Genomic DNA, 144,179 nt, shown 5'->3' with positions numbered 1-144,179 from the left:
ACTTAAATGGCATTTTCAGACACTAATCGGATTCCCTATATGTTCAACAGTATTTCAGATTTCAGGAATCATCAACAGTCTAATTTTCATGAAGGAGCACCATCTTATATAAGTTGATCAGTTGAAGGAAAGTGTTGCAGGGCCTTGATTCCGTAGCTGATGATGTAAATTCCACTAATTTTGGCTGCCACAACTAATCATATTGCTACCAACCCTCATAATGGATGTTGTCAAAGTGTATGCCAACAAATGGGCCAGTAGAGAAGATGAACCAGTTCAGTTTCTTGAGTGGGTTAAGACAGAATTGGAATAAATCCCTTTTGTCCCGGACAGCTGTTAACCAAAGTCCGCTGCCCTAAAGGAAAAGTATGTAGTTTTTTGACATGGTCTCAAATACCAAACTGAGCCAAACAAACAAAACCAACAATTATGAAAGTGTTTTTAATTATACATTTCAACATAATCTCCCTGCTTTTCAATACACTTCTCATATCGATAGTGAAGCTTTTCAATTCCAGTGAGGAAGAAGTTTTCAGAAGCCTTTGAATACTCCATATGTAAAATTAGTATATTATCTGAGGTGAAAATCTGCCAAAACCACGCATCAGTGACAATCAACTTTTATCTTGACATGTAATACAGGGCTCGGCAAATGCACCACCAAATCCCTGTCTCAAACATTAAGCATAATCCTTACTACAGTCATAGAAGACTTTCTAGGCGGTCGGGTAGCCTCGTGGTTAAAGCGTTCGCTCGTCATGCCGAAGACCCGGGTTCGATTCCCGACATGGGAACAATGTGTGAAGCCTATTTCTGGTGTCCCCCGCCGTGATATTGCTGGAATATTGCTAAAAGCGGCGTAAAGCCATACTCACTCACTCACTCACTCATAGAAGACTTTCTATATATTAACAGAAAGCATTTGAGACAAGTAGAATTAACCCAATGTGGGTTCCCCAAAAATTCGAAGGATTTGCTTGAATAACTGCAATCACAGAAAAGAACCAAGTTCAAACATGTCAACTATCCCACGCAAAATTAATGAAAAACTTCATTCCTTATCTCATGGACATTTGTCACTACACGTGGTGACCATTTATATAGTTACATCTCTATTTTCAAAGGGTCACGACAATTTGTGACAAATGAAGGCAGGTTTACTGCGAAATGAATATGTGAAATGCTGGACTTCCTCATAAACAACAGACCCGTGAAGATCCGGGGTAGAATAGGTCTTCAGCAACCCATGTTTGCCGTAAAAGGCGACTATGCTTGTCGTAAGAGGCGACTAACGGGATCGGGTGGTCAGGCTCGCTGAATTGGTTGATACATGTCATCGTATCTTAATTGCGTGGATCGATGCTCATGATGTCCATCACTGGATTGTCTGGTCCAGACTCGATTATTGACGGGCCGCCGTCATTTAGCGGGAATATTGCTGAGTGCTGCGTAAAACCACAAACAAACATCATAGACAACAACTATGTAAAATGTGGGGCTAAGTCATTTTGGAAAGATAGATGTCGATAGGCACCAGTTGTGCTCTCCCCCTTGCTGATCAGCTTCTTAATTGGCAGGGGCGGTCGGGTAGCCTAGTGGTTAAAGCGTTCGCTCGTCACGCCAAAGACCCGGGTTCGATTTCCGACATGGGTACAATGTGTGAAGCCCATTTCTGGTGCCCCCCGCCTTGATATTGCTGGAATATTGCTAAAAGGGGCGTATAACCATACTCACTCACTCACTCACTCACTCTTAATTGGCAAAATCGAAACAGGTCAATTTGGCCAAGACGTTTAATATAAATGCCTTGTACATCGATGATCTGATACAGTTCAATAATTGCCAAACAGCCAGTTCCTTTCCGCCGATTGACCTACCTGAGCTAGAATTTAAAGAGACGCCTCATTTGCTTCATATTTCGATTCATGAATACAAATTCATAGTGACAAAGAACTACCCACAAGACTGTGTGACAAGTAGTATTCAAGCAGTTCCAGCCTTAGGTGTCAACATTTCACAACTTATTAGGTACAATCGAGTATGTTACTTCTTCCAAGACTTCAAAGATTTCCAAATGACCTCTGCTCAAACGTTGTTTGATCGAATTACTACATCCAAGGCCTTAGTAAAATTACTACATCCAAGGCCTTAGTAAAACGTTTTCGTGCATTCATCTTAACATACATTATCATAAAGGTACATGATGAACAAGAGAGACTCTTGTAGGAGACCAGCTTTTAACCCTTTGGAGTCAGGCGATATACATTAGGAAGTACAGATTGATGCCAATTCATATAATATTCTCTCATCTCCCCCGCAGCTTCACTGCTGTACTATTGACGTCAGTGTCAAATATGACACACAGATTGTTTCAGATTTCCCGTACGCAGGCTGAGTCCGCAACCCTTTGTATATAAATGTATAGTCCATATTAATTCTTTCAGACACACTGCCAAGCAGCATTCCAATAAATCAACCGACAGTGACATTTATTATCAATAAAAGGTAATTAGATATACACTAAACGTATTATGAAATACCTCTTGAGCGACATAGCCTTCATTGACTTTATTAAAGCTATGCATAAGTTCTTTAAAAAAACGACATTGACACAACTGCTGACGAATCTAAAAATCTCCTGAACCATTAGCAAATGACCTATGGAAACTAACATGTCTATATCAGTTACAGGGCGTTCCGTAACAAATCAGATTTATAAATAATTTAATCTGTTGTAGGTTTCAATTTCACATCATATTGTGAAGAGTTTAAGTTTTATCCGCTTACTGTCATGTCCCAAAGTCCAGTTTACAAAGACCGTTCCTGGTGACATTGTATTGAGGCATTTGTTTTATTGTTCCCAAATGTGTGTCAGTGGTTCCCGTATGAACATCATCCGGGTGTGTCTCCTCCACGAAACAATAAAGGGTAGTTTATGAAGACTATTTTACAATTGATGACGTCCTCGTATATCATTGTTAAGTTTTATGACTGAGACACACAGTGCCCCTCCTCCTATACAAAGATGCAGTCATTAATGTCTGAAGGTGTCAGATTGGGGTTTCAGAAAAAAAACAATTGGTTGAGTGCCTATGTAAAGGACAACCAATTTGGGCGGTTAACTGATTGAGTGAGTGTTTTATTTGTGCTTCCACGGTTACCGTTACCTGCAATGGTTTGTAGAATTGGTTCCTGGCAATGCTTTGTGTTCGATGTGACGAAATGGCTCGGTAATCTAATTCGGTGACTTGGTTCTTTACGTGTCATCGACATCGACGGTGTCATAATGTTGCTCATAATGTCAATCATTGGATTGTCTGGTCCAGACTCGATTATGTACAGGCAAAAGTGATAGAGCTGTAATATTAATCAATGCGGCATCATTAAACATGTTAGATATCCACTTTATATTTGATTGTATTTATGCCTGTAGTTTCGTTTGACTGAATGGTTGGTTAAGAGGCTATGTGACGGGTTAAATAAATCGTTAAGTAAAATAGTTATTAATAAAGAGACTTGTAATCAATGTGACCATCAGTGAATGGTTCAACAACTGATAAGGTGAATGTTTACCAATATTTAAAGTGTTCAGGGGGCTGGATTTGTGTGTCATAGTAGCGAATGCCCCATTAAATGCCCCCTCAAAATAGGTGTTCAGTTTTGTCAAAACATTTGATTTTTCAACTTAGTACACTACTATTCCACATGTCAAAACATAACATTTCAGACAAGTAGAATTATTCCAATGTGGGTTCTCAAAGAACTCGAAGGATTTGTTTGAATGTTTGCAATCTCAGAAAAGAACCAAATGCAAACATGTCAACTTTCCCACGCAAAATTAATTAAAACCTTAATTCGTTGATTCATGGGGCTTTTATTAAGAAAACGTACTGACCATAGATATTGTTACCCGAGACAATATTGTGACTTGTATTGTGAAATTGTCTTACCTATAATAAAAACATTGATATTATCAATGAGGAAGTCCAGCATTTCATAATTGTAAACTAGAATATTCAGTAATATGTCTTGTAATTTGTGCATGCCCCTTCCACAAACCATAGTGATAAGAGATTTTATCATTCGATGTATTATATTTTTACTCTCAAGCCAACCTCGTGGTCACATGGGGAAAGGTTAACACCATGTTGACTTACGTACTCCTATCAAGGTACGATAAACGTCAATATCATTAAAATCAGCTCTTTGGCTCCGAAACGATCTCCATTAGAGGTGGCGTTGGGTCAACCTTCCAATCATCCAATCAGCATCGAGGTTTCTAAGCCTTCACACCAGGATCTCTAATATCTGTATTTCGACTGTTCCGAAAGTAGAAAGTACAGCGGGGCAGTTATATTGGATATGTGATGTATACAGTATACTACGTTTATAACAAACACGCATATAACGAACTGACGAATATAACGAATTTATTTTTGGTCCCGGCCATTTGCTGTGTATATGCTGTGTATATGCTTATGACGAACTACGGTTATAACGAACTAAAATTAGTGATCCAGTCGGGTTCGTTATAACCGTAGTGGGTGAGTGAGTTTGGTTTAACGCCGCTTTTAATAGTATTATATACACAGTTATACAGTTATATCACGGCGTGTCAGTTTAATGTGGGAGGAAAGTCCGAAGTGATGCAGGTCTCAGACGTTTACACTTCGGTGAAACCCACGAGCATGGGTATGGTGCTGACAAACCTAGAGACATAATCGGGGCGAACCGGGATTCGAACCCACAATCATAGGTTTCTGGCGTGCCAAAGGGACGCAACTCTGCACAGCGAACCGCGGCGCCTAAGACGACTGGGACGCCCATGCCCCCCTTATAACCGGAGTTTACTGTATGTGGACATGTCATATATCCTGCCGTTTCTGAGCGCCATAGCATCTACACCCAAAAGGAATATTTGTGTTCTCTGGGTTTTCGTTTGTACAGTTCAAAAATCAACATTACGGACTGGACATGCAAAAATATGACGCCGAATTTAGAAACCTGACAGCTGATTGGCCTAAGAACCACACAGCCTTATTTTAGAAAGGGCGGTTAAAGATCACTCAGGGTTCAGCTGACGTGATCTTCTGTGGACGTGTCCTTAGATCTTAACGTGGGGGCGTGTCCTAAGGTGTAAAAGATAATACATTATATATTACATTACGGTATCGATAGCATCAAAATGTTTCGCGTATAGTGCAATGAAATGAAATCAGCGTTGATCATCAAAAACTGCCGCCAGTAGAAGTTAGCAAAGCTTTGTGATTCAATACATTGCAGCAATACACAGCTCGTAGGATTTGTTTGTTGTTTAACCCCACAATAGTCCCGCTTTTTGACGGCGGTCGATAAATAATCGAATCTGGACCAAACAATCCAGTGAATGACATCATGATAATCGATCTACGCAATAGAGACACGATGACATCCCATTTAACAAGGCAACAACCCTGACTACCCTTTCCCGTTACAGATATCCTCTGTCACGGAGCTGTGCTCAGAGACCAGGATGTCATCAAACAGTCATAAAGTAATAATGAAAACGTGGTAATAGGTTTATTACTATCAGCTAATTGTAAGCAAAGATGACAATAAAAAGGATAACAAAAATTACACTGACCACGAACACTGAACTATTCAACCAGAGCAAATATACAGGCTGAGTAGCTAAGCAAACGTATAGCAGCAATAAAAACAGAGTGCCTAAATCAACATTTTAACAAGGTATTGACAAGATGCACAGACGGTTATCTCCTATTAGTTACACGTCCCATTTGTCACACACTTCTATATTCCCAGTTGTTACATAGTCTGGGTGGAGGCCAGGAGGGGATTAATTAAGACAACACCTACTTAGTAATGGACCAGCCCTAACCCGTATACATAGGATTACCACTGAGACCAAGGTATACTTACTGATTTTCAAGCTGGTGTTTTAGCGCAAATGTTATTGTGAAATGATATGATATGACTAAAAGGCAACTAATCTGTATCTGAATGTATGGTTAATATGTCTTACAACACAATGTATATGAAACAATACGCTACTCTTTGGTTAATTAATTGTTAATGTATTTATTTTATTTCACTAGAGACAGGTTTATACTCCAGTCTGTACTCAAGTTTTAATCTAATTATTGAATTGTGTTACATGGGTATATAGGGTTTGTTTCAGCAGCTCCCCAACCCCATCGGCATCTATTCTAAATCTCAAAATTCCCAAATTCTATATAAGCAACCCCTAAAGACCCCTCTTGGGTTGCACAGACCACTTTCGCCCCTTTCGGAAACCCATTAAATGGCCTGGCCGGGCCCGTGTGCGAAATACGCATCAGTCGGAAAGCGCACGTTAAATCTCCAAAGTAAGTAAGTAAGCTTGGGTCATAACCATGGCGGGTTTAAGGTTAGTAGAGTATGTAACATCGCAGCAAGGCACACAACAGGTTCTTTTTGAAGGTTCGTGTACAACAAGACCACCACAGACGTATCAACACTGGAGATGCATTAATAAAGCCTGCAATGGAGAATGACAACAGTCGAAGACTTTGTACAAATATGACAAACATGGCCATCAATGCATGAAAAATATTTACAAGTAGTAGTAAACCCACTACTGCTCGCAAGTTTACTTAAACATATTCGAGACATTAATAAGGTTTGAAACATATATGAGTTGACAGGACGACGACCGCCGAACTTTGCGAATGGTGACGGAAGCCGGAGAGAAGCGGTGCAGTCACTAGACCGTGACTAGACTCGTTTTACGACCCGGCGACATCTATTACAACAATCGTGAGTTGCTGAAGAACACTTCTAACCCGGATCTTCGCGAGTCGTATGTCCGAGGAGAATAATAGTTGCAATGACGTCACAATCAAATTACATCACTGAAGCTGGTTACCTCTACTTTCTACACTCAAGGCACTAGTTACAGTTTACAAACTGAAAAAAATGGAAGAACGATTTTGGCTGATTAATGGAGTTTCACCCTCGTCTATTTTGATATCACACATACGTATTGGTACAAAAAAACGGCAAACAAATTTTTCTCGTTTTTTTCCAAGCTAATTTCCTAAGTTTGTATTCATTATGCGTATTCCTCACGTGGCACCTCAGTACCATGGGGTAGGATTGACTCTTGTGGGGCAATTTACACCTCGAAAAAACTGAGAATGCTAAGTTTTAAATAACATGTGAATCATCATGCCCTCCCGTGTTGGTTTAGGCTGCGATGGCCAACGTAGGCATATGAGTCAGCTGAAAGATTATCATTAATAAATATTGTTTTTATAAATTCTCCATGCCATCACCTCATGTCAGGTTTAGCCTGTATTTAACGATAGATGTCGTACCTTTCCATATTGATTACAATCGTAGGCATAATATACAAACTTCCAACTCCCACAAACTTGCTCAAATGCAGAACTACATGAAACATTACACTGTTTAATCAGACAAGGCAAACAGCAAGACTTCATCGCTCATTGCGATTTATTGTACGGATTCGTTGGGGAGTTGAAGCAAGGCGGAATACTTGGCAACGTCAACACATCATTTCTTCAACGAGGAAGCTCTTTAATACACAAATACCCCATGATGTTGTACATTGAAACTGGTCTAAAATTATACTTGAAGGCAGTTCTTACGGTTATGGTGAATTGTCTGAAGCCGATGAGATCGATCATTTATTAGGAACGGCTGAACGTTTTCCGATAGTTATTGAGCTGTCAAATACAACTGAGTTTCAATCCTTTAAATCGTGGCTCCTACCTCCGCCTACGCTTTTCTGAATCAGTCGGGGGAAAAGCGGATAAGCGCCGACAATAAAATCATATTCTATCAGATTTTAGAAGTAACTGATTATATATTGTGCAGGAAGAGGCCCGAAGCACGTAGAGAGCGTTAAACAAGAACAAAACCTGCCTCCCTGCACGCTCATTGGGTCAGCGTGGAACGCGATGGTTCTAACTTGGAATGACCTTGACGTTGTTACTCTCTCATGCCGTAGGCACCGGACGAGAAGGAGGAAGCAACTTGGGCCGTGTTATCATCGGATTCAATTCAACACCCACAATAAACTGTTTAGTACTTGTGATACAAATAGCGGGCAGTTTGTCGGCGCGTTTGTATCTAATTTGTATGTAATGTATCAACAAGGACCCTTTCTGGCCCACCGATAATGTCACATTTTAAAGTTTTGAAAACTTTCAAATATTGGTATGAAAATTATCAGACTTGTTCAAAGTACTGACAGCTTGCCTTTTTTCTTTCTAACAATTGCATGATCTCGCATGATCAAATAAGAAAGAATAGCTAAAGTGGGCGAAAAAATATTAAGTTAACAATTCTTGCTACGAGGAAGTCCATGACCCAAGATGTAAGTTTTGCCATATGTTTACGTGTATGTTGACTTGCATTACTTGTCATGTCTGTATCTACATATTCGAAAACAAGTTGGCTTGGACTTGGTCACGTTCAAATACTTGACATTTGTTTTCTGAATACCTCTAAAACTTTCACGACATATTTTAGCCTTACGTTTACATTTAATGCTGTTATAAGTCTAAAACACGATGAAAAAAGTCCAGTTCTCGCTCTCGACCAAAGAGGGCCCTCGTATGACGGCCATCTCTTTTGTTTTGGGGTATTAGATTCTAATCTTTAGTAACCATTTCTGTACAGGTTGGGTGGATGAGAAGTTCTGAGCCTAACTATGATCGACTCCGTTGATGGAGTTAACTCCTAGGTCCACACATTTCCGTCAGTGCCATGTCTGGATCCCACTTGTGAAGTGTGGGAGTGAGTATGGTTTTACGCCGCTTTCAGCAATATTCCAGCAATATCACGGCGGGGGACACTAGAAATGGGCTTCACACATTGTACCCATGTCGGGAATCGAACCCGGGTCTTCGGCGTGACGGGCGAACGCTTTAACCACTAGGCTACCCGACCGCCCCCCACTGGTGTAGAAGGCTTCTTCCTGGTGGTGTGAAGTCCTCGTCCGCAGAAATGACGTCATCATCATTGTGCATATTGCTTTCCAGGCTGTGCATTCTACAAGTTTTTGCGAATTCAGAGGATTTTCAAAGAGTTCAAAGCCACAGTCTCATGTGCTGCAGGCATGGTGACACAGGATTTGTGCACAGGTGCATTGTACTGGTGGAGTTCTCCACGACGTTTTGCTGTGATATTCTGTTGCCTAATCAGATTAGCATAATATTGGCCATTATGGTCTGACCTTTCGGGGGAAGTCCACTAGTAAGATTCCTTATATTTGGAAACCCAAAGCCATCACCTTGCCAACCACTGGAACATACTTTGCTTTTTGAGGAGGAGACGTTAGATTTGTCCACTGTTGAAACTGCTTCCAAAATACTCACTAAAGATGATTGACGTGGATTGTTAGTGCATCAGGAATCAGAAGCTTTGGAAGCGTGCTGAAACCTTAGTCGTTGACAGCTCATTTCTCAGAATGTTCTCAACTCTCTCATGAGAAATGCCTGTGTATAGGAGATATGACGTGGGGTGAGTCGTTGACCATCCGGGATCATAACATGTATTTTACCAACATTTCCTTAGTTGTGGCAGTGGCAAATCGTACTGATTTTGGATCATCTTCGAACTCTCTTCCCCAACTGCCAACTTCATAATATTGGTTAAACAAGAAGCATCATCCTCTAAAATTGACACCATGGCATCAAGCAATGAACCTACTTCACAGTATGTTTGTACACAATTGAAATAATTTGTACGCGAACACGTGTAACTGTCTAGATACACATCCCAAGAATACCTCAGATATTCTGGTACACCCTTCTCCTGAGGGTGTTTCATAAATATGTACCAAAGAACCCTTGTCCCTGATTCATAAGCGGTTCTTCAGAAGGTGACATTGTTTATGCATTATCCATTCACTGCAAGAAGTTACTAACGCTTTCTTAATGATCGATGTCTTCTATAACTAAATAAACCATTGCCCCATGTGATCCCACAGTTATTAGTATGAATTATTCGACCATTTGGCAATATTCCAGTCATACTATGAAAGTGGATGGGTCACATTTTGTAAGCATGTTGAAGTTGAGCCGGGGTCTATGGCGTGACATGCGACGTACCGCCAGAATATCGTTCTAACCAAAGTTCAGGTTAACCAGGCTTTCCCCATTGATCGACTTAATGTAGATAGTGCATTACATTGTCGATTGATCAAGGACTGATTCGATTCAAACATGACATGACCATCAGCGAGAGGGTGAATATTTTAACGCAATATTTCTGATTCATGTTTGTTTAAACATTCGAATATGAACCAGTTGACCGAAAGCGTGAGCAAGGGCCTACGGCATCTTGGTACGTTGACACGCAATCAGTCATGTCACAGTGCCTCACCACCCATCCACTTTAGACGGCTCCTTTGGCAGGCAGTTGGTACTTGGGAGCTGCTATGATCCGGATATCCTACGAAAGAGCTAATAATCAAGATGGAATCCAGATATCATACAGATGGATGTTCGCATTTGTATTTCAAGAATCGATGTGGAGCGGAAATAGGTCATAAAAGTAGAAAGGCAACTGGTATCTTAGTAACGGTTTCATTGATTTGCCATAAAATACAATTTACTTCAGTTGTAGAGATGAGCCTCGCGCATTTTCATTGAATAACCTTTTCACATGCATATGACGACTGTTGTACTCTCTCATATGTAGGAGACTCATATGTACGCCAGAGACTCGTAACATGCAATGACGTATATCAGATCTACACATATGAATGTGCATTCAAGGCCTTAGTGGTGCTTTCAAATAGTTTTATGATGGACACGTGAGAGACATTTACAAATTTGAATCATCATTGAATTCCGAGGCAAATCCCTATCTTGCACCATATGTTCCCGTTTTGTTCAGGTGAACAGTTGACTTGACGTTGCATGTGTTTGTGAAGATGCCTCGGTGGAGAAGGATACGCTAACCCTTTCGCAAAAAACATGTTATTATCACTTTTTTATATTGATTCATAAACACATTATTTTGATAAAGTCGGAATTGTACAATGGACTCAAGTGATGCTATTAGGAACAGCTGGAAACAGTTTTACAATTGTTTGTGCCCGGTGCAGAATTACTGCATTGAGGAGGGTTCGACATAGAAATGTCATGTGTTAATGATATATATATATTTATATTATTTCAAAAATAAGGATTTATTTGCATCATTAACACATGACATTTCTATCTTTATTTTTGAAATAATATAAATAAAGATTAATTAAAGATTAACACATGACATTTCTATCTTTATTTTTGAAATAATATAAATATATATATATATATATATATATTTATATTATTTTAAAAATAAATAATATAAATATATATATATATATATATATTTATATTATTTCAAAAATAAAGATAGAAATGTCATGTGTTAATCTTTAATTAATCTTTACTTTTGAAATAATATATATATATATATATATATATATATATATATATATATATATATATATATATATATATATATATATATATTATTTCAAAAATAAAGATTTATTTACATCATTAACACATGACATTTCTATGTCGAACCCTCCTCAATGCAGTAATTCTGCACCTGGCACAAACAATTGTAAAACTGTTTCCAGCTGTTCCTAATAGCATCCCTATTTGAGAGTGGTTCATAAACTCATGCCAATGATATAGTCGGAATCGTACAATGGACAGTAGAGATGACTTATGACTGTGAATGTTTGAGTTTGTTTATTTATATTTTGACAATGTCTCCCTGAGGGTTGACATGCAAAGCAATGTAGCTCAGGGTATGATAAATAATTACATAATCATTTATATCTACCTTTCAACTGACAGATTAGTTTTATTGAAACCAAGTGTTTAAACATAAGTAGACGGACATATTGTGAATGTTTATTTATTAGAATATGAAAATGCAGATAGTTATGTTTGATAACGCGTGCTAATATTTTTACCCATAAAATAATGCTGATGGTACATTTATGTTCAATAACCTACCATTTCTTTCATGATGCATGTTCTGCAAGAGAAACACGGCGTTCAGTATGTTGTCGCATGCCAGGTGGATCAAATAGTGTCGCCATTATGGCAGAGAACACCACGAATGAGCTTCACACTTTACACCAATGTTGGGAATCGAACCCGGATTCTTCCGATTGGTGTGACGAGCGAACGCTTCACCCACATGACAACCTCACCACCCCTTTTCACACCGCCATTTTATAGGATTTTTCAAGCATACGGTCTCTAAACAAAAATCTATTGGACTCTCGAAAAGTTTCCAGAAGCTGATAAAGTTTCCTTATATCGATGTCTGGTACAACTTGTTGCTGACTCAAGCAAGTCTACGGGATGTTTTCGTAGTGTAGGTTAACGGCTGCCAAGAAATGTTTGATTACCGTGATTGCGCGGCCCTTAAATATTACTCGGAGTGCTCGCTTCCAAAATCAATATGGCGGCTTTAAATAGCCGAGTCTCTATTGTGTCTAATAGAGTGAGTTGGTGGACAATTACTTGAAGCAATGACGTATATCGACTTCTCAACTCCCGATTCATATTTAGTATCTGGACGTTTATGTTATTTGTGAACAAGAATTGTGAGTAACGAATGAATGGCTGCTTTTACCCCCGAAAAACTTTCATTCACAATATCGAGCAAACTACCAACCGAAATACCATAATCAATAGGCCTAGTACACCAAAGTCCAATTAGCCGTCAAATTCAATCATGGCTGCTACTAATAGTCCCCGAAACTGATTGGACAAATTCGACGGTTGAAGCGAAAATATTACTACTTTGACAACGTCGAGTACGGCAGCTAGTGAATTATGGGAAATGTGCTGGAACCTCGCTTGTTGTGAATGGAGACTCTGATTGCTTCTACGCATGCGCGTTGCATCGCACAGAGTCTTCACTTTCATCTTGTTCATTCATGAAAAGTTCACAAGGCTTAAGTAAACGAAGTTTCTGCAGCAAATTGAACTTAAAAACCATTCATTAATGGGCAAGTGAGAATGAAATCATTTTGGATGAAGAAAGCGGGAACGAATTTTATTGCAATTAAGGGTTGACTGTGTATTGTACACAGTCAATGCGTATGATTAAAGTCGACAACGAAAACATGTTTTATCTACACTAGTTTTAACCAAATATAGTTGTATATATAAAAGCAGACAAAAATGACAAGATTGATAAACATCCCAGATGTAGGAATACATACTGTGGTGTGATATGAATGAGGTGATTGTTTAATTTATGCACATATCTTGACACGCCTACACAGTCAGGAGCCAATCAACGGACAGTGAGATCAAAACAATGTCCATATGACCTGTTAATCAAGGTAAAAGGCGAGAAGAACTGTAACGAGCGGGAACAAATATGTCCGGGAGAAGGCGGCTGTTTCAAATGGCATGGTCAGTTACCGCTAGATTCAAACATTAGTTCCCCGAGAACGGGAAGACACAGCTGCAAAAAAAGTTGTGGAACGGAGGCGAGCGGAAGTTTGAGTGTGTGTGGGGTGTGTGTGTGTGGGTGTGTGTGTGTGTGTGTGTGTGGGGGGGGGGGGGGGGGGGGGCGGTTGGGGGACAGGTGAGCGATCCTGCACGTTTGCTGTTTCCTTCCTTCTCGGCCTTCGGTCTCAAAGGGTTGTTTGGACAATGAATATGCATGAATTTCGCTAAATGTCCTGTGCATGACGATACACGTGGGCAGAAAGGGAATTCCCTCGAATGTAATATTGGGATTCGCCGACATTCCGTAGTAATAAAAGTAGTCCGCTTCAGTGGGCGTGGCTTATTTTTTTCACATTCATTGGGAAATGAAAGCAATAACATGTGACCAATTCAGCTAATCAGGATGCAGGAATTTCAATGAACACAACGAGATAGCGACAGCCAAAAGTGTATTCCAGTAATATTGTAAGGCCGTATGCCTTTGGTAGGCAATGTAAAGAATTCAGAAGCGGTTTTAGAATCTGTAGTAATGCATTTCTTAATCCCATAGCATGATATACATGAATATAAACACGGTTACGGGTTATTTTTTGTTGTCTCAGATTCGATGCCTGAACGTTCACATACCAATGGACACGTGTAGGTCGGTGCTGACGTCGTTGAATAGCATCGCAATACGGCTTTCGGGCTCGAAGTTCAAATTCACGAAGACGATTACATATTGTTAGCGCCGACACCCTACGTAGACCAGGCATATTGTAGGCGGTGTCTGTCGCTGTAGCGGTCCGATGACGTTAATGGAAGACCCGGATGAACTTGTCCTGAGCTGCAGTTGTTACTGATCCTTACTCTTCCAGATCCGGGCGATCTCTTGTAGACCAACACCGTTGTTAGCTGTCACAAAGACGTCAAATTGGGCTGTGGTGAACGTTAAAATGACGGGAAACTGACGGTTGAGACTCCCCAGCCTCTGTACGTCCGATTTCGAGTTGCGGGGTCCAGATATGGCATATCGAAAATCGAAAGTCAAAACAACAGAAGACAATTTACTGAAAGTATACCACCCTTTTATACCTAACACCCCTACCCTCTATTCCCCGACAGGCACGTGCGAAGTGCATGCGGATTTTATTCCACGCTTATTTCGTGACAATTTAGAAACGTCCATTTAAAATCATTGTGTCAATAAATTACCAAACGGTGCGTTTGGGCATTGTAATCCAATCAGAGTACACTGTAAATAACGTTTGTGAAATAAGTAACTTTATAAAACATTTAAGGAAAAATAGGGAGACTATGTATAAAGAGAATCACCTATGCTTTTTTTTGGGGGGGGGGACTTTTTAGAGAGTATAATAACCAGTTGTTATGAAGAAAGGGATACACTGAACCAGCCAAGTCATTCATTGCAGCCACCCGATCCTTGATTCAGCAGATATTGCGACTATAATGCTTCTTGGATACCAGATAAAGGTACAACGTAACATTTTATTGATTTCGGTTAAAATTCATAAATAATTGAACAAAGCACGCAACAACAATGCTAAGACAAATTTGGACATTGTTACGAAAACACAATACTTACACGTTTGTTTCTGGTACAGGGGAATAAGAACACAGACATTCATATACTGCTCGTATTCACAACCAAAATAAAGTTTATTCATAGCGCGAAACAATTACACACGTTGGTCAACGGATCTGGTTTCTCAGCTCCTTCGGGAGTTCCCAACCACCACTCAGTCTTGCATACGCTGGAGGGTTAACATTCGCCTTGTCATTTCATCATGCCGAGTACTAACTCATTGTTGGGTAAACAGAGGCATTACTCGAACAAATGACTTGCCTAAGGAGACACCGCTTGTTTTATAACATGTGTTTCAGTGCTGGCCAGGACAAACGTTTTTATCTAGTTCGGTCAATCAACCACCTGCTCACCAGGGCCGGCGTTGCTTAAATTCACCTGATTTGAAATGCGCGTCCTGCGCATGCTACACACATTGAATCACATTGATTAAAATATTATGTCAGATTTGGTCAGCCTGGTGATCGGATCATACTAACGGCCTTACTGACTGGCCACGCTAAGGATTATTTAAATAAGTTGTCCATTCTCAGCACAAATACATGTCTTCTATACATGAGAAATAAAGGATGTACTTGCGAAGGATTTTCTTTGGACTGAAATCAAAGATGGCTTCCAGACGACCATACCAAAATCCAGATTCTGATTCCGTGAACACACTTACACCTCTAAGTGCGAAACAACGGACAGAAGCTTGAAAACCGATACTGGAGATGAAGCTGCATATGTGAACTATTGATGGAACAAGGATTTCCCGCGGCATACGCTGACGTCATTCAATGGCTGCGGATATCCGTAACTTGATTAAGGACATTGATTCGCTAAATCTGACAAACGAAAATCCACCCATCACCTTTAATCTGAAAACAATACGTTACTGCCAATCATAAATATTTCAAGATTCCCACAGAACTTTGGCAAATCAATATACGTCATATGAAATTATCTTGTCATTCATCCAAGCACTTGGAAATAAGATCATTAAAATGATACATGTACAAATGAATGGCAATATATAATAGCAAATGTTTGCTAGGTTTGTCAATAATTACTTTTCTTCCATCAGTGCACTGTATTACTCAGATGTGACGTTTTTCGGTTTTTTATATGTTTGCCTATTCAACGGACTTCGTTTGGAAATTATTCATGGTTGCACTATGCTTCGTGGAAGGGGGACTCGCTTCAGTTCTAGATATAATCGAAGTACATAATAAATACAAATCAGTTTTAATTTGTATTCACTATGCTTAAAGTGTACGTGGGGTACAATAGGGATTAGGTGGCAACAATGGACGCTTAGTGTATATTATTTTGCATTATTTCGGGCCATTCGCCGGGGATGGGGGGGGTTATGTTTTATTATCGCGCATCAAATAATCTATTACGCTCGCACGTGAGAAAATAACAATGTCTGTCGACATAGTAAAATACATGAATATCAGTCATTTTCATTACCGCTTTCCTTCTACGAGAACTATATGTATGGCGTCACTTTGGACAGCTATGACGTCACATTGGATTTCATGACAACACCGTCTTTTTGACAGAAAAAGAAAAGAAAAGAAATATATCAAAGTTCTTCTGAAAAATATTGTTATACAACACTTGGTCAGTGGGGCATTTGTCACTACTCTCTTCAAAAGTTCAGGACTGTTTGTCAGCAAGATGGCATCTAAAGTATTCACAAGACTGTGGGACAAACGGTTGGTTGGTTCGTTGGTTTTCTTGTTTTACCCCGCACTCAGCAATATTCCAGCTATATGACGGCGGTCTGTGAATAATCGAGTCAGAACCAGACAATCCAGTGATTGACATCATGAGCATCGATCCACGCAATTAGGATCGATGACATGCATCAACTAAGTCAGCGAGCCTGACCACCCGATCCAGCTGGTCGCCTTTAACGACAAGCATTGTCGCCTTTTACGGCAAGCATGGGTTGTTGAAGACCTATTCTACCCCATATCTTCACGGGTCGTGAGACAAACGGGATAATTTCAAAAATCCAATAATCAACTTTCCCTTTACGTCGAGCAATATTCCAGCAGCGCCTGTCTTTGGTGTCTGCGTTTCACAACTGTTGAGGTACAATCGAGCATGATCTTTCTACAAAGATTGCTAAGTTCTTCATACGACTCATGCTAAAAAATTGTTTCATCAGGCTTACAGCGTTCAAAGCGTATGTAACTAATGGCATTTAATACGTTTTATAGTAGACATTTCGGGGACGTTTCAGGGATCAAAGTAACTGAAGTAATGTTTCAATCATTACACTACGAACGAACGAGACAAAAACAGAAGATAGTATTGTACTCTCCGCACAGGTGGCGATTTTTACGGACTTAAGTTGACGTCAAACGTCTTTTTTAATGATGCCACAGGTCAGTTGATCACCAGCACCTATAAGGTCACAATCGTGTCGTATGCAGATTGTATATCACAACAGTCAAATGTTTTAACGTTCATCCTGTGGGCGAGTCTCACTTATCTACGTTATATTAAATGGCTGACGCGTTTTGGCAGTACTCCTGATAAAACTACCATGTCATGAACAAAATATCACGTCAGGAGGACCATGCCGCAGTTTAACATGAATACCCCACTCAGACACAATAGACTGACTCCGAGCCGACCAGTCCTTGTTTTAGCCCCTTAAAGGGGCACAGATCTAAAACAATTCCCCGGGACTGGTGGTTGCCTTTGTTATTGTTTTTTCCCCGTGAGTATCCGGATGATACGCATCGCAACTGAGCGTGACAAGAGACTGGGCTACCGTCTGCAAGGACAGCTAAATAAACTTGGAGGCAATAATTGTTTTACTCATTTTTGAACACTGGTTAACCGTGATCTATTAAGATTTCGACAAAGGGCGCATGTTAATTAATTTCTTCAGCCTAAACAAACAGGCAAAAAGAAGCTCATCGGATGTCGTCATTTGGAAATAGTTATATGATTGTTATAGTTTAGTAATAAAAGAGTATCCATGCAGTGAAAGCATTTTCGGATTTCGGATTGCGTTGATAATACGATTACTACTCCCTTGTTGTCATCCACGTTTTCTGGTATAACCCTACACTTGTGTGTATTTGTCGTCATTCACTTGATGCTCAGTTAATGAATTTATTACAGGTATAATTAGTGGTAGCACCGCTCAGAATACCTGACAAAGGTTCCCATTTGGCATTTATTGTGTCTGGGGTAATAATTCAATCTAAATCCAGGTTTCAAGTGAGGTGAAATGTGTATTATGTAATATGCACGTGGCAGCCCAGCAAGAGATTAATGATCGGTTGATTTACTTTTTTGTAAATCAACGGATCGTTCCTAGTCATCAAAGGATTAACAGAAAATACATTGATTGATTAATCACTGTTATCTTGGATATGTCAAAAGTGAGTGTTTACATGTCTAGATTGACTAAAACAAAGGGAATACACTCATATCATGGCGTGAAGTGCCGATGTAAAAACAACATACTTTGTTCAAAGGGTTAACCGATAATATATTGATTGATTGCTCATTGTTATCTAACTCAATGGATTTAGGAACCGAGGACGTTATGAAAATAGTTGTCACGTGGGCTTTCTCAGCCGACCTTTGAGACATGACGGCTATGTGAAACACCTGAAACAATCTAAGTGATCAGTTGAGAAACGAACACCAGTCCTACTAATCAACGCCCGGGGGCGTCCGGAAACGTCCGGGAGCGTCCGGGCAATGCCAGGGAGCGTCCGGGAGACTGATACAAATATAAATAATAAGGTGTATTCTAACTATTTGTGTTCTTGTATTAATTATACAAAACACATATAGCTGGATAAAAATTACAAACACCCCTATTCTTTTTAAATGGTGAATCTGCGAAGCAAATACGATTTGATTTTATTCGAACTGACGAGATATTCGTAACGTAGGCTTTGAAGGATACAATGTAAATTTGCTTATGGAACAAAAATAATGTTCTATTATAGTGTCATATTCTTTATACTATTCCATAACTAATACTGAAACACAGACGTTTTCAAAAGTTCATGCGTGGCCCCAGATGGTTCACTGAGTGTAAAACGTCCGGTACTGTAGCATCCGGGCAACGTCGGGGAGCATCTGGTGGGAGCGTCCGGGAGGTTTCATCAGACGTCCGGAAACGTCCGGGAGGTTTCATCAGACGTCCGGAAACGTCCGGGAGGTTTCATCAGACGTCCGGGAGTTTAAAAATACATTGCAGACAATAAAACATGTCTTTCTCAGTTTGGTAAGATCGTGAGAATATCAACTGGCGTACGTGTTTGCCATGTGCAGCGGCCAGAAACTTCCGGTTACTGGTACTTCCATTTTCTCACGATCTTACCAAACTGAGAAAGACCTGTTTAATTGTCTGCAATGTATTGTTAAACTCCCGGACGTCTGATGAAACCTCCCGGACGTTTCCGGACGTCTGATGAAACCTCCCGGACGTTTCCGAAGGCCCCCGGACGTTCCCGGGCGTCCTCGGACCTTAAATAGTAGGACCCACGAACAAGGGTTATAATATCCCGAAACGATATATATTTTTGTTTTCCTTCATTTGCTGTAGCATTGGACAGATTCATTCCTGTTCCTCTACGTCTTGGTTGGGAAATTCTTCGATGCGCGATAGACGTTGTTTTCACAAGTATTTTCCTTTGTAAGCGTGTATATATTACAGTCAATTTGTAAAATGTGATTCTCTGAGGCAATTTATAAAATCTGTAAATATTTCAGTCATTTTGACTGAAAAATCTGTCCATTTCTTTAACAGATTGACTAAAACTGATTAAGACGATCAAAAGGGCCTATAAACATCACAATAGATTATTATGTAGGATTAGAAGCCAAACAATATAGAAATGTACTTTTAATCCTAACATTTTCAGTCTCTTGGTGTTGATATTAAACATAAAAATGTTTGGAATTCGTCATCATAATAATACGGATGGACATATTTTTCAGTCAATTTGTAAAATAACTGAATATTCAGGCTTTTAATAAATTTCCTAAGTGAAAATTTTGCACATTTGGACTGTAAAAAATATAAACACGATAAAATAAGCAATGCTCAGGAGAAATATTTACTCTGTGTTGCAAGTCAAAATAGTGTAAACGAAAATCGCACAATTACCAAGCAAGTGACTTATCAAAAGTTCGTCACCATTACCGAAGCTACCCAGAAAGATACCTACATTTCCTTATTATTTCCAAAACTTCATTTTGTTGATAGATGATAGTTGATAGACCATACGCCCTTATACTATCAATAAAAGTGACAAATGCGCTTACGAATTGCGCAGCACAGGTCGCGAACTAGTCTAGGTTTCTGCTATATCATCCGGGTACTCACGGGAAAAAACAATAACAAAGGCAACAACCAGTCCCGGGGAATTGCTTTAGATCAGTGCCCCTTTAATGTTGAGCGCCAGACAGGGTAAAAACAAGTACCATAGTTTAACGTCTTTTGGTATGACGCGGCCGGGGATCGAACCCCGGACCTTCCACTCTCCGGGCGGACGATCTACCTCTAAAGCACGGAGGCGGTCGTACCTAAAGCGTTTGCTTCAAAGTTTTTATGTTTTGTCAAGAAGGAGGTGGAAGTCGGTATTTCAGTGAGTGAGTGAATAATTATTGCTTCACGCTGCATCACCTAATTTGCAGTGATTCGCGGCCTTTTGAGCAGAAGGGGAACACATTGTTCTTGGAATTTGTGGAACGGAATTGAAATGTCTTAACGTCTGTAAGAAATAATGGCAATCTTACTGAATGTATCTGAAGCTTCTGTCAAAAGTGGGGGGCACGGGTAGCCCAGTCGTTTAAAGCGCCGCGATTCATTGTACAGAGTTGCGTCCCTTGGGCAAGCCAGAAACCTATGATTGTGGGTTCGGATCCCGGTTCGCCCCGATTATGTTTCCAGGTTTGTCAGCACCATACCCGTGCTCTTGTGTTTCACCAAAGTGGTAAACGTCTGAGACCTGCATCACTTCGGGCTTTCCTCCCACATTAAGCTGGCACGTCGTGATATAACTGTAATACTGTTAAAAGCGGCATTAGACCAAACTCACTCACTCACTCTGTAAAAAGTCGTCGCATGAGTGTATTCAACGGACTTCGTTTGGAAACTCTCATGGTTGCTCTATTATTTCGTGGAAGGGATACTCACTTCAGTTCTAGATATAATCGAAGTACAAAATAATTACAAATCAGTTTTAATTTGTATTAACTATGCTTAAAGTGTACGTTGGGTACAATAGGGATTAGGTGGCAACAATGGACGCTTAGTGTATATTATTTTGCATTATTTCGGGCCATTCGCCGGGGATGGGGGGGGTTATGTTTTATTATCGCGCATCAAATAATCTATTACGCTCGCACATGAGAAAATAACAATGTCTGTCGACATAGTAAAATACATAAATATCAGTCATTTTCATTACCGCTTTCTTTCTACGAGAACTATATGTATGGCGTCACTTTGGACAGCTATGACGTCACATTGGATTCCTGACAACACCGTCTAATTGACAGAAAAAAAGAAAAGAAAAGAAATATATCAAAATTCTTCTGAAAAATATTGTTATACAACACTTGGTCAGTGGGGCATTTGTCACTACTCTCTTCAAAAGTTCAGGACTGTTTGTCAGCAAGATGGCATCTAAAGTATTCACAAGACTGTGGGACAAACGGTTGGGTGGTTCGTTGGTTTTCTTGTTTTACCCCGCACTCAGCAATATGCCAGCTATATGACGGCGGTCTGTGAATAATCGAGTCAGAACCAGACAATCCAGTGATTGACATCATGAGCATCGATCCACCCAATTAGGATTGATGACATGCATCAACTAAGTCAGCGAGCCTGACCACCCGATCCCGTTGGTCGCCTTTAACGACAAGCATAGTCGCCTTTTAAGGCAAACATGGGTTGCTGAAAACCTATTCTACCCCGGATCTTCACGGGTCGTGGAACAAAAGGGATAATTTCAAATTTCCAATAATCAACTTTCCCTTTACGTCGAGCAATATTCAAGCAGCGCCTGTCTTTGGTGTCTACGTTTCACAACTGTTGAGGTACAATCGAGCATGATCTTTCCCCGAAGATTGCTAAGTTCTTCATACGACTCATGCTAAAAAATTGTTTCATCAGGCTTACAGCGTTCAAAGCGTATGTTACTAATGGCATTTAATACGTTTTATAGTAGACATTTCGGGGACGTTTCAGGGATCAAAGTAACTGAAGTAATGTTTCAATCATTACACTACGAACGAACGAGACAAAATCAGGAGATAGTATTTCACACTCCGCACAGGTGGCGATTTTTACGGACGTAAGTTGACGTCAAACGACTTTTTTAATGATGCCACAGGTCAGTTGGTCACCAGCACCCATAAGGTCACAATCGTGTCGTTTGCAGATTGTATATCACAACAGTCAAATGTTTTAACGTTCATCCTGTGGGCGAGTCTCACTTATCTACGTTATATTAAATGGCTGACGCGTGTACTCCTGATGAAACTACCATGTCATGAACAAAATACCACGTCAGGAGGACCATGCCGCAGTTTAACATGAATACCCCACTCATGAAAGACCGACTCCGAGCCGACCAGTCCTTGTTTTAGCCCCTTAATGCCGAGCGCCAGACAGGGTAACAACAAGTACCATAGTTTAACGTCTTTTGGTATGACGCGGCCGGGGATCGAACCCCGGACTATCCACTCTCTGGGCGGACGCTCTACCTCTACAGCACGGAGGCGGTCGTACCTAAAACGTTTGCTTGAAAGTTTATATGTTTTGTCAAGATGGAGGTGGAAGTCGGTATTTCAGTGAGTGAGTGAATAATTATTATAATAAGAGTTGCGTCCCTTGGGCACGCAAGAAACCTATGATTGTGGGTGCGAATCCCGGTTCGCCCCGATTATGTTTCAAGGTTTGTCAGCACCATACTCGTGCTCTTGGGTTTCACTAAAGTGGTAAACGTCTGAGACCTGCATCACTTCGGGCTTTCCTCCCACATTAAGCCGGCACGCCGTGATATAACTGTAATAATGTTAAAAGCGGCATTAGACCCAACTCACTCACTCTGTAAAAAGTCGTCTCTTGGTCAGTTGAGTTTACAAATACATAATACATATCACATGCCCAGCGTTCACGGAGATCGCCCTGTGAGATTATCTCAACACTTCTTTCAACAGACATCGTATATGTGTATTAGAAGATGTCTACCCACAATCGCCGTATGAGCGTTTGTGAACATTTCTGTCAACAGTCATTGTACACCTGGGACCCGTTCCACAAAGCCATCTTAGCACTAAGGTCAAGGTAACTCCAGTCCATTAACACTTGCTTACGATAGCCGTAGCGCTAAGATCGCTTTGTGGGACACTACCCTGTACCTCAAAACACCCGCCAGGAATCATGGTATGTTCGTATCTGCAAGCCAGTCAATGGTCCTTGTATAGGTGTCTCTTAAGACTATCATGTGTTATTAGATTTACTCTATGTATGCCTCTACCATTTTACATATTTGACCACAACGTGAACCAACAAAAGTACACAGGAACATCTATATCCCCTATATAGATTTGCCTAGTGTTCCCAGTTTATTACCTTCAAACGTCCTTTCAGCAATGTCAAAATTTTCTTTTAACCCGGATGTCTCTAATTCCATCAACTGTCAGACAGAGCAACCCCGGGGTGATTATTAACACTTCCCATTAATGTTTATATAACCACCCCCGCAGCACTTGTGAATATTGGCTGTACAATTAGAAGAGATATATCATATTAACTCTCGTAGGGTCACGAGTTAAAGGGAAGGCGAAGCGCCGTCCGAACCGGCAAACACTGTGAACAAGTACATGACGTCATAACTCACGTGACCATCATCGCCCGGATGTACCCATCTCGTTCCGGTCTTGTGACTTCAAGTAACAGACGAAGAACACACGAGTTGTTCCCGCTGGCCGTTGGTGTTCTTTGACCCTAATTTCATTACTTGTATGTTAGGCCCTCAGTCAGAAAATCGATTCAGATCTTCAGTGTACATAGATGCCGATAGACACAGCGGCGGGGGAGTAATACTGTGGGGGCGTCGAAATAAATTTTTGTGAATATGACAAATTTCGAACGTAGATGATACCAATAGTGATAGGCGTCTGCCACAGATATTAATCACTTTTCCGAGTGCAGCCGGAATACTGTTTCTCGGAGTAACTGTGGATCATGAGCGTGAGCGTTGTCAACCCCCTTAGACTCACAGTTGATCACGTATAATTGTATATTCTCACAAGTTTAGCACTCACAGTTTATGACACGCCTGTCACACCCACATCCACACACTCACTCAAAACGTGGACATTACGGTTGGTGGGTGCATATCTTTAACCGTGAACAAATGTTTAAGTGTACGGATATGCATAATGTTAAAGATTTCTGATGTCTGTATCCTACATTGAGATAATATTATAAGAGTATAATAGTATCTGTGATGTGAAGTAAGTTGAAATGGGGAGTAACGTCGCGTCCAACATTATTGCACTTATATTGCGACGTGTGTGTGTGTGTGTGTGTGTGTGTGTGTGTGTGTGTGTGTGTGTGTGTGTGTGTGTGTGTGTGTGTGTGTGTGTGTGTGTGTGTGTGTGTGTGTGTGTGTGTGTGTGCTTGTACGAGTCCGGACAAACGACGATTTATACACACTGGGATACCATGCCGCAGTTTAATATGAATACCCCACTCAGACACAGTATACTGACTCCGAGCCTACCAGACAGGGCGGATGCTCTACCACTAGACCACGGAGGCGGTCACTTAGATGTGTGACAGACACATGCAATACAAAAAACACCGTGTGACGTCATATACATGTTAGTGAACGTAGATGTGTGACAGACACATACAATACAAAAAACACCGTGTGACGTCATATACATGTCAGTGAACGTAGATGTGTGACAGACACATACAATACAAAAGACACGTCATATACATGTTAGTGAACGTAGATGTGTGACAGACACATACAATACAAAAAACACCGCGTGACGTCATATACATGTCAGTGAACGTAGATGTGTGACAGACACATACAATACAAAAGACACGTCATATACATGTTAGTGAACGTAGATGTGTGACAGACACATACAATACAAAAAACACCGTGTGACGTCATATACATGTCAGTGAACGTAGATGTGTGACAGACACATACAATACAAAAAACACCGTGTGACGTCATATACATGTAAGTGAACGTAGATGTGTGACAGACACATACAATACAAAAAACACGTCATATACATGTTAGTGAACGTAGATGTGTGACAGACACATACAATACAAAAAACACCGCGTGACGTCATATACATGTTAGTGAACGTAGATGTGTGACAGACACATACAATACAAAAGACACGTCATATACGTGTTAGTGAACGTAGATGGGTGACAGACACATACAATACAAAAAACACCGTGTGACTTCATATACATGTCAGTGAACGTAGATGTGTGACAGACACATACAATACAAAAAACACCGTGTGACGTGATATACATGTCAGTGAACGTAGATGTGTGACAGACACATACAATGCAGAAGACACGTCATATACATGTCAGTGAACGTAGATGTGTGACAGACACATACAATACAAAAGACACGTCATATACATGTTAGTGAACGTAGATGTGTGACAGACACATACAATGCAGAAGACACGTCATATACATGGTAGTGAACGTAGATGTGTGACAGACACATACAATACCAAAGACACGTCATATACATGTTAGTGAACGTAGATGTGTGACAGACACATACAATACAAAAAAACACCGTGTGACGTCATATACATGTCAGTGAACGTAGATGTGTGACAGACACATACAATACAAAAAACACCGTGTGACGTCATATACATGTCAGTGAACGAAGATGTGTGACAGACACATACAATACAAAAGACACGTCATATACATGTTAGTGAACATAGATGTGTGACAGACACATACAATACAAAAAACACCGTGTGACGTCATATACATGTCAGTGAACGTAGATGTGTGACAGACACATACAATGCAGAAGACACGTCATTAAATATAAAAAACACGTCATTTTCGTGTTAGTGAACGTAGATGTGTGACAGACACATACAACACAAAAAACACCGCGTGACGTCATATACATGTTAGTGAACGTAGATTTGTGACAGACACATACAATACAAAAGAAACGTCATATACATGTTAGTGAAGGTAGATTTGTGACAGACACATACAATACAAAAGACACGTCATATACATGTTAGTGAACGTAGATGGGTGACAGACACATACAATACAAAAAACACCGCGTGACGTCATATACATGTTAGTGAACGTAGATGTGTGACAGACACATACAATGCAGAAGACACGTCATATACATGTTAGTGAACGTAGATGGGTGACAGACACATACAATACAAAAGACACGTCATATACATGTTAGTGAACGTAGATGTGTGACAGACACATACAATACAAAAAACACCGCGTGACGTCATATACATGTCAGTGAACGTAGATGTGTGACAGACACATACAATACAAAAGACACGTCATATACATGTCAGTGAACGTAGATGTGTGACAGACACATACAATACAAAAAACACCGTGTGACGTCATATACATGTCAGTGAACGTAGATGTGTGACAGACAAATACAATACAAAAGACACGTCATATACATGTTAGTGAACATAGATGTGTGACAGACACATACAATACAAAAAACACCGTGTGACGTCATATACATGTCAGTGAACGTAGATGTGTGACAGACACATACAATGCAGAAGACACGTCATTAAATATAAAAAACACGTCATTTTCGTGTTAGTGAACGTAGATGTGTGACAGACACATACAACACAAAAAACACCGCGTGACGTCATATACATGTTAGTGAACGTAGATTTGTGACAGACACATACAATACAAAAGAAACGTCATATACATGTTAGTGAACGTAGATTTGTGACAGACACATACAATACAAAAGAAACGTCATATACATGTTAGTGAACGTAGATTTGTGACAGACACATACAATACAAAAGAAACGTCATATACATGTAAGTGAACGTAGATGTGTGACAGACACAGACAACACAAAAAAACACCGCGTGACGTGATATACATGTTAGTGAACGTAGATGTTTGACAGAGACATGCAATGCAGAAGACACCGTGTGACGTCATATACATGTTAGTGAACGTAGATGTGTGACAGACACATACAATGCAGAAGACACGTCATATACATGTTAGTGAACGTAGATGTGTGACAGACACATACAATACAAAAAACACCGCGTGACGTCATATACATGTTAGTGAACGTAGATGTGTGACAGACACATACAATACAAAAGACACGTCATATACATGTTAGTGAACGTAGATGGGTGACAGACACATACAATACAAAAAACACCGCGTGACGTCATATACATGTTAGTGAACGTAGATGTGTGACAGACACATACAATGCAGAAGACACGTCATATACATGTTAGTGAACGTATATTTGTGACAGACACATACAATGCAGAAGACACGTCATATACATGTTAGTGAATGTAGATGTGTGACAGACACATACAATACAAAAAACACCGCGTGACGTCATATACATGTTAGTGAACGTAGATGTGTGACAGACACATACAATGCAGAAGACACGTCATATACATGTTATTGAACGTATATTTGTGACAGACACATACAATGCAGAAGACACGTCATATACATGTTAGTGAACGTAGATGTGTGACAGACACATACAATACAAAAAACACCGCGTGACGTCATATACATGTCAGTGAACGTAGATGTGTGACAGACACATACAATACAAAAGACACGTCATATACATGTCAGTGAACGTAGATGTGTGACAGACACATACAATACAAAAAACACCGTGTGACGTCATATACATGTCAGTGAACGTAGATGTGTGACAGACACATACAATACAAAAGACACGTCATATACATGTTAGTGAACGTAGATTTGTGACAGACACATACAATGCAGAAGACACGTCATTAAATATAAAAAACACGTCATTTTCGTGTTAGTGAACGTAGATGTGTGACAGACACATACAACACAAAAAACACCGCGTGACGTCATATACATGTTAGTGAACGTAGATGTGTGACAGACACATACAATACAAAAGAAACGTCATATACATGTTAGTGAACGTAGATTTGTGACAGACACATACAATACAAAAGAAACGTCATATACATGTTAGTGAACGTAGATTTGTGACAGACACATACAATACAAAAGAAACGTCATATACATGTAAGTGAACGTAGATGTGTGACAGACACATACAACACAAAAAAACACCGCGTGACTTGATATACATGTGAGTGAACATAGATGTTTGACAGAGACATGCAATGCAGAAGACACCGTGTGACGTCATATACATGTTAGTGAACGTAGATGTGTGACAGACACATACAATGCAGAAGACACGTCATATACATGTTAGTGAACGTAGATTTGTGACAGACACATACAATACAAAAAACACCGCGTGACGTCATATACATGTTAGTGAACGTAGATGTGTGACAGACACATACAATACAAAAGACACGTCATATACATGTTAGTGAACGTAGATGGGTGACAGACACATACAATACAAAAAACACCGCGTGACGTCATATACATGTTAGTGAACGTAGATGTGTGACAGACACATACAATGCAGAAGACACGTCATATACATGTTAGTGAACGTAGATGTGTGACAGACACATACAATACAAAAGACACGTCATATACATGTTAGTGAACGTAGATGTGTGACAGACACATACAATGCAGAAGACACCGTGTGACGTCATATACATGTTAGTGAACGTAGATGTGTGACAGAGACATGCAATAGAAAAGACACGTCATATCCATGTTAGTGAACGTCGACGTGTACATTCATTCTTTTTCAGGTTCGATCTGCCGATTTGCGTCCCTTAGCCGTCACAGGATCTGCTCGTCGTACGTGCGATTGCAGGATTCTCCAGGCAATGTTTTGGGGATTTTACCAAGCCCGTGAATGTCGCTTTTGGCTTTTGTCCCCCTTGATATATATTTGATTAGTGTTGAAAGCAGCGTTAAACCCAACTCAGTAAACATCCGTCACAGGGACATCACATACATGTACTCCAGAAAAGAAATCAAAACAGCTTATGTATGCAACTTCATCAGCTAGGCGATGATCACATTATTAGTATATCATCCAGCAGTGTACTCACAAAACATATGTAATGAGCTGCACTTTGGGGTGAGTGCATACTAGGTATTTGTTTTTATTAAAAAGAATATATGAAACTGAATCCTTCAGCTGGTGTTATATGAGATGTTTCGGCGATAAATGTAGCTTGCAGTATCTCTGTATCTCTGTAAACAGTATAGCATGGACCGAGGACCATGTGTGTTTTGTCAAAGTCCATGTTATAAGTTGTATCTGAAGAGACATCTTTGATATAGCTGTGATAATGGCTCAAAATGGTACTCAGAAACTCAGCTGGAGACATCGAAACTGAGTAAGGGGATGGGCAGAGAACGCCCTGTGAGGAGGCACAAATGCTGCTCACAGTACAATTAGTTGAGCATTTTAGCAAAGTCAGTTTACGCCAACGTGGGGGATTTTAGATCGTTTGTGCAAAATGTAACAGTTTGATTCACATTGCTTGTATTGGGCGTACATGAAACATATCATCGAGGGCTCGAAGTGAGCTGATGTGAAGTGGTGTTTAACGTCGCGATCAAGGTTCGTGCACTTATGTAGCGACGTGCATGCACGTGAGTGTATGTGGGTCTGCTTGTACGAGTCCGGATTAACGCCGACTTCATAGTGCTAGACCACTGAGATACCATGCCACAGTTTAACATGAATAAACCACTCACACACAGTATTCTGACTTCGAGCCGACCAGTCCTTGTTTTAGCCCCTTAATGCCGAGCGCAGAGCACCAGGCGGGGTAACAACAAGTACCATCGTTAAACGTCTTTTGGTATGACGCGGCCGGGGCTCGAACCCCGGACCTCTACCACTAGACCACGGAGGCGGTCTCGAGGGTTCAAATCCCCTGGTAGTCTTATTAGGTTTGCCAGCACCATACGCGTGGGTTTCATGAAAACACTAAACGTCTGAGGCCTGCATCACTTCGGTCTCTCCCGATACACAGACACACACAACCACACACCAAGCCGATACGCCGTGCTATAAGTGAAACACCGCTCTAAACTCACTCACTCACTCACTCAATCCACTTGCATGTCACAAGTGATGACCATGTTAGCGCGATAGGTATGCCTTGGCGTTGCGTACCCAAACTGACCAACTTAATGTAGAAAACACAAATCTGTACCGGGGGTAGGGGTCGGGGGACGACACTCGTCTAAGGCGCATCTGAGCACAGCAAATCGCGGCGCCATAGTCGACTGGACCACCAGCGCCCCTACCTATGTATATCTCATAAGAACAGACAGGCATATCTGCTTTGAGAATGTTCCATTACCACTCCCGTATCACACGTCGCTATATAAGTGCAATAATCTTGGACGCGACGTTAAACCTAATTTCACCTCACCTGACCTCACTCCCGTATCCACATGCCTGATATAATGCGAACAGATAGATACATCCAAACTACGACTCGACCATGAACGGTCCCGTTCCCTCGTACATGTTGACGTATCCTAAGAAGATTGAGACATATCAGATCTAGAAACATCCCTTCACCTCCCCTGTATCCGCATCGCTTTTCACTTCGACAATGACGTTCACTTCGACAATGACGTTCACTTCGACAATGACGTTCACTGCAACGGCAGAGTGTTACAGTATAAAATCTCGTAACATCCGCGGTTGACTATCTGTGTGTTGTCAATGTCTTATAATGATTTACTTGGAAACAGGATTGTTCAGAAAGAGGATGGTCGCAATTTTGACAAAAACTATTATGTTCTTTTTCTCTCAGAATAATATGTATCTATCACCTGCCACAAAGTGTCAGGAAGCCCGACAATTATAGCAGTGTCGATTAGAATTTTCAGATGAAAAAGAACATTGCCTCTCGTGAAAACTGATATTTCAAAAACAGCCCTAAAACGAAGAATCATTTTGTTCACCTTTCAACCCGACAACCGTATTAATCAAGTTGTCGTCGTCTTAATAGCCAACAACCAGCATCTTTCAAAATCTCATTATGTCATATAAATCAGATCCTAACTTTGCAAGTCGCAACTCCCTAATACAATGTCAAAGAAAGAAAACATTCAGGAAAAACAATTTGAAACGATTTTATGTATTGTATAAATAAGATTTACAACGGGTAGCTGAATTACATTATCTCAAAAAAGAACAGTTTTTCAACTCAAGCACCCAGCAGCCATGACGTAGGGTTTGTCGACTGGAGATAAGACTGTAGAACTAATAATGCACTAATGTCGCTTCCGCTTCTTCGCTTTCCTTCTTTCACAGTTACACGCAACAGTCACAAACTGGTATGTGAAGTACCACTTCTCCTCGTAAGTAGTGTTTGTCCCTATGAGAGGTAAAGGGTTACATCTATCCGGGTCCCTCATCAATAAACGAATCTTGTATTTTTTAGGGACACAGTTATAGATTCTAAAAAAGCACTTGTCCGTGACACACTTTGCGTCGGTGACATATGGAGGGAAGATCCCTTCCTTCATCTTTTTATATTCATGTTTCATTTTGCATTCCCATGGAGGGTCTTTGTTTGATTTTTTCACTTTATCACGGAGTTCTTTCTTCAATTGCTTTCTGCTCCTAGCGTCATGAGATCTATGTCCTTTGTTTCTACGTCCACTAAGCGCTAGTTTCAGATGGAGTGTACCAAAATCGCTTAGCGAGCCCCTTTTTGTCAAGTGGGGACCTCGATGTGACAACTCATCGTCCGATACACCTCTCTTGCGTCTCATGTAATTGAACACTTGTGCTTTATCTTCATAGGTGCGTTCCTTAGCATCCTCGTGTTTATTTTCAATATATTCATCCTCTTCGTCAACGTCTTCATTCTCACCATAAATCACATCATCTTCAATATCAGCAGATGGATCGTCTCCTTGAAATTCATCTAAGTCCTCTTCATCACTATAACCATCCTCCTGGACTCGGTCAGCACTATCGGCAAGTCTTAAAGATTCTAAATCGGATCCCATTCTCGAGCCATCAAACGATGAGCCCATTCTCTTCTGAAGCTGTTCATCTGTTAAAGGTCTGCAATTAGCTGTCCTATAATACATAGCTCCTGGCGTTTTCCCCTTCGGGGCTTCTATTCTAGGATTTGGGTATGCAACACACGAACTCACAAGGAGCAAAAGAAACACGATGGCACAAAGAAGACGCTTCTTTACTGGAAGACGAACCTGCAACAGAAGAACAGAAAGTCAAGACCATGTCATAATGCATCATCGATAATAGAAAGCATCGCGAAATGAACTCGCGATAAACAGATCATTGTCATAACAAATTTGAAATTAGAATGGCTCAAGAAAAAAAACATTCAACCTGGAACAGACTCGAAAAATAAACATGTTCACATTATCTGTTACATCTGAAAGAGAATAAAAACACAGTAAGGCCATATATACATACGTTAAGCGAATAACGCTCTGCAATATAAAAATGTATTCGGCAACGCATCGATATGCCGTTAAACACACGTTTGAGAAAGACGTTGTGATAACGATACCATCTTCTGTGTGTGTCTCACGCGAATGATATTTATATGTATACATCGTCCACTGGAGGTATTACAAACGTCATCGTCAGAGATACCTCCCAAGTCCTTATGTCAATCTTAGTTTTTCACAAGCAAACACCGATACCTGATCAAAATCACCCATTTTGATTTTCATCCATATATGACAATACGGTAAGTTTAACATATTATTTTCCATATCAAACCCCTTACTACATGGTATCAAAGCCCCATCTTGGTATGTGCCTTCCATTTTGAATGCTTATGTCCTTTAACACTGATGTTGTGTATAAGCACACCCAATTAATTACACTCAAATCATTTACAATGTAAACTAAAATATATATCAATCAGGGTAGATAACTTCAAATGGCACCAACTGTTAATATATTTTTTTTTATAATAATTGAAATTATTTACTTTGTACGAATAAGACATGATTTGTTTGTTTGTTGTTTAACGCAGCACTCAGCAATATTCCAGCTACATGACGGCGGTCTGTGAAATAATTGAGTCTGGACCAGACAATCCAGTGATTGACATCATGAGCATCGTTCCACGGAATTGGGATCGATGACATGTCTCAACCAAGTCAGCAAGCCTGACCACCCGATCCCGTTGGTCGCCTTAAACTTGAACATGTATCAGTTAAACAGCATATGTTTCAATTATTACTTCGCAGTTATCATTTCGTTCCTGGAAACAGTTCATGTTAATGATACAATGGCGTTACATTTCCTAGCAACAGATATATATTAACAGTCCGACATGCGGGTTCACGGCATTTCCAGACTCCAAACAGTAATCAGCCGGTGATAGTGTTAAATCTGTATTCATTTGACTCCTCCAAGATGAAATCGATTATGATATCTACATTTCATCAATGTCCACCTCGCACATAAACCAGAAACAACTCTCCCAGACGCTCTTTGTGAATTCCATGACTAATTTAGTCCCACATTCTTGCATTGAAACGTCCTTTCATTTGTGAGTCATTTGATGCACTAACGTAGACACTTTGGCTTCTGACTGACCATTGTCGATTCTCACGTCATTTGGCAATACATACAACGCGAACTTTGCATATGAACTTTTAATGAAGCCATGATAAATTGCGATAGTATCCTACCCATATATAACAATATTAAATAAACGAAGGCTGTGGTAAATCACACAATTAAGAAAACGGGCGAAAAGTCTGAATGTTAACAAATTATTCCAGGAAGATGTTTCTGACCCTTCAATAGAAACATTTACCTACCCATGTGATCATAGTTAACACGACAGTCACAGAGAGTCTTTCTGGTCAACATTAATGACAAGTGAACTGCGCTGTCAAAGTATCCTCTCATTTTGAACACCAAACACCTAAAATTCTAAGGTTATCATAATCCATAATGACGTACATACAACAAAACTTCTTAAAAGTCTCAGTGTTTCAAGTTTTAAATTCCCAATCGAGGCTTTTGATTTTGCCAGCCTCAGCTTGCTGAGCACAGCAAAAATATACAAGTTTGACGATATATCTAAAAATATCTCGGGCGGTATTGATCTGAATACACTATGGCGTTTAGGAAGCTGACCACTTGTTGGGCTCTCAGAGGGAAGATTCGCTACACGTACAGAAACTTTTAAACAGTTCCAGCTATAAGGAACTCTTGTAAAACACGCATTCCTTCATTAAGATTTCATTTAGACGTGTATTTTATTTATCAGTTTTAGTGCTACGGAAGTAGATTTTGATTCAAAGGGAAGAATTTAATAAAAAGATTATTTGCTGTTTCTTTATGTCTCGTTATTAAGAAAATCATATTACTGTTTTGTTCGCGTGAACAAGGATAGCTCTAGTTTATGTACGAAGAAAACTTCTCATGAGGAAATTTCATATCCGTTTTAACTGACTATGATAGTTACATGTATGGTATACAATTATGTTCAAAATGTTAATAAACTAAATGTTTAGGAAACAAATCACCTCATGACAGCCACCAAGTCCAAAAACATTTTGAAAGTGTTGTATCAAAATCTCGCATCTTGGGGCATGATAGGCAAAGTACGTTTATTATATTCTTAATATTGACTCTCATAGAACAAAAGCGTACAATACTTTTTTCTACCATGGCAACATTGTAAAATACTCCAGAAAGATACTATTTTGAATTTTTGGGTGATAAAGTGAAAACACAAGTTTAAAGTCTCCATGTCCGTAATGGCAATGACGAAAACGTACAAACCTGATTTGAAACGTGTGGTCGGTTGCCTTTCCTTGCAGATTGGACATGAGGGAAAGTAGAAGGAATTATGTGAGACAGTAAACCAATGAAGGTGGGCTCAGGGCTTCGTCTCATGACAGTTAGGAAGACACACAAGGTGTTTTGTGAGGTGGTCTTCTAGCATCAGCGTCGGCAAAATCCATTCCCGAATCACGATCAGGGAGAAAACATGGTACCAGTTATAAGTCAAAAAGTTTCCCAGAATGTCACATTCGCTTGTCTTCTCTGAAAGTTTTCCTCGGACCACAAGTGGAAAGTCTTGGTGGTTCAAGTTGAGAAGATTCTTGATTAGTGCCAACGGCGATGAACGTTTGGTCCAGTACAGGAGCTTCACAACTCTGCACTCTAGTGCTCGTGGTGATGTATGCCAGTGCCCCGATCACTGTAAAAGGAATAGAATCCATCAGATTTGACGTGTGGGAGTGTTGCGTATGTTCATCACCGTGTTACTGTAACCAATACGTGATCGAACCTTTCTGGCCCCACGACTAAACTAGGACTGCCAGACACAGTATAGTAAATTAATTTACGTCATGTCCAAATCAACTTATTATATGTAGACGGGATGGCAAATTCGCCCAGCTTTTGGAATGTGTTAAATTGAAATGTTTAGGACTATTGCGGAGAGCTATTGGACCAATGTGCACCGGTGACCACGGATCTGACTGTTAGTGTTGTAGACAACACCTTAACGAATTACATTACTGGTCTGATTTGTAAACTGGAATCGGTGTCGGTCGTGGAGCTGATACGGCAAGGTGGAGAAGTGGAACGGGTTCGTTTACCCTCATCCCATGAATGGAACTGACAATTGTCAGATGACTTTCCTCTGATATAGGTCCCCTTGAAACTGCATTAGACCGTTCGGAGCATAAATAGCCCAGTTCGTGATCGAGCAAAAGGTTTGATCGCATTAATAACATTCGACAAAGCAATTGATAGCTGATCGACAAATAACACTATTAGGCAAAGGATTTGGAGTTGAGGGTTGAATACAGTTCAGTACCGTATGTGAGACAACTTAGAAAAAAACATCGTCAGCGATCGAAGAAATCTTACCCTCTACGTTGGAGTAAAGCAATGTTTTAAACAGTTCGGTAGATCAGCTTCATCGGTAGGGAAATAATTAACATATTGATATTGTAATTTATATCCATCGCCTCCACGTGAAAAGCAAATTACTGTACTGTAACCGACCTTAATTGAAATGGTAAAATCGGGTCAGAAGTAGAAAATAATCACAATGGAGTTTATATCCATCAAGTATTGTACTAGGCGAGAATCGATTGTGAAATATCGATGACTGACTGGAATACAATCTCTTATTGATACATTAATATGTTATGGATAATTAGGTTGATGTGAGGACATTGTTCACTGATATATCAATGAGTAACCAGATACATGGATGTTGTATTCAGATTGGAACTTATGGAGGTTGATATGATAATGTCAAATACCGTTCTGCCTTCAGAACTGGTATAGAACGGATAATCAATGAGAATGTTAAACGACCTTCATATGGGTACCTCTCAAATGATTTTTTTAAATCCATAAAAAAACATTACTCTTTGTTGATTCGGTTTATTTCATTTTTGAAAATAGCAAGAATTAATGTGGTCTAGCTATGTGTTGTGTAAGATTCACACTCGATCTGGCCGAGTGTATCATAATGTGGGAATCATAAACAAAACTGATTTGTTGTTTATCAGATGCAGATCCTTAATATTGATTAATATTCTCAGACAAGCGGAGCATAATCACTGAATCTTATAAGATCATCTTGATTGTAGGACGAACAGGACGAAAAAGGTTTAGTGTTGGAGGTTTCATAACGCTTTTACGACGCTTCGCTAACTCTTAGCTGTCCGTGTCTGTTGGTGGAACAACCTACTTCCTAGCGGGGCAGTAATGCTGAGAAGGATTCATTTCATTTTCCTCATTAATTGCTTTTGTGTGGTGCCTTTAGCCAGTTTTAGATTAACATATGTGCAGGATGCGTGTTTTGTTTACCATATCTGTTCACTAATGAATGATTATGGTACTAAGATGACCAACTTGGCGTGGAAATTATATATGAAAAAAAATCTTATATTTGTATAAACATGTAACAGCCATGCATTATGTAGACAAAACAATTCTACTCTGAGAGTAGATCAGATTATTTATTATACTCTGTAATGGGAGTTTAAGCGGAAATAGTGTTTATTATTATGTATGTGCAGTAATGTAATGATAGGATATACTATGTTAAAGAAATACAAAAGAAAACTTGATAAATTCCTAAATAAAAACCATCCCTTAGCAGGTACAATCCTATGAAAGTCAACATGTTATGGTTATTTAGAAAGCACCACCTTAAGCCCACGCCCAACCATGTCAGCTTTTATACATACAATCTCATAACATGTACAAACCACAATTCCTACCGCCATAACTATATGTTAGTATGACGCTGAGTATATATGTCGATGTGCAGGATGACAACAATCCACGACGAAAATGCGGCCCATGTCGTCGACGATTGATCCAAAAGTACAAGCGGTTGAGCGATAATAGACACTTCCCTACAGCCGCCTCGTCAGATTTAAAGGGGCAGGTATTTCAGGGGCGAAAAGCGTGTGACCCTGCACAATGCGATCACAGATCTAGTGCGCTGTGTAACGAAGGGTAGAATAGAGCACTGGCATGAAGCGTCGTATCCTAATTAATAGCTACAATGAATATGTGTCCATGTTTGTTAAATGAACCACTTCATAATCGCAGTGTATATACACGCAAACAAATATACTATTTTGATGTGTATATTCTGTTCCGCGTTATGTGTAATCTGGATTAAAAATACATTTCATTCCAAGGTCATGATGTTGATTTTAGGTACAAGCTGTATTTAAGCATGTTTTCGAAAAGTGTCCGTGACTTGGTAGGTTTTGCATTCGGTTCCAAATTAACATAAACTGCAACTCTACGTGGTCTATGTTCAAACACTGAATAAGCAGGACTACAAAATGAAAAACTAACCTGGATGCAGCACAGTGGTACAGATCGTGACAAACTTGTGTTCTCCATTATCGAGACGAGTATATGTAACCTTCTTGATGTAATTACTAAGTCACTAACAAACAGCACTAATGACGTTGCCATCAGCCCAATTACTAATACCCTCTCTAAAACAACACAGTGTCAAGTGACGGGATCGAGGGACACTTATTGAACAATGCCAGGACACTCAACTCTACTGATTGATCATTAATCAACTCTTTAAACAACGTGTGAACGCTTGGATCGCTTCATGCGTAGCACGTGGACAACCGCTCACGTGCCAAACTGTCAGTGTGTATATCATGTACATTGCGCTGAGGTGTACATTTCAAATATATATTCATCTCACTGTCCTCGTCAGACATGTTTTGACTTAGATGTCATATTTTCATTACGTGAGATTCCCATGCTTAAAATATTTGACTATTTGCCAGCCACAGCTGTCATTGTTGAAAATCATATTTTACATTTTTTAAAATCTCATGCTATTCGCTATGTAGGATAATGCTTAGCGTGGTTTACAGCAAATACTTCATATGGCCATTCTCCTATTACCGTGTTTGTCAAGGAGGCGTGGGTGATTCACAACGACGTTTTTTTAAACACTCAAACGTAAATTAGCTGATGTCAATACCCAATCACATAACCAGCGAATTTTCATGAACAGGTTTGAGTTCAAAGAGTCTATGCTTATATTCACTATGGATTATTTTTCAAATTTATGTCAACATGATGCTGACTTTATATAATATATTTGTAAACAAGTTATATTTCTAACTTCAGAAATCATGTGAAAAATACACCACTACATACCTATCAGTCTCTTACTTTGAAATACATGTCAATCAAATACTGTATAAAGAAAAAACATGATGGGTGTTAACCATGAGAATACTGACAATAGTGTCTTAGTAATTTATGTAAATTTTCCAGCTATCTGCACAGCTTACATCATAAAACCACATACTCGAAAAACAGAACGTGACAGGAGATGTCACCTGTCATATTCTTAACATGAAATTGACAGAAATATGAACCGAAATGAAAACAAACATACCTTATTCTTGACAGAACACATTTAGAATCCACTTGAAACAATCGTATAATCCCCACTCGACAACGTTAATGAAATCTCTATACCCCGCATGCTAGCCCCCTGTCGCCAATGACAGCGGTAGTAGTTTCTCAACCGGCAAATAAATCCATGAAATGAACAAAATAATACATCCAGGTGATTGACATAACATGAAATCCATCACAAGACACTTGTCACATGCACTCCACACGGGCGGTACTCCGTTCGCAAATTGCATTCAAAAATCACAGGTAAAATCGGACCGTTGCTCTGTGTGCTATCTCAGCGTAGCGCAGCTACCTGCCTACTGCCTTCACTTATCCACACCACAGTGTATAAATCGGGGTGCGACTTAGTGTAGGGACCGCAAGCGGCAGAAGGTATCATCCTATAGTGGCAGTTCTGCTCCATTTACTGTTGCTGAAATCCACCATTCCGCCTAGCTTGTGGCCCACTGGGTATGGATTCAAGGCTTGGTTTCTCCCTCAAATACCCGGGGTACTCTTGTCCATTTTAGTTCCCATATTGAGTCCAGTTGTGAAGGCAACTGCATTGCCGCTGACCACCCGGTCCTGGGCAATAAAGATGATTCGGAAAAAAAACAGCCGCCCATGTGCTAAAGCAGGTCTGCTATCAGGACAGCTCTGCTATGAGGCCACACCCAAAGTCCGTTTTTGTAAACATGTAGATTTATATCCTTGTAAACATTACTCGATGTTGTTTGTCCCAGCTTTTTAGTCACCTATCTCCTCGAAGTAATTCAACGTTACATAACCAACTCACTTCACATACACGACTCTCGGTTGTGCTGCTCCACTGCAAAATGTCTATCATAGTTCGCAGTCTATAAAAGTCTGCATTATCGTGTATGTATTGCGAATCTTGTCTCCAGTGATAAGACGAGGATCACCCATTGTCATGTTAATTGTATAAATGTCTGTGTTCGAGACCGCAAAGCCACTATGCGACATCTTATGGTTCGGAATTGCTGACATACCACGGCAGTCACTGGGGCGGAGGGGTTTGAATTCTGCGTTCTGGCGCAATTGTTACTACTGTGTGGTTTTGTGTGTGTGTGTAATGTTAGTGGTCATGGGTGGGTGACCTCACTGACGCAACAAATAACTTTCATATCAAAATGACAGGTGAAGAGATAGTGTTTAACCGGCGTGGTTTGTTCTCGCAAAGAGCAGCGGAGAAGCGCCTTTATACCAAATGTTTTGTCCCTTCACTTCAACACTGTAAGAGTGTATTATGATGCTAACAATCATATTTTCAAACTAATGTGACACTTACGTTCTTATATTACAACCAAGGATACGACGGTCTCTTTCAAGTGGTGCTCTCGGCGTGTAGTACCCGTATTCACGTTATTAACATTTCTTATCAAATTAGGATACTTAGAGTTATCTCCCCTCATTTCCATCCCGTCTCTTGTGTAGTTCAATTCAATTCGGGCTTTATAATATCACTTTCTTCAGCTTGAAGCATGTAATTATTTTTTATTCATTTTTTTTTCAAGAAAAGATGTCATATCACATCTTTTTCATAACACCGTACGCTCACCATGTGTCCCGTCCAAATACACCCATTGTGTACTTGACGAGAATATTAAGTTAGGGTCAAGGTCGCCGTTAGGCATGAATGACACGAACGCTGTTAAGAAACCTACGAGATGTATATTCTTCACTAGACGTACATAATCTGGTGGAATGTCATCTGCTTATAGCACGGTTTTTTTTATATAAAACCCCCCAAAACATCGACATTTGTTGAAAGACAAACAATGACAATTATTTTAAATTTATCTATGTAATGGGAAAGAATAAATTAGATTTAAGATATGACGAAAGACAACTGACACCGTTATAAAAGATAAGTTGACATCATCCGCGGCAAATCTCACTTGAAACAAAAGTCTCTCCAAAGAAAGTTATGTTATAGCCATGCCATGGATATAGACATCAAGTATGTTCGAAATTCGAACAGGGTATTGTAGGATGATATCAGTATCTTTACAAGATGTTATGTGATAATGATCATAAAAAGCAATAAGATTTAAGTCAATTAATTCCCAGCCACGCTCTATGGCCTCGTAAATCTGCCCGATCTTCAAGCGATTACTAATGGTATTACCCAGGCTGTTAACCGAACGTCAGCAAAGTAACGTTAAGTCTCTGAGCGAATGTTCTATGAATTACAATGGATTAAGAGTCAGTTGCCCATGTAACTTTGTGTCAATCAATGTCTGCTAACGACCAAGGGTCAACACAAGGGATCCATTTTAAAGCTTCCTACTTTATTTGAAATGTCATAACAGCTAAACTGTGGCCTTCGCTTGCACTGGACATTGACACTTAGCATCACATCAGTCCCCGAACACAGAGTGGGGATTTGTACAACGGTTAAGGGATCTGAAATAGGACTGTACTTAAATGGCCTACCACCCGGACCTGACATATGATCATTACATTTCTTAGTATCTGATTCACCAACCAAATATCATCCTGATATGTTTCCGGATAATGCCAAAAAACAACAACATAAAAATAATTAGATAAAAGCTTTAAAACCGTTTCTATGTCACAGGACATCCGTTGTACCATTCCGTCCACAACACACACAAAAATATTTATGAATTACAATCAAGGAGTGATAATAACAGATGTAAGCGAAACTGTGAGCGTACCCTGCCCCAATGATGGCACCCTTATCAAACATATGGAAGGGCAAGTGTTAACATAAAGAAACACGAGAAAATGTGGTCAAAATAGGTATCGGTAATTGAAGTCAGACATCCTTTTAGCCACTGAGTCGTCAAAATGTGGAAATGTCACCTTGTGACTCTTTCTGACAAACCTCACAGAAAACAGTGAAAATGATTCTGTTTAACTATTTATGCAACCCACAGCTAATTCATAACAGTAACACCATTCTTTACATTTTTAATGTCACCCAAAATAATTGCTCTCTGTATTAATTATAACTTTGCATGGAAAAATCTTTGCCAACACAGTCAGTCGACCTACACCTAAATAACACTGTTATCAAATATACCCTGGGTCATTTCTCCACTCGTGTATATGACGTCTTAAAAAACACATGATGAAGATGCATACTATTAGATATATATATAATAACCACGCAACAGTAGGTCTAAAGCCAAACATTCCAAGCGATATCTCCGACAGTGTCTGCATATATATGGTGTTCTTAAAGTGATACGAACAACAATCACGGCATGTCGATCTGCGGTAGAGAGAGAGGACCACGACCTTGTCACTTATCACCAAGAAAAACATAAACAACTCCATCAGTTTGTAAAGATGATTTACAATGACAGGGTTGACAAGATGATCATTAAAAGGTTTATGTCATAATGAACTGAAATAGTACATAACCTCAAACAGTTGTGTCAAAATGAAAATGCGACATTGCATAAACATTGATTTTGGTACACCCTCACTTCATGATTTAAACCACACACGTCAGCATTTACTTTGTCAATGTCCACTGAAATATACTATGTATTAATTTGGGATCATCATACAACCCACACGGGATTGAATGCAAATCTGCTTAAATATATTAAAACACAACGATGAGTTGAAAGTTTCAATTGTATATAAGCGACACCATTCATATCGGCATATTCTAATGAGTAATTTGTTTGTATATCTTGCAAAATGGCCAAAAAACTTGTTCCTTTATCATATCATCAGAAAACATGATACACATTATGTAGACTTACGCTAATCATAGCATCAGTGGTAAGGATGTCGATGTGTGACGTTTCTGTAAAGACCTACCTTACGTTCAAATGTCCATGCAGGATTCCTTTTCGAAATGGTCATTTCCATATTAAACATAACCTTATAAAACTATGATATAAATGAAGACGACCAGACATTAAGGATTACAATCATATCGTTTGTTCAGTTTGGACATAGGTCTGCTTTTCAGACCATCATTACATCATTTTATGACTAAACATTGCATTGTTTCGAAACATTATCGCCATGTGCACATTTGAAAGCTGCCATTGCTAGAAATGAACTCCCCCGTACAAATGTGAAATCTGTCATGGTTAGAATTGAACCCCGTCATACAAATGTGAAACCTGTCATGGTTGGAACTGGGCCCCTTGTAACGGTCGGATATGAACCATCTGTCATGAAAATGTGAAACCTGTTATGGTTAGAAATGAACCCCGTCATACAAATGTGAAACCCGTCATGGTTGGAACTGGGCCCCTTGTAACGGTCGGATATGAACCATCTGTCATGAAATTGTGAAACCTGTTATGGTTAGAAATGAACAACGTCATACAAATGTGAAACCCGTCAAGGTTGGAACTGGACCCCTTGTAACGGTTAGAAATGAACCATCTGTCATGAAAATGTGAAACCTGTTATGGTTAGAAATGAACCCCGTCATACAAATGTGAAACCCGTCATGGTTGGAACTGGACCCCTTGTAATCGTTAGAAATTAACCATCTGTTGTAAACGTGAAACTTGTCATGGTCTATGCTCCCACGTGCAAATGTGAACGTATCAGGGATGGAAGTGAGCATACAAATGTGAAACTGGGACATATGCAAGGTTTTAAATTCGTAACCAGCAACCATTTACTTAAACCTTGGATTAACATTTCAAAGATTGAACCATATTTCCCAATACTGAAACACAGCCCTTCGTCAGAATACAGTATCTCCTTAAAATTCATAGACATTGTATAATAGTAGCCATTAGTTTACTTCTATCAACCATGACATGGCGGGAACGTAACCAGCCATAAACATTGTCAATATGGTTCAACTTGCGTGTCGTGCTTTGACATGATCCCACTTCAATAACATATTTTACTAATTGAACCGTGCTATTGACATATAATTCAATATTGACATGTCTCTGTTGCAACTTTGGTACAGCATAGTACGCTGTCTCGAGTAATTGCTTTCAAGATAGATTGACTGAGGCTATTTAGAAGATATGGATTCTGCTTATTAAAAGGTATATTTATTATATAAAGAGTGCCTCTCATAGTAAATGTTGACATGACCCTGACCGGACGTAGGTCGGGAGGGTACGGGAGACGGGTACTTATAGAATGGATACCGGTGAAATACATTATTGTACGCGGTTTGTAATGTGACCCAGTAACGGCAATCTACGTGACAGGTACGGTCAAAGATTGTGACATAATGCTACGTTGCGGTATGATATATTATTATGGCATGCCTACAAGTTCATCGCTCACCAACACACGTCATTACCGTTAACATAACATGTTTATTTTGTCGGTATACACTGTTGCTAGCAATTCATACTTGTCTGCCCCCAGACAAATACAGATAAGCTCTTTAAAGTAAAATGCTGTATCGTTCAGTGACAAAAGAGTGGCCATCGTCATCATAATTATCATTTTCTCATCGTCGTAATCATCACTATCATCATAATCATCCATTATCATCATCGTCATCATCATCTCTACAATCACCATCGTCAACATCAACATCATCATCATCATCATCATCATCATCATCAACTCTACCATCACCATCGTATACATCAACATCATCATCATTATAACCCCTGATACGTATCTATAATCCGCCCTCATGTCGGAGTATCCGTTTCTGTCCAAACTGTAAAACAGCAATATAATGTGTCCAAACAGGGCAATGGTGTTTGGCTCAGAAGCCAGATAGGCGTTATAGGGATCGTTAGTGTTTCCCGAAAAAAGACAAGTTTGTTAGTGAAAAAGGATTGTGTAGGCAGAAGAGTAATTGATCCAATTGTTTCCCAACACCACCTAAAATACATTTCAAACGAGGTGACACCCTTACCCCTAGGTTACCAATTTCAATGTTGACATCATCAAAGCCCCACTTGAAGTCAAAATGTATGGCATACACGTTCAGCTGCTATATATCTAAAACTACGTATTGCTTACATTTGACTTCATAGTAAACTTCAGTACACAATGTCAGCAAATTGAGGTCACATACGAGTTGACTGGTGGCGTGAAGACCTAACCAGGCATGAAATAACTCGACACTAAAAGCATACTAAATCTAACCTTCAAACATTGCATTTGACGGTAACAATTATGATACAGATCAGGTCGGCAGACATCTCGTTGACCACATATCAGCTGACCGTACATAGATACACATGTAAGTCTATCACAAACATGATATTTTGTACCACATATACATGAAAACAGCATACTAACCCCACATCAGGTAAACACTGTCCAGACAAGGCCACGGCCCTACAGTCAACAATAGTATAGCTATCAGTCCAGTATATCTCCCCCTGTTCACAACACCGAGGAATGGAGCTGAAGCGAGACACTGCTAAATGCAATCACTCAGTTGATAATGACACTGGTCTTCTGGCAATACAACACGAGCGTTAGGGCTATCACCAGAGAGAATTGTCTATCAATTACTGCTGATAAGATGTTATGTGGGCTATGTACAACATGGGAGAGAAATGTACACACATCGTGGTTGGACATACCCCTAAACCAATCCTACATACATAGTTAATGTACAGTTCATAACCGATATTGGCAAATGCATTTTGTATTTAAAACATAATGGTCTTGGTCTGTCATTTTAAATATGCAGCTGCTTGAGAAGGTTTTTTTTATCTAATCCTTTGATACAATGACGACTTTTTACATGTGATGTGTTTTAAATCACATGTACATTAGTTCATTGAGTGCTCCCTGTTCATGAGATATACCATGTAAGGGCAAAGCTTGTCACTACCATTGTGTTAGCAAAGGGCTTGCATTGACTCGGACACATGTTTAACATATACACAACACTAAACACATGAATGTCATATTAACAACACCTAACCTATACGAACTGACATGAATACACAGACCAAAAAAACATGTTTTATACGAATATAATATGCTTAAAGCATCCTAAATATATAAACAATAACAACCACAGTGCCAACTTCAAGCCATATATCATTTTCAGACTGCATTGTTCATAAAGTGGCTATTGAAATCTAAGCGTAAAACACAAATAAATCCTTCATTGAAGACATATTGAATATCAAAAAATGCGTTAATGGTAGCATTCTCCGGGGTTTCCTTACACAAGTAAGCCAAGGAGTATTCCATGCAATTTGTCGAAGATCATAAATCTTAGACGCCATGGTCATGAATAAATGATCGTGACAATATTGTTGTTACCACAAACAGCTTTGGAAGGCACCTCAGTTCTCACCTTCATGACGAGCACAAGCATGTCTTGTTATTAAGCTTGATAAGAACCGAAATAGGGGACTATTTAAGGCAAAGTCACAACCTTTAGATGATCCAAAGACAGTGCACTAAATGTGCCTCTTGACTTCTAAAATAGGTAGGCATGGTAAGATGAGATGTTTCGTTTATGCTTGTGCATTCAGCGTGAAAGTATTTGTCTTCCAATTTCATATATGCTATCACAGAGGTTAAAACGATCGAAAAGAGGTTTCTCTTAACACTTGTGTCATGAATAAGTTCCAGGGGTTGAATAACTAAATAAACATTTGTCGCGACACTTCTCTTTACGCCAAAGGCTGGGAAGCACTCGAGCAGTTGGACCAAGGCACATCTTTCAAAACCTTACAAATGGGATGTGATTTAACGTCACCAAGACAGGCGGGAAAAACTGGCTTCTTCACGTCATTAAACACTGACCCATATTAGGGTCTAAGGAAATTCAATAAAAATCTACCACCGTTGCTTTGAGTAGTTTCGAAATGCAACTTTAGAGGCCTAGGGCAAATTCATTACGGTTTTGACGTGTCAAAAATGATCCAGTTATCACTCTATGTGTAAAATTGTACCTGCATGCGAAGTGCAAACTGGTCAGGTATTTGACTTTACTTTCAAATATTTGAAAACATATATCTACCGGGGTCCTAATTTACCTAGAATATATATAAATCATACAGGAGGTATTCATAAGGAATTTCAGTCAGGACAATATGCCATTGTAGGAAATATGTCTTTTTCCACCGCATGTAAACAAATTATGTCAAAACTTGGGTGTAGGCTGTCATAAAACGCCTCAACAAGCACGGCTTGTGCAATAGCCGCGATATATATGAATAAAATAATATTTCAAGTCAGGTTGTCACATTATATGTCAAATTATCACTGAATATTTCATTCTTCTCTTTTTTCAGTACAATATATCAAAACATTCGTCAGAACAATCACAGCTATAATTATGACTTTTAGTATAAATGTATGCCCCAGCGACACATAAGATAATTAAGACCTTGCGGAATTACGGAATAGTTAATATGATTTGTCTTTGCTGAATCATTAGACATAGATAATGTCAAGTCATCTCAATCACGTTTCCTGTCACGATAGAGATAACGTAGACGAGGGCCCTAGACCCAGATGTTATCGGATGTGAATGTTAGAATGATACCTGAAAATTAGGTCTACTGCTGTGAACTAACAATGGATGTTGTCCAAGGATGATATTCGTGGGAGCTATGACTATATATTCGTTTGTTTAATTCGTTATTTATCAATACAATATATTCAGCTTTTTTGTTTTTGATTTTTGGGTTGTTTTTTTTTGCTTAAAACCAAACGGCATGAAAGATCACCCTGCACTACACACACGTGTGTAAACACTGAGACAACAAGAGCAAACATCTCCAGTAACAATAAGAACCAAGTGAAGCATTAACATGAAAACACATTGAATGGGATGTTTTCATAACAGGGCAGTGATCAGCAGGAACAGATACAGTTAAGTATGTGATTTTTTATGTACCCTATTGTAGTGAATAGGCACTAACAACTATATTTTGACATCTCAGTATCAACTATAAGATTATGTACCTGAGTAACCCTAAGGGAAGGAGAATGGTAAACTCATAAAGCTACATGAAGTGTTGTTATTCCTTTCATACAGCATATACACAAAATTGTTTACATGCACAGTAGCATTGATAATTGCAATAAAAAAGCATAAGTTATGCCCGCTATGCCGGAATGAAAGGACAACGAATGTATCATTATGTGTACATTCAAGTTTTATGGCACTGGCAGCCGTTCAGTTTGATACAAATGAAAGGATTTAATCCTTCTCTTATCATATGATATATAATCTGGTACGAAAGCACGTGTATTATTCATACGGTGATTATGCAGCATAGTGCTCCTTTAATACGGCGTGTGAGGGAGGTGACACTGTAGTAGTGTGCAGTATTTTACTGTTGGAATATCGCACACACTATGAAACCTTTCTTCAGTTCCCTATCCCATTTAACACCATGATGAAGAATACCACTTTGTACAGTAATTGAAGAGTATCAAATATATACATCGTATTTGGAATCATTTCTAAACAGTAAACAGATCGGTTAACATTTACAATTTGGATTGAAGGGATATTCTTTTTAGACGTCTTATCTAAAATGGTTTACCTTATAGCACAAGGATACGCGATCACTTCGAAATAACCCAAATAGTCTCTCAGGTTGTGTATGAGCAGAGGTCAGGAAGAGGAAAAACTGTCCTATCACGTTACCCAATAGTAATTGTGGTGATTATTATGCCTGAGCAGGTAGCGTATAATCCACCTGTATTGTCCACAAACACCTCAGCAATCCTCAAGGAATATGACTTTCACGACGCATCACCAGTATCAGCTCATCAAATATTTGGAAGTGAGGTGTATGATTTCAATCAGTGGCCACGAAAGCCTACTTGTGATGTATAGAGACACATTTGTCGGGATGGAACATGTACCTGACGATTGAGGTATACAGTGTTTGTTACGACTGAGTCAGTTAACGTTTGAGCTAACAAGGACACCTTTTCTTTAAACTTGGAGAAAAAAAGACAAGATTATTTGATGTCCTCGTCACCTGTCTTGAAACATGGTTCTCTACTGTTAATCTAATTCAGCTTTACATATGCGCGAGATGGATTATCCGGCGCTTCAAAATTATTTTATTCGTGAGTTTAATGTGGGAAGGAAGCCCGAAGTAAGCACAGAAGATGACGTTTGCATTTGGTGATATGGACCAATATGCACAGGTATTGTTTTGCCTGACCAAGAACCATCTGGTATTCGCATATCCACCCCATGAGATCCTGACACAACTAAGGGAGGTAAGTTGACCGATAGACGAACCCACTACATCACTTGGTCACACGTACCTCCGAACAGAAGCAGACATATCTGGTGGACGACACGACAAAATTTAAACAGAAACAATAAAACTGCACACCAACTTCACAAAGTTTCAAGTATATTATGGCCTACAACCTACAAAAAGAGGTAAGTGAAATCCTAATTACAATGGAACACAAAGAACATAAATTTTAACTCAGTCCATTTAATCATTCTGGAAATTCCCAATCTGACACACGTCTCCCTCATCAACAAAACGGAGTCCGTCATTCATTCACTAAGGTCTGAATCACTATATCTTCTTCTCCAATGTCTGGGGGATACTTCTATGTGACTTTCGGGCTTATCGTCCAAATCGATTCAGTCATATTGACATGAAACCTTCGCCCAAAGTACCAACCTCTTAACCACTTAATTAAAGCACTGAATCCCCTTCCCTTTAATACAGGCCAGACGAACTCACCCTAGAATCGTGACTTTGAGATCTTGACAAAACGACGGGCATTTCAGCCCTAGGAGACTCTTTCAGTCTTAAAGAGCTCGAATAAGGCAAGGATTCCATTTTCTTGCAATTAATGGAGTATGAATGAAGAACTGTCATCCGTATTGGTATACGCAGCATGCCAAATATGGACAGGATAATCTTACCTTTCTAATCTAATCCTATCATCAACATACTTCCCTATTAGAATGGTAAAAATATTGGATTTGGATTATCATTTGTTGAATCTCGGCGGTAAGGATCACTCATCTCCATACTGTCTGGACGAAAGAAGTGTGTCTAACCTTAGGCTCAGTGTTATGTAAGCTGGTGCAAATAAGACCCGCTTCTTGTAATATCAAAAGTCAGGGTTTGAAACTTCAGGGAAATTCATGGCCATGATTTAATTTTCATTGTGGTATGTCAATGTTATCTAATGAAACGGAGACAGACGGGCTAGCGAGACGGTAAAATAAATAACGACAACTGAAATATGTGTAAATTTTATGACAGATCTTGGGGCTATCTTGGTACAGACGAGCGAGACAAATTGTAGTGATTGCTAAACAAGCCCGGGATATGCTATGGCATCATCCTAATGTTATTGATCCTACGCTACTTGAGATAGAAGAAAAAGCAAACACCGACGACTCTGATAGCCATGATATCATGGCTCTCGCCGTTTCATACTATCCCAGACTACTCTGAAGTTACCAGATTGGCCATGTCAATTCAGGATTCGAGGGAAAGTTGTTTTATAATTAGATATGTTTACGTGTGCCTCATGGCGAGTATTTTGGGTAATATAGGGTCGATCACAATCGAATACTGCGGTTGATATTACCATATCCAACGAACACCCTTAAAAAGAAATGTTAAATAAACGTCATCTTGTGATATTACATATAACATTCTTGAGAGGGCTGAGAGAGCGTTGTCTCGTATGCTGCAGACGGGTCTCTTCAAAGATTCAAGCCATGCATTCATTTATAGACGTATACCAGTGATCTCCAACATATTTATACACATGAGGGTTAGTCTTATATTACATGTATAAAACTGACAGTATACCGACAGTATATAGATAGAAATGGGCTTATGCAAGTATTTCGAGAGACAAACCTAATCGCTTGTCTTGATAATGCTTCAGAATGGCCGTGTGAGGACGTATGTTTGGTGTTATTTTATGCACAATGTTCATTTGACATCAACATATTGAAGGGTAAATCATCATTATTCATACTTTATGTCCTTGATAGCATAAGTATAAATATTTAAAGTGTCATGTTATGTGTAGCGTCTATCTGTTATATATTAGTAACTTAATGATAAAGCGTTCGCTCGTCACGCTGAAAACCCGGGTTCGATTCCCGACATGGGTACAATGTGTGAAGCCCATTTCTGGTGTCCCCCGCCGTGATATTGCTGGAATATTGCTAAAAGCGGCGTAAAATCAAACTCACTTACTCACTCACTTAATGATAATGTTGGGCATATTTGTAGGGCGTCATCTCGCTGGGGAGTATGCACCTGAGCTGCCTTCTGAGATGCTAGAAGGTTAACAGTCACGGTACCATCTCATCCTACCGGTTACCCATTCACTGCTGGGTGATCATATTTCGAGAAAGTAACTTGCCCAAGGAGACGCCAAAGGAGCAAACGGGCCGGACACGTTTACCCATCCAACTACACTCCGCGACCGACGTTCCTCAACCTCACCTGACTTGCGATCTGAGCGTTGTGAACAGGACCAGGCGCCACCATGTAATTCAACATGATACATGTAGAATACTTTAGTGCACTCTCTGTATACAGGTTTGATTTCGTATGAAATAATTCTTTAATAATATCATCTATGTTTTATCTTAACAAAAGCTCACACTTAACTCATAATATTAGCATTATATGTTAGTAAACATGGATTATCTGTGTAAAGTGTTTGTGTCATTATGCAAAGACACAATACACATTCATGTACTACTTATGTAATCACCATGGCAACACATCACACATTACTTCATACAAAAGTATCTAATATGTGAAAGTTCCATTCCTTTCCAAGCCTCCATAGAACAGCCGATACCATTCCACTTCACGACTCTGCATTATTCCTATTCTCCTAATTGTCAAACAACTAATCGTTTCATCTTACAGTTAAATGTGTAGGAATTTTGTTCAACAAAGTACACAGTCGTGGTGGCTTAACGAATTCCGCATTCTTGAGTTTAACCTTTGACCTGACCTGGGCAATACACCTGATTACGGACATAACCTTTGACATTTGAGAATGGGGCATGTATAGTTCCGCACAACGTCATTGACATATATGTCTCTCTTTGTGTCATTTAACGCTTCATTGTACATTTCAATCTCATTAATTTCAATCAGTCACAGTCAAATCAGTTCACATTTAGAAATAAACGAGAATAAATAGCTGAAATTGACATTAAAGGAAACGACGAACGTAACCTTTGATTTGTATGGCGGAGGTTAAACGAACCATAATGCCTTATTATGACTCTAGGACCTTTCTTTCCCCAGATTGTATCAGATGGGACATATGTTTCTAGTTCCCTGCCATAACGAATAGGGATATATTGTAATTAAATGTATATTGTAAGGATATGCGTGTCTGTCATATATTGCTGAAACTCATTTCAGTTTTGTTTTGCAATGGCGTTTAATCCGTTACTGGGACCAGTGGTCCAGTGGTAGAGCGTCAGCCCGGAGAGCGGAAGGTCCGGGGTTCGATCCCCGGCCGCGTCATATCAAAAGACGTTAAAAGATGGTATTTGTTGTTACCCTGTCCGGCGCTCGGCATTAAGGGGCTAAAACAAGGACTGGTCGGCTCGGAGTCAGTATGCTGTGTCTGAGTGGGATATTCATGTTAAACTGCGGCATGGTATCTCAGTGGGCTCAGTCCGGACTAGTGAAAGCAGCCACACATATACACGTGCATGCACGTCTCTATATAAGTGCAATAATCTTGGACGCGACGTTAAACCCCAGTTCACCTCACATCGCCTCATTTCGTTACTGCAGGTATTGAGTATTGTTGGCCTGTTTTAGCTTAGTGAATAGAAAGTCTGCCAGGAGAGCGGAAGGTCGGTGTTTCGATCCCCTAGTCGCGTCATACCAAAATACGTGAACGTGTTATCCTGCCTAGCGTTCGGCATTAATGGTGTAAAACAAGGGTGAGTGAGTTGGGTTTAACGCCGCTTTTAACAGTATTCCAGTTATATCACGGCGTGTCAGCTTAATGTGGGAGGAAAGCCCGAAGCGATGCAGGTCTCAGACGTTTACCACTTCGGTGAAACCCACGAGCACGGGTATGGTGCTGACAAACCTAGAAACATAATCGGGGCGAACCGGGATTCGAACCCACAATCATAGGTTTCTGGGGAGCCCAAGGGACGCAACTCTGCACAGCGAATCGCGGCGCCTTAGACGACTGGGCCACCCGTGCCCCCTTATAAAAAACGGATTGTCTCTGAATGGGGCATCCATGTTAAACAGTGGTATGGTATCTCTGTGGGTCAGCACTATAATACCGGACTTAGACAAAAACCACATACACGAAACACAAACGCACGCACGCGAACGCGTGCACCCACACACGTGCATGCACGTCGCAATGTAAGTGCAATAATTTTGAACGAGACGTTAAACCCATTTCACCTCACCGTTTGTTTCCTTGCTTACAATCTGTACCTAACGGAAATCATGTTCTTTCCAGTACCATTTCATAGAGAGATTCGTCCTGATCATAATCCTGTGATCGTCAGCACCATTCCCTTACTCCTGGGTTTCAACACAGTGGTTTACGTCTACAGCTGTCACTGCTGGCCTCCCGCTTAAAGTTATACAAAAACAGAAATAATCGCCAGTATCGTCTCTGGTAAGATTATATATCCAGAAACGATTCTTTGCATATTTGCCCCGCCTATAATGCAACCTTACTTAATATACAAGAAATATGGAACGTGTATGATGAATCTCTGCGTATGATAGGATCCTTATGCGTATGACGAAAATTAGCAAAGTCAGCACGTTGTTGGGCTAGCAAGCATCCTATATGCCCATGCTTAGACGAAAACATCCTTCACCTTAAGAACAGTGCGTTTATACCGGAGCACTCTCTACCAACAGTGCGTGAAGAAGCATGTGTCTTAACCCGCGGGCAACGGCAAGTATTCCAGCTTTCCCGGGAACGCAATTAGCGTTAAAAATTCACCTGGATATGGCATTGTGTGAGTAAATAAATTCAAGCTTTATACCGTGACAAATTGCAATGTAGAAAATCTCTCATTGAAAAGCTGAAGCGCGCGCTTATAGTAGTAGCTACTTAGTATGCTGGGCAGGTCCGCAACTCGTAACTCCAATAGGTGCCTTCGACAAGAGGTGAACCTCTGCGAGGCCCTTACAATAGCTGAAGTCGATGGGAAACAGCTTTAACTCGCGCTATTGACGACGGCAAAATACGTTCATGCAAACCAACTAGGGGGCCCTATTGAGGTGTTTCTAATTATGTATCATCAGGTATTCATGTTTTAATAGTTTTATCTAAGCCTGGAGTAATATATGTTTTTAGGGTCCGTTGGACGAAGCAGAAGAAACCGATAAATGTAATCACAGAGCTTAGGAATGTCAAGAAGTTTAAAATATGAATCTAAATTCAAAGTTATGCCTGATATTTTAGAATTGTCTTGATATCTCGTTAAATATCAGCATTTTCTTGTACACATATGGGTGTTGACGGTGAACTATTCATCTTTTTTTTCATGCAAATGCACTTCCTTACAATGTCGTGTTTAAAGTTTGAATACACAACATGTGTCAATTTGCATGCTTTAATATTGGACACATGATATATCTATTTATTTAGGCTGTTTCATTCTTGAAAGATGTGTATCAAAGCGCCTACACTGGCGTTCTAACCTGATGTTTTGTGTCTGCCTGTGATATGATCTGTTCATCCTTGCGATACATACCTGCGTTGTGTGTACGTGAAACCTACCAATCGTACACCACAGATACGACCAATCGGTACACCTAAACACCTATAATTCCTTTACAATGCCCGATCACGAAGTCAAAACAGTCCAGGGCGTTTCCAACGTGGAAACAGCCACCCTGATATACCCGAGGAAGTCCATTTTGCCTTTAACGAGATCTAAAACCCAAAGAGGGCCCCTCAGTGAAAGGAATGTCGGTGTGCGGTTTTGAAAGGCCTGCATCTATATGTATATAATTCATATAAATAAACTAGATTTAGATGATTTTGATAATGGCCATTGGCGGAGAATTCACCGTGTCATAGCTTATTGTGCAGGTGCCACATTCGTACGTCGGTTGGATTGTCCAAGAGGTATCTAAGCACAACACGCGACAAACACTAACCGTAAATGATAGTAGGTTTATCCAACTGACCACAAGCTCAATCCAATAGCAGCTATTGAATAGTACATTGAGCTTTGACAGCTGGAATTTGTCATCAATCTTCAAAACATATCCCCCAACACCGAAACCACAAGAATGTCAAAAACCGACACCAAACGATCAGCTGCTTCATTGTGAAATAAGCATGTGGAATCATACTGAAACTGAATTAATTTCCATAGGTATTCGAGGAATTCGAATCACCTAGTACAGAAGGTGCCAGCTGAGATCGGAACAGAGCCTAGATTTACGAGACTGTTTAATGCAGCATCACGCAGACAACAAATAAGACCGAACAGTCCCTCAAAGTATGTACTGAAAATATGTCATGGAAAGATTATATCCTTTGTGAGAGGGGCAACCCTTGTCATCATGCTTTAGAACTGTGCATTCAATGTAATGGACTATTAAACGTTGCGTACGAAAACAAATTTGATCCATGCAGATATTTATATGTGCTGTTTACCAAATGATAATATCAGTCGTTGTTCACACAGAGTATTACCATATGATACTGAACGCGGTAACAGATTATGTGGTAACCGGTCTGTTATTTAGTGTTTTATGATCATGAACAGTGAATTATGAAATAATCATTTACAATCGATATATGACAGGTATCAGAAGAGTAGTGTGTAGTACGAGAAATTATGAGTGACTTAGATTTCACGCCGCTTCGAAATATATTTCAGTCTTATCACGGCGTTTTTACACAGCTTCTCAATGTAGGAAACCCGAAGTGTCCCAGTTCAAAAACGGTTACCCCTTTGCTGAAAGAGAGGGCACGGATCCCTTTAGGGAGCTCAATGTCCAATACACAACACGTGCGAGCTTACTAGATGCAATGGTTTGCTGTTTTGCAAAATAAACTGCCGGTAAAGGAAAGTATACATTTGTAAATTGTTATTAGATTTACAGGAATGCTACTAGGCTAAAACAGTCGCCTAAACACAGCAAACGTAATGTCCCCAAAACACAACTATGAAAGCCACATTATTTTACAATGTGAAGCGCTGATATCAGAAAGAAATGCGTTTTTCTCTTCTCTCATTGACGTACTTGACGTTCAAAAATATGTTGATTTTTAAATGCAAGACGAAACAGATATGTTATCAGTCTTATTTGGGGCTGAAACAAAATTTACTCACAATCTGGATCAACACACCTGGGAAACTATTATACTTCAATTCGCCTCGTATCTGTACAAACTAAGGCATCTTTTGATATATATCTTCTAGTGAAAATCTGTCATCATTTAGGTATCTGAATTTGATAAACTGTGTGTAATTGTAAATACGTTATGCCTTTTTATTGTGTTAACTGCGTGTAATTGAATATATTTTCATTGTAATCTTCGGAATGACATCTGGAGGAAATAAAGAATCTCTCTCTCTCTCTCTCTCATCACCATCGAATGACAATTTCTTGTTTGTTTCATATTTGGCCACCATCAAACATTTGAATATACTTTGTCTTCCCTGGCACTTTAGTTAAACGAATATACCTCAGTAATTCATCTTCATATTGATATCTACTTATATAATCTAAACTACGAATGAAAGGTTGCCCGGAGTGTGGAGGTATTTGAAAACATGACAACTACATGCAACTTCATCAGCAGAACACTCTTAACCTGGCATGGGTAATCACAAGTCTACATTTGTAATGAATGCTTTACATCAACAAGTAACAAAATCGTTCTAAACTTCTTGTGTTATCAAACAGCTGTGTGATTTAAGATGGTCTTCTTGTAGACAACAATTACGCCCCGAGGGTCACACGAGCAATTACCCGAAAATAGACTCTGCTGACACGTGGCATAGCCCTGGCTATAAAGGGCTTCACATTTTAACATAATAGCCATAGCAAGGATAGCAACAAGAAGGCTAAAATAAACGTACCCCGTGGGGATGAACGATTACGTTTTCTGGATGATTACGCATGCGTCTTCAGGTGCAAACAGGTCACGTGATACGTCGCCTGTGACATTTTCAAAGTCGGCAAAACTATTTGCTGAATTTGTCAGTTTCCACAACGATAGCTTAAAGGGATGGAGCTAATTACAGAAAAGCACCTTTCAAATATTTAGTCCAATCTTTCAAAAGAGCGAAATATCTTGAAGGTCATTAACGAAAACTTGGTTCATATGGGTTGAACTTGTGTATAGAATGATAGCGGTATGATCCTTTGTCTCATTTTGAGTTAATGCAACAAGCATAGGCATTAGATGGATAATATATAAGATACATATAAACATGAGAATCTGTTAAGAGCTAAAACCGCTGGAGCTCACAAGAGAAGTCATTTCACACAGAATCCCTTGTATCAAGAATGTCCATCTTCATCTGGAACTATTTCCTTCTCAAGTATGTCTGTACGTACAGAGCAAGAATTCCATGTAAAGTCCCTACGTCATGAACCAATTGAATCTAAAGAGTATTTGAGGCATTGTCAGACAATGCCCCCAAGACGACTTCAAACATTGACCTTGGCAATTTCGTTAGATCAGGCTTGAAACCATATAACATCTCCAAATGGCCCATTCGTCTATTTTCTTCTTCAAGGTTTAATTCCGGGACACCACGTGCAAAGTTCCCGTCCATGAATTAAAGGATTTAATCTCATACTCTGTTCACAATGAGATGTAAATCTTATAAACAGAGTAGTTTCCTCGCCTGTAACGGCATTTGTTGATTTCTAAATTCCTGTAGAGATTTACTGCATTGCCAAGGCAGCAGAAGAGGACTGTGCCACAATACAATAGGTGTAATCGTTCACCCTTCAGGCTCATGTAACAGGCCTATATGGCAAAGGGCCACGCTGTATACACGTACCGCGTCCTGCATTGATGCTACAACATGTATTGGCGAGAACTAGGCCAGCATTCCATGTTGAATCAATGTACTTGCTTGATGCACTTTGCCATTGTATAAACCATCATGCCTCTAGTTACACTACTAACAATCGCACATTTCTCGCTTGGAGACCCCCCAGTATCCTCTATTCTTTAAAATGAAATATATATTTTTTCATCCTTTTAAAGTTGCCAATGAGAATCCTTTAAAACACGCGTATTATCAGACAGACCCTTTGGTCTTTTTTTCTTTTTAACTTTTCAACACAGATCTTTCGCTTCTGGTGATATGTATATTTATAAAGGAGGCCTCAGGTTGACCGAAAATAAGCAATCACTGTGTTTTTGAATTACTTAAGAAAAGGGTTCCGCTGATGATGTTATGACTTAGGTGCTCTGTATGTTAAGATGAAACGGCTGTACATACAAAATAAATTTGTTTCGTTCTTTGAAGTTAGGTTTAATAAAATTCTTGCAGACTATTTTCAAGCGCACTTTACCAGAACAGAGTAGGAAAAGATTGGTTTTACACAAAGACGAACACAAAGATTAATGCAATGCATTTGCTTCAATAAAACATGTTTAATAAAACAATATTTCGCACACCATCGTAAATTTGTAAGAATGCGTTAAGTTTACTTACTTCCACAAGAAAGTGAATTCCAATTAATGCTTAAAGGAACAAATATGCATACAAAATGCAGGCGTGTAGATTCACACAATGGAATAAGTGTTCTTATAATGTATGTCTTAGTTATTTGGGGACAAACAAACAGTCGGTTCACACTCGCGTACAAAGCCACAGTAGCTATAGATCGTGAAACAATATCACATAAAGGATAGGTTCTTCAGTGTAAGAATGAATCAATTTATGTCAGCACTTTGTAATATGAACCCAGTCATGACAGACTACTCAAGAATGTATCAAGGCAAAACACATAAAACCAGTAAAACGTGTACAAAGTAATAAAATTTAATCTTTAACATGACCAAAATGTCGCGGATCTTAACGCCGCAAGGACTTCATGCCTAGGAAAACGTTCAATTTGTGGCTAATTTGGGGTGGTACCTGAAGGACATGCGCAACATGTTCGCGGCTCCATGTTGCGACGTCACATATTCCCTTCACCGCTTATCATATTTGAGATCACGAAATCACTTTTTATAATATTGAGTTACAAACATTGGATTAGGTACACCCGTCAGCTGCATTAGACGCATGAGGTCCAGTTTACACAGCGGGGTTTCAGTGCATTAAAAATAAACTTCAACAGCACGCGCCTTTATGCCTGTTATTTGCTAAATATATACACCTGATATTTGCATTCGTAAGATAATGTTATTTTTTCTAAATCCAGGTAAGGATTGGTATACCCGGTATTTTAAAAATATCTTTTCATCCTAATGACTGAAAGCCTAATTCTACATTACGCTTAATGTATTAAATCTGGGTCAAATAAACCGTGGTGTATTTGGGGTTGGAATTTAGCATAATGCAAATTGATCTACCGATTAAGTATTTAGAGAACGTTACTGGACGGATGACGGTATGCCTTTGGCAAATATGGAGAATAATTAAACTAACATGCCAAGAACATTAAACAGATTTTTTTTTACTGTCTGTTGGTGTTTCTATTGTACTATTATACTGTTTTTGAATTCTTGTATAAATGGGTGGGCGGATATTGTAGGATTAATGATGCATGTTCTGTGTTGGTACGTGTATGCTGAGTTCAAAGGTAGAGGTTCTGTGATCTGTGTTTTTGCTGTTTATTTTGTTATGCTGTCACTTTCGAAGAGGAAGTGAGATCTCGTTTGCCGGTGTTCATGTACAGCGATGAGTCTCACAATTTAAACACACATTGATTCGTGTGTGCTGGCATTTAGGGGTCTGCCACTTCCGTTTTAGCTGTCTGTGTTGCGTACCCCAGAGACAGGAGGGGGATCACCGTCAGGAAATATGTTCTATGTGGTCCATGAAAACACCAGAACAAGAACTAGCAACCCCCTATGGCAATGTACGATAGAATTTGTTCAAAAGCTTTTAAAGTGATGTTATTTTTGGACATTCGAAACCTCTTTTCAAGAGACTTTGTTTTGTAGTGTTTGTTGTTTGTTTAAAGCTGTAGTCAACAATGTTCCAGATATATCACAACGACCTGTAAATATTCAAATCTCGGTCAGGCAAACCAGTGGTTGATGGCACGTGTGCTGGAGTGACGTCACATTATCGGCCCTGTCAAGGAGTCTGATCAACCTGATACAAATAGTGCCATGGCACTGTAGCTCACCTGCATATGTCTAATTCTGGTGACCCCCGCCGGGATATTGCTGGAATATTGCTAAAAGCGGCGTAAAACCATACTCACTCACTCCCTCTAAATTGTCAAACAGAGACAGCCACTTATAAATAGTTGCTGTCAGTATTTCTTATCAAATATTTTAATTAACTGTGAAAGGTAATGCAAAGAGCAAACAAGTTGGCATAAATGGCTGAGAAACGGTCATAAAGAGGTTTTTCAATATGGCTGCCGTGGTGGGATGGAGTCTCTTCAACAAATTTGTACGTCATCATTGGTGGGCACAAGTATGTGAAATTTCAGTTTCATAGGTCCAGTGTTTGCTGAGGAGAAAATATTTTCGAAGGAATCGGGCGCAAGACGACTGACACACTATTCATTTGACTTTCAGTCCGGTGAGTTAAAAAGCAAATTACATTTTGTGACAGAATGATTGAAAAAAGTGTTGTCATATGGGCGTATTAAGCACGTGTTGATTTTTTATATGGCATTTATTAGAATTAGAATTGCATTAGAAAATAATTTATCATAATCCATATAATATTGATTAGCTTCTGGACTTAATTAAGTTATGATCTGTTATTCCCATTTAAATCCTTACGTCATGTGATGTTAGTAATGTAGTAAAATAATTCACACGTCATCATGATGAAGTGGTTCACCACCTCAGTACGTTGCAGTCACACCACAAGTATGTCCTTTAACGGATACAGAAGTAAGAGAAACCGGTTAGCCATGGGCCATGGACACATGCTGGAAATACCACACACTAGTTCAAAGAAAAAAGGTGCACAGATCATTAACTTAAAATGAATGAAACATATAACATTTATCTTCTGAGGTTAATCCCTTTACCGCCCCTGAAATGTGATTGGTACGTATAGTTTCGTGAAAATGTAATATACGATGTATTGCATTCACTGCCAAGGACAACATAACAAGTCTTAAAATCAGATAGCAATTAAAGCTAAATATGATGTAATTTGACGTAGAGAAACAATCAAAGTACGTACATCTGTTTGTAAAATAATATTCACCTTAAGCAGAGCGGATTATCACTTTTCAACTTCTGATGTTATTAATTCTTCCCTGCTAGGACCCATAATTACTATACTACATCACCGTCAAGAACTGTAATAAAATCTGCCCACAGAGACACAGAGAAGTCGATGTCGTGGTTTAAGCAATCAATTTGAAATGAGAAAAGAAAACAGCGAGTCAGCCTCCAGAGACATCTCAGGTATTTCTTAAGGGCACTCACCAGAGTACTCTGAATAAAATGTTAAAAATTTTGATCGTTTACAACGATACACATAAACACGATTTTTTGCTCAATTTATAGTATATCTTGTTACATGTTTTCGTGTGCGTCGCGAAAGTCTTGTGCAAAGATATATATTGTGTAACTTACCGCATACATACCTCCTCTATTTGCAAGGCGTGTTCTGCTCCATAGATTGCATATATCCCTTTGAATCAAAAATCATAAAATGGACAAGTGACTAAAGAATTTCTAGTGGCGGCTAAATGACGGGATAGAAAAAAATGAAGCCACTTGAAATCTCTGCGTAAACACAAGTCACCTCTCGACTAAATCAAGTACTCATCTATTGAACAAGTCTTTAATCTTTCCAGCAAAGAAGTCGACAGGTGAGGCTTAAGTATAGTTTCACATCCATTGAGATCAAACTTAATTGTCGACGGCATTTTGGGAGGATAATTTTACGTCTTAAATATTCACCTCGACATTGTTTTTGCTGTGAGAAACGACAAAACGAAACCATTGATGGAAGAATTCGCTCCTTGTCTACGAGACTCGCCCTTTGCGGTGTTGCCTACACCCGTAGTACGACATTCTACTTCAAAGGAACGTCTTCTCAAACTTCAAAAAGCGACGTTGCCTGAAAAAACGAGCCTCTTGAAAATCGTTGGCCCATTTCTTCAACGAGGATTTGTGCGCGTTAGGTAAATGCACTTACATGGTTGGAAGATAAGAGCAGTGAAAGTTAAAAGATTGATGTCAAGGGTCCTTTCTGTCCGATGTTGGTGGCCATAAGAGGATGTTTCACTGGAATGTACAGAGCAACCGGGTCCCCCTTAGCGTTTCAACCCCATCGGTACGATGACTATAATATTGCCCCAACACTGGTCGCAACAGGCTATATTCAATTAGGAGAATACAATAGAGACCCGACAATGATTTTCGTTCATTATATAAGGAATGTTTGTGACGTACAATGAAAGGCACAACGTATTCATATTTTAACAATAATTACGCAATGACACGATGTTTGCATATTTTTCAATTTCAGTACCTTGTACAAGAGGTATAAAACGAATAAAAGTTGCCACCAACCACACCCTATGTAAAATTGCTGGGATTAAACACAGGAAATGCTTGTACCTGCTTTGAAAATGTGAACACGAAATACGTCTTTCCAAAGCGTTGAAATTACGATACCACACACGATGGTTATGTAATGAAGCGTGAACGACAGGCACCTGTTTTCCTGCAGTTGAGTGACGTAATCATACTGTTTGTTTGTTTGTTTTATTGCAGCTTTTACATCGACATACGTGACGAGTTATACTAACGTTTGACACAGCTTTAGCAGAGGTGAGGTAGTGAGTTAATGCCGCTTTGGACAGTGGTTCGTCTGTATCACTCTATTTTCATTTGTATACCCTGTGCTATTGTTTCACAAGACGACATCCAAAACGACATCCCGATGGTTACCGTTACGTTACCTTTGGTGAGTGAGTATGGTTTTACGCCGCTTTTAGCAATATTCCAGCAATATAACGGCAGAAATGGGCTTCACAAATTGTACCCATGTCGGGAATCGAACCCGGGTCTTCGGCGTGACGAGCTAACGCTTTAACCACTAGGCTACCCCATTGCCCCAACGTTACCTTGGATATGTCCTATTGGTTCGTAGAGAACGCTGTTTAACACACTTAACGTTTCCCACTGCATTTCGACCGTGCAAACATTGTCTATACACATTAATTATAGATTAGCATGACCTGACTAACTTTTCTGCAATTCTGACCAAAGTAATTTCATTCACATTCAATGACCGTGAATGTTTTGATTGTTAAGATAACAATTCGCTCCACAAAAATCACATACAATCTTGAAACTGAAAGCGTGAAAGATTCGATAATTACATTACGTTACCCTCCGCTTGAGTACTTTTTAAATAATAAATGAAGGAATGGTAAAAATATCACTCAAAAAGGCTTCGGTCCCACTGCAAGAGTTCAATATTTTGAAGAATATTTCATATATTTCCCTGTGGGTGAATTTGAAGTGAGTAACGGTTTTATCTATGACAACGGAAAATATGGAACTTTCTTATTTCAAACGTTTAGTTATCAACAACGACAAAAGTATTTGCAGAAATGAATGATATTTTATACACATGTTTTATTCAAGGACACGTTTCTGAGTACGGGCGATCGATTTGTATGTGAACAAGAAATTAATTATTTGACAACACATACGTTTATTGCCCATATACTCTATTATGCATAGGATGGCATTAAACATGTGACAATCATTATTGATATTATTCATAACCAATTTTGATAACAGGTTGATTATTCATAGTTGATCATAAACTTCACAAGACGAACCCTCTGTGGTCATATGCCCCTTAATGGGTCTGACTTTGCCGCATGGTTGCACGACATTTTGGCTAACAATGATGATACAGCATAACAAAAACGAAACGAAGTTATTAAATACAGTACATACAATAGCCAAATGCCATCCAGAAGGCTGTATCGATGAAATTTGCCATCTAAGGAAATTCAAGGCAATTTATCAGCGTTTCTTGTCATAATACAAAACGTTACCTTATGACTCAATTCCGATAAATCACACAGTCCATGAATATTATCGAGGTCTGATTGTGTAAATAACACGTTTGTCAATAAATCAGTCTAATACGGAATAGGCGATGGAGATAATTAGTTTTATACTCTACAAAATCGATTACGACACTGTCAACAGCACCCTAGTTAGCTTGATATAAACATGTACTTTAATGTTTGTGTGTGCTATCGCTATCCTTTCAAATCAGTGAGTGAGTGAGTGAGTATGGTTTTACGCCGCTTTTAGCAATATTCCAGCAATATCACGGCGGGGGAGACCAGAAATGGGCTTGACACATTGTACCCATGTCGGGAATCGAACCCGGGTCTTCGGCGTGACGAGCGAACGCTTTAACCACTAGGCTACCCGACCGCCCCTCCTTTCAAATCAAGATTTGTACATTGCATTCATCTCATACGTACCAGATATGTAGCATTGTCATTTTTGGTTTAATGTTTATGATGCTGATTCATATATGCATCAATGCACTACTATGCTAAAGGGGCGGAGGGTAGCATAGTGGTATCGGCGTTCGCTCGTCACGCCGAAGACCCGGGTTCGATTCCTCACAAGGGATAATGTATGGAGCCCATGTTGATATGTTGTTTATGTTTTTTTTAAAAGGGTAGAAGCATCATGTTAGACAAAATACATGGGTTAATTCATGTTAATTAATTAGTTTCCGGTGAGGAGATCACTTGTTTAATAAACATACAGCTGTATTACACATTGTGTAATACCAAAGCGCGTGCTAATGTACTGCGTTTCACGAACAAATATTGAAAACTCTCAACATCCCTGGTCTTATTCAACGACATTGCCTGTTGAGGTGTATGCACACTTGAAGACCCCAGCAGGCTGACGTCACATTGCATTGTTTCGCCGGTGGATATTGCAACACAATTCAACAAAATACGTCATAGGGGCATTGTGGCGAGATTGTAAACTTTGTGATGTAGGGCCCCATTCCACAAGGTGGTCGTAGAGCAACGACGCTATCACGTCTATTTAATGGGAGCTATGGATAACCTTAGCGCTACGATAGCGTTTACGAAACGGACCTCTGCATTCTAAAGGTAGGCCTTGTATTATATGAAATTAAAAAGTATCAACGTTTGACCTGTTTGAAGTATTATTCTCTTAAACTCAACTGGATTATATGCTGTGGATCGCGTATCTGTCTGCCCATTCACGCACGACAGTGAAATTCTGAATAAGTTATAAACGGCAAGTAATAAATGAAATTCTGAACTCGCTCCCGTGTAATACCCATTTTATTAAACTATACACTCCTATCATGAAACGGGTATTACGCGGGAGCTCGTTTGGTATTCTATATATCATTTCTACATGGGTTAATGCTATCAGATGAAACTTGGTATGGCATACGAATGTCAGACCAAATAATCCGCTTATTCATAATCTACATCAAATGTAGTATCAAATCAAAATAACCTATGGCGTCTGATGTTTGTCTAACATTCGTATGCAAACTGTCGTATATCAAAGTCAAATAGTACATAGGATTAAACAAAACATCAGAATATGGATACTTTGCGTTAATTATGGATGAGGTGAAATGGGGCGTAAAGTCGCGTCTAAGATTATTGCATTTATATACCGAAGTGCGTGCTCCTTGTTTTAATGCCGAGCGTCAGACAGTGTAACAACAGTTATCTTTTAACGTTTTGGTATGACGCGGCCGGGGATTGAACCACCGATCTTCCGCTCTCCTGGTAAACGCTCTGTCCACTAGGCCACTGTGGCGGTATCGTTAATAATGTGTTTCAAGACATGAGCAAAGTGTCATGGCACCAACAAGGCTAACACTATCTTATTGTTTGCATATCGCACAATTTCTCCACACACTAACGTCAAGTTTATTGCGTTTTTTGTTCAGAAAAGGGGTTCAACATGAGGCGTGACAAATGACTTGGGTATTTAAAGTATTTCACTTCGATCAAAGCATTTGAACGGGTTTATTACAAACAAGCTATTTGTCGTGGCATGTTGAGGACCGACTATCGAGTCTGCCTTCATAGATACCCCAAATATGTTGTTATAAACAAGAATTCAAATTATTGCTCTCAATAGCGTCTTGCATTCTTGTGTTGAAAAGTAAAAGACCCTGGAATTCATTTACAGGTGAGAGATTAAAGCCATAGAACTCCACCCACCACTGTGAACCATACGCACATGCAAAACGTGTTTTCAACAAGTGACGTAAAGAGACTAAATTAAGCCATTCTTAGGAATGTCGGGCCACACTACTCCCTCAATATTGACTGTCAAACACTTATGAAAGTAACCACATTGATCGATCGTCGCTCGCCTTTCAACTATAGTTATTTCTGTCTTTACAAACGTACATACTAGTACATATCTTTCGATGGCGGGGCGCTTATTGAAATACAAACGCTGGAGTTTTTCATGTCTACAGATTCATACAAGGGTCATGATCTTAGACACTTGTGCCATTCCGTTCCATACTCGGGGTGAACATTGGGCAAAAACTCAGTTGCAAACTTGATAGGCAGAATTCATGTACCCTCCTCCAGTAACATATCAGCCATACGTTGAACATTGAGTGCATGAGGGTTGTACGTTGAACAGAGGTTAACTTTCGCAATAGAGACTCGCTGAAGATAGGCATATGCTCAGCACATTGAGGGTAGGTATAATTTAACATGGATACGCGTAGTGACACAAATACCGTTAAGGGCTTCGGCTTTGTTTATTATGTTATGATATTGTAGGAGAAAGGACCAGGCGTATGCTATATGTTTAATGACTTGAATAGCCTTTCAAATGGAGCTGTATTGTTACGAAAATATTTGCAATAATTCGTGACAGAGAGAAATATGTTTAATGTTTTGAGAAGGGCTGGGGCTTAAGAGCATATACACTTAGTGATACTCGTATCATGTGTTATTATTTTACAAGAAAACATTTCGCACTGGTTGGTTTGAGCTTACCATATCATGAAACCTTGGACAGATAGATTACATACACTGAACGTCAGGATGAAATGTTTTGATTTTTTTTAAATATTCATTTGTTAAAAGGACACGTTGTATGTATTAATTCAATTTAACATGATAAATATATTGCATTATCAAGCAGTGGTACATCCAGACTCCAACAAAAGGTGCTTCATTTGTGTAATAAAGACGTTTAATGAAAATATCATAAATATGAAATTTTTATAATTGATTTGATGAAATGTTTACAAACAAACAAAACATGTCTTACCCTTATCTCTTGAAAGTCGCTGATGGGTATATCCAAGATTTTTTGCCAGGAGATTAAACGCCGTCCCTTTCTGTCGAGATACATGGGGTACCTCGTTATCCTCTGGCCGATGATCCACGTATTAGGCTAAGGCCGTATGTAGCTGGACTTCCCATCTATAAACAAACCTGTTGTAGAAAAGAGAAGGAAGAATGAACGCCTTGTGTTGTCAAAGTTAGTCTCATTCCAACGACTAGCGCGGAGAATCTGTAAACGGGGCGCATGATAGCCCTGTGACGACACAATTGGTCGATGCAACTAATTTGCCTGATCATTGAGGGCAGGTTTGGCTAGCTGTCCGCTATGGTGTGAGAATCCGAGCGTCGTACATTGTGTGAAATGTCAACCCCTGACTGACGGTACCATCGCGTGTCGGGGGACCTAGGCTTGAAAATTAACCCATTGTCAATCTCCAACATCACTCGTGCAGGAGAATGGCTTTGTATTGATGAATAAATATTGAAATGAAAAGAAAGCGAGGAAATCGGAAAATGAAAGTGAAATTTTGCAGATGGAATGCCACCTGCTGGTTTAAGACTGGATGTCTAGTTCATGACGAACCAAGCAAGACATTTGGTGCATTGTGCTCTCAGTAAGCGCTAAATCTCTTAGTTTGTTCTCTAAATCTTTCTTGTAATGTTACATAGAATTCATTTGATTCGTGATCACGATGCGTCTCTACAGCCGTCATGACGTCAATACAAAGTGAGTGAGTATGGTTTTACGCCGCTTTTAGCAATATTCAAGCAATATCACGGCGGGGGACACCAGAAATGGGCTTCACACATTGTACCCATGTCGGGAATCGAACCCGGGTCTATGGCGTGACGAGCGAACGCTTTAACCACTAGGCTACCCGACCGCCCGTCAATACAAAGAAAAGGAAGGGTAGGTCCTTCAACCTCCGGCGGCCTATATGTCGTTCGCTCATCACACCTAAGACCAAGGTTCGAATCCCGGCATGGGTACACAGAACGCATTCTCGGTGCCCCAGCGATATATGACTGAAATATTGCTGACGTTATGTAAAACCTTGGTCGCACACCGTGACTCTTCGCGGGTGACTGTATTATTGGACTCAAAGATACAAAGATACGAAAATGACATTTATGTTTAATATGTTTGATATGATCATGATCTATGGTGGACTGATAGTATAGATTGTATGAATTACACGATATAATTTATAGTAAAAGCTGTAACCACACGTTTGTACCATAACTACTGGTTTAGATCTATTGCAAGTAACATATATGCATAAACCTCAGTTGAAGATCCGTATGTTTCAGATGCGCCAGTATAATTGTGTTCTGTGACAAATTGATAGCATTGAGCTTATGGACTATTAGATGCCATCAAAAGTCGAGACTTAGACTTAATGTTTGTCTTGGACTGCTATTGCATCCTACCATAGCATATAACACAGACCTAGATCTGAGATAGTGAGTAAGTTTGGTTTAATACCACTTCTAACAGTATTTCTGTTATTTCATGACTGGTCAGCTAAATGTGGGAGTAAAGCCCGAGCTGATGCAAGACGTTTACTACTCAGGTGAAACCCACGAGTATGGGCAAGGTTTGACAACGAAAACAAAATAATCATCGTGAATCTGGAATTCGAATTCCACGTTCATAAGATTCTGGCACACCCAAGGGATGCAACTCTGCACAGCTCATTAGACGGCTGTGCCACCTGTGCCGTTGTTAAGTGGCTGGTTAGATTGATGGTTGTTAGTGCAAATGTGAAACGTCAATGTTACTGGTGTATTAAGGGCTGGCGAAAAGATTGAATGGAGGAATTAAATGGCTGATTGTTGCAGAGCATTTCATAAACATTAACGGCATATCCAGGAACATCAGTCACAGACTGACATATACCACGAGACCATTACAGCATTCCAGGAACTATTTCCAACAAATAATGCGGAAATAGATAACTCTTCCCAGAGTGGAGGCATCGTAAGGAGGGTTCTTATTCTACAAATGCCACTTGAAATATCAACGTAGAAACTCGAGTCATTCACGGTACATGGATGGAACTGACAACCGGCCGTATGTCACCCCGCGTCCTGAATAAAACACAAATACAGCGTACGATCCATACACGTTACAGCATGGTATCCTTGAATGCCCAGCATTGTCAACCATGCGGAAGGATCTGGTAATCCAATATAAGGACACTGACATATCAGCCGTAATTCACGGGACCACGAATATGCGAGTACTTTCCATTCCAGATGCCATGGATACTGGTATAATATGATATTACTAAATAAAGTTCATCGTCTGTTTTTTATACATCGTGATTTCCTATTCACATCTCCCTCGTAAGTGACTGCTAGATTGTATTATCTCACCCCATCGCGGATTGTGCACGTCACCCACAGCGCATGCAATACCTGTCTGCAATGTCAAAGACGTATATCTATATACGTCTTTGGTTATGTGAACTGTACATATTGAATATTCTATAGAGATATAGATCAAGTGCACAGAGAACTATTCTATCAAAGTTACGTTTGTGTGTTTTGTGTGTGTGACGAAAATACCATGCTTACCTGGGTTCTGTTCAAAGCGGCGTTACACCAAACTCACTCAACCAATCAATCAACCACTCACGCAACCACTCATTCAATCACTCACTTAACAACTCACTCAACCATCCACTCAAACACCCTCTCAAACACCCTCTCAAACACCCTCTCAAACACTTTTTCAAACACTCACTCAACCACTCACTCAACCACTCACTCAACCAATCACTCAGTCAACCACTCGACCACTCACTCAGTCAATCACTCACTCTATCATCCAGTCAACCACTCATCATTCACTCAACCACTCGCTCAACTTCTCACTCAACCACTCACTCAACCTCATTCGATCACTCATACAACCAATCACTCGATCACTAACTCGATCACTTACTCAACCACTCGCTCAACTTCTCACTCAAACACTCACTCAACCTCATTCGATCACTCATCTAACCAATCACTCGATCACTAACTCGATCACTTACTCAACCACTCGCTCAACTTCTCACTCAACCACTCACTCAACCTCATTCGATCACTCATCCAACCAATCACTCGATCACTAACTCGATCACTTATTCAACCACTCGCTCAACTTCTCACTCAACCACTCACTCAACCTCATTCGATCACTCATCCAACCAATCACTCGATCACTAACTCGATCACTTACTCAACTTCTCACTCAACCACTCACTCAACCTCATTCGATCACTCATCCAACCAATCACTCGATCACTTACTCAACCATTCTTACGTTTATACTTTTCTGATCTTGAAGTAGCCACACTGCTGTTTATGTTGTGATGAATTGAATCACAATGTATCGGGGATATTTATCGACTTTTCGTATATTGTGCTCAGGAGGGTAACGTTATCCCTCCACAATGATTTCCAAATAATATAACGAAAATAGTTGCATAACTTACGTTACATCATCTGTGCTGTCAATAAAGGACACTCAGATATATACGTGTATGACGTTGCGGCAGTGTCTCAGTTGTCAGGATATCCTTCCAGGTTGTATGTTGCATGTCGATTTCAGCTGTTAGCGTCAAGTATTGCGAATGACACGCACGCGTTAGCTACGTATCACTAAGCCCATACACTAATTTCAGCAATAGACATATAATTACATTGCGTTTTCTGGAGTAGCTGATAACCGTCAGACAAGCCCTTGGCGTGTCTTTATCGTATAGTTATCCTAATAGCTGATAAGATAAACATACAATACTCATATTTGATGACTCTATCACGACAGCTATCGACAAGTGCTTTTGCATTTCATTGACATGTGACTAGGCTACAGTAAACCCGCCTACAAAACTATCGATGTACAATTGATAGGCAATAATGCATATCACTAAGCATGTGACCGAATTTATGACCCAAGATTGGGTGATAGATGTCACGGGGTTAAATGGTCCTATGTAACGCTGACGAAACTTGACAAGATGTCTATCTCGGCTATGACTCTAGGAATATCTGATTTGTTTCTCTGTGAAATGAACATCTGATATACATGCGAACATGCTATGCTTTAGTGATCTAAACACACATTCCTGAAGCATTCCTGAAAATTTTGTGATAAGATACCTTTGTGTATATTCATTCATTAAGGGACACAGCCTAAATCCACACGATTGTATATCTAATAACATATCAGGTGAATATCAAAGACTGTTATTTGACATTTTCATTGTAGTTCGTCTTGTGTAGTTGTCTCAAGATGACACATGTTCACTCAAGCAAGAAGAAAAGCATATGGTTTTCCAGATAACACGGATCTTTGCCTAAACATACAGCTGATTTCATATTTGATTTAAAGAAGTATAGGATTAAATCTTTGTTATTTTTTGTATAAGCATACATCAAAGTCCATTACGAGCCAATTACTTATACTTTATAGTATTATGTTCTTTAGAGCAATTTATGTGGTCGATAATCTGTCAAATGCTGTGTCATTAGACACGTGTTTATTGTGTTGATAAACATCCGTATGCAACACATGTCAGTTAAGGTAACGTCAATCAAATGATATCTACAACCAATGCATACAATTAGCAACAATACATCTAACATGACAAGACAGTCACAGATGCTGACACGTCACCATAGACAATAAGTTGAAACGATTGCCTTACCTTATACATGTAGATAGGATGTTAAACCAACATCGTCAGATGGATGACAGATCACAGAATAAATGAAACGACAAAGAACAGGACACTTAAATGACCCCGACAAATACGCATATAGCCAATCCACATTTGTATTTATTATGCATAGAATAATCCACCCTATTGGAATGTGACAAAAGACCTGTGAGGACAACTCGCTTGTTGAAACAACGATCACTGTAGCGCCAAGCTTGTTAAAAAGACGTGGGAATATTGTACTGAAAAATCCACATTTGTGTCATTTTGATTGGTCAGCTTTAGTTCTGTGACGTAGATACGTGAAAGCTTGTCCCGACTTCCCAATTGTTGACGTTGATTCCAACGAAGGTGTAACTTCCTTTATTTAACCTGAGGGCTTTTTGCCTTGGATCTTTTATGCGTTTGCTGTATCATTAGTCAAAACCGCTTGACATATAATGGCCTGACAGTAACGCCCAGTCGCATATGTGTATATAATGGACTGGTTGAAAGATACTGAAAATACACCATTGTACTATTTTCACTTCCACTCCTTTCAAGGTATTTCCCCTAAATACCCCTTTCTTTGGTACTTTCATTGAAGATATCTTTACCTCAAACCACCTGTACGGACCTGAGTGTAAGGTTATTTGGCTTATTCAGTCAACAGTAAATATAGGGGTTTTATTCACCTCTCAAATCATTATGGTGCGTTAATATAGGCGTGGTAAAATTCCAAAAGGGAGTTCTTTGGTAGTAGATCTATTCTTAGTTGTATGTTTCCAGAAATATGAATCTTTATTATCCTAGAATGAATTGGCACTTTTTACTCCTACGCCTTCATACACCTGGCACAGAACATGACGTTTCATCAATTGCGAGATTTCAAATGCTTGTATTATGTAAAGGGACAATCCTAGAGGTGTATTGCGTCATAATGTTGTGTGACGCCTCCTGCTCATGAGCATGTGACCATTGGTAATATGCGTGTCGTATCTTATATACTACTCCAAAGAAATTAAGCACCATCCCATTCTTTCTTATCACTAAACTCGCACTACTTGTGCCATGACATATTAACTAATAATAGTATATTAGTAATATGGAAGAATGGAGTTGTCCTTACCTTCTGTTGAGTAGTGTACCACATATGTATTTTAATTGTTTTAACACTACCTAAATAACCAAGTATAAATCAGCTGTTCGTAGACATTCTTCATTTTACCTCCTACAAGTTAAGGGCATAACTTTTATCAATTTGATGGAAATCGAATATGTCTCAAAATACTTCCAGCAGCAACGTTAAGATGAAACTGCTTTTAGAAATCTATTATGAAAATGTCATAAAAGACAATTTTGGGACACAGATGATTCAAATAGAATGACATCGACATACAAGCTATTGAATATCTAATTTGAGTCCTTTTACGATAAATTGTTATGATTTTTCTATGCGGAAATGAAGTTCACTGGGACATGTGAAAGCCTCAAAGGCATAGAAACATCACAATCCCTTAAGTGATTAGTGTGGTACATATTTAGAACCATTTGACAATCATTGTTCAATGTGTTATTGTATGGTGCGTCGCCTATATTTAAAATGTTGTGTTTTCTTAACGTTTTGCCTGCTTTTTTAAAAACGGATTGTTATTAATTAGTTCGTGTACTGTATTTAAAGTCTTTGTGTTTAGTAAATAAAATGACACATCGATATGACATTTAATGGCATACGCTATGCTATACTTCATACATTTTTCACCTTGAAAGTGTAAGCAATGTTAAACTTTCTCTGTTTGTAGTGTGCAGGGCATAGATACAGACGTCCTTTGAGCCGATGAAGCACGCAAACATAGTACCCATTTGTTAACAAGTGGATAAAATCCGTACCAAACCGTGTTGGCAATATTTCTGTTCTTGTATAGTGACACTTGAAAACGGACTTGAGTGTCGACACACTCGAAACATCCAAACAAATATTCGCATTATCAGTGTATATACAGATGACTCCCTGTGACCTGAATTTGTATATATACCGATAATTTGTCATTCACAGATGTACAAATTTACATTGCAAGAGACGATTTAACTTATACATCTATTTACAGTGACTCTGACCAAATGATCATGAATACCATGGTGTTTAATAGCAACGCCTTTCTACTATGGGTAGATTTAAGGATGGAATGCATCCCGGGTAGATTTAAGGACGGAATGCATCCAGGGTAGACATAAGGCATGATAACATTCCGGGCACAATGCACCCCGGGTAGACTTAAGGATGGAATGCATCCTGGGTAGATTTAAGGACGGAATGCATCCAGGGTAGACTTGAGGCTTGACAACATTCCGGACACAATGCACCCCGGGTAGACTTAAGGATGGAATGCATCCTGGGTAGATTTAAGGACGGAATGCATCCAGGGTAGACTTAAGAACAGGAATGCACCACGGGTAGATTTAAGGACGGAATGCATCCAGGGTAGACTTAAGAACAGGAATGCACCACGGGTAGATTTAAGGACGGAATGCATCCAGGGTAGACTTAAGAACAGGAATGCACCACGGGTAGATTTAAGGACGGAATGCATCCAGGGTAGACTTAAGAACAGGAATGCACCACGGGTAGATTTAAGGACGGAATGCATCCAGGGTAGATTTAAGAACAGGAATGCACCACGGGTTGATTTAAGGATGGAATGCATCCAGGGTAGATTTAAGAACAGGAATGCACCACGGGTAGATTTAAGGACGGAATGCATCCAGGGTAGACTTAAGAACAGGAATGCACCACGGGTAGATTTAAGGACGGAATGCATCCAGGGTAGATTTAAGAACAGGAATGCACCACGGGTTGATTTAAGGATGGAATGCATCCAGGGTAGATTTAAGGACGGAATGCATCCAGGGTAGACTTAAGAACAGGAATGCACCACGGGTTGAATTAAGGATGGAATGCATCCAGGGTAGATTTATGGATGGAATGCATCCAGGGTAGATTTAAGGACGGAATGCATCTAGGGTAGACTTAAGAACAGGAATGAATCCAGGGTAGACCTAAGAACAGGAATGCATCCAGGGTAGATTTAAGGACGGAATGCATCCAGGGTAGATTTAGGGTGGAAAGCATCCCGGATAGATTGAAGGACGGAATGCATCCTAGGTAGATTTAAGGACGGAATGCATCAAGGGTAGATTTAAGGACGGAATGATAACATGCATGATAACATTCCGGACGACATGCAACCCGGGTAGATTTAATGATGGAATGCATCCCGGATAGATTTAGGGACGGAATGCATCACGGGTAGATTTAAGGACGGAATGCATCCAAGGTAGACTTAAGAAATGATAACATTCCGGACAGAATGCACCCCGGGTAGACATAAGGTATGATAGCATTTAAGGCAGATTATATAAGGACGGATTTCACCCTGGGTCGTTTTAAGGATTGATAACATTCAGGACAGAATGCATCTCGGGTAGATTTGAGGACGGAATGCATCAAGGGTAGATTTAAGGACGGACTGCATCACGGGTAGATTTAATGACGAGGTGTGTCCAGGGTAGATTTAAAGATGGAATGTACCAGGGTAGATTTAAGGATTGATAACATTCCGGGCATAATTCGCGCCGGGTCGATTTAAGGACATAATGCATCCCCTGTAGATTGAAGGAATGATAACATTCAAGATTGATTTAAGGGCAGAATTTACCCCGTGTAACTGGGTAGATGGACAGCATTGATGACTTTCCTTGTTGATTTATATGCAGAATGTAATAAAAACATTATCTAATAAGGTTTGGCAATTGAAGCTAATGTGTTCTGAATTCTTTGTCGGCAAGAAATTCCCCGTGAACGTTGTTATCAAGATACAACATGTAAATAAAGAGGTGTATATGGATATGTTTTTCATTAATTTTAGATAAAACCAAACTGCTTAAGAAATTATAACAAAGACGTCACAATCAGTCTTGATTCATATGAACAAACATACCTATTTATTACTTTCAATCTTATAATAACATGAAATACTTACATGATTTTTATGCATTTCAGTTTTAACAAATCAATATGATGGTGTCCGATACCAAACGTTCATGATTATTTCTTACGGGTGTCACTGGTGTTACACTTTCCCACCAAGAGAAATCCACAATGGCAAACATTTGCACTCAGGTGGTCTGTAGTAACAATGCCTTAATGCTAGCCCGACCGAGAGAATATATACATATTAGTATATATATTCCATGTGCACACTCATGATAGGAGGACTCACATGATTATCTGGTTCTGTATAAGGCTCATGGTTGATTTCATAATTAGTTCCTTGAAGAATACGACTCATTTTAAGCTGTGTTATGTATTATGTTTTAGAATCCAATGTGTGTAACTATTCTGACATTGTGTAAGAGATTTAAGTGAATGGGTTAATTATTTGCATTATTTTTAGCCATATGGCGACAAGGTAAGATTTAAGAGCAACTATTGAGACACGTGTGGTTATGTTGATAAACAACACCTGTAATCTGAGGTAACGTAACAAAATACACAACCAATGTACGAAATGAGCAACGATGCATCTTATATGACAAGATAGTCACTTATAAAGACAAGTCGCAAAATAAATGATAGATTGAAACGAGCTTACCGGGGCCAGTATGGCTGAGCAAATGAATTATGTGTTTCGGAAACAAGAAATTGTCTTCGTGATCACACACAACCCCCAGTGGTACCAGCATACAACTTGTATGTGAGTGACGCCTTCTAACTTATGCTTAATTTTTTTTATAAAGGCATCACAAACCGATCCTATGATTAATCCCTGCGTCACTAGATTGATAATTATGTCTCCATAAAACATGAATTGGATTCTCATACTCTGCCCATGGTTCATTGTCTAAAGGCTTACCAGGATGTTGAGAAATACAGGAAGGACATGGTAGACAGTTTCAAAAAGTTGATTTATCCCACGGTAAAGTGTTAAAAGTTAACAGACTATCGGATAATGACCGTATATCACATTAAATAGTCTACAGTCTGCTTTGTATACAACAAGGAGCTCTTCTTGTTCCTCTTTTATTTATGGGTACGTTCCGTCCTTATAGATGTCACTGGGTGTAGAATACTTACCTACGGTATATAGCACATCTGCCGTACTTACAATGAGAACAGACAAATTCAACTAGATAATTGTAAAACTGAACACGTGTTTATGACGATAGAAAGCACGAAAGGGATTCAAGATGCCCATAGCTAGATCGCAGGTGCATCAGCGAAAATCGTGTGTTTGTTGACAAGGTGTATGTTTAAATATATTTCAAGAGGTATATTCACATAGTCACACATGTGTGACGAAGACACATCTAAGGAAAATATTTATTCGAATTCTCTTCATGTTTAAGATGAAAACAGTTAAGGCAAGCTAGTATTCCTCCCTCTATCTGAAAGATCACAGGCCGAAACTCGAAATGTCTCCCTTTCACCGTTTCGGTGGATTTTTATACTCCCTTTCTTAACATGCATTCCGATGTAAACAAATGCTCTTTTTGAACCCGCATAGGTTTATATAAATACTAAAACACCAAGTAACGTAGCTAACACGGACCCGTTAACGAGGCCACGGCAGCAGTGAGGTTGGTGTGGCCGCTGCGAGCAATGCTTCCTTCTTATTTAAAGTGTTACTGCTCTACAACTGCGAATGTCGGTCCGTATACCACATGAGTGAGTGAGTGTGTTTGGTATAACGCCACTTTTAACAGTATTCCAGTTATATCGCGGCGTGAAAGCTTAATGTGGGAGGAAAGCCCGAAGTGATGCAGGTCTCAGACGTTTACCACTTCGGTGAAACACACGAGCGCGGATTTGGTGCTGACAAACCTAGATATATAATCGGGGCGAACTGGGATTCGAACCCACAATCATAGGTTTCTGGCGTGCCCAAGGGACGCACAGCGAATCGCGGCGCCTTAGACGACTGAGCCACGCGTGCCCCCCGTATACCAATGGAGGATACCCGAATAACAGAATTTTAGAAGAAGTAACATTAGATGCATCATACGATGTATATATCGAAAATGCTTATCTCGAAATATTGTTATGTCGAAGATACAGGGGATAAATACACCAGTAGTTATCAGCGCCACTCCGCCGACACGTATCTCTTAACAGTTTATTATCTCAAAGTATCAACATGGTAAATTAAAATTGCATCATTTTAAGATAGCTAGTTACAGGTTGAAATGCCGTTACGTTTTATAATTATGAAAGTTCATAACGAGTTGGAAATAAAACCCTGTTGCATACCAGACAGCGCTGATCAGTGTATTAATATATAATATTATAATATAATAACCATTGTATCGAAAAATATAGGGTAAGATATGTTAAATTCAGCATTATAGGGTATGATTCACAACGATTTCTATAATTACTTAAATGCTAAGCTTGGCTCGCTTTACTTGACCTCTTATCCAGAGGTGATTCAGTTATAGGGTATACACCCAAGCAATTTCAGCATATCGTAGCGAATGCTCGGGCGATGTGGGTTAATACATCTCAGAAGTGAATGTAACACCATGACGTCATGGAGTGACGTCACAATGTACTGACCACCCCATTATCTACTCTAATTGCTGATATCAGCTCAGTTATGCCATTTATATGTTATCAAAATGTACCTATTTGTAAGGATACGTTTCCATAAGTTCCAATATCCCCCCTAAGTACTTAAATCAATTGGTAAGAGAATATGTTTTGTCACTACGTATCCTAACTAAATCACACTAGGAAGCTCCGGACATAAGCTTCAAACATTGTGAAGACTCAAACCCGGATCTTCGGTCACGAGCCAAATTCTTAACCACAAAGCGTCACCCACCACCCTTTTTAAAGATGAATAATTCCGGATGCTGCTAATTGAATTAGCAAACGTCCTGTTTGCGAGCACTTGTACATACCACTACATGCAGATAGTGAGCCCACGAATCAGATCAATCTGATGCACTTCATTCCAATGCAAACATTGCTCATGGGCAACATTGTTCCGTGAAGAGATTTAACTAAACATAGAAACACCTCAAGCATCTATACACGAGCAACATAACCCTGACGTGATCTTGCTTTCATATTCGTGACCTATTATCATCATATAAAGGTAGTTTGTCATATTTCATAAATACCTGCTGTGGAATAAAAATAAGCCGTCTTTGTGCATTCCTTAACACCTAGGCTGTAGGGCATTGCAGAAACCTGCGCAGGTCCGTACGGGAATCGATGAGAGCATGATACATATAGCTCGAAGATGTAGGTGGGCTACACGCCATTCAAGCCTCAGCAGTGATATACTAATACCGCAGATGAAACGGGGGCTGTGATATAGTGTCGGGCAACGTTTCTCTAGAAAATTTCAATGTGAAGTTTGGCATGTGGTAGTATGTCTCCTGCATGTTATTTTATGCCCCAGTATCGCAGAGCGCGCAAAGCAATGGTGTGTCATGTTTTGGACGAGTTTTACCTGACACACTGAGTGGCTGTTATTAACCAACAAAACAGTTGATAGAAATGATGGCCATTATGTATGAATGTGTTTAATATTTCCTTCACGACAGTCTGCATTAACATAAGGACGGCTTACCGTCATGTTCATCAACGTCGAATTACATGCATTTTAATGAGTAACAGGTCTTACGAATCTCTGGGCCACAAAACATGTACATTCTTCACAATGTCCCTCAAGCACATCACTGTACAGACATAACATCTATATATAGTCAATATAAAAATTGGATACTTGTTCTGTATGAGTAATATGCGGTTAAAGAACCTTCAAGGCAAAAGTATTAAGCCGCTCTTAGATGAACCCTCTGAATAATCGTCTTTGTTTATGCCCGAAATGCATAAAATTTATTTTATCTTCATTTTATTTTCCTTCTTAGACTCCTTGTGGATCTGTCAGTTAAATAGACGTAAAACCTGCCAAGGAAGAGGTCATTTTGGGATAATTCGTTTCTGCTTTTAGCAGACATTTATTTGATTATGGAAAGGGTTTTGTCACTTTTAAGGGAGGGACCATTATATATTCTCAGGATGTGGGACTTGGGGTTTTACCCTGAAATAAAACTTGTTCGCTGGACTTGCTGCATCTCCTGAAAACGTCTTGTGAGTCCCGACGTGTGCACTGTGTCTGCACCATGACATTTGTATCTTGGTACCTGGAGAACAGCATTGTCGTTTCCTACCTCTCGCTGGTCATGAGAACCACTGTTTTCACCAAAATTCACCGGACACACCTGTCAAATTAACCTTATGCAATGGCCTGGCTCACTTTACTCCAGATTGAGTTACATTCTTTGGGGTACATACTGACCAGTTTCTCGAACACACGGAGTCTTTAGTTTAACTTGAACAGGGGTTTGTTTGTGTAGCTCCTTGGAGTTCTCACTTCTATTTCGTTACATTGTTTCTTTTCTTGTGATAGAGGTACGAGTAATAGTATAAATAATGGTGTGACGTTTTAATATAACATTTGTATTGAAATAAATAATTATATAGATAGAAACAATGGTTTTCAATGATTTGATAACGTCCTCTGTCTACTAAATGACGTATTAGGGATGTCATTATAACATGTCTGGATCACCAAGGTTATATACATTGAACATATTTTCTCCCCTCATGTTCCACTGGCAGAATACACAAATTGCACTCGAAAGGCTAAGTTTAAACATGTCTCATCGCAAATCCCTGCTAGAATATTGACACAGTTATGTTATAAGGGGTTATCTTTTACACCACTATACATCAGGTAGCGCCTTTTCCAGAGTGGGACTGAAAATAATGTTTTTCTGACGCTAGATGTTAAGGTCATGAATTAGTTATGTGATATAAAAGACTGTGAATCTGTCAGTTATTGCCTTATTCATATCAGCCCGTATACTATTAATTAACCCGCCACGGAGCAAACATAAACTAAACCACATCCCACTGTTGTGACACATATGTGAGAATTGATCGTGAGTACCCAACTGGGACTTAAACTCAATACCATCCTACCTCAGCCGCCGATTTGTCATCTGAACTAATTAGACCTAGCTAACGGTACTCGGTTAGGTAAAGCCGGCCGCAAAGTTACGTGAAGGGAACAAAGGCCATGCTATAAATTTGCTTTGGGAATCCGTAGGTTATCACATGTGACACCCGAAGGTTTTTAAAGGCGGACAGGAAAATGCAGACAGCAACATGTTAAGTGTTTAGGACTTAGGTTCACAAGTTACAATGTAGTTTAACGTGTATAGGGTCTTCTAGATGGTGTTTTTGCCGACAAACTGTGAAAACTTTACGATGAAAATTCACTTGTGTACTCCAGTGTTAGACCTGCTACGACATTCCGCCACTTCTAGATAAGGTGGCTTCTGGCTAAGAATAGAATCTCCAAGGAAAAGTTCAAAAGTAAATGTCTATTTACACCGCTGGTCTGTGGTATAAAAAGACACCCCTAATGGGTCGCCCTTGTCGCAGACCCTCCTTACACCTGCGTAGGTCATCTGGGCAAATTGGACGAACATCTGGAATGCTGTTGGGTCAGTAGAGACTCAAAAGTTGCTGGTCATCCTGATGCCCTTTGGCTACCTTTCAAGGATATTAGTTTGTTTGGGGCACAGGGGAATGTGCTAGACAGGTTAAATAATAGGTCTGCTCTTACCTGTCATGCCTGTGTTGCAAGACTTCATTCATCATAAACATCAAAGTATTTCCCATCTGGAGAGTACATACTACCTATGGTGTCCCGACTATGTCATACATTTGTATTACATGTGAATTCGTTTTAATAGATTTATTATTAAAAATAAATGGGACTCCGTGGGGTTTTATTAATATTAGGAGGATAATTTAATTGATGGCATGTTTGCTTAAACACATATCAAAACGCATTATTTGATAGCTTAGTGTAAGTAATATAGGCGCAACAAGCTGACTGTGTCCTTAAATAACATGATGATTCATAATCTAAAATGTTTTAAAGATTTCAATGAGCATGTATGAAACAGTACAAGTAGTCAAAGATATGAAACTTGAATCATGTATTGCATTTTGAAATAAGCGTTACTGCATGTTTGTTGTAACAGTGACTTTGAAGCAGGCATATGTATCATAAAGGGTATAATTACAAACTAAGTGACCACCGAGTAGTGTCCTAAGCTAGCAAGCCATCTGTTCGGCGACAAGTTAAATACAAAATGACAATTGTTATAAAGTACATTACACTCTTGATTATTCACGTAGTTTCATAAAGTATCACTGTTTAAAACCAGGCTAATTATGTTGAGATGACGACAATGACAGTGTTAAATAAAGCATGTCGTTGTTCCTCCAACGCTGTATTTGATCAATTCTAGAGGCGGTATAAAACCGGATTGTGAAAGGAGTGTTATTTCAGAGGATTACAACATTTCTGAAAGGCTCTTTCTTTTAATTATTTTCTAATCAGTGTGTGAGTCAGACTTCATTCTCGAGTGCATGACAAGGTTTGAACATGTCATGCTTTGTCATCGTGTGAAGTTCAATGCCCTTTCTGTGTTAAAAACACACTGTATGTTTACCTTTGTCCCAATAAGCAAATGGTTATCAAATCTTGGATATGGATAACAGATTAAGAAGTTAACCTTCTTTGCGCTATCAGCGCTACAGGGGACCTCAGCATAGATCTATTTCTTTGTTTTTGAAAGCTCCAGGAATGTGACGTGTGTACCTTTAGGTCAATACCGTTCATCGTTCAGCAAGCGCAATTACTGTCAAAGGAAGGTCACAGTGCGCTGATACCAGAATCACTGGATAATGTCAGTGCTGTAACCAATGTATTTGATCTATCAGTTTAGTTTGGTTCAGTTCTAGAGCACTACCATCCACTCTCGTCGCAAAACCTAAACTTTTAGTATATGATGTTATTTGCTCTTAAATATATGTCCTATAATGAATATCCGCTATGGGAATTCCGGGGCAGAATTTTTCCAATTACCCCATGCATAGCGTTAGAGTGAGTGAGTATGGTTTTACGCCGCTTATAGCAATTTTACAGCAATATCACGGCGGGGGACACCAGAAATGGGCTTCACGCATTGTACCCATGGCGGCGTGACGAGCGAACGCTTTAACCACTGGGCTACCCGACCGACCGCATATCGTTAGAGCCGACTTAAATGAGAAACGGTGGTCTGGCTTGATGACAGGTTTGATTGTTTGTCCCAATGGTTCATGAGTTCAGTCACTGGTTTACCTGGTCCTGACTCAATTCTGACGTTAGGTTTTCACTTACCAAACTGGTCCCTAATATGCACCTAGTTGTCAGTAATTAAAGCTTCAACGTGGACTGAGATTCGCTAAGACTGTTAACAACAGCAATGACTCAAAGAATAAGACACTATAACCAGGTGTACAAATAACTGATACTAGTATTGACAAAATACTTGTCCTTATACAATTCCACTGTTTATTCCAACGCCAATACCAATAAAAAACTTAAACTGATCGGTATACACGCATGATGCTAATGCTAGCAAGGTAGCAAATTGCAGGATGTCACATACAACAATTCGAAACAAAATTTGGGAGAAGTTCTTCTTTACATGCATCATTAAAGTAGGCTTGAAACGTGCATGCCTAGCATGCGGGATCTGATTAACGAGGTGTCGTTTTTAGGGGATTGATTTGAACAACAATGTCCTTGACTCATAAACTTGAGATCCGGACAAGCGAGATTCATACAAACGAGCTCCACAATTACAAGATCGCAACTAACACGGTTCCATGTTGAGGGCATGACGACCCAGGTCACAGTCTTCCAGACTTACGGATCTGGTCTTACGAGCTTGATCTAAAAAGTAGACAGATTAATGAGGTCCAGAATAGCAGTCTCTAGTTTAGCTTTAGGTCTAAGGAGGTGTGGCAACTGTCCCTAGTTTTGTGAGGTCCGGAATCCCATGGTCCTTATTAATTGTCTCTGGTATAGCGAGACACCAACTAAGGAGTTCCAGACTAAAGGTCTTCAGACTAAAAAGGTCTGGTTTAACGAGATCCAGACTAACGAATCAAGACAAAAGGTCGCCAGAATATGAACATCCTGATTCACGAAGACCTAGGCTGCACAGGTCCGGAGAAAAGAGATCCAGAAGAACCAGGGGAAGACTATGAAGGACCTTACCACCGTCATATAGCTGGAATATTGCTGAGTGTGGCGTTAAACAACAAACAAAAAACTAACGCGATCAGACTAACGGTCTCAGACTAATGATCCTATTTAGCACGATTTAGCCTGATGCATTGTATCCACCGTATAAACATTGAAACTATTCACCACCCATACTTACATAAGCTCACATATTTATGACATCATCTCAAACAAATACAACACACATATATGAAATAGCCTTATTACCATCCTGTCGTCAACAGCTCTCGTGATCGGTGATAACCTTCTTGACAGTGTAATTACTTACGAGGATCATTATCAAGTCTGCTTTTTCATGATCAAAATAACGCATGGTTGTACATCAATGTACAAAGCATGACAACGCAAAAATAGTCTGCGCAGTGATAATTACCTTGATTTCAAACCATATATCTGTAATTTAATAGCCCCATGACACAACCATGAATTAACCCTGGATTTCTTACCTTATGGTCAAAGTCACGCCTTAAGCCTGAGATTAGAGGGGCTTAAATATGGACGACACGATAACAATCGGTAAAATGTGTGGTTTAATTTGTCATATTTTATCACAGTTTATGTGTATTCTGTCTATTAAACAACAATTTCTGAAAGAAATCGCGGCATTTAACAGTAGTATAAAACGACGCCCCAATGGATCCAAAGCAATGATCTCATATTAAAGTGTCCATAATTTGTTCCTAAAAGGTTTATACATGAGCTGTTGGCTGGTATTTGATGTTTTTCTTTCCACAAACCACTGGTATACTTTAAGAGCATGTCAGGTATTCGAGAACATTAACAAAACTATTACAGATGTCTTGATAGCGAACAGGTAGGGTCGTAAAATGCACGCTGTTGTTCTCTGATCTTGTCCCTCGTGGTTAACACTGCACAATAGGGTTGCATACCATTCTTGAGACACTCACATATCTCACTTCCGTGACTTAGCGGAAATAACATGTGGTGTAAGAATACCATTAATGGCAAAACTATACAAGCAATACACCCATCACTCAAGAATTAAAATTACATATGGGACATGTTAGCAAAAACCTTATTGCATAGGGTCTGGTGTTTGATGCTGCCGTGCATTGTGAGAAAGCTAAGGTTATCTGAAGGTGGGTATTTCTTTTCTATTCTTCGCATTAACTTTACATAACTTTATTTAGTATATGCCTCCTAAGGAAAAGGGGGCGGTGGGGTAGCCAAGTGGTTAACACGTTCGCTCGTCACACCAAAGACCCGACTTCGATTCCCCATATGCATACGTTGTGTGAGGCCATTTCTGGTGTCCCCTGACTTGATATTGCTGGAACATTGCTAAGCGGCGTAAAACCATACTCACTTACTCACTCACTCCTATAGCCTGACTTTGATACTTGTTGTATATGGACTGTACATGTATTAGTATTATAACTACAAAAAAACTTTTTTTCTCAAGAGACAAAAATCCCCCGTGAACGCCGGGATTAAAACTGCTTTTCAAAAACCCATGCTTGTCATAGTAGGCGACTAACGGGATCGGGTGGTTAGACTCGTCGTCTTGGTTGATGCATGTCATCGTATCCCTTTGCGTAGACCGATGCTCATGATGTCAATCACTGGATTGTCTTGTCACACATGATTATTTACAGACCGGCTCCATATAGCTGGATATAGCTGGAGTGCGGCGTTAATCAACAAACAAACAAAATGTTTACACAATGCCTCTTAGCAATCTTAATACCCACTGAAGAGTACATTGACATGGTTTCATTTTTATAATATATTTAATGTACATAGATTTACAAACCAATGAATATGACAGTTTGAAATATTGACAGTCTGCAAATACAGACTGGATGAATATTGGTATGTAAGAGGCCAATGTTCCATTATCACAAGGCCCAGCGCTTAAGTCTGTCCAAATAGTGCAAGCATCAGCAGTCATTTATCTGCCAAATCTGGTTAATACAACACGGCCGGCGGGCTATCATGCACACCTCGCGAGAACTTCAATAGTAGTCAGGTGTGATGGCAAAGATATTGATAGTATAATCTACATGCGCAATGTGTATATATGACGCCTCTATGCGATATACTACAGCCACCAGATTAGTTAGTAAACAATACCGACCTCCAAGTTTGCATCGTCAAACCACGCAAAGGTGGACTGTAATAAGGAAAGATGTGTGAGTCTTCTCTCCGTGGGTCAACGGTATTCATCTGCCTAGCTACCTAAACCTTGTTATATGTGATGAGTGGTTGACACAGCAATAAAAAATCAGGCTCCTCCTTATCTGTATATAAGAATGTAAAGTCATCTATGCATTACGCTTTTTATCATCTATCGCGGTCATGAAGATGAAGATGACACAAGGCACTACACTAAGTCTTCATGTGGTTAAAAAACATACATAATCGCTTTAAAACTGCTCGTAACAAAGGGTGCATGGCCAATGAAATATTAAAACACCAGTACGCATGTCGGAAATTGAAAAGGGGGTTCTTATAAATAACATATCCCGTCAAAACGTGATCCGGATTGACAAACCATTCTCATATTTCCACGTGAGCACGCCAGAATTAAGTTACTTGAAGTCGCAGGTTTCATTTATTTATTTACGTGTGCATTGATACAGTCCATCAAGAAATCTGTTTTCATTCTTTATGCGCGCCTTCATATTTAATGTTTTTGAAGCATGGGTGCACACACAAAGAAATTTCAAAAGTGGGTGAGAGGTGGTTGTTTCCGTCGTATGCCCCCTCCTCGATTTAAATATTCCGGCCCGCTGGTTTGTAGATAATTACAGAAGAAGAAAATAATGTAAATATTTTATGAATGCGGTTCGTTAATTTTGGGAATCTAGTCAAGCATATTCAGGATAATAGAATTGCGTTATTAAGTTTAAATAGCCAACGAAACATGAGTTTGACTATGTTATTCGTTGCACCTGTTGACTGTGGTTGAGATATGTGTCCTTAAGGCTGAATTCAAACGTGAAATTAAAAATGAATGTTTAACGCTTTCAAGGCCTTGGGGTATTTACGGCAGTAGATGTGCTGTCATACATTCATCGTGTCACACATGAAAACAACACACAGCGATTTGAATATAGTCGTGTTAATAACTGCGTGTGTATTAAGCGCAAATGTAAATGATCCCCACTGAATCATGGCAATATTATTTTGTTAAGAATCAATTATCTGACCATATGTACTACACCAGTGAATGAGTGAGTGAGTGAGCTTGGTTGTACGCCGCTCTGGGCAATATTTCAGCAAAATCACGGCTGGGGACACATGGACCAACCACATCAAATTATGATGGAGTGTAATTGTCGGAATGGGGTTTATTGTAACGAGGTACCATGGATCGACATAGGCGGTGTTTGGAGTTCACTACCACAGTCCATGCTGTGGATAACCCCCTCGTGGGGATTCCGGGTCCAGACAGGTTCCTCAGAACTTAAACAAATCATGAGGTGACTCGGGGTGTCAGCCTTGGTGGTAAGATTCATTGTCATCTTACCCGATAGCGTGGATAGTTTAAATTTGCTGTTAACATAAACAGTTACCTTTGTCACCACTAATCAGGGGTTGCATTAAGGCTTTTTATTCGTCGAAATTCGCTATATAGTAAACTACGGTTATAACGAACTCAAAGGGACCGCTAATTTTAGTTCCTTATAACCGTAGTACGTTATAAGTATATATACAGCATATATATATAGCAAATGGCCGGGCCCAAAAAATAAGTTCGTGATATCCGTCAGTTTGTTATAAGCTTGTTCGTTATAAACGTAGTTTACTGTATATGACTTGGTTGTAGTGAATGCTTGAATATGGTTGCATGCCACTTTTAGAAATATAGAAGCAACGGGGAAACTAGAATTATCTTTCGCCCACGATGGGAATCGAACCCACATTCTAAGTGGCGAACGAACACTTGTAGCACTTATCCCACCGCCCTTAACGGTGTTGATTACAGTAAACTACGGTTATAACGAACACGCTTATAACGAACTAACGGATATAACGAACTAACTTTTTAGTCCCGACTATTTGTTGTAGTTATGCTATATATATGCTTATAACGAATTACGGTTATAACGCACTAAAATTAGTAGTCCCTTTGAGTTCGTTATAACCGTAGTTTACTGTATATGGATATATCGGAACAAATGGTTAACGCGGGGTTAATGTCACTCTAAACACCAAATCGAGATAACAGTGTTGAGAATAACGTGTTGGTTTGTAATTTGGTGTCAAAGTAATTGTTGGTACCTTCCAAATGTGTCGGTAATTTTTGTATTATACAAATGCATATCCATTGAACGTCATCTTTTGGACAAATGTAATCAGATGATTACTTGTACGTTTTTATATGCTATGTCATTGTTCGAACAACGCCAATACCAATGAACACATGTTCGGCACCTTTCAAAGCTTAGAGTGAGTGAGTGAGTTTTAACGCCAATTTGAACAGTATTTCGGTCATATACCGAAATACAGCTTGATGTGTGAGGAAAGCCCTAAGTGATGTCATTCTTAGATGTTTACTACTTTCATGAACCCACGAAAACGGATATGGTGCTGACGAAACCTTACAAAAAATCAGGGCGAATCTAGATTCGAACTCAAGTTCATATATAGATTTCTGACAAACCTAACTCTGCATCGCGAATTGCGGCGCCTTTGTCGAACGCGCCACCTGTGCTCCATTAACACTAATAACAGATATATAGGAAGAATATAATGCTTGCCGTATGTCGACTCTCTTCTCATAGAAACATTGTCATAATACTTACATGTTGCACAAACGCCTTAATTGGTGATTAACGTCTTCAGTAATATTATATAAAAACAACAATACAACAGATTGGTACATGTTTCGAACATATGTGGGGGGATTTTGTTAACCATCACATTAAAAAAGAGGGGCGGTCGGGTAGCCTAGTGGTTAAAGCGTTTGCTCGTCACGCCATAGACCCGGGTTCGATTCCCGACATGGGTACAATGTGTGAAGCCAATTTCTGGTGTCCCCCGCCGTGATATTGCTGGAATATTGCTAAAAGCGGCGTAAAACCATACTCACTCACTCACTCACATTAAAAAAGGTATGGCAATAGGGAAGAAAAAAACTGAAAGATGTTTCAAGTATATAGTCTGCTATATTGAGCACTTACAGTAAAACATACGGTCAGAGAAGATACCTCTGTATGATCCAATACAGAGATCATCAGAGAACGAATTCGTATATCAGGACTGATGTTGTTAATGCTAAATAAGAGTGTGATATCACATGTATATCTGAGAACAATGTCCCTTTCATGCAAGCAAGGAAAACGCCATGAGGCCACCACGGTTAATGAAGGCAAGGGACATGTATCATGCTTTTATAGGAGAATATCCGATGTCAGCCAGTATATGTGTCAGACAAGCACATGTACGAAGCACATCAAGTACGAAGGAAGCTGGGGATGTCTCATTCGGTACTTTGTCTCGTCTAATTTATAATTGTTAGAATATTACAAAAGGGGTTAAACCTGGCAACAGGAAGCGATAGTTAGGTCACATACTTCCTTGTATTGTTTCCTATGTCAGGGACACTGGGACATTTACAATGTCAAATGTCAACGATAGCCAAACACACACACGGCATATGGAGCTGCACATCGTTTTTCACGTACACTTTATGTGAACATTGGATGAATTTGAAAAGTAAAACATGTACATAAACCTCATGAAATATAAACCTGTCTGCACAGCTAGTAAATACCTTGCCCCGTGACGAAACTCACTTTTTAAGGCTGCAATAACATTGCATTATTTACACATGATATTCGACTCTATACCAATGTGTGATATACAAATGAGGATATATTTTTATATAATGCATGTGGTGTTAACAACTGGATTTTAGTTTTTTGTCGGTGTGCAACTGGTATAAACATAGCCAAAGGGTGTTTGGTATATAACCCTCGTGTGTGTTTGAGTTGAATTCCTAGTCATGCCTTCATAGTATTACACTCCAATGTTGACAAGTGCTTTGTAATGCTTTCTCAAGAAGTGATTTACATCTCAACAGCTCTATGTAGGTTGTTGTGTCAACTGCTCTTACAACCGTCACATGTCAGCGTAACACGTACGTTATTCGAACACCTAGAGTTACTAATGTGCCATATGTCCTTTGGCAAATATAAAAAGAAATACACAAAAGGTTACAAGTACAACGCCAAGTGAAATGACGAGACTCTTGAGGAATACATTTTCTGCGGACGAACATATGGCACAAACATTTGGACATAAACGTCCCCCTTACCGTTCACTCCCTTGTTTGACTTTAAGGATACGGAAAGGACATTATCGTTGGGATTCGTTGTAAAATGGATACATTTTGGTCGTAAAGTTGTCCTCGTGTCAGAATAGTTATATATCAATATTATCAATTGACACCCGTATGGTGTGAATGTTGATTTAAAAGCAGCAACTCGTGTGGGTCATCATGCTATTGAATATCGTTTTAAACTTACGCACATGTGACATTTGAACTTTGACCTGTTGTACTCCTAGCACATAAAACAAAGAGCGCGTAGTCAGATTGCGTTAAGCTGTGACAGATAAGTCTCAAGAGTAAGTATGAAATAAACTTTACCAACACCGTCAGATGATAAACGTTTATGGTGCAGCGCAATCGTCCGCGGCCTATCAAGTACGCCTCGCGGTAATTCGCTCTAATTTATAGTTGAATAACACAGTCCTGACAGGTCGATAGGTGTTCAAATATTTTCGATCAGTTTTCCAAACAATGTCCTGTGTCTGAGCCCTGTGTATCGGATAAAATATGCATGAAGGTTTTGTTGTCTTAACCACGACCGTTGTGGGATTGATCATATTGAGCTTCAGATATTGTTCTTGTGATGGAAGTGGAATTTCGAATTCCGTAAACACAAAACGATTGCATCAAACCAGGAAGTAGGTTATATCCTTATCCCGAAGTTACAAGCTGTATTATACTTATTTATGTTTAAGTAAAAATTATAATCAATCAAAACATGAAAGATTTAAATTTCATTCTTTCTACTTGAATACACGAGTACTTGAACGTAAAAACAACACGGGAAGAGACATCGTGAATTTTACAATAACATAGTAGTAGATTCACAAGTTGTAAACTCACCTACATAGCTTGCGCCATGGGAGCTCCTCACACACTAGTCAACAAATGGTATCCTTAGACAGTTGGCATGGAATTAATGAAATTTCTTTTGCCAGGTCTGCTACCAGCGGGGATCTGCTAAACACAGGTGCAGAAGAATAACACGATTACTCCTTTGACTTGGGTGGATTTTCTTTGAAGTTCACGGCAAAATATTTCACCGACTTCAATTTCTCTGTCCTGTTCGCCTGGGGAAGTGACTCGATTTGAAGATGCAGTGGCCGCCAAATCGCTTCCGATCATCCGAGATTGAATATTCCCACCGCATGGAAGTCGCTTCACCGTCGGAGCGTCCCTATAAGATGTAGCAGGCGCTAGATCTCAACGTACTGTGCCTTCATGGCCCGGGCGACCTGTACGTCGCAGCCTGGCTGGGTCGGGCGGCAGGTTGAAGGTCTGCCAGTTACCTTTATCGGGAAGGCTGGACTAAGGAAATCCTGCCACGGTGACGTACAAATATTGAACGATCTTTACAAGCGTACGGGTGCAATAGTCCGTCCCGTTTGTGAATGTCAACGCGTAAGATGTTGTATGTGAACACACGGATAACTTTACCGTGCAATCGATCCTTTCACCTTTGTACAGCTTGTAATATTAAACTCGGACAGTTAGTTATATTCATGTCAGACCTCCTCTAGCACTCGGTCGCGTCTCTCAAACAGGGCATACACTCAGCACTAGCGTATACTCTGTACCTCCTAGGGTCTTTACAGACTAAACAGTTGTGAAATACTTGGATTAACTCCTTTGTATAAACCAACGTAGTCGTTCTTTCCCATCATGTTGCCACTTCATTAAAACGGGTAAAGGGGCCTCTTGGAAAAGACACTGAATGGAGAGGGTAATGATTGGCACCTGACGTTTGATTTGAAGGTTATATGGAGTAGGAAGGCTAGGCAAACGAATGTATGTGCACCTACTCTCCACTGCAGTCCTTTATTAAGTTGCATGTAACGTAACTCAATCCTCCGGTCAAAAGGAGCAAGCGCTCTGCAGAACTATCATTTTACTAATAACACCAAGCCACCATCTTAGCTCCCGTACACATCACGAAATACCCATTTCAATGCTTGGGGAGTCCCTTGTGTGAAAACTTCATAGAACGTGCCAAAATTCTAAGTATGCAGCACACGAACACCATCGTAAGGGCGTAGGAAAATTATGGGTGCAGTCACAAAGTCTTTAAATAGATATGTTTATGAAGGTAAAATTAAGTGCGGCGTTCACTTATAAGTAAAGTAGACAAATTCCTAGGCGTGATGTCTTTGCATACTGACGTGGATTTGAATCCTTATTTTTTTTTGTAATTCGAGGTAACCTTTCCTCGGTGCATGTGAGGGTACTGTTTAGTGAAATCATGACTTGCCTTAAGAAGAACGGTTATGTTTCTGTGCTTGTCCCCTGGATGTGTCAGTAGGGTGTTTCGCGATGTTCTGACGTCAGTGAAGTTAGATGTCAAATAGGAGGAATACATTTCTTTACCGCTGACATCATAATTGTCATGTTTTGACAATCTTCAGTATATTCATGTTTATTTCATATATGGGGTGCACCACCTGAACTGCTGATATCTGGGTCAAGATTTATAATGATGGAATCAGAGACTCGGCAGGTGCAAAATGCCTGCCTTTCGCATTATTTGTTATATTTTGAAATGTTGTTCGCTATACATTCACCATTATTTTTCCATGTTTACATTAATCATACCCAACCACAATGGCTGATTTATGATACAGATCCTGGAATTCATTGCGATCTAAATAAGTACTGCTGTGTTACATACAAACATTATTCAAGTTACAATGAATATAATAAATGTAGTTCACTGATGTTCCCCTATAAAATGAGTAGTACATTTTCCCCTGACATATTTAGGATGTACAATTGGGAATATATTTGAAATACATGTACAATTCATCTTTATATGTTGCCACATGTGTGTTCATGCTTAATTGAATAGGAGAGCGAATGTAGGTATGTAGATATTTATATGGGATTCTGCGTACGTACATATTGCTCACGGCTACTTTGTTTGCGTGGGGCACAGGTGGCTCGTCGTCTAAGGCGCCTCAATTCGCTGTACGTCTTAGCATGCAACATAAACATGATCATGGGTTCGAATCTCAGATCCGTCCTGATCATATTTCATGGTTTGTGAGCACTATATCCATGCTAGTAGGTTCCAACAAAGTTATAAACATGTAAGAACTGCATCCCCTCGAGGATCGGGATGTATAACAACGTTAAACTTAACTCGTTCTTTGTTTGCGGAATGTCCGCGAAGGCAGCGCGATATGGCGATGATACTATCACATCATTATCGCGGTAGTACTGCGGTGTTTTCGCGGTAATCTCGCAATATGATCACTAACCTGCAGTAGGTTGTTGTAAGGTTATATTTATTAATTCAGTATATGCATTCATGTACGTGTAAATGACAGGCAAATAAAAGCATGTATGTGGTATGTACGCACAAAACATTTTCTGTAGGCACGTACATATCTGAACAATATGTAATACGATGCATGAAAGTACGAGAAGACGTTAGAAGGCGGTTAGCGCATACCTTCATCTCGAACAACCGCGTGGATGGAACGCATCGTAAATACGAACGAAGACCGTGCAACGTCACTGAATACGTAGAACCTGTTTGTAAATGCATGCACAGAAGCTTACTTTAGCCTAAGGAGGCCCGTTATCAAAATGCTCTTAGGACTAGGGATGTCTTAAGCATGTGTGAAAGTATAAAAGATACCAAGGTCATAGCGTTAGAGAGCTTTATGAAACGAGGTCTACATATATATGTAGATTAGTAGGTTCATACTTGCAGGTAGGAGGGTGCACAGGGAGAAAGTATGTAGATGGATAGGAATGATCCCGACCTTTGTATAGCCTAAATACCTTATGTAGAACATAGTTACATTTCAATCAGCCATTCACACCCACAACTATAACCTACTCCACCCTTTAAAATCCTGTTAACCCACAAGGTTTACCCCCTACAGGTATGTTTCTAATTACAAATGTTAACATAACATTTCCTCATAGTCTTCTTCTTGTGGTCTTGACATGACTATAAGACTCATTTACTTGGCTATATAAGCCTAAATCCAGCCATTCTTTTGCGACTTGGATACGCCAGTAATATATTATAACCTGAATTCCCTCCCACTCTAATAATTTGACAAGGGGATTGCTTCTTTGTTGGTTATGATGTTAGTGTCGACGAAATGTTTAATTAGGATTTAAAGGAGCCTTCTTCCAACTGGAAATGTGACGTTAATTGGATGGAGCAGCCAATGAGATTTGAAACAGAAGATCGCGGGAGCATTTTATCAACTTTATAGATCCCTATTATTGAGATACGTTTCGGTATTGCCTGGTAAGCAGGTCATCAATGATCCATAAGGTATTCAAGAGATTAGTAGAGATTTGCTTTTACCATTGGCAGGCATGCACAATCTATTTGTGATTTTGAACGAAACGGTAATGCGAAACAGATATCACTGTAATTCGGTTTGTTAAAGCCCGCTTGCTCTGGTGGTGATGACGATTTTTTACAAACCTGTCGGTGAGAAACCTAATTAAGATAACTGGTAGCAACCATATGTGCGAGATCGAATTCCAGGTCCGTGATTGGCTACTCCATGGTGATGACCTAGGTTCATATTATGACAGACGATTTTTTTAGTGTAATTCATAATTAATGAATTTCTCGTGCTTCGGTCGAATGCACCTACGTCTGTGTCCACACTTTACTGTTTTAGAGTTTTTCATTAATGTTCTTTGATCTCGTCTAGTTTTCATTATGAATCATCTTCTTGATATTGCACAGATATTGTGGAAACTGCTTTGTGGAGTAGCATGCGATAAGCCGGATGATGTCACTCGTGACAGTTGTGTTATGTATTTCATATCTTAAAAACTAAATATCAAAATCAGTAAATGATATCAATCAATAAAGTGCATATTGCTACAAAGAATTCGATATGGGTAAATCATAAAATTGTTTAGATATCACAAATTCATAGTTCTTTGAAGATATTTCAAATGCACGACAAAGCAAAAAGGACAAACGACGACAAATGTGTACATATACGCATCATGACTTCCTTCTCGACCAATGAAAATGTGCATTCATATTAATAACAAACAAAGCGTTATTGATATTTTAGATGAAAATAATGCTCTCGTGTTTGTAGGATTTTCAGTACCAGCTTATACCACAAAGTCTAATGGATATTCAATTAAATACTATGCTACCAGATCTAATTGGCAGGTATTGATCGTTAGTTACTGTTGTTCAAGCCTTATACAAAGACATAAAACAAATTCTACTCTGGTATTGATTAAATAGTAATGGGTATTGCGGGATCGTAAAAACAATAACCTTATTCACAGACAAAGTCAGGAGCATTTCAGGTTTTATCGATGAAAGGTATACAATACCTTCAACGAAAAGAGTATATTCCTATACAAAGAAACCTTGTCAACTTGAAGTCGAGACAGGCAGTGTGTTTGTATCACGATCATGTCGACTTAAAAGGAGTTGACGTAACGAAGTTTCATTTGAGTGATAAAGAGATTACTACACTTGTGTCTCCCAGGTACTTTTATCTTGCAACGAGTTGTTACAAAACGTATCTGACAAGCGGCAACGAGTTGGATACGTTTTGAAACAACAGGCTGTACGGTAAATGGCATATTACAGGCATGGGTGTAGTAATCTGTTTCTTACATACCCTAAAATAGCACCATTTGTGAATTGAATCGATGCATATTTTGTTTATTTTCATGACCGCATTTTCGATCCTGATTGTTATCACCATAATAATAACTATAGTTAAATACAGGATACAAGGTTCTTCTGATAAACATTCATAGTTTACTGGACCTTTGCTCTAAATGTGACATACACAATAACCTTTATTATAATGTTTAATGTTTCGCCGTGTGACGTCTATGTAAGCCACTTATCAACTAACCTGCATGGGGCATAGCTCGAGACATTTTTATCGAGGAATTATGATATCAGATTCTTATCTATTGAGCCAAAGTCTTAATTCAAATCGTGATGAGTTCCAGTTCTTTTCCGACATGCTACATTAATTAAAACTGACGCCCCATCCATGATAAACTGCCAGGCAAATGAAAGCACACATCCATGTTTGATGGTGTCGAAAACTGAAATAAACAAGAAATGGTTATTCGTTGGTGATGTAGTTGATGCTGTCATTGTTGTGTTTTGGAACTCTAGTTTGCAGTGTTTCGGTGACTGTTTTCAGCCTAGTAACGTTTTGAAAACGTTTGTAATGTTCAAGTGTATATTCTTTTGAAAGGCAGTTTAGTGTAAACGTATATCCATTGTTATAGTTATCCTTCATGGCGACATTGCTCAAAAGTTGAGCTCTTGTACGTTTGTTTGATTGTTTGGTCAAACACCATGAAACCTCTTAAAGCAGAACTTCATTTACCTGATCTGTACTTTCATCATCTTTCTCGATGTGTATCAACCTATGGATACTATCGAAGTCCTGCTTACTTCGAAAAATGAAATTGTTACCCTATGGTTTCTGAGATAACTGATATCCAACTTTGAGCCAAGTACTAAATTGCCTGTACATGTTTAAATGGTGCCAAGCATAGGTACATGTATATATTTGATTGTTTTGACGCAGACGTACTAATCTGCACAAACGAACTTTTAGACCGAACAAATCCCCAAATCTGTAGGTGCCTGACCACATCGATTGTAATCCGACTCTCCGAGTTCATATCTTGAAAGCGAAGATCGGCTTAGGTCACTGGTTAACATATGTCGAATGAACTACACATGTGACCGAACGCGTACTCGCAATGAAGTAAACGCACATTAACGTATTTAGTCAAAATATACTCGTCTTTGAGCCATAAACATTGTTGTGTGGGATAGTCAGTCAAACACCACTAAACAGAGAAAGTTGGAGGAGTGCCCAAGGTTACAAAAATGGTTGACACAGCAAATGACTTCCACTCGGGTATTGTCCAAAAGTAGTCACAATTTATGGACAACAACTCGTTTAATGTATTTTTAAAACAACGTTTAAGTATGGACCCTTATACCTTTGTCAGTCAGGACTGCTGACTCGAGGAGAATCATAATCGGAGTGAATTGGAGATTCGAACCCAGAACAAGCAAGTCCAGAAGTATAATGACACATTACTGCACACAGAGCTGTAGCGTCGTAGACCCCACGCAGTCAGTCTCATTACCGGGGTCATCATGTGTCAGGTCATTGCTTCATATTGAACGCATTCCTGTCAACTGTTGACGTTCCTATCATGTCTGCATTCCTACGGGTTTGTATCTCTACTATCCCCTTAATCCCTTCAAATGTAGTGTAGTAATTCTTATCACATCAGCGGCTACTTACATGGCCACCCCTACCTGTGAGCTAAGCTGTTTAGCAGAAATGGACAATATACACATTGTTACGAGTTGACTCCCATGTTGAAACGCGAAGGCTATCCCCAAAAATCAGTATAGAACAAAATTGTGAAATAACCACACTAGAATAATTAACAAAATATATTGAAACGCACAGGGTTAGGTTTACAATCGAAAGGGCAACACAATGGGTCAAATATCTGAGGGCAGTAATAAATAACAGCCCATATTACATCAGTCAGTGCACTCACAAATGGATAGACTCTGTCACTGTCACTGTCGAATGTCATGTGTGAGGCATGTGCTCCGTTCTTGAATCAAGGAAACAGTGTTTTGAGCAGGCAAAAACATCGGCGCTTTCAGAAAGGTATCCAATCCGAACAAGGCAAGTAGTTAAGCCTCGTATCGCCCTAGCCACGCCCTTATTATATAGGTACAGCCATCTTTCCAGAAACTCTTACCTCCCAAAGCTTCTGGGAGGAGGTATAGTTTGGTACTTCCCAGAAGGAAACAACGTTTGTGAAGAAGCTCCTGACAGCGGTGCTCTCTATACCGGGAGGACAACAAAGTGCTGGAACGGAGCTTGGACTGCAAATAACTAAGGGAGGTCAATCTAATTTACGTGCCGCCGTGGGAGTAGGGCACCATGAGACTCAACATTTTATGATCGTTTGCTGCCAAAGACAATCATCCGAGATATCCTACAATAGTCTACTTCCATATAATACCATCCTGGATACGATGAGTACAAAAAACAAACGCTCTGTATGCAAACTGACATATTGTTAATAATGTACTTCATGTACGTCAATTTGTCAAAGAAACTGAATCATTAGCGGATAATCCAATGATTGTGGATTTGAATCCCGGATTTGCCATATTTTGATAATCGTTTGTCAGTTGGATTTTTCTTCCAACATTAAGCTGACACGTCATGATATATTGCCCAAAACTGTGTTAAAGGCACTAACTCACTCACTCACTAACTTACTCAAAAATCACCCACTCACTCATATCATAGACAGGTATCGTTGAAATTCCAAATTCAATTATATCACACTGTTTAAATGCATCCTACTATACTTCGGTCAAAATCATACTTTTTAGGATGAATGGAAAGCTCCAACCTGCAATCCCAAGATTACATTACCAATGATTATATTGAACTTACTGTTACGATGACCACCATGAGTACAAATTTCCTATTTATGCTAAAGGGTTGCCTCGATATAATTCAATCATTATAATATTATCTTACAAAATGAGAACCAAAATATATTCGACAGATTCTAAGTTAATGTATGGTAAGACGGAAACACTTTAACTGAGAAATATTATGACGGATACAACATATCTACCGTTTTATAAATATACATTGTCAGAGTGAAATACGCAATGCACTAAACACCCACCCTGGTAATGTATGCCACTGTGTTCCTACTTGACTTAAAGTTCTACATACATATTACATACCCCATTTTGCAAAATGTCAGTTTCAAGAACGCCATCCAGGCGTGTGAGTCAGAACCAATACGGTAATCCAACCGTATCCAATTATTGTAAAAGACACTTCAACAACTTGCACAGCAAGATAGCAGACCATATAATAAAACTGAACATTAGCCACTTTAACCCAGACACGTGTATATACAAATAAGAATGTTATGTTCTCAACGTCAATTCAAACACAGAGAGGCTAACTCCACCCATATCTGATTTCAACTGTGACTGTAGAGTGATACGGTGTGACAGGCTATATACCATCCGGTGCGTTGCACATTGAACACTGTAATATATTGCGTCACATCATGTCACTTGACTTCACGTGTTTAGAAAGCGCGATAAGCATCTGTAGCTACAGGAATGTCTGGTTTAGTGTACTAGGAAATGAGAGACATCTTCTGTTCACCATTGTGTGTTATTGTGTGAGTTATGGATGTGTGCTCAATAAGCACGTGTCTTTAGAGCACAGTCAAACATGGAATGGGTAGGATAATGCTCGTGCTGTTGTGTTTTTATTAAAGTAAATTACGTCGAATGTTCATGTCTGTGAATAAAGGAAGAAGGCGATTTCGTGTTAATGTTATAGGAAGACGACAGCTCGTTGTCATCAAAGAAAAGCAATGTAGTTTCGGTATTGTTGATACAGTCATAAATGAATCACAATCAGTGAATACCGATGTGAGACATGCGCGAACAGCTGGTGTTATCACTGATTTTCAGTGATTCATTCTAAACATAACATAATGTCATAATTGTCATCGCTATTTGGCTTGTTATGCCCAATTAAATATGCTTCGTCGGATAATCGAACCTTGTAATTCTCTGGGTTTGCCGTCTTATATTTAATCATTGGTATTCATTTCGCCCATTGTCAATTATAGCATTGATGTACATATTTCAAAATTCATTGTAATTTCAACTTATGTTATTGTTTCAATACGCGAGCTTTTGTTAATGGCAATAACTTTCCATTCCAACATGAAGGTTTTAATTGATGCTTCACTTGGAGTATATGCATTGTACTTCAAACAAATCTACAGGCGAGATTCTAGAAAGGTTCCACGGATACTAGATTCCAAATACGATCATTTATCAATCGATTTGGAGAGTTTGTGTTCAACGCTAGCATTAGTCTCTTGCGTGACACAAGGACCATGATCAGTGTTCTGAAAGTACTGCAATTGTTCAACCCAGTCAGAGGAACCTCCTTCAGAACTATTAGGTCCATTGAACGTAATCAAGCATAGGCTTCCGAACGAAGGTCGTAATAACACAAGGGTACAGTGAGTGTGTTGTGATAAACAACCCATTTAATCCTAACGTTTCTACTTTCTCATTGCTGTACGTTATAACCCTATTCAGTAAAACCTCGTTGAACCGGACTCCATTATGTTATGTTTTGTCAAAGAATATGTAACTGAATGGTACAACCGAAATTCGTGTGGCCAAGATCTATATCAGTTCTCTGTTTGTGTCGAACTATGGTTAATTCGACGTAACTTTGATGTTCTTGTGACATCGAGACACAGAAGAATTATGTAAATTAGAAAGAGATACCACCTCCAACTGATACAGATTTAAGAATATGTTTGTCTCATATACTTAGTTTTAAGTATTTTTTCTTGGAACAGAAAATGACAGGACCTACCAATTAAAGGGCAAGTTCACACGGAAAGGAACCTATTTTTCTTGTACTTTTTCTACATTAAAAGTGTTAACCTAGAAGTGTCATAGACAAAAATATAAAAATATCACAATTAATTAACATATTTTTCGCATTAAAACTATTTATATTTTTCACATTTACCAAGTGTTCTATTTCCATAACAAAAACACCATGGCTTATGCCCCTTGCAATATGACGTCATTGGTGCCAATTGATAAACATTATGATGTCATCATGCTTTGTTAGAGCCGCTTCACGTTGTGTAGGTACAGGTGTGTGATTCTTGCGTCTCAGATGCATAGTGTTATGCTGAGTCACCACTGCGCCGGAGTTTGTCGTAGGCCATGTTGTTTTACCACAAACTGGTACTTGATATCTTTTGCGTTGAGAATAGACAGGGACCCAGTTGAATTGGCACCAATTACGTCATTATCTAAGGGGGATAACTCAGGCCTGCTTAGCTCGAAAAACGAAGGCCTCATAACGGCATATCATTTTCACACTATTGTGAGCTTCCTACTTTCCCTGTGAAAAAATGAGTGTATATTTTCAAACACAGATACTAACTTATTCTAAAATTGCGTTTTGTTTAGAAAAAGAAAGAAAGTGAATTTTGCGTGTACACTTCCCCTTTAAACACTGTCACAGAGAATACATATTGAAGTAGCTTACTTGTTAAATTATATTGTCTCTTATATTTTGAATCAACAGATGAACCAAATACAAAGGAAACACATAATGAAGATATGTTGATGTAGTATACGTAATGACTAGTGCAAAACAAAATGACACAGTTTGTGCGTTTTTTGAAGTCTCACACATTTAAATACTAACGCCTTGAGGCTATGTGATAAGCAGATATGAACAAAATTTAATTGGTATGTCAAGTTTAATGATTCTACTAAATAGTATTATCGCCTCGAGAGTGTTATGATGTAGGGACACGATTGTACAGAACACAAGTAGTACATAAACTGAGGGGCAAAAGAAAGTATATCGAGTTTTTTTGTTTTTTTTCATGTAATTGAAAACTGAAAGAATTGTTGTTAGATTGGACCATGTCTATTCAGTCATCGCTTATTCCTGCAACAGTTCGCCAAAGATAATGTGTGTCTGGGTAATGTTGTGTAAAGCTAAATTGGTTTAGTGATGACTTTGCAACCACATGACCCCTACCATATTTGAAATGTTGTACATTTGTGCCCATCAGCAGTTGTGTATTATGCGAAAAACATTTTTTTTTTTTTTAAAGAAGCATGTAGAAGTATTCTTTGAGTGCTCACTATGCGCATGTGCGGTTTAATTTTATGATGTAATATCGCTAACATGATATTTTCAATTGAAATTCAAACAAGTGATAAAATCAACTGAGTGTTATAATTTCTTTTGCCCTGAGTTTATAATCGTTAAAGTGCCATTTCCTTTGTCATTATGATAATAGGGACACCTGTGTGTTCGAATAATATTGTTGCAAAACAAATAGGAAAAATTTAAGTCCTTTTGACTGATTCTGCTTTGATATGGTAGTTTAAACAAAACTGTCATCAAAACACAACTTTAGCAGATACATCAGGCCTAGCACTTTTGAATACTATGGCTCGTGGTGGAGTTAAGTGTTTGCAAATCCCAGTATATCTTGAATGGTTTTGAAACACACTCGTGTGCCTTACACACTTGACTTCATTTGAAGATTGTCCTCCTCATCTTTGACAGGTCAGCCATCACTAAAACATCCCCAACACAGAAGAGGCGAAACAAGTTTTATAACCTTGTGGAAAGGCTGTATGATAAGGTGTCATGAATGCGGGGGGTCAACGAATAACAAAGGCAAACAAATATGGATATTAGATGGCCAACTCTTTTGGTGAAAATGGGCCCACGAGAAGAGTTTTTATTGACAGCGTTCAAGAGATACAAGATTGGTCTTATCATAGTCTCTAAAATAGTGGAATTAACATAGCAATAGTGTTCATCTTGATATAAATCTCTATCACGTCGCGAGGGCATTGATGTCCACTGATTCTGTTTATTGCGTTCTGCTTCGCTCTCTGAAGGGTGTTGTCAAGGAACAATGACATGATAGTTCGTGGAAGTTTCTGTGTTATCACCCAAGTTTCAACCTCAGTAAAATGTTAGGAACGCACATTAGAACTCACGACAAGGCGTGTTCATCATCTGGTAAATTTAGTCAAGGGAGAGTAGCCTGTCGTCATGGCTCATGGTAAATGTTACACCGCACTACCACGCTAGTTATATTGATGATCACGGTATCAAGTACACATCCATTGAGGTCTACATTCATACAGGATCAGGGTCTTCAAAGAAACATTACACACGAATGCACTCAGCGTTATCTAGACATACTCCACTGTATCATATGAGTATCATAATTATCATTTCGTACCATATAATCATACAATCAAACAGAGAGTTATTACGGAACACATGTCAGCGAGGGCAATAATGGACAAACACTTCTTTCTCCACAATTGGCAATGTCTAAATCTGTCCTAGAAATGTTCATACGTTCCATTTAATACGATATTCCTTAATCACCTTTCGTCGATTAATTAAATATCACGTTTTTCACAATAGTCGTACCTTACATATGAAGATATGTGAAATCAGTGACACAGATTATGTCCGATGCATGTGTATTCTATGTCCACGTGGGTTTTTCTCAGGTGTCAAATTGACATACCTTGGGCAGGAAACGCTCACCTTTTTAGCAACACCTGGAAACATCACTATTTGATAGTGATTCATGAACATGGTAAGGTCGGAATTTTACAATGCTTTTATCAGATATTTCTTATGATTATGAACATGGTTTTAATCACAGTAGAATAAGTATAACCGATTTAAACATACGAAGGCCTGCTGGTATATTGACTTGGAAACCGACCCATAACGCTTAGCGAATAGTAACGTACCGATTTATTTATTAAAGCTTTGATGATTAAAGACAGTAGAGACCACTCAAGCGCATGTGTCACGAAGTGGCATAATCAGGAATAGGTGTAGTTATAAGCTAAGCTGAGCCTGCCAAAATTAGTTGTCGGTTTACAACAGCCCTATTTGATGTTCTGGACACAGTCCCATTCCTTATTTTTAAACCAGATGCTGATATATGTGGTGTATAACAGCCAACAGTCAGTGCCATCACCTTGACTAACATCCTGCCTACTTGGTGTGTTATGTGAGACAGGTGGGTCACCTGAGAGACACCTGAACGTGCAGCTGTTAAAACCACCATTTCTCCTGCACTTGCTGTGTGTTATGTGAGACAGGTAGGTCACCTGAGAGACACCTGAACGTGCAGCTGTTAAAACCACCATTTCTCCTGCACTTGCTGTGTGTTATGTGAGACAGGTAGGTCACCTGAGAGACACCTGAACGTGCAGCTGTTAAAACCACCATTTCTCCTGCACTTGCTGTGTGTTATGTGAGACATGTGGGTCACCTGAGAGACACCTGAACGTGCAGCTGTTAAAACCACCATTTCTCCTGCACTTGCTGTGTGTTATGTGAGACATGTGGGTCACCTGAGAGACACCTGAACGTGCAGCTGTTAAAACCACCATTTCTCCTGCACTTGCTGTGTGTTATGTTACACCCAAAACATTAATGTATCTAAGCTTTCTAAGAAGCACAATTTGTTATTTTTTTCTGAAAGCGCTTTTTTCAGCCTTTCCTCTTGAGTTGTTTTTTTCATGTGTTTCCACGCGTGAAATGTACTTTTAAGGCTAGGCTTCACGATCCGTTTCAGAACGTTTTTAAAGCTGATATCCTCCATCACAGACCCTTATTCTTGAAACAATAATTTTCAAAAAAATAATTCTGAGTAATCCTTGCATATGTGTCCACACGAGCGTTGAACATTTAGTATCTTAACTGCTTCAACAATTCGTTTTTTCATTTAGTTTTTAAATTTTACTGTCCTATTGTTATTACGAATATGAGGTCCCTAGATATTTATTTTTTTAATTTTAGAATACGTTATTATTTTTAATTTAGGAATTTGTCGGGGAAGACGATTGTAAACGTGTTTTCATGGCGAGCATACGAACATAATATTCCTACATACTGACGTTTTTATTTTTGAATGTTATAATGTTTAATTAAGGTTTGTCTGTGTGCGCTAATCTAAATGCCTTTTTAGCCCGAACATACTTATGTATATCAAGTATAGAGAACAGACAGCCCCTGTTGCTTATGTTAGAGGGTAACAAGGATAATATACTCTCACAATAGCGAAAAAATGCGAAAAATGTGTGTGCCCCAAAATAGCCATGGTTGTATAGATAATGGACGGTATCGCCCCAAAACAGCCCCTTCAGTCTCCAGGTAAATAAACACTCGCCAATCATGACACCTAAATGCCTAAAGCCGTCACGAATGAGTCTTAAATCTATGACATGTATAATAGCTACTCGACCAACCATGTCATTGACTGTGGTCACAGTAGATACAAGTGACCTTCAGGCTTTAAAAACCTGCGAAGGCCTAAGTAGATTAAACATATCAATGTGTTCTCAGGTAAAGTATGCCAGACCAAACATATAGTCATAATCACCATCAAGAGCGAATCAATCTGACTAAAGCCTTCATTATGATCACATGAACAAAATACCCGTCAACACGAATATCCCACTGCTGCTTTATGTGGTGTGGACCTAAGCGCTTAACGGCTTCAGGAATGTCCTGAACAAAAAAGCGAAATAATTAACCTCAAACATATCCCATTTGGCCACTGCCCTCTGGACAATGTTCGCTTGGTCAGCCATACCGCAGGTACTTCAACGAGCATTTTTGTCACTAAATCCGTGAAAATTTGGTTTATTTGTATAGCGTTCTTTTCTATGTCCTAGTCTCCGTTGGTCAAATTTCAAGTACGCTCTAAATATTCAATCTGACACGTTAATGGTTTGGAATAAATAGAAATAATATTTATGCAATTATGAAGCAAGTAGCAACCCGTTGGTCCCATGCAGAGGTATGCATAGGTCATCGCTATGGGATTGCTCAAGCTTATGTTTCTTATATGATCGATGGGCAATGTTTGCTGGTGGCCAAAAAGGTCAATTCTATTTTCTTGGAGAAGGCCAACATGCTTTCCCAAAAGCCATTACGACACGTATTTGCCTGGTAGAGAGCGGAAGTTGAATGTAAATGAAAGGGCACATTAGATTTATTGTTATAAGGAACACATATGCCATCCATTTTGGAAGATATGACTTGTAATGGGGAAACTGTGAAGACAACAAAATATTAACTATTCATCTGATATTGCGGATGATCAACTCCTTTTGGACAAATGTAGTGACGTCTCTAAGTTCATTCACACAACATTTCAAGCAAGTGATTTCAACTCATCATATGTTTGATAAGGATATTCGGGACATCACCTATTTCGTAACGGCCTTAGAAACATGATTTTCTAGAAGGCCTTGACATCACAGTTGTTATAACGACAGCTTAGTCATACTTTCATCACTTGTATAATTTTGTGTGTATTTTAAGTGTATAATATAGGATAACATACCGCACAGGTTATATTCTAAAATGTGTCAACAACTAAGTACACATTTACCATCACGATTAATATGATACATGTATTCATTTTTTTAAGAATATATCATTGAAAATGTTTTCTTATAAATATGTGATGTACCGGTAATTCTGAGTTTATACCAAGATACAGTACTGACATCACATTTTAGCGTACGACCCTTTGATAATAACGCTGACTTTCTACGTTACTGCTCTCAGAACTAATACTTACAAAGTGTCTTGGGCTCAGTGTGACTCCAAGTGACCATGACACACGTAAAACGCATAGCCCCCAAACCAAGCACTACTGTTCTCGAGATACCATCACGTGCTCATAGGTTGAAGAACGACTGCAATTAGGAAAAAATGAAAGGTATCCATGAAGGAGCATGTCCATTCGAGGCCTAATTGGTATAAATATTCCTGTACAATGGTTCTCATGATTTTCACAATAGCCAAAAAACATCACGGCAATGACATGTGATCTTAAAATCTAAGTAATTGACACTCGATTTCCAGAAAATAGCCTCAACGAGTTTGGGAGCACGGATCGCCACCAGACACTCAATAGCTGTCCGAAAGAGCAAACACCATGCATTCATAGCCTCTCAAGTTAAGTGGAGACCTCTAATCACGGACAGAAGTCCTCTGGTCTCTGGTGCGCGGGTGTTTGTCTCTGTAAACTGAATTAGGTCGTGGCCTACAAGAGTAAACATTCTGAAGATCATGAATTATATTTGTCTTCTTTAACACTTGACAACTATACCGGCCATAAGCTGTATCCTTCATATAGGTGTATGTGTGGGCTACCTTGCAGAGAAACCACACACCTTGAAACACGCAGACGTGTCAGATGATATCTTGATCATGTGGTATATTTGAGGCGTTATAAAGCTCAGGTAAGCCCAGGTAAAAACTATGGCGGTATTCTTTGATCTTCACCTTTGCTACTTTGGCCGATTTATCACAAAAGCGAGTCCTACGTTCATTAACATTTCTCAATCCAAGGTCAAAATGTCAACTAATTTGCGTCTGTCCTGAAACGGAGACCTCACAGTTTTACCACATTCCATTTGTCTTTGCCGACGTTATTGAAACGCGTCCATTGATACCTGATGCATGTCTATTCTTTTTTATTTGAGAACGGAATAGCACGTTGTCCTGACACTAATACGATACAGAAGTCTTAACAAACACGACACAATTAACCATTATGATCCTCCGTTTTTTGTTGTAATTGTCATCGAAGCTACACGAAAGTCAACCGAAGATTATACATAACGTTTTCGTTAACTTTCAGTTAGCGATCTCTTAGTTATCAAGCTGGAAGTGGGATGAAAAGAAAGGCTTGCCCGACGTACACTCTTGTTTTCAATTGGAATACCACGCATCCTCTGCGAAGGAACAAGCGAACTATGTACCGAGTCACCGTGGAGAAATGTATTCTGCCTCCATTCTCTTACCTACGTGTTAAAATTCATGCAATTTCCTCTAATCCTTTTCGAGATATTAAATAACAAAAGGACTACAAACAGGAAATAATAAAATGAAAAACAGACACGTGAGGAATGCAGTGATGCATGCTTCTCCTAATGACAATGAAAGGTGTCATCGAGGTGTGAATGGTTAGCGTAAAACGATCGTCTCAACTCTTAATTTGTACACAGATTAGGAGGGAGACTGCAAAACAGACGCCATTCGACCGGAAAGTTAGCGAGAGGTATCCTGTACAAGACTGTTAAAGAATACCCCCAGTGAAATATAATATAAAGGGGATGAAATGGGATCCTTGCAGTAGACCAAGGGTAATTGCATATAGGATGAACCTAAATATAACTGCACCTCCAGTGCATTTTATTTCTAGGGTCAGGATTGGATAATATACAGCAATATACAATTATGCTCATCTTGCAGTTTCTTATTACACTTTTTGTATAACCTGTTTACCATGTTTATTTCACATGCTACATACACGTTAAATAATAACCCTAACATCTTTATGGAAAGGAAAGGATGAATACGTTTGAATAGAACACCGAAGTAGGTGTTGAAAATAACACAATGTCAGGTAAAAGAGTGTAATAATGATGTTTCAAATCACACCTTTTGACACTCATGTCCACGCAATATCCCCGTCATTAGTCTGTATATCAGTGCAGTGCCTCAACGAATACCGAGGGCGTTCCTTGTTTATTACCTGATAAATACAAAATGTATTCAGACTCAACCGCTAGTCAGTTATTAATCCTGTTACATGTGAATAAACCTTGTGTTATCTTTATTCAGCAATTATTTACGACATTAACGTCCACGTACAGTTACAACGCGACGACGTTAACCTTGCGGGACCCTACTACGTGATACCTGTAAATGTTACATTCTTGTGAAAATGGCTTCAGAAAAGGGGCATGTTTTTTTATTTATGCATAATCATCAGATTTGCAATGACGTGTGAAGTGTTATAACCATGCGCCAGCTAAATCCACGTTGAGGTTTAGAACCAAGACACCTGTGTGTCGTTTATGTTGAGCATGTGTATAAGGTATTCAATGACTTCGCTCTCCTGGTTGAGATAAGATGGGCGTATGTGCTTCATTATCCTCATACAGTGTGCTGTCACGTTGCAGGATTTGACGATAGTAATTTCTACAACGTACTAAGGATGGGAAATAGATTTTTTCAAATTGAAGGATTACAAGTATGGTTGTTATAGGACGATGATTACAGCTTTTTTCTCACTCCCTTTGTTGCTTACGTTCTTCTTAAGGCGCCTAGAAAGTTGAGTCCTTACCCAATGCAGTAAGAAGGGTAACATATCTGTGCAGTGGAGCTTGGCTCGTGTATGCATGGTATGCCGACGCAACAAACTTCTTCATTGAAACTGTTTCTAAGATGAAATATATCCCCTCTCAGGTCACAGTTTTCTATCCCCTGTCGTTCAGTCGACTGTAAGAATATCAGGTGCCGGTAAACCATAGCCAAGAAAGTCGGCTTTGTGTTGCGATCCCACACACACAACCCAAGTAGCAATTTGCGTGCATCAGTGATGTTTTATTTAGCAAGTCGTCTGTGGTGGTAATGACATGGTGTTATCGGTGCTAATTTATCATCATCCTCTACACCTTGGTCGCTTCAAATAAGTCTCATTATCCGTCCCCATAAGTCACTCAAGATTCTTGCTTGTGCGTACGTCCACGCATTGTCGTCACCACCAGCATTACCGCGTTGTAATAATATGCTACGTTTGCTGAACAAATTCATCATTATAAAGTACAACGCAGGTCTGAGGCTCATGCTGAAAAAATATTGGGACGGTGCCAAACAGTTATATAATGTAACAACACAATACTACATCATAGACTGAAAACGATATACATATGCATCGGTCGATATCCTTGAAAGTTCTCTGTTTAAATCTGATGTCATTCAGACGAAAATTCTCAATTTAAATCTGATATAATCCAATCGAAAATCCAAATTTACATCTGATGTCATTCGAAACGAGACAAACCATAACAGGATGTTTATAATGTTTTTTCAGCCTCTCCCAGGACAAAAGAAAAGGGAAGCTGCTGAGACAAGTGAGCGTTAATCCTTCATGCCCATCAGGGATCGTACTCCCTGGGCGTGAATCAGTATCCATGAATGATGAAGCTGGCCTCCTCTGTTTCTCCATCATGACCGACCCACTTAGCATCGTGAGACTCGATTGGAAGACTCTTCTGCTTAGTTTGCTATTTCCACCTTCATGAAGATGTTTACTTCATTTGTTCATGTTTTAGTTCAGTTTGACAAATTACCATTCTATCAGAAGACTATATGACATCGCTAGCTGCAATTCACTTCACTGACAAACTGTCTAGGGCGTATGTTTGTAAAGTCTGAAGCAATTGTCAAAAGGTTTGGCTTTTTTAAACAGATGAGGTGTGTCTTTCAATGAACACTGGTCTGAGTGTATCATACATCGGGCACCTGCAAACTGTCTGGATGGGTATTTAGTCTCATAAGTATCCTGCTGCGAGTGTAATGGTAACAACGCTTAGCATTATACACAGCTACTCCTAGACTCTGAATGCACATTCAAGGTTATTGACATTGTGTGTGATTGATTTATGCTCTATCGACAAGCGCACATTGAATCGCGACAGAAATGCTTGGAGCATTACACAAAGAGTCCAACAGTGACAGTAGCCCGGAGAACAGTAGGAAGAATTGATTTAAAGATGTATTTCACTTTTTCGGTGTTTACACATCACAGAAATAGTTTCCCGGTGAGATGTAGAGAGGCTTATAGTCGGTTAAGTTGGTACGATTGCCGAGGCACATGATTCGTGTAAGATCAATACCTGACTATGTTCTAAGAATGATCTTTCCTTCTCAGTGAGAGTTATTCTACTCCGAGAACAAATCAAAATGTATAATGATAAATAGGTTATTGTATAGTGAACCTCCGCTAGACTGGACAATCTTAATCCGGAAACTCCGATTCGAGATGGTTACCGTGGTAAACGTCTGCTAAAGAAATGTTACTGCTAACCCGTGACTGGAAACTTGTTAATCCAAACGAAATCGCTATGAACGTACTGTCCTGTTTTGAGTTATATGTGCAGAAGATGAGACTCAAGATGTCCTTTATATTCGGATTTACGTGACAATATTTCACGGAAGTGTAAATAACATACGGCCCGGTATTAAATGTATCATCGACAAGTCAACCTCTTGCCCTACTTTTATCAAATGACGACATGATCTTTTCTGTAGCCAAAACCTGTTTGCAATATCTTTGAGCATAGGCGCATTTTAATGAACATATAAATTGCATTATCGGGTTTATATATCCTAACACTCTATAATTGGCTGTGTTCATCAATTATGTAACTATTATTTTATGACAGTGGTTTTATCATCTCTCATACATCGCGTGGCGATTGGTCGCAATTTAGTTTTACTGCATAGTATGTATACCAGTTACGTTCTATCTGATGGGATGGGGCTTGGGTTTTGTCTGGAGATAGATCATTTCTTTTTTCATTTACAGCTGTAAAACCAGATATTTTTAAGTTAAAACTATGAGCCGTTTTAAATACCGGGGGCCACTTGCACAAAGCATTCTTAGCGAGAAGACAATCGTAAGCCTATGTTAAAGTATGGGAGTTACGATCATCTTAGCGCTAAGATCGCTTTGTGCAAGTGGGCCCTGTACTCCATATCTAGCTACAACAACCATATGAACGGATGATTACATAATTCACATATAATATTAACAATAGTGACAACAAGATGACTATTACTTATTAATCTTAAGTTTCAGGCATATATTTGAAACATATTTAAGGTAAAGACTGGAAAGATAGCATGTTTTGTAACATAAGTATTGTTTTTAGATTTATACAGATTTCTTTCTACTTTAAGTACCTCAAAACGAAATATATAATTGAATTCGTCGGCAATAGCTGATGATTTACATAATGAACACGTTCTTTGTTCTCTAGGATCCTATGCCAACAACATGTTTCACCAGGTAAATTATGATTAGTTGTTATGTATCTTGGGTAATAAATCGCCCTTGGGCACAGTAAATATTTGCTGAGAGTTGGAAGTTCTTTAGCAAATTGATAGTGATTACCCTTCGGATGTATATCGCTTCTCCGTGTTTGATAAAATATGTCCTTTAGCCGTTTTCGACATTTATGGCAATCCATTCGTTATGAAAAATAAAAAGGCGCGATACACACTTCGGTTAATCCGCACTTATTAAGTAACTGCTCTATACAGGTTAGCCAACGGCAAACTTGTTGTGGCCTGAAGGATTGCATTCCATTGTACGTGTATTTGGAATTCGAAAACCGTTCTCCGTATGTTGATAATGGGTCCCTGTTTTCAAGTCTCCATAATGTAAAGCCCGTCTTGATAAACCTGGAATCCTGTTTATAGCGACATAAACATTGTTCTATCAATTATTACTTTAGCACATGCCAATCTATGATACTAATTGTGTTATATGCCTATCCACGCATTAGTGTTATATGCCTATCCACGCATCAGTGTTATATGCCTATCCAAGCATCAGTGTTATCTGCCTATCCAAGCATTAGTGTTATATGCCTATCTACGCATTAGTGTTATATGCCTATCCACGCATTGGTAGTGTGCGCCTATTCACCCACTGTCTTGTATTCCTATCCTCGCATTAGCTGTGTGCATCTTTTCATACAATGTCTTACATTCCTATCCACGCATTAGTGTTATGTCTAACCACGGATTAGTGTTATATGCCTATCCACGCATTAGTGTTATATGCCTATCCAAGCATTAGTGTTATATGCCTATCTACGCATTAGTGTTATACGCCTATCTACACATTAGTGTTATACGCCTATCCAAGCATTAGTGTTATATGCCTATCCAAGCATTAGTATTATATGCCTATCCAAGCATTAGTGTTACATGCTTATAGACGCATCAGTGATATACGCCTATCTACACATTAGTGTTATACGCCTTTCCACGCATTAGTGTTATATGCTTATCCAAGCATTAGTGTTATATGTCTATCCAAGCATTAGTGTTACATGCTTATAGACGCATCAGTGTTATACGCCTATCTACGCATTAGTGTTATACGCCTATCCACGCATGAGTGTTATATGCCTATCCAAGCATAAGTGTTATATGCCTATCCACACATAAGTGTTATATGCCTATCCACGCATTAGTGTTATATGCCTATCCAAGCATAAGTGTTATATGCCTATTCAAGCATTAGTGTTACATGCTTATAGACACATCAGTGTTATATGCCTATCTACGCATTAGTGTTATACGCCTATCCACGCATGAGTGTTATATGCCTATCCACACATAAGTGTTATATGCCTATCCACACATAAGTGTTATATGCCTATCTACGCATTAGTGTTATACGCCTATCTACGCATTAGTGTTATATGCCTATCCACGCATTAGTGTTATATGCCTATCCACGCATTAGTGTTATATGCCTATCCAAGCATTAGTGTTATATGCCTATCCTCGCATTAGTGTTACATGCTTATAGACGCATCAGTGTTATACGCCTATCTACGCATTAGTGTTATACGCCTATCCCCGCATCAGTGTTATATTCCTATCCTCGATATGTGTGCGTCTATTCACCCACTGTCTTGTATTCCAAACATTTCAATAGCGTTACCTTGTATCGACCTATTCGTACACGTTATTTTATCCCTGTCAACAATGCATTGGTATTGTGTGCCTATTCACACGCCAACTTGTATTCCTATCCACACTTTGGTGCGATATATGCCTGTTCACACAATGTCTTGTATTCCTATCTACGCATTAATGTTATATGCATATCCTCGCATTTGTGTTACATGCCTATAGACACATTAGTGTTATATGCCTATCCACGCATTAGTGTTATATGCCTATCCACGCATTTGGGTTATATGCCTATCCTCCCATTAGTGTTATATGCCTATCTTCGCATTAGTGTTACATGCCTATCCACGCATTAGTGTTATATGCCTATCCTCGCATTAGTGTTATATGTCTATCTTCGTATTAGTGTTGTATGATTATCCTGGCATTAGTGTTATATGCTTATCCTGGCATTAGTGTTATATGCGTATCCACGAATAAGTGTTGTATATATTCTATCCACGCATTAGTGTGCGTCTATTCACCCACTGTCTTGTATTCCTATCCTCGCATTAGTGTTATATGCCTATCCACGCATTAGTAGTATTCACACCTACTTGTATAATTTTATCCACACATTCTTGTTATATGCTTGTTCACAAACAGTGTTAAAGCATAGTGTCTTTTTTTTATTCACATATTGTCTTGAATAATATTCCTATTCACGAATTACGTGTTCACACGCCTTCGTGTATTCCTTTAAGCGTGGTGTTATATCATATTCACACACTAACGGTCTTGCATTACTGAATAAACATGGTGATATTTTTCTTTTTACATATTATCTTGTATGCCAATACACGCATTTCATAATATAATTCATGTTCACACGCTGTCTTGTATTCAAACAGGAATACCGCCTTACTCCTGTTTACACACAGTCTTAATTCAAGCACGCATTGTTTTTATACCAACTCGCATGCTGGTGTCATTCTCTTTGTCACATGCCACTGTTTCTACTCACCTACACCGTATTTAGATTCAGATACATGCGAACAGGTATAAATACATTAAGACTTAGGTACACTTGTCACAAATCTCCCAAATGTCACTTTGTCTGCTTGCAAAATGTGTGTCATGTTTGAGGCAATTCCCCATGTGTAGAAATGTAAAACGTCAGAAAATAACCAGTCTCGACTACCCGACGAAACAAATTCCGTTTGCGTAAAAAGCAACCTGACGGTGACACTAATATGAATGAATCACCGAAAATCACCAATAACACCAGGTGTTCAAGAAAGGCGTAAGCACGTCCTTATAACCCATCAGAATGTGTACATGATACAGTATTAGTCTGATCTTTCTCTTCCACACACATAGAAATGACGTTTATGTTCCCAGGGCGTTGTTGCTGGGCATACGAGAAATAATGTTAGTACGTTTACTTTATCTATACTAACTTGATATAGCGAGGATGTACATTCAGAACAGTGCGTCAATCAACGTATAATGAATTCAGTACCGACTCGAGGTGAAAATAATACTCGTATGGGCATCGTCTGAAGTGAATCTGCAATGCAAAGTCCCTTCCAGGGTGTACAACCAAACACATTTCAATAGACAGGTGTAGGTATGTTTGCATACGTTCGTCTGTACTCCGCTAGCTTGTGGTTTGTAGTCTAAGTTGAACCAAATGCTTGTTAATCCTGCTTGAGTACTTTTTTTCCTAGATGTCTTCGTCACCCCGCAAAGAACATCGACAAATACATGCAGGAGCACTGTGTTGGTTTTTTTCTCGACGGAGACTGTATTGGGAAGAATGTTGACCCCTCTTTCCAAGTTTGGGAAACTAAATGGGCGGGGTCAGTTGGAAGTATTTATCGGATTAAGGGAAAGACTCAGGTATATGTCGCACAGGTATGTCATAAGTACTATCCTGTTGGCCTTATCATTGTCGGATGACGCTTGAGGCATAGGAAGAAATGTTATGGCGGCCGATGCCCAGCGTGGATGATAGTGCTAGTGCTATTTGCTTGTTATAGTACGATTAGCGCCAGTATGACAACTGTTCGCACGAAGCATGCAAAGATGGGAATACCAGAGGCGTTAGGGGCGACGGTATTGGTGCGCATGCTAGTTTATGTTATTTCGTAAAATATTAGCCACATGCAATGTGGATTATGAAAATGTAAACGTACAAGTACATGTTTATCCAAACAAATGTGTCAAATGTGAGGGAATATTACTACAGTTGATAGTATTATCACCATGACACATTGATGTTGCTTGTATCTGATTTGCCGCTTTTTATATTGTTATGTGTGGCTAAAATCATTTGAAATTACAAAGTGATGTTTAAGTGATTTTCCTGTTGGATTCCAGGAACGACTAGATGCATATCACGAAGACGGAGTACGACGAGAAGGGTTGATCAGGCTGACTGCAAACAACAGCTGTTAATCATATGTATATTAGTGAGTGAGTGAGTTGGGTCTAACGCCTCTGTGAACACTATCTGGTATATGTCACGCCGTGTGAGCTTAATGTGGGAGGAAAGCCCGAAGTGATGCAGGCCTCAGATGTATATCACTTTGATGAAACCCACGAAGACGGGAATGGTGCTGACAAACCGAGACACATGATCGGGGATTCGAACCCACGATCATTGGTTTCTAGCGTTCCCTAGGGACGCAACTCAGCACATCGAATTGCGGTGCCTTACACGACTGGGCCACCCGTGACCATACCTGGATATTAAGTTGTGAGCCATTCCCAGCCCTATCTGTTTTCTAGTCAATTTGAAAGCAAGGGCCACTTTTTCTGATTCCAGAAAAATACCCCCATGTTATCACCTTCATGACATCCTGTTTAGGGCAATAATAGCTCATTTAAGCTTAATCATGTTTGACAATACTTTATAATTTGGACTACCAAATAATTAATTGAAATAGTGAAATGATATACAGTAAACTACGGTTATAACGAACTCAAAGGGACTACTAATTTTAGTGCGTTATAACCGTAATTCGTTATAAGCATATATACAGCATAACTACAGCAAATAGTCGGGACTAAAAAGTTAGTTCGTTATATCCGTCAGTTCGTTATAAGCGTGTTCGTTATAACCGTAGTTTACTGTAGTGATATGTTTATCTTATTTTAATTCTTCATGTCGGGTATACTGGAGAAGCCTTGACAATATTATCCGGAACCAAGGTTCCTTCAAATTGGGTGTTGAAGAAAAGTGGGAATTCCTCGCGTCCTCGTACTCTGACGTTATTTATTACCACTTGATAACCCACGGGTTTACCTCCTCATTAGGGGTAGTGGTCAGGTAGCCAAGTGGTTTAAGCGTTCGCTCGTCACGCCGAAGACCCGGGTTCGATTCCCGACATGGGTACAATGTGTGAAGCCCATTTCTGGTGTCCCCCGCCGTGATATTGCTTGAATATTGCTAAATGCGGCGTAAAATCAAACTCACTCTCTCCTTCTTAGGGAGTTGCACATTGCACATCGCCATAAAATATCTGCAAACAAAACGATTGAAATATTATCCCAATCGTATTTCTACCTATACACATTACTGTGCCGATTTCACCTTTGGTTCAGCATCTTAACTGATTACATGCAAAAGACACCGTATCTCTGTTAATTTCTCACATAATTAGCTCGAGTCAATGTATGGTAGATCATCACTACGACCGCCTCCGTGGTCTAAAGGTAGAGCGTCCATTTTATTTTTGCGTGTTTTTCCTTCGAAAATTCTATTTGCATGTCAACATCACGTTTTAGATTTGTTTGTTTGTTGTTTAACACCGCACTCAGCAATATTCCAGCATATGACGGCGATCTGTAAATAATCGAGTCTGGAACAGACACTCCAGTGACTGATATCATGAGCCTCGACCTACGAAATTGGGATACGATGACATGCGTCAACCAGGTCAGCGAGCCTGACCATCCGTTTCCGTTAGTTGCCTCTTACGACAAGCATCGTCGCCTTTAACGGCAAGACCGCCTCCATGGTCTAGAGGTAGAGCGTCAACCGGGAGAGCGGAAGGCCCGGGGTTCGTTCCCGGGCCGCGTCACACCAAAAAAATGTTAAAAGATGGTACTTGTTGTTACCCTGTCTGGCTCTCGGCATTAAGGGGCTAAAACGAGGACTGGTCGGCTCGGAGTCAGTATACTGTGTCTGAGTGGGGTATTCATGTTAAACTGCGGCATGGTATCTCAGTGAGCTAGCACTATAAATCGGCATCAGTCCCAACTAGTACAAGCAGTCACACACACACGTGCATGCACGTCGCTATATAAGTGCAATAATCTTGGACGCGTCGTTAAACCCAATTTCACCTCACCTCACCTTAAAGAAATCGGTAGCTGACTAAAGGCTAAAAATCTTAAACGACCAAAATGCATGCATAAACTATATTGTTTTAAGGTGTTGGCGTGTTGCATATTAACGTGTGCTAAAAGTTCTTCTTCTCAGAGCCATTCTACTGAAAGCTCTTGTTTGGAAGCAGCACGTAAAGACCACATGGTTGCACATAACTGCACATGGCTGCAATAAGCTTGTTTGAGGGGTCACTCAACCTAACAGGTGATGAAAGTAAATACTAGGGTTTCAATGTCGTGAACATTTCATGTTCTTTTCGTGTTGTACCATAAGACCTCATAGTACTGATGGTCATTGTTTGGCGTCCTCACGTGGTACACGTTAATGTATCTGCCACGGCGTGTCATGATTGTCGTGAGAGTCATGTTGAGTCACTGAATGAATCCAGATAATGTTCCGTAAGGAGATATTCCCAATCCAGATTTTATTCATGTGCGTGACATCCTATGTTAACGTGCACGACGATCACCTTCACCATTGCATTGCACTGTGCATGTCTGTCTTAAATATATAGTTACTGTAACCGACCAACTACAATATGTTTGTAAAGTTGCATAAATGGCGGATGATGGGTGTGTGTCTAAATTGATCTTAGGGTTGTATCATATTTTGATGACTCCCAATTATATGTAACACTTTTCAGGATCTCCTCTTTGTCACACACACACACACACACACACACACACACACACACACACACACACACACACACACACACACACACACACACACACACACACACACACACGGACACACACACACACACGGACACACACACACACACACACGGACACACACACACACACACACACACACACACACACACACACACACACACACACACACACACACACACACACCAACCCCCGACACACACTACCCTTCTATCTCACTACAGGGAACTGGCTGCTTCGGTGTTTCATCGTGTCCAATAGCGTGGACCACACACGGCTTACCCGATTTATATTCCTTATTGCAAGGAGTGCATATTCCCCGGGTAAGGCTTTAATATCACTAATCATAACTACACATTCATTCATACGTGAAACAAGGATTTAGAATTAACGGGTATTTGGACACAATACGTGTTTTATGTTCAACGTATTTCTCATTGATAACGAGCTCGACTTTTACCACCAAAAGGGGCAATATAATACTGGAGCAGGCTGCAAATGTCATGTATACATTTCCATAAGTTTAAGCCTACTAACAGTTAAACGCTTGATTTATTAACACTTGCTTGCGTGACTCACACGTAACAGATGGGAAGATACACGTGGATGTAGCTAGCATGATGGTTGCTATTAGTCACATCAGAACATGTTCATGCAATGCTACCAACAATAGCCCCTGTCCATTTAAAACATCTACACCAAATAAAGTAAACCACAAGTTGGTTATGTTTCCTTTGAATGATAATACAAAATGTAACTAAATTTGTAATAAATAAACATTGTCAAACACTCTGATGTATATTAAATTATCATATCTATTTGATTATTACTGAGGATCTCAGACGTAGTGTGGTTGTTTAGTGATTAAGGTGTTCGCACGCACGTCGTCAAGCAGAATATACGGAATCGGGTCGCAGCAGGGGAACAACATGGATGGAATATTGCTAAAAGTGGTGTAAAACCATGTTCATCACTCATTCACTAAGGCGTATTCGCTTTCGGATACTTAACGGTTCTTTCATTGAACACATCTGTGAAACCCATGAATAAGAAAGCTACCAGGCTATAGGAAGTCATCAGGAAGTACGTGTCATTTATTCTCCAAACATATATATGCACGAACGTCTGAAATCTCCGATGTCACAGATATTCCAATTGGAACCCACGCCAAAGGGGAGAGCATGGACGTAACACAATCCTAAAATGCATTCTGTATGAACGGTGTTTGCACCTGTGTCGCTATCCGTATAGATCCGGGTAAGAATTGGTCTTCAGCAACCCATACTTGTCGTAAGAGGCGTTTAACGGGATCGGGTGGTCAGGCTCGTAGACTTAGTTGATGCATATCGTATCCCAATTGAGTAGATAGATCGATGCTCATGATGTCAATTACTGGATTATATGGTCCAGATTCGAATATTTTCAGACCGCCGCCATGTAGCTAGAATATTGCTGAGTGCGGAGTTAAACAACAACCAAACTTGTTTCGCTACACGGGTGAATGTCTTTCCTTACCAAAAGTGCGTGTGAACCTCACCAGTAAGGGTCAAGGTCGGCATTCGGATGTCCATGGGCCGTAATATGTGCGTGTCGGTGAAAATATGTAGGACTGTGAATGAAGTCATTTATTATTTCTAGAAAGACCCAGTGCCCACGGGCTGACAGGCCATCTGATGACGTGAATGGAAGGGGGGAAATTGTGAACGCCTTTATGGACGGCCAAGAGGACATCAACTGCAAGTAAAAATTATAAAAGCGACAAAAGCCGTTTCATAATCATAAGGTAGTTCCACTGGAAAGTTTATTGTACGATTCCGACTATACAATAAGAATGTGTTTATAAATCACTATATCATTATCAAATAATGGTGATACGAGGTGTTCTCGAAAAGGTAAGCGTAACCTGTCCCACCGATGGCACAATCACAAACACATGCAAAGGCAGGCCAAATGTTCCCCTGAATAAAACACGGGAACATATGGTGTAGTCAAAATAGGGAAAAGAATATTTCATGGTTTACATGACACCATCGCAGCCTTTAATTCCAAAGCTAAAGAGGCAAAAACTAACTTGATTTTGTCTGATACAAGAGCTCAGCCGACACTCTGTTCCAACTTTGTCACGTACACGTTCATGGAAACACTATCATGCTCTGATTGCCCCATAATAAGCCACTGAGCTGATACATTAACTCCCCACGCTATAATGCAACGTTATCATTGTCACCCCAACTGGAAAGGCCGTCTTGTATAAGCCATGACTCATATATTATCTCCCTCGCTATAATGCCAAAACTAAAAAATGAGCCAAGGATTTGACTGATTATCATTTGGGTGTTTTAGGCCAAAAAAAAGATTCGTCATAACAAATCATTAACATGTAACAATATTTCTTTTCAAATTGAACTTATCAGTGGTTCTTATCAAAGTAATTTTCAAAAGCTCACAACAAAATTTATCTTGGCAGAAAGGCTCACAGGGACTTACAGTGTATATGAAGTTGATGATTGAGACCACGACAGGTGATCTGCACATTTAATATCATGATATTGTATTGAAAAACAATGTACATACACGTCAAATAAGTACCTTCGTCAATAACAACATGACGCCAAATTATGACAATAATGCAAACGCAAAATTGCATTGAACAGCCATAACGTTAAATATCGTTTTAAACCACACAAAAACAGATCCTCTACAATTAATCACACAATCAATACAACGTTCAAAACGGTCTAGTAGTCCTATACAATAAAGTTATAGATTAACCTCAACAATCATTACTATTTAATTGAAGAGTTTTCAAACGTTATACAAACAACATGAAGGGGGCCACTTTGAACAGTATTCCACTTATATCATGGCATGTCTGCTAAATGTGGGAGGAAGAACCGACGTGATGCAGGTCTTAGACTTTTACCACTTTGGATATACCCATGAGCACGAGTATGGTGCTGACTAACAGAGAAACATGATCGGGAAGACCCGGGATTCGAACCCACGATGAAGGGTTTCTGGCCTGCCCGAGGGACACAACTCTGCACAGCTAATTGCGGCGCCTTAGACGACTGGGTCTCCCCCTTTCAGGAAGAGAATCATCAAGATATGCATATGTTTTTAAAATGATACAATGCCAGTTCATTGGCCCGTGCCCAATGCAAATTGATAAATGTCAGAAATCTGGAGTCTTAATATTTCATAAGTGCAAACCAGCATGGCATGTTTAAAGTAATGTTTTCTATAATCATGACACCGAGTGCAGAGGGACACGAAATACGGCTACAAGGTCACCTGGGAAAGGAGAGTTTTAAAATAAGTGTGCTTGTTAAAACAACTACGTGGCGAGTTAACATGGTTTGAAATGGGTTTCTGATCCCTCTGTATCCGAGACCATTTATTTAAGGATAAATCCATGTAAAGGGGGTTGGTGACCTGTTGTCTAAAGGCTTAGGGACAGGGGATTACAGGATATGACGTGGGTGATATGACAGCCTGTGTATGCCACTGCAACATATTTGAATGTCACCACTTGATCTACAGTTGTGTCAAATTATAGAAACTACTTTCCTCGTCAATTATAATCAACGCTTTCATTTTTAATTCTGCCAATCCATTTGTCCAGAAACTCTCTCGCTGTATCCAGTCTCTGTCAAGATTATTTACAAAGTACAACAGGCTATAAAGCAAGGAAACACGAAATACTTTTTTGGAAAACTCATGGGTCAGCAAACTCATTTCTTGGATTTGCAGGAGTATGATGGCATACACTTTAACGTTTAACAACATTTAACGAATTGTCAGTGTTATTAAAGCATTTGGCCTAATGGCCAGCACATTTTCTCTAGCTAGACGGAGCCAGCAAGTACTCACACAAATAGCATTTTGTCGATGGTAATGAGTTAGTGAGTGTGGATTAATGACGTCTTGTATAGTATTTAAGCTATGTAACGATTGTGGCGAGAGAAAATTCGAAGTGACAATAATGATACACACCCGCTACTTTTTACTTTCTCTATTATGGTATAAAGTTAGGGCTACATGTGAAGATGTGTGTAGGTATGGACATTCACACTGCATCTGCAGGCATGTTTGGTTGATTGTCCGAGATTCATATGTTATTGTCATACGCCGCTCAATCCGTATACTTGTTATGATAAACCGTTATGTCTCATCGTAAACAGGTAGGTAAATTTACAAGTCCTCACAACTAGCAAACCTACACAATCCTACAAAAGGTTGAAAGCCAACAGAAACTCTCAATTTGAATTTCAAATAAATGCACAAAAAGTCACTGGGTCTCAAGTAATGTCACCATTCAAGCAATGTCTCGTGGTTGTAGAAACATGATATAAATACTAAATCGTCTGTGAGTCATCTTGCGTATCATGTTCTCTTGCAACTGTACAGTTTCCTTTGATGAATTGCTGGCCACAGTGCGCAGGCCAACATACCATCCTCAGTGATATTACAGTCATTTAGCCTCAAACGATTACATTAGTCAATGTGAGTATTTCAATTACAACCAAATGCCTAGTTGTAGGGTGGTGTTCTCTATGTACGGGCAATATTATCCAGCCACAGTAACATGATGTATACAGGTAGTGGGTATATGTGCCTCACAAATGTAAAAGCCAAGCTGATAAAAAGCCATTTCACGTGAACAGTAATTTGAACATGCATTCATCTGTTTTAATGCATTTCAGACAGTATAATATTATATATACTAATTATATCAATCATCAACATGGTAAAACAGCTATATACTACAATTTCATAATCAATGATAATAAACCAACTTCATAAATATGTATTGGAAGAAAGAACGTGTAGTAAACTGTGAACATTGGCTGTAAACGTTATTGAATGAAAATTCATACGTTTTGAACTGTCTTTATTCTAATGAATATCACGCAATTTATTGATACTTTGCATACATAAAGACGCGATGTACTTAACGTGTGGTAGACCGTCTCCGAGGTCTACTGTAGAGACCAAGTTCGTTGGATCGATCCCTGATCGCGTAATAACAAAACAGTTAAAAGATTGTACTTGTTAGATTGCCTGGCGCTGTTAACTACGGCATGGTTTTTCAGTGGGCTAGCACTACAAAACCGGTATTAGTCAGGACAAGTACAAGCAGTCACACACAAACACGCCCGCGAGCGCAAACACGCACGCACGCACGCACGCACGCACGCACACATGTACATTCACGTCGATCGTTGATATACTCGTATAAGTGCATCAATCTTGAAAACGGCGTTGAACCTTTATGTTTAGCCACCAAACGTGTGAGTTGTAAAAAAGTAATTTTATTACAGTATTGTTCTCAATAATTCGTAAAGGATTCAATCCTACAGCATCATTTATTATTTAAAGGGTGTCTAGGCTGGGGTCGATAGGTTGTTCGATCACGTTTTACGTTTGATTCAGAACCCGCTGTGGCTGTCTGCTCACACTGCTTTAAAGTACATCATAAAGACACATACTGGAACAGTCACTGGAACTGTCGGGGGTCGGGGTGAGGGGATGGTTTGTGTGAGAGTGGGGTGGGGTGGGGGAACATTAACACAATACACGTATGTGCATCAAAGGTAACGAAGCTGACCAGTGTGAATATCGTCTTCTAGCAGGATACGCCAGCCAACACCAGGTATCAGCACTATTTGAAAGCAATTCATTCACACATGCTTTTGATATACTGGTTCGGCGGGGTTGTACAATGATTTTATGATTATGGAAATGTTTTTATCGCCTATATTTCATAATGATTGTGTCCATGATAATTTCGAAATTAATAGCACAGTTTCTGGTCATGGGGGCACGGGTGGCACGTCTTAGGCGCCGACATTCGCTGTGCAGGGTTGCGTATCTTGGGCACGCTAGAAACCTATGATTGGTGGCAAATAATCCCGGTTCGCACCAATGGTTCTAGATTTGTCAGCATCATACCCAATCACGTGGGATTCACTGAAGTGGTAAACGTCTTAGACCTGCATCACTTCGATCGGGGTTTCATCCCATATTAAGTTGACACGCCGCATATAACTGAACTACTTTTCAAAGTTGATGTTAACCCAACTAACTTACTCACTTACTCTAATCATGAAGAAGGGTGAAGAAATAGATATTATTATACGAGAATGTATGTCATTCTGATGTTACGAAACGAGAGCGAGAGCGAGAGCGAGAGCGAGGGTCATGTATGCAATCCTAAATTCAGACACACATAAGAGTGTTTAACTTTCTTTTCTACGGTAACCCATTTATTTCTTAGTCTCTTTGAGTTTCCCTTTAGATAACCACAATTTCTTCAGCTATAACGTCTTGTCTAGTGTGACGTTATTTCGTCCTTACGTCACAATAAGATCAGAATGACGTCGACAATGCCGTCCGGTGAACGTAAAGAAAACAATGTTGCGCATGGAGTGATAGTTGCACTTGTACACACACGATTTTTATTAACTCGGTTATTCCTTAGCCTATGGGTAATAAATGACCTTTTGGTCCTTGACATTGCCATAACCTGGTCAGCATGTCCTGTCAACGTGGATTAAGGACAGAGAACAGCGGTACGCTGATTCAGCCGTGGGCGATATTGTCCATTGTGTGACACTTCATCCATGACCTCTGACAATACGGAAGAGGGCTCTTTTCCTATTATAGAGCTTGAGTGCGGAGTTTGACAGTGGGGACGTTGTAGCATGGCATAAGAGAACAAAGGCTTCCGCTTGTACTGGTCTTGTACGCAGTGCATGAGTAGGATGTAGGAGGCATGTTCATTTCACCGTTATTTGTTTACCAGACACGGAGCGTTGTTGTTCACGGAGGGGCTTAATGTCATCAATGAATGAATGGGAATGTAAAGTTGTTGCGGGGCATATAGAACATTGTGTGCATGGTGGCAAAGAATCCGCCATGAAGTGAGATTACATGTTTGTATACTAGTATATGATGGAAATCTTTACTTTACAAGTAAATATTTTAGTGAGTGAGTAATTGGGGTTAATAGCGCACTCAGCAACATCTCGGTTTATTACGTTTCTTATTTATTTCGGGGCGGTGGGGTAGCCTAGTGGTTAAAGCATTGATTCGTCACGTCGAAAGCCCGGGTTCGATTCCCCACATGGGTACAATGTGTGAAGCCCATTTACCGGTGTCCCCCGCAGTGATATTGCTAGAATATTGATACCGGCGGCGTAAAACCATACTCACTCACTATCATTTATTTCAGTAAAACAATCATATATTTTTCACTGCTATTTCAGCTTTGACGTCCAATGGAACCTGTTTGGTCTGATAATCGAAACTGATTCTTATCTGGCGTTGGCGTTATATATTTACCACGCGATCCATTTTAGTCGACGTTACTGGGAACCAATTCTACCCCGGAATCACTGAAGTAGGGGGATGTTAGCGTCCAAATGTATATCGATGAGGAACATATTCTAAACTTATGAGTATCTTTTGAAGAACACGATCACTCTGCAGTCAAAACTATTCCAGATGTAACACACAGCCTGTAAAACACCGTATGAGGGTTAACGATCCAAATCAATCTCAATGTATATTAATAACGACAGTCATACAGACAGACGATATCTTCTGTCATATTAAATTGTCATATGGGGAATAGAATAACGTACTTGTCACGTGAGATCACAGTAACATTAGATTTCGTAATGAAATAGATATTCTCTTCTTAAAATCATTAATATGCATATCATATTTTTATCGATATGTCACTTTTCAGTGTGAGATTACCATTGCCTTGTACGTATGCTCGACGCAAATTGTATTATTACTCCGGTCAACATGTCAGTGTGCACTCCAACCGCATTCTCAGCTCCCTTGGGAGTATACAACCCAAGAACCGGTATTCGAACCCATGATCATAGGTATCTGGCACGCCTAAGGTACGCAAAACTCTTCGTAGCGACGTGCGGTGGCTAAGACCTCTGCCCCACCCCGACCCCAATCCCCCCCCCATGTGTCCAATATACACACACCCTTCCCCGTGCGACCCCACCCCGAGCTTGTTTGAATATGAAACACATACCTGTAGTGCATGCACTGCTATCATATAGTTATTTGCATCTGTACTTAAATTCATTCATGATATGTGTCGGTGATCCAACTTCAGTGAGTATGCAATGCAAAACACAAGAAGAAACGAGTACAGCACAAGAAACAAGGTGTGTGACTGCACTGCATCTGTTATTCACACGTGCAAGATATACACTGGCAGGCATTTTGAAAATAAATGTATTCTTTCCTTTGAAACCATCTACCGATGCTTGCATTCTCATATCATGGACGTAAGAGTACGTCTTCAAGTACTTGGCCCTTGGGAGAAGCTGTTCACCCCTTTCCGGGCTGTTTTCATCAATAACAACATATGGGACGTTATATAACACATGTGACCACCACCACCAAAGAATACCAACTCCCACGTGTAATGTACAAGCTACCGAGGCTTGTACATTTCACACGATGTACATTCCCCAGACTGAAGTGATGGATAACAGCACATCGACGTCCTCGGTCTAATCGTACCCCTAGTGTCTGCGGCAGTGACAGGACCTTTCTATTAAGGGATTGGGTCAGACCTCAAAGGTGCAACATCAGGTTGAGATCCAACAAAGTGCATATGATATAGACTCTACACCCGACGTGGGTTAGGTCCCGTAAACACAAGTTAAATCTCACATGAGATGTATGTGTGTGGTACAATGAATGGGTCTTTCACGTGAAACAAAATGCCAAGCATGCTTCGGTATAAATGACAAGGATATGTTTGTGTGACGTAGTTTAGGCGATACGGATATTTTACATACATCAACTAGCCATGAAAGGCATACAGTTTACGATACGATTTGGCAAGTCATTGCAACGTACGCCCCCACATTTTAAAACCTTTTAAAATATTTTTTAATTGTTTGAATTTTTCTTCTGCATGTTATAATGATCTGAATTGGAATGTGTTAACACGGTGAATAGTTTTACATAGATCATACATGTTGGCATCATTATATAAACAAAATTATAACATATGTAACATTAATAACTAATTATATAATGTAATAAAAATTTACTTTATTTTTCGGGATGCTCTCTGCAGTGTTAAAACATTCTGGCAAGTTTGTTTATTTGTTTGTTGGTTTGCTTGCTTGCTTGCTTGTTTGTTTGTTTGTTTGTTTGTTTGTTTGTTTGTTTGTTTTGTTTTATTTTATTTGCCAGCTTCACCACGGCTACCTCTTAATTATCAATTTGAGTTCTTTTTCAGACAAAGAATTTGTTGATAGTATGAGCAGCGTCCAACGGCGTCGAGGTACGATGAAGCGATCAACAACTCCTCGAGCCTGACCACAACATCCAATTTAGTTCCCTCCTTCTCCATTGTAATTGCAACAAAAAGATGCTGTGGGCCAACATGTATTCTAACCCGGGTCCCCAGGGGGTTAGGGGAGTTAAAAGGAGAAAAAAGAGTATTTGTACATTGTGTTAAATGCATAGGAAATGTAGCCGAGTCTAACGCGCCACAATTCGGTATAAAGAGTTGCGTCCATTAGCTGTGACAGTTCGCACTGATACGGTTTCAAGGTTTTGCAGCACCACACGATGTGGCAAGCATTACATTCCTATATATCTGCTTTTAAGTGTTGACGGTGGTACAGTGGAAATTCGCTATGCAGGGTTGAGCTCTTTTGGCGTGCCAACAAGTTATATTTGATCGTAGGTTCGAATCCATGTATGCCCTGATTTGTCGCAATGTTTGGCAGCACCATACGCATGTTCATTGCTTTCACCAAAGTGGTAAATGCCTAAGACCTGCATCACGTCCGGCTCTCCACCCACATGAAGATGACACACTGTGATACACATAAAACTGAAATACTGTAAATTAAAACCAAGGCAGCGTTAAACTTAACTCATTCAGATAAAATTACTTTTAAAAATGATATATGTCACCATCGCATACTGACTGACGTGGAGTACAATTACAGTCATTCTTAACAAGTCTCCTCCTTGTCTGTTCCTTTAGAAATCATGAAAGTGCTTTTCAAAAAGCCCATTATTTAACCGAATATCTTACACAATGTTGAATCATACAAAACAGAGTGTATCATCCAAAATGCATCACGCCCAAGGTTAGAAGTTTCATCAAATTACTGCAATATTACCCTAACGGGGTACCACGTGAGACCGAGGTCACATGACTGTCAGGGAGGAGATTAATTTCCGGTTACAGTTGCTTCAAACCGATTAAAGATGGACGTTTATGGCCGTTGTTTTAAATCAGTGTTTTGATCCTCTTTCCGCGAAAGAGCAAGGCCACTGTAAGGTGTTATTTCCTGAGCGCAGGTTTAAAGGAACCCTATCATTAACGCTAGACGGGTCGAAAACATGTCATTCTCCTCAACACTGAGTTTGAACGCATTCACCTCCTTACAGCCACGGATTTTGACCAGATTTAGGAAATTAGATATTCTTCTCTGAGTGTTATTCCCTGGGTGTGATTCAGACCGGTGTTGACTTTCATGATTGTTACTTTTCGTCTCTGGTTGTCATTTTCTAAATCCCTTATGGCTTATGGCTTTTGGGAAAACTACCTAAGAAACTTGAAGGTGCTTTAAAAGGAGTTGGTTATTTCAGATAAAATCTCATTACAATCTTACATAAAGCGGTTTGATAAGATGGGTGTCTAAAGTTTTCAGTGGGATCTGTTTGATTGGCATTTATTGTCATTGCCCTCGTGAAATGACTGTAGGTCCATATGACGATATTCAACAGCCTTTATTTGTGTAAGAGACCGGATTTGCTGTTAGAAGATACCATTGTACTACCGAAACAGGAATTACAGACCAAATCATAAATTTATTTGTTATGGCTTTCAAATGGCTTAACATAAATGTGATACTGTGCTTGGTGAATTAAAGCTGCATTGTCCTCAAGTTCTGTTTGACGAAAAAAATAAAGGGAGTGTATTCTAGACTTTTAAATAAAAGCGGCAAAACCATGTCCTTAATTATAAGAAATCTCCTCTAAAGGCAGAGTCCTTCGTGCGATTCCCACTGTACAAAGCATGTGTTTATGAATCTCAAACATATAAAAAAGGAAATTTCATTTTTCACCTGATTGTATGCAGGTTCAAGTCAAAATATGGAATTGCATCGGACATACTTTTGGTCAGTGATGCGTCATATTTGTAAATGTCCTCCATGTGTGTATCAACTTTTTAAAACAAACGATATATATGTTTATGCACCGATTGTGGTGCTGCTATATCTTTTAATTGATTTTCCTTGATTTCGAATAATGAAATATGTATAGCATAAATATTTAGCGTATTCTTATCAACGCGCAAGTAAATACACATATATAAACGCTATTGATATTCAAGCTCTCCGGTTTTCAATTGGTCTTCAGCAATCCATGTTTGTCGTAAAAGTCGACTAACTGGATCGTGTGGTCAGGCTCGCTGAATTGGTTGATGCATGTCACCGTATCCCAATTGCACAGACTTATGCTCATAATGACAATCACTCCATTTCCTGGTCCAGACTCGATTACTTACAGACCGCCGTCACATAGCTGGAATATTGCTGAGTGCGGCGTTAAACAACCAACAAACTACTACTATCACTAATACTTTAACCTATCCACTGACAGTTTAAGAGGAAGAAGAAGAAGAAATGAGTGTCAACCAAGCGAGTTTATAATCAAGTTCATGTATGGTGTGTTGAGAATCAATATGTCAAAATTAATGTAGATTATGCAGACAATGCAACACATTGTAAGTGGGTGATCAGCTTTTGCACAAACAGTCTCTAAGTGACACGATGCCGTGGTTCGATCCTTATATTACCGTCTTCGCCATGCTTGTGGTTTTGACACAGAGGTACATCTATGGTACGACCCAGGATATGTAGAGGGTGTCATGAAAAATGATAAATACAATATTCTTTGGAATAGGCCCGTATACAGCCTCAAACTTAACCAGGCCAACACATCTGACCTTGTCCTTTTTGGTAAATCCAAGATTCATGAATAACATGGCAAATATGCGGACCTCGCTTTCGAAATGTCACGCTTGCGTCCGAAGCCTAACCCGGATGACTGTGCCAGGCTCACCCAAACCCTCTTTGCTGCCTTGTTTCATTTTAATCTTTACATAATACTAATAATATTATAAATCCATTAACTGACCTCATGACCATCGAAACCAGCTACCCGATACCCGTTTGTTGCCCCCTACGACCATCTTCCCGAGGCAAGAGAGTTAACTGACTTTAAAAGTCCAGTTTCCACCCTTGCCGAACTAGGCTGGAATTCCTGGGCTCGATCATAGCACCACCAGTGGCTGTTATGAGTTAAGTCCCTTCTATGCCTCTCCTATGGACCAATCAGATTCCACCTCTCGTATCATATGCATTTGCTTCAAACAAAATGGCGGCGCCCAGTCAAGGCGATCTGATCGACAATCAGGATCTATATTGTGAGAAAACGGGTCTTACATCGCGAAGTGCATCAAATCACGTGAGCACCTGGATTAAAAACTTGAAAGGATTTGGAAAATATTTGTTGACAACGCATTGGCGGTGCATATGCTGTGCAAATCCTGCATGACAGTTTACGAACCGGATTTCGATTTTAGTGCACGATTTTGATTGGACTATGTATAGACTGGTTAGTCCAGCCAAATTGTAACTCCATAATACCAGTCTAGTTCGGCAAGGGTAGAAACTGGACTTTTGTAGTCAGTTAACTCCCTTGCCTCGGGAAGATGCTTACGACAGGTATGAGTTGCTGAAAACGAATTTTAACTGAGACTATGACCATGGCCTGTTCTGTTCTGTTCATGTAACACTTTTGTAAAACCCACGATCACGGGCATGATATTTACAAATACAAAAATCACAATCTGGGCGAATCTGAGATTCGAACCATTTTTCATCATATTCTGGCACGACTAGGGGACGCAACTCTGCACCTCGTGTCGCGTTTCCTTAGGCGATTGGGCAACCCATTCCCAGACTGAGACCTAGACAAGGTACATGTATGAATGTGAATATACAATGTAGGACCTGTAAGTAAACACGCATTGGAATTACATCCTTAACAACATTTAAAAAATCTTACTTTCCTTTCTCTTCATTGTGTGTCTGTATGGGCTATCATTTTTCACAAACCTATGAATCCTTTCAGAGAGACCGTGAGATTTCGTTATGGTATCGAATCGCAGGAGAGAAAAGTCACTAGTACACTATATTATGTTTACGCCTAAGCTAGACATGAGGCACACCGCGAGCTTTTTGTTCACAAGCACACTGAAATATTTATAGAAAGTCAGCCATCCATTGTCTGTACTTATAACTGCAAACGGGCTACAAAAGAAGTCATAGCATTGTAGATAATAAAGGTTTTCGAATATCTTAATGTGTATCTGAACACATACACACAAGCCATTTGGTTCACAGCTCTAAAATACTCCACAGCCACACAAATGAGGCAATTGAGCGGATCGCAGAGGATTCTGTATAATACACTTTGGAAATTCCTTACATGCATGGTGAGCAGGCATACAAAATATTCACGAAGCTACCACCCGGAATAATACACGCCCATGTCTCTTCAATGTTTGTTATGTTTAGATACATCCCTTACTATTAATGTTATGTCATTGAAAAGAGCCTTTCTTTCTCACGTAGACGGGGTTCACAAGACATCGATGGGAACATCCATGCAGTCACATTCCCCTGTAGATCAACTGATAGGTAGTTTTATTCCCTTCCACCGCATTATTAAGTCATTATCCTCACAAACCCATAAATTATAGTGGTTGACTCTTGTATCATGCTGCTATTATCATAAAGCTAACAATGTCCATGCTCCACTGAAGAACACTTTGCTGTTAATCCGACTTTTTATAAAGGAAAAACTCGAATTATTCCTCTTGTGATTTCATGGTATTATAATGAAAAAAGGAATTACCTCTTTAGACATCATGCCTTCCTTGTTGAGCATGGGAAACGTCTTCATCTATCCAACAGAAACCTTTTATAAAAAAAATACTTGAAATATTTATCATGCATTTCAGGTGGAAAGTTATGTAAACAATATTAATTTCATCAGGCTATAACCTGAAATGTTTTATCAGCTGTGTGTGAACCACATGCACTGGGGGTAATGAGTTTTTAAAAAATGTTTGAATTAAACACGTCATATTCCCTTACACACAATGTGTTGATATTGTGTTAAGGTGCTTTGCTGTAATTGATATGTGTTGCTGCTGAGTAGGAATATATGCGCAATGAGTTCGGTGAACTGACATTCATGTTGATTGGATGTGATTAGTCTAATAGTATATTTTTTATTTCGCTTACCAAATCTACAATTCTTTTCTGTTGTTTTCGTTTCACAACATATTTGGCATTCCGTAACCATAAATGAATACATCTGTAATTATTATAGTTAAACATCAGGAGTTGTTTGAAAACAATTTCCTTTGTGGCTTTTGAATACGACCCCACACTGAATATAGGGTGATTGATGGTGCACTAGAAGGACGAAATATGTAAGGCGTGGAGTTCTTTCTATTGATGCTAATCTCTGTCATAAATCTTTGCTCTAATGTCCCACCCCGTGGGGATTCCGGGGTAGACTTGGCCCCTAGAGCTCCACAGTTGTCGTAAAAGACACCTGAAATGAGGATCAGGTGGCCCATACGGGTGGATAGCACTCGGGTAATTGACCACATACGACGACCGACCTCTATCACATCAGCATCATCAGTATCACCACTAACCCTGATGCTGACACCACCGGTCACAAAATACCAAAATTATATTATATGTCTAAACCAATATAATATTACCTCCTAGCTTTATTAACGAGATAATTATAATAAAATTAGATACCCTATTTCTGTCGCAAGTTCAAGTGGCATATACATTGAAACCTCTTTAATCCGAATTGAAAGAGTTGTCAGCATTAGCGCTTTCCCAGGCAAACGAATATTGAGTTAGTTCCTAGTGTGTGTGCTCAAAGCGTCGTTAAGCCCAACCCACCAACTCACTCCTGATCTGTATTAAGAGGTTTCCGGATTCTCGCGGTCCTGTCTATCGGGATTTCACTGTTAGCATATTATTATCACAACACAAAGAAATTTAGCTTAAGTTATCAACAGTAGCAAAAACACATTCATATTTAATCACTGATTTTCCTTGGCAAGTATACTGAGTGACTTCAAACAAATACACATTAACGTTAATTGTTTATGATAGCTACTTTAAATTTTTCCTTCGGGAATTGAAATATATGTGCATGATACAAAGTGAATACGATTGCCATCCAAATACTGTGAATTACAAAGTTTGATTTTACATAAACAGTATATTTGTGAATGTCGGAACGATCGGAAACAACAAAGTCAACTCCTGCCACATACGCCAATATCAGACATCAGACATCAGATATCAGACATCAGACATCAGATATTATTATATACTACATGTACACCGAGTGAACATTTACCTCATTTTTGTATATATATGTAGGAGAGTTAAAAAAAGATGACTTAAAAGCAGAAATCAAGTACATGTATGTATGTTCCATACATGTACATGTTCATGACTATGTCATGAGAATGTGTTTTTGAATCATCATTATATAATTAGTGATGATGCCAGGTATTCGAGAGGAGGTGAGCATATGCTGCCTTACACGTGGTACCCGTTACAAACACACGTAAAAGCAAATCAAATGTTTACCTAAAAGCAACCGGGGTCAGCAGGGATGCGTCAAATTTAGAACTGTCCTCCACATGCCTACCATAAAACCTTTCGAAAATCACCACAAAATGCACATATTCTTAAAATTATGATAAAATAAACTCCTATTTGGTGATAGTTTCCAGAGTAACGCGCAAGCGTTAAAGGTCTTCTTGCTTGCATGAATCTTACGATGCACCCAAACTCATCCTGTTACTCAGGATAGTTGTCAGATAACTGCTAGACACCAGCAATGCTTTTCGTATACACACTGCTCTTCTGAACTATAACAGACGCAGTTCTTATAGGAAATGTTACTCGTTTCAACAACGGATTGGGAACGCGTAGAGGAACAGACATATATGTACTTAATTTCTAAGTCAAGTCATCCAATGTTTACCTCACCCACACATATTACAGCATTTATCATCATTAGTGGGGTTTTAATGTATAACGACACATAGCCATATACTGTACCACAGTGCACGACCTGTGGTAAGTATTCAATCAATCTTATTCAAGCACTTAAAGGCCTCGGGGTGGTGGGGTAGCCTAGTGGTTAAAGTGTTCGCTTGTCACGCCGAAGACCCGGGTTCGATTCCCCACAATGTGTGAAGCCCATTTCTGGTGTTCCCCGCGGTGATATTGATGGAATATTGCTAAACTCACTCACACACTCACACGCCGGAGTCCCCTACTACATATGATCCAGAGGTGTTACATACATTTACACCATTATTTACAGATTTGTTTCTGTACAACATTGCGCGGTATATGAATAAGTCCACGATTTGTCCATCGGTGGGGCATATATATAAATGAGGTAAATGTTCACTCGGTGTACATGTAATATATAATAAAATAATAAAGTCCACGTTAGTCCATCATCTTCTTTATATCAGTTTCAGACATAGTACGTTACACTGAAGAGCTGTCATGAGACAGCGAAAGTACTATGTCTGAAACTGATAGGAAGAAGATGATGGACTAACGTGGACTTTATTATTTTATTATATATATATATCGTCTGCCACGGCGGCAGTATGTGTTGTTTATGTGGTTTGTTTATGATAGATATACAGATAACATTATCTCAACTAATTACTGACGGTATTTTTCTATCGCAAGGAACTTGACATGCCCCAGACAGGTATTGTGTCTGTTTATGTAGTGGATTGATAAGAGGTTTAATATAGCATTAACATCATGCTCCGAATATTATGTGTGTAACGTAATAAAGTCAAATACAAAGATGAGGTGACTCGGGGTTTACTGCATCGTTCCCAATTATGTATGTATGACAATAAAGCATTCGAATAGTAAATAATTAAACAAGTAACTTGAAATAACGTTTTTCGTATGTCTTTTCCACTAGAACCATTGTACACTTCCTTACTAGCTGATGTGACAAAGTTGCACATTAGGAGAAACGCCTGACATCTGCATTGCGTTACTGGCTGATGTAACAAAGTTGCACATTAGGATGAATTTCCACCGTTTACTCTGCGTTGCTGGCTGATGTGATTCGACAAAGTTGCACATTAGGAGAAGCTTCCACCGTCTACTCTCCGTTACTGGCTGATGTGATGTGACAAAGTTGCACAATAGGAGAAGCTTCCACCATGTACTCTCCGTTACTGGCTGATGTGATGTGACAAAGTTGCACATTAGGAGAATCTTCCACCGTCTACTCTCCGTTACTGGCTGATGTGATGTGACAAAGTTGCATATTAGGAGAGGTTTCTACCGTCTACACTGCGTTACTGGCTGATGTGACAAAGTTGCACATTAGGAGAAGCTTCCACCGTCTACTCTCCGTTACTGGCTGATGTGATGTGACAAGGTTGCACATTAGGAGAAGCTTCCACCGTCTACTCTCCGTTACTGGCTGATGTGATGTGACAAAGTTGCATATTAGGAGAGGTTTCTACCGTCTACACTGCGTTACTGGCTGATGTGACAAAGTTGCACATTAGGAGAAGCTTCCACCGTCTACTCTCCGTTACTGGCTGATGTGATGTGACAAAGTTGCATATTAGGAGAGGTTTCTACCGTCTACACTGCGTTACTGGCTGATGTGACAAAGTTGCACATTAGGAGAAGCTTCCACCGTCTACTCTCCGTTACTGGCTGATGTGATGTGACAAAGTTGCACATTAGGAGAAGCTTCCACCGTTTACTCTGCGTTACTGGCTGATGTGATGTGACAAAGTTGCACATTAGAAGCTTCCACCGTCTACTCTCCGTTACTGGCTGATGTGATGTGACAAAGTTGCATATTAGGAGAGGTTTCCACCGTCTACACTGCGTTACTGGCTGATGTGACAAAGTTGCACATTAGGAGAAGCTTCCACCGTTTACTCTGCGTTACTGGCTGATGTGACAAAGTTGCATATTAGGAGAAGCTTCCACCGTCTACTCTCCGTTACTGGCTGATGTGACAAAGTTGCACATTAGGAGAAGCTTCTACCGTCTACTCTGCGTTACTGGCTGATGTGACAAAGTTGCACATTAGGAGAAGTTTCCACCGTTTACTCTGCGTTACTGGCTGGTGTGATGTGACAAAGTTGCACATTAGGAGAAGCTTCCACCGTCTACTCTGCGTTACTGGCTGATGTGACAAAGTTGCATATTAGGAGAAGCTTCCACCGTCTACTCTGCGTTGCTGGCTGATGTGACAAAGTTGCTTATTAGGAGAAGTTTCCACCGTCTACTCTGCGTTACTGGCTGATGTGACAAAGTTGCATATTAGGAGTAGCTTCCACCGTCTACACTGAGTTACTGGCTGATGTGAAAAAGTTGCACATTAGGAGAAGTTTCTACCGTCTACACTGAGTTACTGGCTGATGTGACAAAGTTGCATATTAGGAGAGGTTTCTACCGTCTACTCTGCGTTACTGGCTGATGTGACAAAGTTGTACATTAGGAGAGGTTTCTACCGTCTACTCTGTGTTACTGGCTGATGTGACAAAGTTGCACATTAGGAGAAGCTTCCACCGTCTACACTGTGTTACTGGCTGATGTGACAAAGTTGCACATTAAGAGAAGGTTCCACCATTTACTCTGCGTTACTGGCTCATGTGACAAAGTTGCATATTAGGAGAAGTTTCCACTCTCTAATCTGCGTTACTGGCTGATGTGACAAAGTTGCATATTAGGAGTAGCTTCCACCGTCTACACTGAGTTACTGGCTGATGTGAAAAAGTTGCACATTAGGAGAAGTTTCTACCGTCTACACTGAGTTACTGGCTGATGTGAAAAAGTTGCACATTAGGAGAAGTTTCTACCGTCTACACTGAGTTACTGGCTGATGTGAAAAAGTTGCACATTAGGAGAAGTTTCTACCGTCTACACTGAGTTACTGGCTGATGTGAAAAAGTTGCACATTAGGAGAAGTTTCTACCGTCTACACTGAGTTACTGGCTGATGTGAAAAAGTTGCATATTAGGAGAAGTTTCTACCGTCTACACTGAGTTACTGGCTGATGTGAAAAAGTTGCACATTAGGAGAAGCTTCTACCGTCTACACTGAGTTACTGGCTGATGTGATGTGACAAAGTTGCACATTAGGAGAAGCTTCTACCGTCTACACTGAGTTACTGGCTGATGTGATGTGACAAAGTTGCACATTAGGAGAAGCTTCTACCGTCTACACTGCGTTACTGGCTGATGTGACAAAGTTGCGCATTAGGGAGAAACTTCCAGTAAGTGTTTTTACTGCTGTAACTCACCCCCTATTCTACTCGACTCTCTTCTCATAACACTTAGCTTCCCTGGCGGGAGCTCGGCCACCCTGAGGCGGTACCGTGGCGATCAATGCTACGTCTAGCCCCGCTCCACCCATCTGCTGTTCAGTTCTTAGTATAATAATGGTGTTCAGTGAAAAGCCCTGAAAACATTTATGTCATTGTGAAACGGACTGAGGGTGCCTTGCCCCCCGGACTAAGTAGTTATTTCCGAAAATAATCGCTATGAATAAAATATGCGAGCATCTACGAGACGTGAACCCAGTAGAGACGATTGTTGAAAATGTTGAAGATATATGGATGGAATGGGGGGAGGGCAAGTTATTTGAACTGGGTGTGACCGAAACGTATCATATGTTAAGTGTATCCGAACGTTCACACACTGTCAAGTAACACACCAGCTACCTTTCAACCTGATCATGTTGTGTAATGACTTAAAGTACGCAAAGATAACCTCAACGAAACGAAATAAAGGAACTGTATTTATTAAACCAGAGACGATCATACCTATCTTGACATCAATAGAATTAATTATATCGATGGATCGCCATAAATCAAAATATCAGAACCAAAATGAAACAGACATAGAGACGGAACGATGGATGAGGCTGATACAAGTTTAGGAAAATACATACATATAAAAGGATGGACACAAGACGAATGAGAAGATAGACAGACAGTGGAAAGATGTACCGGAAGCGGCATGTGTATTTATTGAGGCAAAACACATTTTATTTTACTTTCATCTTTTATTTGAGCACAACGTTTTTGACTGGTATTATGAAAACGATTTTAAAACATAATATCAAAATTTAAACGACTGAAATACGTTTTTGTAGCTTTTAAAAAAGTACGTGGTTTATCAAGGGTGACGTTATAATGAGGTGTACGAGCCGTAGAAAGGTTGGTGTTAAAACGAGACTTGCTGTACTTTATTCTTGAGGTCTTTCCACGGGCTAAATGTACACGCCATCCTTAACATGGCTCACCAGTTACCCTGCCGCATACCTGGGCGACGGTGTGCATACCTGCCGTGGCGTTAACTTCCCGTGATAACAATGGACATTTAGTGTAGGGTGCTTACTGCTCACATCCCCGAACAGTGTTTGAAATGCGGAATGTGTACGTCAACCTTCTTGAGCGTGCGTGGTTTATATTTCGCGGTAAGGTAACCTAATGGTTAACGAATAATGCTCTCGTTCGAATCCCTACATTGGTACAGTGTGAGGACGATGTGATTTGGCTACAAGAGACGTAAATATGACATAATAAAACTTGTGTACATACATACACGCGCGCACATACATACATGCATACATACATACATACATACATACATACATACATACATACATACATACATACATACATACATACATACATACAAATATACGCAACGCTTCAGTCACTGGGTATCCCACTGCCCCGAACCGGGATTAGATAAACCAGTGGTCGATAGTGTGAGCAGCTATCGAAGAGATAGGGGTATGATAAAATACTACTGAGTCTGGTCATGCATCCAACAGTCATTGGTAATTAATATAACAAGCATATTATCTTGTGATCATCATTTTAAGAGACCCTTGTGACCAGGAAATGAATTGATAAGTTGGGGTCAAGTAAGCATCTGAGAGACGTAGTTGTATGGGACAGGATTTAAATGTCATTAGATAAGGCAAACACGTCATCCTGCATATGAGTAGTTTTATTGAATAATACGATCATGTGTTACCAGCTGTAACGCTTAAAGAGCCAACTCGTGAATTTCGCGAGAACAGGATATTCCGTTATCAGAGATCTCAATATTCTCGATATGTTACTGCATTATCTCTGTCAGTTTCATGTGGAGGAGGTAAGAAGGTGATCCTTCCCCAACAAGGAAATATTTGCACACATACATGTGGTGTGTGTCATAAATAATTGATACCGAAGTCATAATTTTAGTAATGACCACATGGATGTGTGTAACATCCGCATGCTGAGCATTTGTACCCTTGAACCCTTTCGATTTGCCAGACGAATCCAGGACATCATTGAACTTCAACAGATGTTTAATGCTTTTTTACTCTCAAAATGACACCAGATAAACAGATTGTCGGACAACAGTTGCAGGTTTTTACTCAAAAACAAGAACACAAGGAAGTCCGGTTATGTTATGTTTTTCAATAAATGTAACCAATTGAGAAGGAGAATTTTTGTGTGGTGCTTTTAGCAATGTTCAAGCAATAGTAAGACGGATTATATCACCAAGTATTTAACGATGTGGGGAATCGAATTTAACCCGCGTCTCCGATGTGAAGGGCGAATTCGAACGTCCTCCATGTGTGGAAACACACGACGTGACTTGGGTAGTCAGAGCGACGTGGGTAGTTAGAGTGACCTGGATAGTCAGAGTGACGTGGGTAGTTAGCGGGACGTTGGAAGTCAGAAAGACGTGGGTGGTCAGAGTGACGTGGGTAGTTAGAGTGACCTGGGTAGTTAGAGTGACGTGGGTAGTTAGCGTGACGTTGGTAGTCAGAGTGACGTGGGTGGTCAGAGTTACGTGGGTAGTTAGAATGACCTGGGTAGTCAGAGTGACGTGGGTAGTTAGAGTGACCTGGGTAGTTAGAGTGACCTGTGTAGTTAGAGTGACGTGGGTAGTTAGCGTGACGTTGGTAGTCAGAGTGACGTGGGTGGTCAGAGTTACGTGGGTAGTTAGAGTGACCTGGGTAGTCAGAGTGACGTGGGTAGTTAGAGTGACCTGGGTAGTTAGAGTGACCTGTGTAGTTAGAGTGACGTGGGTAGTTAGAGTGACCTGTGTAGTTAGAGTGACGTGGGTAGTCAGAGTGACGTGGGTAGTTAGCGTGACGTTGGAAGTCAGAGTGACGCGGTCGGTCAGAGTGACGTGGATAGTTAGAGTGACCTGGGTAGTCAGAGTGACCTGGGTAGTTAGAGTGACCTGGGTAGTTAGAGTGACCTGGGTAGTTAGCGTGACCTGGGTAGTTAGAGTGACGTGGGTAGTTAGAGTGACCTTGGTAGTTAGAGTGACGTGGGTAGTTAGAGTGACGTGGGTGGTCAGAGTGACGTGGATAGTTAGAGTGACCTGGGTAGTTAGAGTGACCTGGGTAGTTAGAGTGACCTGGGTAGTCAGAGTGACGCGGGTAGTCAGCGTGACGTTGGAAGTCAGAGTGACGTGGGCAGTCAGCGTGGCGTGGGTAGTAAGCAAAACATGGGTCTTCAACGTGACTAGACAATACATGTTGTGTGGGAGGTTTCAACACATCCGATGAGGTGTCAGCAAGCTCGGATACAAAATTCAATAATGCAAGCACATAATTCGGGAAGCAATATACGTTTGTTGGCCAAACGTTGTAAATTTGTTTTATATCGCCAAATGATTTAGTTATATAACTGTGATACTTCAACATGATTTGTACGCTTAAAAAGGATGTGGTGTGCCCCTGTATACACACAAACTCGCGCGCGCACACGCATACGCACACACACATACACATACACAAAAACACACACATCCCCCCCCCCCCCCCCCCCCCTACACACACACACACACACACACACACATAAGCACTCACCTGTATTCGCTTACATGTGTATGTTAACGCGAAATGTAAAATGCTCTCTAACGCTACTTTGTCATTGAATGGGGTTTACCTTATTCTAGCAGTACTGCATTTACAGGCCTAACCCCCACACTTACGTTCTCGCTGGCAGTAGTAACAGATACATCTATTTCATTTCAAACATCGTTTACAGACAGAGAGTTGCAATTAAAGTTGGCCAAGCCTTCAGTGCAGATGTCTTATTCAATATGCCATCAACCAGTCGTGACTCTAAGTAATTCAAGTACATGAATTTCCTTTTAAACAGTCACTTGTTTTAATTCCCTTGACCGAAAGTTGTCCGTCGTTTTCGACATCTTCTTCAGAACCACCGATCCAAAGAACTGAAACTTTACATGGATCATTTTCACCAGAGGAGATTAAAAGCTTCTTGTAGTCAACGTTACATGATGTATCGCTGTTTTAAAATTGCCAAACCTACTTCCAAACCACTATGCTTCGAGAATCCAAACATGTAGAGTGATATACTGACTTCGGCTATAACTAGAGTGGAAATGAAACAAGACACGTAAAAATGTTTTATAAAATTTTCAAGTTTGTAGACACCGTTGCTGGGTGTAGTCTTCATAATCTGGTGCGACGTCTTGCAAGAGGCCATTGCGTATAATCCCTGTACTGTCATAAAACACATTCGTGGCGGTTGTTGTTGGAATGCTTACCGAAGCCAAACCAGTACCAGGTTCTCATAAGGATAATTCTCACAATGAAACTATTGTAATATGAGATAGAACGTAAACGTATAACGGTCATTCGGGGGGTGTACCATTACATTTGTCAACATAAAATGTTTGTTACCGTGAAATTCAATAGTTCGGACCTCGCTTAACCAGACACTTTGCTTACGATCGATTACTACTGGGGTCTTCTATATATTATATAAGGGATAATAAGTTGATAATAAATCTTGACAATTACCTATATCGTCTATACCAGACGATTTCACTCAGCACAAAAACGTTCTCATCGACAGATTTTTTCTGTATATCCAACATCGCATAAATCGATAAGAATAAATGACGTTTGTTTGAAGTGAATATTCTTTAATACGTTAATATGTTAAATGGTCACTGAAGGTTGTCATAACCGAACCTTGGATATAACGAACGATAAAGACCGTTAAGAAATTCGTCATAAATGCATTCTTTGCATTTGTACAACAACGTTTATATTTACAGCCAAGTTAAAATTGTATACCTTTATTATCTTTTGTTATATCCATGTTCCTATATTTCGAAGTTGATTATACGTGACAAAGTACAATGCGTCTTTTGTCGCAGAAATTGTTAAAACAATTATGCCGGGAAGAGTATGTCAACAGCAGCATGTCAAGAGATTAAACTATTCTACATGTACATGTACGTGTTATATGTGTGGACATAATGCTTGTCATACATGCAATTAAATGTCATGTCTCCTTGGTGCGGTTAATACTTGGTTGCACGGAACAATTTATGCCCACAAGAACATTAGAAAATGTTGTTAGTAGGATATCATTTATAATCATAATGACATTTGTGGGGTTGACAAGAATCAGTTATGTTATATTTGACATTCTGTGACATTTTTGTTTGCCAAAGATAGTTTTAGTATAATTTAATTGCAAATTCAGGTGGTCTTAAAAATGTAATCATGATATAAATAAAATACAAACCAGATATTATGATCCCATTTATATGCACAACCATTGTCAAGTTCTTGTCATTATTTGACAAAGACTTTGCAAGTATGACAGTATCTTGATTAAATATGTGTCTTCATATCTAGCGCCCAACAATGAGGGATGGATTGGAGCTACACAGTTCCTCAACTGTCTCTTTAAGTACCCATATATATATAATATAAACAGTAACAGAAGGACATGGAACTGCTTTAACAACTTCTCATG

At 39.6% G+C, this 144,179-nt stretch overlaps 1 protein-coding gene across 7 annotated transcripts; it reads right to left on the bottom strand.

Moving 5' to 3' along the window:
- Positions 1 to 31,452: 31,452 nt before the first annotated feature.
- Positions 31,453 to 92,312, bottom strand: LOC124140837. Of its 7 annotated transcripts, none has more exons than XM_046508628.2 (4): positions 91,753 to 92,312; positions 67,671 to 67,837; positions 35,130 to 35,550; positions 31,453 to 32,560 (listed from the first exon to the last, which is right to left on the bottom strand). In XM_046508628.2, the coding sequence occupies exons 3-4, from the start codon at positions 35,241 to 35,243 to the stop codon at positions 31,610 to 31,612; spliced, it is 1,065 nt and encodes a 354-aa protein (XP_046364584.1). In that variant the 5' UTR covers positions 35,244 to 35,550; positions 67,671 to 67,837; positions 91,753 to 92,312; the 3' UTR covers positions 31,453 to 31,609. The 7 variants fall into 7 exon arrangements, with proteins under 7 accessions (XP_046364584.1, XP_046364602.1, XP_046364592.1 ...); XM_046508646.2 differs by having other exon boundaries at positions 91,757 to 92,312; XM_046508636.2 differs by lacking the exon at positions 91,753 to 92,312 and adding an exon at positions 71,176 to 71,291.
- Between the last annotated feature and the right edge of the window lie 51,867 nt (positions 92,313 to 144,179).

The sequence above is a fragment of the Haliotis rufescens genome, unplaced genomic scaffold (genome assembly GCF_023055435.1).
Source record: "Haliotis rufescens isolate VD_foot unplaced genomic scaffold, xgHalRufe1.0.p SCAF_2, whole genome shotgun sequence".
Taxonomy (NCBI): domain Eukaryota; kingdom Metazoa; phylum Mollusca; class Gastropoda; order Lepetellida; family Haliotidae; genus Haliotis; species Haliotis rufescens.
Note: the sequence above shows the minus strand (reverse complement) of the source record. Positions and strands in the feature narration are given on the sequence as shown.

What these genes read in the sequence shown, in the direction of transcription:
- LOC124140837 (XM_046508628.2), bottom strand. Translation starts at nt 35,243, where the DNA reads ATGAGACGAAGCCCTGAGCCCACCTTCATTGGTTTACTGTCTCACATA. An exon ending in GACCACACGTTTCAAATCAG is followed by an intron (nt 32,561 to 35,129) that starts GTTTGTACGTTT and finishes CTTCTGTTGCAG; the next exon opens with GTTCGTCTTCCAGTAAAGAA.